The following is a 144,179-nucleotide window of genomic DNA, read 5'->3' as shown; positions in this document are numbered from 1 at the left end:
CGTAGTCATACTTGGTTCAACTAAAGTTGGAGAGACAGTCGCCCGCAAGCCATCTCTGTGCAAAGCACGTCGAGGGAACCGGTCTCGCGTAAGCGTACGCGTAAGGTTGGTCCGGGTCGTCTCGTCCAACAATACCGCCGAACCAAAGTATGACATGCTGGTAGGCAGTATGACTTGTATCGTCCACAACTCACTTGTGTTCTACTCGTGCATATAACATCAACATAAATAACCTAGGCTCGGATGCCACTGTTGGGTTTCGTAGTAATTTCAAAAAATTTCCTACGCACACGCAAGATCATGTGATGCATAGCAACGAGGGGGAGAGTATTGTCTACGTACCCAACGCAGACCGACTGCGGAAGCGATGACACGACGTAGAGGAAGTAGTCGTACGTCTTCACGATCCAACCGATCAAGCACCGAAACTACGGCACCTCCGAGTTCGAGCACACGTTCAGCTCGATGACGATCCCCGGACTCCGATCCAGCAAAGTGTCGGGGAAGAGTTCCGTCAGCACGACGGCGTGGTGACGATCTTGATGAACTACAGCAGCAGGGCTTCGCCTAAACTCTGCTACAGTATTATCGAGGAATATGGTGGCAGGGGGCACCGCACACGGCTAAGGAACAGATCACGTGGATCAACTTGTGTCAACTTGTGTCTTTGGGGTGCCTCTACCTCAGTATATAAAGGAGCCAAGGGGGGAGAGGGGCGCCGGCCAAGGAGGAGGGCGCAGGAGGAGTCCTACTCCTACCGGGAGTAGGACTCCCCCCCAATCCTATTCCAACTAGGATTCCCAAGGGGGAAAGAGGGAGAGGGGTGGCCGGCCACCTCTCCTAGTCCTAATAGGACTAGGGGAAGGGGGGAGGCGCGCAGCCCCCTTGGGCTGCCCCTTTCTCCTTTCCACTAAGGCCCATGAAGGCCCATATGGCTCCCGGGGGGTTCCGATAACCTCCCGGTAACCCGGTAAAATCCCGATTTCACCCGGAACACTTCTGATGTCCAAACATAGGCTTCCAATATATCAATCTTTACGTCTCGACCATTTCGAGACTCCTCGTCATGTCCGTGATCACATCCGGGACTCCGAACAACCTTCGGTACATCAAAATGCATAAACTCATAATATAACTGTCATCGTAACCTTAAGCGTGTGGACCCTACGGGTTCGAGAACAATGTAGACATGACCGAGACACGTCTCCGGTCAATAACCAATAGCGGGACCTGGATGCCCATATTGGCTCCTACATATTCTACGAAGATCTTTATCGGTCAGACCGCATAACAACATACGTTGTTCCCTTTGTCATCGGTATGTTACTTGCCCGAGATTCGATCGTCGGTATCTAATACCTAGTTCAATCTCGTTACCGGCAAGTCTCTTTACTCGTTCCGTAATACATCATTTCACAACTAACATATTAGTTGCAATGCTTGCAAGGCTTATGTGATGTGTATTACCGAGAGGGCCCAGAGATACCTCTCCGACAATCGGAGTGACAAAATCCTAATCTCGAAATACGCCAACTCAACATCGACCATTGGAGACACCTGTAGTACTCCTTTATAATCACCCAGTTACGTTGTGACGTTTGGTACTACCCAAAGTGTTCCTCTGGCAAACGGGAGTTGCATAATCTCATAGTCATAGGAACATGTATAAGTCATGAAGAAAGCAATAGCAACATACTAAACGATCGTGTGCTAAGCTAATGGAATGGGTCATGTCAATCAGATCATTCAACTAATGATGTGACCTCGTTAATCAAATAACAACTCATTGTTCATGGTTAGGAAACATAACCATCTTTGATTAACGAGCTAGTCAAGTAGAGGCATACTAGTGACACTCTGTTTGTCTATGTATTCACACATGTATTATGTTTCCGGTTAATACAATTCTAGCATGAATAATAAACATTTATCATGAAATAAGGAAATAAATAATAACTTTATTATTGCCTCTAGGGCATATTTCCTTCAAGTACAAGGTACTATAGCCCCCACACACATTGCTTGATGTCTGGATATGTTTCCTTGGTGTTTCTTCAACAAGGCAGAGAGGTACTGTTGGTGGCGCGACAACCTCACCTGTCATGGCGACGTGACAAGCTGGGAGACGGAGGCATGATGACGGTGACAATGACGTGATGCCTTTGACGTGCTCAAGTGGTGTGGCTCCGGCAACCTGTGTGGGTTATCTGGGACCACACCCGCTCTTTGTAGATGCAAGCCCCGGGAGATAATGGTAAGACTGTTGACCTCGTCTTCTTGCCTACCCACTATATATCAACAAAGGTTGCTGTTACCCGCAACTAAGAGTTCCCTGCATTATGATTGTTGTGAAAAAAAAACAAAGAGTTCACTGTCTATCATCATGGTTTCACATCAATACATTGTAAATAACTGGGTTATTGTTTAACAGTGTCAGTTTGTAGCACGTTTTGCCTTTTGACATTTTATTTTTAGTCTAAATAAAAAGAGTTGTTTTGCTTCCTCCAAGGATGGACCAGTTTGAGTTCAGTGGACATTTAAAATGTTGTTAGCCTCTGATGCTACTGTCCCAGTGTGAATTTGTTTAAGTCAAAGTTCTTCATGTATGTTCTTCTTGGCCTTCAGAGTATGGATTTTGTTCGTTTAGACTGCAGTTTACTGGAATCTGGATTCTTTTTAGGCAAAACCTCCAGGCTAGTTTGGTCCTTGTTTAGAAATTTGGACTCCCAGATACAGTGTTTACTATATATTGAAATTTGGACTCCCAGATACAGTGTTTACTACATATTGACACTACATATTTGGCCTCCCATTTTATATTGTTGTATAATATGCCGCTATGGGGAGTAGGGATCATTTGGCTGTGTGGTTGGTGTTGTGGACTGCCAGAAAGTAAGTCATATTTGAGCTTGAATTCACCAAGCGTCCTACTGACCCCTCTGATGTTTCATGTTTCTATTCTACTGCAGGAAACAATGGAGCAACTTCTGGTTTTCTGTTTTTGTTGGTCTTCATCGCTGAGCACTGGAGTTGGTGGTTTGCAGTTCCAGCGAGTGCGTCATGTTGTGTTGCTCAGCGCTGGCTACTGACTTGTCTCATATTGAAGCGCTGGCGCTCAGCTCGTCACCATTCAGTCACACTCGACATCTATCATTGTGAAGAAGGACGCTGTGATGGACATCATGACGGAGTAGTAGAAGCTGGGCTCATGTCTTTGATTGGATTCACTAGATTAGTTTGTCTTGTTGTTTTTAGAAGGAATTATGGTGAAGAGCTTGCTTGCTCTGTTTGATTCCTATTATTGATTTGGTAGGAGCAGTTTGTGAATTCCAAACATCTTGATTAATTCAAATTGGTATTCTTCGGAAGATGCGGGGCAAAATGACGATTTTTTATTTGCGGCATTGGATCTTTGCTCTGTAAATGTAGTTAGTTGCCTTGTTGCTGACTGTAACCTTTGGTCTTTTCATAGACCGGGCATCAATCAATGAAAAGATGCCATTTATTTCATGTAAAGAAAGAAAACTATTATTGGACCGAAGGAGAATCGTCTTACTTTGAAGTTGCCGATCGAATATGTTGCTTGGAGCTATGGAATTTGTAGTCCCTCGTTGGATTTACCATGTATCTCTGTTGAACTAGCTGAAGCATGCTTGCTTCATGTCATGCTGCTAAATTGTGCAAAATAAATTTGGTCTGGTCTGGCGAGACATTGTTTCACTATTGGAATCTAGTCAATTACTGGAAAATCTGTTGGAACTAGTTGTTTTAGTCAGATGTCTATCAAGGTTTGCTTTGTTGTTTTAGTTAGCTGATACTCCCTCCGTCCAAAAATACTTGTCATCAAAATAGATAAAAAGAGATGTATCTAGAACTAAAATACGTCTAGATACATCCCCTTTTATCATTTTAATGACAAGTATTTCCGGACGGAGGGAGTATCTATCTAAGAAAGAAACTTGATCCTAATCCAAAGAAGCAAGTGAAAAATCTGTTGGAATGAATTTATTCTAGTGAAATCAAAGTTTGCTTTGTTGTTTTAATTAGCTGACATGCCACCATCTATTGAGAGAAAGAAGGAAAGTTGAGATCCTAATCCAATGAAGCTGACACGTTCATCTACCAAAACAAGCAAGCAACCTGATACAATCCAAAAATCTATCTGTAGATTTTAACCTAAGTCATGAAACTTGGGGAGGCTTTTAATCTAGTAATGAAAGTGTAGTCAGCATAGTCAAAAAAAAAACTTTACATGGTTAAAAAGAGAAAAAACTGTAGTCAGTCTGAAGATACGTACCAACTCAAGTAATTAACCTGATACTACAATATAAGCATCATGCAGTTCAAGTCCATGCTAGATCATATCTATCTTGTGCATTGTGGAGTCCTGATACGTACCGTCACCATCGCCATTAGGTGGACCGGCCGCTCCAATTCCCCAACGGACTTGACTCAATCCAACGAGAATTAAGGAGTGCGTATCTATAGTCTCTCTCTCGTCTTGGAACAACGTCCTCCTTAATTATCTCTCGCCTTTCTCCTCGTTTCCACGCACTCCCATAAACTAATGTGTCCTCCTTTAATGGCTCCATCTCATCCACGGGTGGGCGATCCACTCGGCTCCAATCCATCGGCCACGGCCTCCTCTGGCGCGCCTCACGTGGATCCCTCTCCCATCCAACGACTCCCCTCGTCCCCCGCTCGTTCCTCTATCCCTATTTATGGCCTTGCGCCCCAATCTCGCCCCTCCTTTCTCCTTAACGCCTCGCATCATCTCCAACAAGTACGTCGAGCGGCCAGCAACCACAGGCGGTTCCGGTGATGGAGTGCTCGGCAAGCACGACACCAGGAGACGATCCGCCGCCGGACAGATCGGTCCGCCGGGCTCGCAGCAAGATCACTACAGCTAGTATCTTGTGGCAAGGCCCGTTTCTCTGTAAGACCACATTCTTTTGATCTAACCTTCTCTTACTGAAATCTTGTGGTATGATTAGTTTCACTACTTCCAGTTAAAACTCGTCTTGGTTCGACCAGAAGAAGATGAAAACAGTTTTGGTTCCCGATTGGCAAGCAGTATTCTGAGATATTCCAGGTCTGCTTTCATTTCGCCCATGTAACTTCTTCAATTACAGAAACTTACAAAAGCAAATAAGAACCAACTACTTACAGCCAAACAACCAGACATGTTGCTTTTCTTATGTCTCTTTGGAGTATTAAGAGTTTACGTAGGACTATACAAATCCATTTGGACATGATTTTACGAGAATTTACAGATGCCATTGTCATAATACCAGTGAGTGTTGTTACTATTCTCAATGCAGAAAGCTTGGTATAAATAAAACCAGAGGCAGAACAATTGCATGGCAGTCAACCCAGCCTGTTTCAGCCAACAGATCTAATAATGAATTGAAAATTGGAATTTGTATTGGTCAATGATAATTCCACCAAATATATAATCAGCTGGGAGCACTTGGTGTAGGCGTCTCTCAGCTCCAACTGCTATTCCAAATCAACATCCAACACTGATATCGCCTTCTCATATGCGATCGTGATGCTGCATAATTAAAGATGTTTTAGGTTGACAGTATGAAGGTTGAAAAAACTTGTACGACAACATAACATACTAGCTGAAAACAAAAAATTCAATCACTTTGTTCCTTCATTATGGTTTATTAAAAGCCCTTCAGTAGTTTTACATATCTAAATTACACTAGCTAGAAGTACTTTCATGCATGTTCTGGAATGCTTTCACGTTCCAGGATTTTCTCTAGATTCATTAGAACTGCAGTTGCCTTCTGACACAAGCTTGTCAATGTTTTCCCTTTTTGTTTCATTTTGCCATTTTTTTTTGTGGTCAGATATGCACAAGCATTAATAGGATACTAGCTTGGCCTATCTTGACTGTGCCAAACTGCACTGTAGAACACTAGCTCTATTAGGTATCTCTTTGGTGGTATTATTGCAGCATTTTGTGTCGTCCCTTTGGCTTGTCTTGCCTTTTTTTTTCTTTAATCTTTGGTATTGCATAATGAGCTTTCTTATGTCGCATTGACGATGTGGTAGAATGCCAAGAGAGGTAGTTGTTGTTTATTGCGCGAGGGAAGACGTTGAGTTTCTATTTCCTTCGGGTGTAAAGTGACCTCTTGATGTGTGCAACACAGTTCTTGTAATATCATGCAGTGCTTGCCTGACTTGCGTTAGAAATAAAAAACCTCCCCAACGTGTTATGCTGTCGAAATTTCGATTGAAAATTGCCCCGGCTTGTCGAAATTTTAGCCTTGTTTGTAAGAAAACATAAGCTTTAGGGTGTTTAATGCAAAATGAAGGCCTTCTTTGTAAGAAAACAAAAGCTTTAGGATGTTTAATGCAAAAGTAACAACCGCTCATGTGGCGATGAGAGGAGACGGGAATGAGACTGCACCGCCGTATAAGAAGCCCCCCCCCCCCCCCTCTCTGGCCCCCAATTAGTGATTCATTGTTATTGAGCCTTCCTCGCCTTCCCTCTCTCTCCAATCCCCTATAGGCTATAGCAACCCCGACGCCGGTCCTCCTCCAGCAGCGGCACGACCGCAAATCTCTTCTAATGAGGCCATTCCGCGGAGCACTGCCACAAGGCGGAAAACATCAATGATGTCTAGCGGCGGGGATGCGTGCACCATGAGGCGGCACCGGGTTTTAGATCCATTATGCACGACGGTCGAGTCAGGATGACGTCGTAGGTAGCTATACACTGTTGAAGACATTTTCTTTTGAAATGAAACTATTGAAGATGAGATGTTTACAATAGATGGATCGATTGATCCGTACAGTACAGGCAAGAGCTGGCTGCACGTAGGAACCAGATGTGACATGCATGGTTATATATCTCTGACTGCTTGGACGTGAAATGAGGCTTTCTTTTATGTGAAAAAGAGAAGAATGAACCACAAACGATACACGTAGGTAGGCACGTCGCGACGCAAGTTGATCCTCCTTGCAAGTTCAAAGCAAAATACAAGTCCGCGATGCCATACGTACGACGACGCGATGCCGGCGGGAAACACGTATACGTACGTGTAAAGAGCTAGTGTCTGTTTTCCTTGTACCGTCGGGACTCGGTTGCCGATTCGAATCCGACTGGACTCGACTCGATTGCCTCCGTCCGTCTCGGCGTACGTGTGGATGCTGCATGGGCCGACTCGGACCTGAAGCTGTCCATGAGAGTACATATAATAGGACATCTAGCCACCTCCCTTCAATCCATCAAACCAAACCACATCCAGCAGATCGACACACACGGTACGACCAACCTCCATCGAACAGCCGACGTGATCGAGGTCGATCGACAAGCTTAAGGTAGCCGGCAAGCCAGCCAACATGGGCTGCAGCATGAGCCGCCTCCTCAAGGCTACCGTCGCTCTGGTCATACTCGTCCTTCTCTTCATGCCCGGGGCCATGGCAGCCGCCGCCGCAAGCTTCGACGCCTCGCGGGCACAGCAGCTGCCCCTGCCGCCCGGAGAAGTGCACGGGCCCGAGAGCGTCGCCTTCGACGCTCAGGGCCGAGGCCCCTACAGCGGCGTCTCCGACGGCCGCATCTTGAGGTGGAACGGGCCCAAGCTCGGCTGGACGACATACGCCTACGGACCAGGCTACGACAGCGAAACGTGCACCACATCCAGGTTTGGCACCGAGGCGGACATAGAGAGCCGCTGCGGCCGCCCGCTTGGCCTGCGCTTCAACGAGAAAACGGGCGACCTCTACGTGGCCGATGCGTACAAAGGGCTTATGCGTGTGCCGCCCGGCGGCGGGGAGGCCACCGTGTTGGTCGACCAGATTGATGGCATGCCGCTGCGCTTCACCAACGGGGTTGACGTCGATCAAGTCACCGGTCAAGTCTACTTCACCCACAGCTCGATGAACTACGACAGGTCAGAACACGAGATGGTCACCAAGACGGGGGACTCCACGGGCCGCCTTATGATGTATGATCCACGAACATCGGACGCCACCATGCTCCAACCTAGGATGACATACCCGAACGGCGTCTCGCTCAGCGCCGACCGCACGCACCTCGTGGTCGCATCTACCGGCCCATGCAAGCTGCTGAGGCACTGGATAAGAGGGGTCGACGCGGGCAAGTCCGAGCCATTTGCCGACCTGCCGGGCTACCCAGATAATGTCAGGCCCGACAGGAAAGGAGGTTATTGGGTGGCGTTGCACCGTGAGAAGAATGAGTTGCCCTTTGGCCGTGATAGCCATCTTCTTGCGGTCAGGGTCGGGGCCGATGGGAAGATAGTTGAGCAGATGAGAGGGTCAAAGAAAGTCAGGCCAACCGAGATCATGGAAAGAGATGACGGCAAACTCTACCTGGGTTCGGTGGAGCTTCCTTATGTCGGCGTAGTAAAAAGGAAGTAGAGAGAAGTAGAGGATAGTATCTATAGGATGGCTTTTAGTTTTTTATTATTCTTGCGACTAAATGTAATGCTCCAGTTTCTTTTTGTATCAGGCAAACTATTGTAATCCTTATGTTTATGATCAGACCCTTTGTTTTTTTGCTTCATTTTAATGCTCGGCATGATACTGATGTCATTTATTGCTATGCGCTAGAGAGATGCAAACTTGAAGAGACGGACGTAGGATGGTTCTTCACCGCTGTGACAGTCCCGGCGACCTCTACCCAGTTCAGTCGCCGTCATCTCCGGGTGGTCCTCGAGCTTTTTCCGCCGGCGTCGATCTTTGGCATGCTCGTCTCGGGCATCCTAGCACCTCTTCACTTCATCAAATAATGAGAGGATTTTCTTTTTCATGTAATAAAACGGCCGCTCACTCATGTGAAGCCTGCCGGTTAGGCAAACATGTTCGCCTTCCTTTTAGCTCCTCTTCCACAGTTGCATCTTTTCTGTTTGAGTTAATTCATAGTGATGTATGGACATCTCCAGTACCCAGTAATTTTGGTTATCTTTATTATCTGGTCATACTGGATGATTACTCTCACTTTGTGTGGACATTTCCTCTTCGTAGGAAATTCGATGTTGCCGCTACTCTCATTGCATTCTATGCTTATGTCTCCACACAGTTCGGGTGACCCATACTCGCACTTCAGACCGACAACGGGAAAGAATTCGACAATCTCACCATCCGCCATCTCCTTTCCACCCACGGCACCGTGTTTCGTCTCACGTGCCCATACACCTCCCAGCAGAATAGTCGTGCCGAGCGCATCCTATGCACACTCAATGAGTGTGTGCGCACCCTTCTTTTCCATGCCTACATGCCTTCTCGGTTTTGGCCCCATGCCCTCGCCACCGCCACCCTCCTCCTCAATCTCCGGCCATGCCGTACGCGCTGGAACTATGCGCCTCATCATCTCTTATATGGCACTCCTCCCTCCTATGATGGTCTCCGTATTTTCGGTTGCCTTTGCTACCCCAACACCACCGCCACCACCGCTCATAAACAAGCTCCTCGTTCCGTTCCATGTGTCTTCCTTGGTTACCCGGCCAACACTAAGGGTTATCGCTGCTACGACCCTGTGTCTCACCGTGTCATCACGTCACGACACGTGTACTTTGATGAGCTTGTGTTTCCCTTTGCTCAGGAACAGGTGGTGTCGTCTTCCCCTCCCGCGACGGGCTCTCCTCCGCGCCGCCGCTAGCTACCGGCTTTGGGTGCTCTGGCACCCCCGCCCGCGGCTTCCTCCTCCGGATCGGGGCCCTCTGCGGCTCCCTCCTCCGGCTCAGCGCCCTCGTCGCCTGGAGCCCCGTCGACGCCGCCTACGTCGCCCCGCTCCCACGCCATGCATGCTGGGCCGCCGGCTGGGTCGGCCTCACCTGGCGCCGCCTCCCCTGGTGCGGCCTCTACGGGCACGGCTTCGACCCCGCCTCAGTCGCCCGCCTCGCCCGCCCCGTCGGGTGGCTTCCCCGACGCCACGGCCTCGACTCCCGCTTGGTCCGCCTCTCCCGTCGACGACATGGAGGCCACTGCCTCTCCCGTGGACGCCGTGGAGGCCACGGCCTCACCGCCACCCGCGGCTGCTCCGACGGCCGGGCCCGTCACCCGTTCGCGCACCGGGGTTTTTCGCCCGAGTTCCCGCTATGCGGATGACTACGTCTGCACCGCCTCGATGTCCGCTCCTTCCCCGCTGCCGTCCTCGGTTCGGGCCACTCTCCGCAACCCTCTCTGGATGGCCGCCATGCAGGAGGAGTTCGACACTTTGCAGCGGAACCGGACTTGGCAGCTTGTTCCCCGTCCCCGACACGCTAACGTGATCACCGGGAAGTGGGTCTTCAAACACAAGCTTCGTCCCGACGACACTCTGGATTGCTACAAGGCGCGTTGGGTTGTTCGTGTTTTCCGGCAACGCGCCGGTGTGGACTTCACCGACACTTTCGCTCCGATTGTTAAGCCTAGGACGATCCGCACTGTTTTACAGTTAGCGGTCTCTCGTGCCTGGCCAGTTCATCAGATGGATGTCTCCAACGCCTTTCTGCATGGTCATCTTGAGGAGCAGGTCTTCTGTCAGCAGCCCACGGGGTTTGTTGACCCGGCGTGTCCTGATCATGTGTGGCATGCCGCTGCGCTTCACCAACGGGGTTGACGTCGATCAAGTCACCGGTCAAGTCTACTTCACCCACAGCTCGATGAACTACGACAGGTCAGAACACGAGATGGTCACCAAGACGGGGGACTCCACAGGCCGCCTCATGATGTATGATCCACGAACATCGGACGCCACCGTGCTCCAACCTAGGATGACATACCCGAACGGCGTCTCGCTCAGCGCAGACCGCACGCACCTCGTGGTCGCATCTACCGGCCCATGTAAGCTGCTGAGGCACTGGATAAGAGGGGTCGACGCGGGCAAGTCCGAGCCATTTGCCGACCTGCCGGGCTACCCAGATAACGTCAGGCCCACAGGAAAGGAGGTTATTGGGTGGCGTTGCACCGTGAGAAGAATGAGTTGCCCTTTGGCCGTGATAGCCATCTTCTTGCTGTCAGGGTCGGGGCCCATGGGAAGATAGTCGAGCAGATGAGAGGGTCAAAGAAAGTTAGGCCAACCGAGATCATGGAAAGAGATGACGGCAAACTCTACTTGGGTTCGGTGGAGCTTCCTTATGTCGGCGTAGTAAAAAGGAAGTAGAGAGAAGTAGAGGATAGTATGTATAGGATGGCTTTTAGTTTCATATTATTCTTGCGACTAAATGTAATGATCCAGTTTCTTTTTATATCAGGAAAACTATTGTAATCCATATTTTTATTAGCAAACCATTTGTTCTTTATTTCATTTTAATGTCAGACAAGTTGCCGATGGCGCTTACTGGTATGCCCTAGAGAGATGCAAACTTGAAGAGACGGACGTAGGGTGTGTCGACGGAGCCGATCCACATATATCCGTTCCGCTCCACTATCTCACTCACCATGGAGTCGCTGAACCCACGCAGCGCCACGGCCACCAAGCCGTTCTTGGCATCTCCGGTGACGACGACCCTGATGGCGCTCATGGAGTTCGCCGTGGTACCGTTCTATTCCCCATTCTTTTCTCGGTTCAAGCCCGCCCAGGCCAGTACCCATCCCTGGTCGCCTCTGTCGGGGCGCACGTTGTCCGGGTACCACGGTAGGTTGGCAAGCACCTCTGTTTTCCCCGCCGTGGGTCCGTGCAGCCAGTGACAAAGCAGCCTGCATGACAATGTCTTGGCGACAACGAGATGCGCCCTGTGGGCGCTCACAGCCACGCCGTTGGGAGCACTGATCCTACAATTTGTGCTTGTGCATGGGGCTCACCCGTATCCGTGCTGGGCCTAGTAGCAAGGGAGGTTGGAGAGCAGCGTATCGTCGACGTCCAAGGCCCATGCTCCAGATGATCGACGACGACTCCATCACCATGTCGGCCAGCGGTGACACGGCCGGGTGTCTGCATTGACCACGGCTCCCGCGGCGATGGCAGGCAGGACCACCGCGATCGAGGACAGGCGCCAGAAACAATACGCAACCGCGTTTGCATCCAGGTCCACGCCAAGGTTGTCGTGGCAACAGGAGGAAGGCGCCGGCACGGACACTGGACGAGCCGACATCCAAAGCTGTTGTGTTGGCTTGATGGACTCCGCGCGATGGCAGGAGCTCGCTCGGTCACGTTGCCGCCCTGCGCGACACGACGAGACGCCGCAACCGAGAGATGAGGTGGCGCTCTGTTCTGTGGCCCGCTGTCAGTGTCAGCGCTAGCTCGCCCAATCCCATCATTGTTGCTCTTCTGTGTGGTCGTGCCGCCAGCGTGAAGGGAAGTCAAAACCAACACGAAGCCAGGATGTCAAGCCCGAGCAAGCATTAGCCAACCAAACAGTTCTCCGAAAATAAACCAGCCAACAATATTTTATCTTACGGATCCATGAAACAGAATACTAAAGAGAAGAGAATATGAACATCAACTGGAGTTCTGCACCATGGGGACAGTTCATTCTCCAAGCAATTCTGAGACTGAGAAGTTCGCCCCAATGCCGATCCAGCAAAAGAATGCAACGATGAAGAAGCACAGATTGAGCGTCGTCACAGAGCACCTTCCACCGATGAAGTTTGCCGCCGAGCTTCACAAGGATGCTGTGAATGTTTCTGTAAGTACGCCTTTGAAAACAACAGTCATTTCTTAGAGCATCTACAACCGCGAGTAGCTAATCCGGCCCTTCTCAAACGTCCGCGGGCGCGTTCGTAGACCGTGATCTGTCACCCTTCATTTCCTGCCTCTGCAGCAGTCTCCTTCATATCCGAACCCCAATATCCACGCAACCCATGCAATTTAAAACATAGGACTATGTAGATCAACACACCAGCAACAAACAGACATAATTCCGACTTCAATCGCATAGTAACAGCCATCGGACAACCAAAATAACAAGTCTTTTTCGCCAGACAATACTAATTAAATGTAAAAAAGAATAGATGAAACAGAGAGACGTCGAAGGAGGGAGTAAGTCACCATTTCCACGCTGGCCCTTCCCTTTGCGGTAGCCGGTATGGCTGTACCCCTCCGTGTAGGCCTCGGCGGCCGGAGGGGCATCGTCGTGCGAGTTGGAGCTGTCAGTGAGTCTCGAGTCACCAGAGGAGGAGATGCTGTCGGTCATCCTCTGGACCGCGCGGTCCTACGCCTTGGCTAGCCAGGCCGCCTTCACCTTAGCTGCCACCCCCGTCCTAGCATGCCCCAATTGCTCGATGGCGAGCCCAAGGGCTTTAGCATTTTTGCGACAAAGCTGCCGCGCGTTCATCTCTTCCATTGGGAGGGTGTGTCGAAGGACCGTCGCGAGGATCTGGTCCTCCGGATCAACTGGTGTGCGCATGTATGCCCGGCGGGTGGCCATCGCTGCCACAATATGAAATTGTAATACACGTGTGAATACATAGACCACAATATGTCCCTAGTGAGCCTCTAGTTGACTAGCTCGTTGATCAACAGATAGTCATGGTTTCCTGACTATGGACATTAGATGTCATTGATAACTGGATCACATCATTAGGAGAATGATGTGATGGACAAGACCCAATCCTAAGCATAGCACAAGATCGTGTAGTTCGTTTGCTAGAGCTTTTCCAATGTCAAGTATCTTTTCCTTAGACCATGAGATCGTGTAACTCCCGGATACCGTAGGAGTGCTTTGGGTGTATCAAACGTCACAACGTAACTGGGTGACTATAAAGGTATATTGCGGGCATCTCCGAAAGTGTCTGTTGGGTTGACACGGATCGAGACTGGGATTTGTCACTCCGTATGACGGAGAGGTATCACTGGGCCCACTTGGTAATGCATCATCATAATGAGCTCAAAGTGACCAAGTGTCTGGTCACGGGATCATGCATTACGGTACGAGTAAAGTGACTTGACGGTAACGAGATTGAACGAGGTATTGCGATACCAACGATCGAATCTCGGGCAAGTAACATACCGATTGACAAAGTGAATTGTTTACGGGGTTACTTGAATCCTCGACATCGTGGTTCATCCGATGAGATCATTGAGGAGCATGTGGGAGCCAACATGGGTATCCAGATCCCGAAGTTGGTTATTGACCGGAGAGCCGTCTCGGTCATGTCTACGTGTCTCCCGAACCCGTAGGGTCTACACACTTAAGGTTCGGTGACGCTAGGGTTGTAGAGATATGAGTATGCAGCAAACCGAAAGTTGTTCGGAGTCCCAGATGAGATCCCGGACGTCACGAGGAGTTCCGGAATGGTCCGGAGATAAATAATTATATATGGGAAGTCGAGTTTCAGCCATCGGGAAAGTTTCAGGGGTCACCAGTATTGTACCGGGACCACCGGAAGGGTCCCGGGGGTCCACCGGGTGGGGCCACCCATCCCGGAGGGCCCCATGGGCTGAAATGGGAGGGGAACCAGCCCCTGGTGGGCTGGTGCGCCCCCCTGGGCCCCCCTCTACACCTAGGGTTGGGAACCCTAGGGGAGGGGGCGCCTCCACTTGCCTTGGGGGGCAAGTCTCCCCCCTTGGCCACCGCCCCCCCTAGGTGATCCCATCTCCTAGGGCCGGCGCCCCCCCTGGGGTCCCTATATAAAGAGGGGGGGTGGGAGGGCAGCGCACCCTGACACCTGGCGCCTCGCTCCCCCCTTGCTACACCTCCTCCTCCCGCAAACGCTTGGTGAAGCCCTGCCGGAACCCTGCTGCATCCACCACCACGCCGTCGTGCTGCTGGATCTTCATCAACCTCTCCTTCCCCCTTGCTGGATCAAGAAGGAGGAGACGTCACGCTGACCGTATGTGTGTTGAACGCGGAGGTGTCGTCCGTTCGGCGCTAGGATCTCCGGTGATTTGGATCACGGCGAGTACGACTCCCTCAACCCCGTTCTCTTGAACGCTTCCGCTCGCGATCTACAAGGGTGTGTAGATGCACTCCCCTCTCTCGTTGCTAGATGAACTCATAGATTGATCTTGGTGAATGTAGAATTTTTTTTATTTTATGCAACGTTCCCCTACAGTGGCATCATGAGCTAGGTCTATGCGTAGTTCTCTATTGCACGAGTAGAACACAAATCTGTTGTGGGCGTAGATGTTGTCAACTTTCTTGCCACTACTAGTCTTATTTTGCTTCAGCGGTATTGTGGGATGAAGCGGCCCGGACCGACCTTACACGTATGCTTACGTGAGACAGGTTCCACCGACTGACATGCACTAGTTGCATAAGGTGGCTAGCGGGTGTCTGTCTCTCCCACTTTAGTTGGAGCGGATTCGATGAAAAGTGTCCTTATGAAGGGTAAATAGAAGTTGACAAATCACGTTGTGGCTTTTTCGTAGGTAAGAAAACATTCTTGCTAGAACCCTATTGCAGCCACGTAAAAGATGCAACAACAATTAGAGGACGTCTAACTTGTTTTTGCAGCAATTACTTTGTGATATGATATGGCCAAAAGTTGTGATGAATGATGAATGATATATTGTGATGTATGAGATCATGTTCTTGTAATAGGAATCACGACTTGCATGTCGATGAGTATGACAACCGGCAGGAGCCATAGGAGTTGTCTTAATTATTGTATGACCTGCGTGTCAATGATTTAACGCCATGTAATTACTTTACTTTATTGCTAAACCGTTAGCCATAGTAGTAGAAGTAATAGTTGGCGAGCAACTTCATGGAGACACGATGATGGAGATCATGGTGTCATGCCGGTGACGAAGATGATCATGGAGCCCCAAAGATGGAGATCAAAGGAGCTATATGATATTGGCCATATCATGTCACTACTATTTAATTGCATGTGATGTGTATTATGTTTATGCATCTTGTTTACTTAAAACGACGGTACTAAATAAGATGATCCCTCATAATAATTTCAAGAAAGTGTTCCCCCTAACTGTGCGTAGTTGCTAAAGTTCGTCATTTCGAAGCACCACGTGATGATCGGGTGTGGTAGATTCCTACGTTCACATACAACGGGTGTAAGACAGATTTACACATGCAAAAACACTTAGGTTAACTTGACGAGCCTAGCATGTATAGACATGGCCTCGGAACACAGAGACCGAAAGGTCGAACATGAGCCGTATGGAAGATACGATCAACATGGAGATGTTCACCGATGATGACTAGTCCGTCTCACGTGATGATCGGACACGGCCTAGTCGACTCGGATCATGTAACACTTAGATGACTAGAGGGATGTCAAATCTGAGTGGGAGTTCATTAAATAATTTGATTAGATGAACTTAATTATCATGAACTTAGTCTAAAATCTTTGCAAAAATGTCTTGTAGATCAAATGGCCAACGCTCATGTCAACATGAACTTCAACGCGTTCCTAGAGAAAACCAAGCTGAAAGATGATGGCAGCAACTATACGGACTGGGTCCGGAACCTGAGGATCATCCTCATAGCTGCCAAGAATGCATATGTCCTAGAAGGACTGCTAGGTGAAGCACCCATCCCAGAGAACCAAGACATTATGAATGCTTGGCAGTCACGTGTTGATGATTACTCCCTCATTCAGTGCGGCATGCTTTACAGCTTAGAACCGGGGCTCCAAAAGCATTTTGAGCAACACGGAGCATATGAGATGTTCGAGGAGCTGAAAATGGTTTTCCAAGCTCACGCCCGGGTCGAGAGATATGAAGTCTCCCACAAGTTCTATAGTTGTAAGATGGAGGAAAATAGTTCTGTCAGTGAGCACATACTCAAAATGTCTGGGTTGCACAACCGCCTGTCCCAGCTGGACATTAACCTCCCGGACGAGGCGGTCATTGACAGAATCCTTCAGTCACTCCCACCGAGCTACAAGAGCTTTGTGATGAACTACAATATGCAGGGGATGGTGAAAACTATTCCTGAAGTATTTTCAATGCTGAAGTCGGCGGAGGTAGAAATCAAGAAGGAACATCAAGTGTTGATGATCAATAAAACCACTAAGTTCAAGAAAGGCAAGGGTAAGAAGAACTTCAAGAAGGACGACAAGGATGTTGCCACGCCCGGTATGCCAGTTGCCGGGAAGAAGTCAAAGAATGGATCCAAGCCTGAGACTGAGTGCTTTTATTGCAAAGGGAAGGGTCACTGGAAGCGGAACTGCCCCAAATACTTAGCGGACAACAATGCCGGCAACACTAAAGGCATATGTGATATACATGTAATTGATGTGTACCTTACCAGTACTCGTAGTTGTTGGGGAACGTAGCAGAAATAAAAAAATTTATACGCATCACCAAGATCAATCTATGGAGTAATCTAGCAACGAGGGGAAGAAGAGTGCATCTACATACTCTTGTAGATCGCTAAGTGGAAGCGTTCAAGTGAACGGGGTTGATGGAGTCGTACTCGTCGTGATCCAAATCACCGATGATCCTAGCGCCGAACGGACGGCACCTCCGCGTTCAACACACATACGGAACGGAGACGTCTCCCACGCCTTGATCCAGCAAGGAGGAGGGAGAGGTTGAGGAAGAGAGTCCAACAGCAGCACGACGGCGTGGTGGTGATGGAGTGACAGTTCTCCGGCAGGGCTTCGCAAAGCTTACGCGGAGGAGGAGAGGTATTGGAGGGGAGGGGTTGCGCCAGGTGCAAGCGTGAAGCTCCCATGCGCCTCCTCACTATATATAGGGGTGGAGGGGGCTGGTTTCTTGCCCTCCAAGTCCATTGGGGCGTTGGCAAAGGTGGGAGGAAAGAAATCACATCATTTCCTTCCCCACCGATTGTTATCCCCCCTTTTTAGGGATCTTGATCTTATCCCTTCGGGATATGATCTTATTCCTTCTAAGGGGGGATCTTGGTGCGCCTTGACCAGGGGTATGGGGCCTTGCCCCCACTACCCACGTTCATGTGGGTTCCCCCATGCAGGTGGGCCCCACTCCGGAACCTTCTAGAACCTTCCCGGTACAATACCGAAAAATCCCGAACATTTTCCGGTGGCCAAAATAGGACTTCCCATATATAAATCTTTACCTCCGGACCATTCCGGAACTCCTCGTGACGTCCGGGATCTCATCCGGGACTCCGAACAACATTTGGTAATTGCACACTAATTCCCATAACAACTCTAGCGTCACCGAACCTTAAGTGTGTAGACCCTACGGGTTCGGGAGCCATGCAGACATGACCGAGACAACTCTCCGGCCAATAACCAACAGCGGGATCTAGATACCCATGTTGGCTCCCACATGTTCCACGACGATCTCATCGGATGAACCACGATGTCGAGGATTCAATCAATCCCGTATTCAATTCCCTTTGTCTAGCGGTATAGTACTTGCCCGAGATTCGATCGTCGGTATCCCAATACCTTGTTCAATCTCGTTACCGGCAAGTCTCTTTACTCGTTCCGTAACACATCATCCCGTGATCAACCCCTTGGTCATTGTGCACATTATGATGATGTCCTACCGAGTGGGCCCAGAGATACCTCTCTGTCACACGGAGTGACAAATCCCAGTCTCGATTCGTGCCAACCCAACAGACACTTTCGGAGATACCCATAGTGTACCTTTATAGCCACCCAGTTACGTTGTGACGTTTGGTACACCCAAAGCATTCCTACGGTATCCGGGAGTTGCACAATCTCATGGTCTAAGGAAATGATACTTGACATTAGAAAAGCTTTAGCATACGAACTACATGATCTTTGTGCTAGGCTTAGGATTGGGTCTTGTCCATCACATCATTCTCCTAATGATGTGATCCCGTTATCAACGACATCCAATGTCCATGGTCAGGAAACCGTAACCATCTATTGATCAACGAGCTAGTCAACTAGAGGCTTACTAGGGACATGGTGTTGTCTATGTACCCACACATGTATCTGAGTTTCCTATCAATACAATTATAGCATGGATAATAAACGATTATCATGAACAAGGAAATATAATAATAATAACTAATTTATTATTGCCTCTAGGGCATATTTCCAACAGTAGTAACTCCTGGGTATTTGATACCGGTGCTGTTGCTCATATTTGTAACTCACAGCAGGAGCTGTGGAATAAGCGGAGACTGGCGAAGGACGAGGTGACGATGCGCGTCGGGAATGGTTCCAAGATCGATGTGATCGTCGTCGGCACGCTGCCTCTACATTTACCCACGGGATTAGTTTTAAACCTCAATAATTGTTATTTAGTGCCAAGTTTGAGCATGAACATTGTATCTGGATCTCGTTTAATACGAGATGGCTACTCATTTAAATCCGAGAATAATGGTTGTTCTATTTATATGAGAGATATGTTTTATGGTCATGCCCCGATGGTCAATGGTTTATTCTTAATGAATCTCGAACGTAATGTTACACATATTCATAGTGTGAATACCAAAAGATGTAAAGTTGATAACGATAGTCCCACATACTTGTGGCACTGCCGCCTTGGTCACATTGGTGTCAAGCGCATGAAGAAGCTCCATGCTGATGGACTTTTAGAGTCTCTCGATTATGAATCATTTGACACATGCGAACCATGCCTCATGGGTAAAATGACCAAGACTCCTTTCTCCGGAACAATGGAGCGAGCAACCAACTTATTGAAAATCATACATACTGATGTGTGCGGTCCAATGAGCGTTGAGGCTCGTGGAGGATATCGTTATGTTCTCACTCTCACTGATGACTTAAGTAGATATGGGTATGTCTACTTGATGAAACACAAGTTTGAGACCTTTGAAAAGTTTAAAGAATTTCAGAATGAGGTAGAGAATCAACGTGACCGAAAGATAAAGTTCTTACGATCAGATCACGGAGGAGAATATTTAAGTCAGGAATTTGGTACACACTTAAGGAAATGTGGAATCGTTTCACAACTCACGCCGCCTGGAACACCTCAGCGTAATGGTGTATCCAAACGTCGTAATCACACTCTATTGGATATGGTGCGATCTATGATGTCTCTTACCGATTTACCGCTATCATTTTGGGGATACGCTCTAGAGACAGCTACATTCACTTTAAATAGGGATCCGTCTAAATCCGTTGAGACGACACCGTATGAATTATGGTTTGGGAAGAAACCTAAGCTGTCGTTTCTAAAAGTTTGGGGATGCGATGCTTATGTCAAGAAACTTCAACCTAAAAAGCTCGAACCCAAGTCGGAAAAATGCGTCTTCATAGGATACCCTAAGGAAACCATTGGGTATACCTTCTACTTAAGATCCGAGGGCAAGATCTTTGTTGCCAAGAACGGATCATTTCTGGAAAAAGAGTTTCTCTCGAAAGGAGTAAGTGGGAGGAAAGTAGAACTCGATGAAGTACTACCTCTTGAACCAGAAAATAGTGCAGCTCAGGAAAATGTTCCTGTGGTGCCTACGCCGACTGGAGAGGAAATTAATGTTGATCAAGGTACTTCGGATCAAGTTGCTACTAAACTTCGTAGGTCTACAAGGACACGTTCCACACCAGAGTGGTATGGCAACCCTGTCCTGGAAATCATGTTGTTAGACAACGGTGAACCTTCGAACTATGAAGAAGCGATGACGGGCCCAGATTCCAACAAATGGCTTGAAGCCATACAATCCGAGATAGAATCCATGTATGAAAACAAAGTATGGACTTTGACAGACTTGCCCGATGATCGGCGAGCGATAGAAAACAAATGGATCTTTAAGAAGAAGACGGACGCGGATGGTAATATTACCATCTATAAAGCTAGACTTGTCGCTAAGGGTTATCGACAAGTTCAAGGGGTTGACTACGATGAGACTTTCTCTCCCGTAGCGAAGCTGAAGTCCGTCTGAATCATGTTAGCAATTGCCGCATACTATGATTATGAGATATGGCAGATGGACGTCAAAACGGCATTCCTTAACGACTATCTTAAGGAAGAACTGTATATGATGCAGCCGGAAGGTTTTGTCGATCCTAAGAATGCTAACAAGGTATGCAAGCTCCATCGATCCATTTATGGACTGGTGCAAGCATCTCGGAGTTGGAACATTCGCTTTGATGAGATGATCAAAGCGTTTGGGTTTATGCAGACTTATGGAGAAGCCTGCGTTTACAAGAAAGTGAGTGGGAGCTCTGTAGCATTTCTCATATTATATGTAGATGACATACTTTTGATGAGAAATGATATAGAACTTTTGGACAGCATTAAGGCCTACTTGAATAAGTGTTTTTCAACGAAGGACCTTGGAGAAGCTGCTTACATATTAGGCATCAAGATCTATAGGGATAGATCAAGACGCCTCATAGGTCTTTCACAAAGCACATACCTTGATAAGATATTGAAGAAGTTCAATATGGATCAGTCCAAGAAAGGGTTCTTGCCTGTATTGCAGGGTGTGAGATTGAGCTCAGCTCAATGCCCGACCACGGCAGAAGATAAAGAAGAGATGAGTGTCATCCCCTATGCCTCGGCCATAGGATCTATTATGTATGCCATGCTGTGTACCAGACCTGATGTAAACCTTGCCTTAAGTTTGGTAGGAAGGTACCAAAGTAATCCCGGCAAGGAACACTGGACAGCGGTCAAGAATATCCTGAAGTACCTGAAAAGGACAAAGGACATGTTTCTCGTTTATGGAGGTGACGAAGAGCTCGTCGTAAAGGGTTACGTCGATGCTAGCTTCGACACAGATCTGGATGACTCTAAGTCACAAACCGGATACGTGTATATGTTGAATCGTGGAGCAGTAAGCTGGTGCAGTTGCAAGCAGAGCGTCGTGGTGGGATCTACATGTGAAGCGAAGTACATGGCAGCCTCGGAGGCAGCGCATGAAGCAATATGGATGAAGGAGTTCATCACCGACCTAGGAGTCATACCCAATGCGTCGGGGCCGATCACTCTCTTCTGTGACAACACTGGAGCTATTGCCCTTGCCAAGGAGCTCAGGTTTCACAAGAAGACCAGGCACATCAAGCGTCGTTTCAACTCCATTCGTGAAAATGTTCAAGATGGAGACATAGATATTTGCAAAGTACATACGGATCTGAATGTTGCAGATCCGTTGACTAAACCTCTTCCGCGAGCAAAACATGATCAACACCAGAACTCTATGGGTGTTCGATTCATCACAATGTAACTAGATTATTGACTCTAGTGCAAGTGGGAGATTGTTGGAAATATGCCCTAGAGGCAATAATAAGAGGATTATTATTATATTTCCTTGTTCATGATAATTGTCTTTTATTCATGCTATAATTGTATTATCCGGAAATCGTAATACACGTGTGAATACCTAGACCACAATATGTCCCTAGTGAGCCTCTAGTTGACTAGCTCGTTGATCAACAGATAGTCATGGTTTCCTGACTATGGACATTAGATGTCATTGATAACGGGATCTAAACCTCGGCAAACGTCGGGCCGGGCCGGGTTTCGGGCCGGGCTTGTAAAAGCCCGACCTTCATTTCTCAAGCCCGAGCCCGGCCCGAAGCCCGAAATACTCCATATTTTCAAGCCCGAGCCCGGCCCGAAGTCAAGCCCGAAGCCCGAAAGCCCGACCCGAATGCTATTTTCTAGTACGCGCACGTGCAAGCCCGGCCCGAAGCCCTAAAGCCCGGCCCGAAATACAGGAAAATTGAAGCCCGAGCCCGGCCCGAACTATCTCTCGGGCTGCAAAACAAAGCCCGAGCCCGGCCCGGCCCGGGTTTTTCGGGCCGGGCTCGGGCCGGGTCGTCGGGCCGGGCTGCCCATGCCCGGGTTTAACGGGATCACATCATTAGGAGAATGATGTGATGGACAAGACCCAATCCTAAGCATAGCACAAGATCGTGTAGTTCGTTTGCTAGAGCTTTTCCAATGTCAAGTATCTTTTCCTTAGACCATGAGATCGTGTAACTCCCGGATACCGTAGGAGTGCTTTGGGTGTATCAAACGTCACAACGTAACTGGGTGACTATAAAGGTATACTGCGGGCATCTCCGAAAGTGTCTGTTGGGTTGACACGGATCGAGACTGGGATTTGTCACTCCGTATGACGGAGAGGTATCACTGGGCCCACTCGGTAATGCATCATCATAATGAGCTCAAAGTGACCAAGTGTCTGGTCACGGGATCATGCATTACGGTACGAGTAAAGTGACTTGCCGGTAACGAGATTGAACGAGGTATTGGGATACCGACGATCGAATCTCGGGCAAGTAACATACCGATTGACAAAGGGAATTGTTTACGGGGTTACTTGAATCCTCGACATCATGGTTCATCCGATGAGATCATAAAGGAGCATGTGGGAGCCAACATGGGTATCCAGATCCCGCTGTTGGTTATTGACCGAAGAGCCGTCTCGGTCATGTCTACGTGTCTCCCGAACCCGTAGGGTCTACACACTTAAGGTTCGGTGACGCTAGGCTTGTAGAGATATGAGTATGCAGCAAACCGAAAGTTGTTCGGAGTCCCGGATGAGATCCCGGACGTTACGAGGAGTTCCGGAATGGTCCGGAGGTAAAGAGTTATATGTGGGAAGTCGAGTTTCGGCCATCGAAAAGTTTCGGGGGTCACCGGTATTGTACCGGGACCACCGGAAGGGTCCCGGGGGTCCACCGGGTGGGGCCACCCATCCCGGAGGGCCCCATGGGCTGAAGTGGGAGGGAAACCAGCCCCTGGTGGGCTGGTGCGCCCCCCCGGGCCCCCCTCTGCGCCTAGGGTTGGGAACCCTAGGGGAGGGGGCGCCTCCACTTGCCTTGGGGGGCAAGTCTCCCCCCTTGGCCGCCGCCCCCCTAGGAGATCCCATCTCCTAGGGCAGGCGCCCCCCTGGGGTCCCTATATAAAGAGGGGGGGGTGGGAGGGCAGCGCACCCTGACACCTGGCGCCTCCCTCCCCCCTTGCTGCACCTCCTCCTCCCGCAAACGCTTGGCGAAGCCCTGCCGGAGCCCTGCTGCATCCACCACCACGCCGTCGTGCTGCTGGATCTTCATCAACCTTTCCTTCCCCCTTGCTGGATCAAGAAGGAGGAGACGTCACGCTGACCGTACATGTGTTGAACGCGGAGGTGCCGTCCGTTCGGCGCTAGGATCTCCGGTGATTTGGATCACGACGAGTACGACTCCCTCAACCCCGTTCTCTTGAACGCTTCCGCTCGCGATCTACAAGGGTATGTAGATGCACTCCCCTCTCTCGTTGCTAGATGAACTCATAGATTGATCTTGGTGAACGTAGAATTTTTTTTATTTTATGCAACGTTCCCCTACAGTATCTGCATGGGAAATTCCCAACAGTGCATCGAAGCCTATCACATAGTAGTTCCACTTGATACGGAGAGCATCTAATCGGTAGAAGAACACACTTTGCTTGGTTGATCCTTAAACTAGAGGGTTCCACAAAGTCCTCAAGAATTGCCACACACATCCCAATCTCCGAGCCGAAGGGCTTCAAGAAGAGCATGGCAACATTGGCAAATATCGACAGGCGGCGAGAGAGTCCAAGCCTGCTCAGGATACTTGGGAACTTTGAACTATAGTAATTCCATTGAGAATAGAATTCTACTACCACCAGCACAATAGTCGTGCTTCAACGGCACATCAACTGTCTGGCACCATCATACTAGTTGTGCAGCAGCGGCGAGTTCCATCTTCCAAGTCACAGGTCATTGAAACATAAGGCCCATTCTTGCTTCTATACACATGCCGTCATCTTTTACTCGCACCAGAGTAGCACACAACAATTTTTTTTTTGCAAATCAAATCAATAGGAGTTTTAATGTCATAGCGCATCATCAAGCAAAGTCAGCGATCAAAACTAAAAATAGACCTTTAGCTTTTCGTTGTCTCTCTTGAGATACAGGACCTTGTATCGCCAGAGTTGTTCTCGTCATGTCAAGTGTGAGCCGTTTCACACTTCTCTCAAATATGTTGCTAGTGGAATATAAAACCTTTTGTTCTTCAGGAAAAAAAAACCTAGAGCTTCAGCATTTTGCGCAGGTGCTGTCGTCAAATCATGGCACGAAGAAATCGGGGTTGAGTCTCCCTTGAAAAAATAATCTCTACTCCTAATGTCTCAGTTGGTAGATCGCGTTCCGGGTTTTATTTTCGTCCCACCTCACTCGGTCTTTTTTGGTACTTCTTTGGTACTTCCTCCCACCTCCCACCCGTTTTATTTCGCTGGTTTTTTTTCGTCCCTCCCCCACCCCATCGGTTTAGTTTCGCGTCACCCTCTCACACAACGAAAAAAATCTTAACGGATCATAACTTTTCATGTTGGTGCAAGTTATTTTTAGTAATGTCTTTATGTGAAAGAATCAATCACGATCAATCTCTAAATATCAAATCTAAATTAATTAATCTTACCTTAAATTGCTCAATCACATTAATTAGGAAACAAAATAACCGATTTTAAGAAATATCTACTCTTAATGGAGGGTATTACATACCAAACATAGGTACGTCATTAGCTCGCTTCCTTCCCTTCTCTTCCCTTCGTCCCTCAGTCCCATGCTCGTGGCGCTGAAGTGGCATCGACAGGCGATGGCGGCGAGGACAGCACGTGGCAGCCCCTGAAGCACGAACACGACTGCACCTCGGGTCTGCCGTCTCCCGAGATATGGGTGAGTTCTCGTGATGCCCACCATAAACCCTCACGTTCTACAAATTCCTCAACCTCTACCATCTCGATTTCGTCCATGCTCTGATCCAAACGACGATGCAGCTCCGGCCGATTGACAATGGAGGTTTGCCATCCTTCCTCTCAGCACCCACTCCTGGAGGAACGACATGCCATGCCGATCGAACCCGGTCGAGATCACTTACCAAGATTGCTATTTCTCTACTCTTAATGTCTCAGTTGGTAGGTCGCGTTCCGGGTTTTATTTTCGTCCCACCTCACCCGGTCTTTTTTGGTACTTCTTTGGTACTTCCTCCCACCTCCCACCCATTTTATTTCGCTGGTTTTTTTCGTCCCTCCCCCACCCCACCGGTTTAGTTTTGCGTCACCCTCTCACACAACGAAAAAAATCTTAACGGATCATAACTTTCCATGCTGGTGCAAGTTATTTTTAGTAATGTCTTTATGTGAAAGAATCAATCATGATCAATCTCTAAATATCAAATCTAAATTAATTAACCTTACCTTAAATTGCTCAATCACATTAATTAGGAAACAAAATAACCGATTTTAAGAAAATATCTACTCTTAATGGAGGGTATTACATACCAAACATAGGTACGTCATTAGCTCGCTTCCTTCTCTTCTCTTCCCTTCGTCCCTCAGTCCCATGCTCGTGCCGCTGAAGTGGCATCGATAGGCGATGGCGGCGAGGACAGCACGTGGCAGCCCCTGAAGCACGAACACGACTGCACCTCGGGTCTGCCATCTCCCAAGATATGGGTGAGTTCTTGTGATGCCCACCCTAAACCCTCACGTCCTATAAATTCCTCAACCTCTACCATCTCGATTTCGTCCATGCTCTGATCCAAATGACGATGCAGCTCCGGCCGATTGACAATGGAGGTTTGCCATCCTTCCTCTCAGCACCCACTCCTGGAGGAACGACATGCCATGCCTATCGAACCCGGTCGAGATCACTCACCAAGATTGCTATTTCTCTACTCCTAATGTCTCAGTTGGTAGGTCGCGTTCCGGGTTTTATTTTCGTCCCACCTCACCCAGTCTTTTTTGGTACTTCTTTGGTACTTCCTCCCACCTCCCACCCGTTTTATTTCGCTGGTTTTTTTTCGTCCCTCCCCCACCCCACCGGTTTAGTTTCGCGTCACCCTCTCACACAACGAAAAAAATCTTAACGGATCATAACTTTCCATGCTGGTGCAAGTTATTTTTAGTAATGTCTTTATGTGAAAGAATCAATCACGATCAATCTCTAAATATCAAATCTAAATTAATTAACCTTACCTTAAATTGCTCAATCACATCAATTAGGAAACAAAATAACCGATTTTAAGAAAATATCTACTCTTAATGGAGGGTATTACATACCAAACATAGGTACATCATTAGCTCGCTTCCTTCCCTTCTCTTCCCTTCGTCCCTCAGTCCCATGCTCGTGGCGCTGAAGTGGCATCGACAGGCGATGGCGGCGAGGACAGCACGTGGCAGCCCCTGAAGCACGAACACGACTGCACCTCGGGTCTGCCGTCTCCCAAGATATGGGTGAGTTCTCGTGATGACCACCCTAAACCCTCACGTCCTACAAATTCCTCAACCTCTACCATCTCGATTTCGTCCATGCTCTGATCCAAATGACGATGCAGCTCCGGCCGATTGACAATGGAGGTTTGCCATCCTTCCTCTCAGCACCCACTCCTGGAGGAACGACATGCCATGCCGATCGAACCCGGTCGAGATCACTCACCAAGATTGCTATTTCTCTACTCCTAATGTCTCAGTTGGTAGGTCGCGTTCCGGGTTTTATTTTCGTCCCACCTCACCCGGTCTTTTTTGGTACTTCTTTGGTACTTCCTCCCACCTCCCACCCGTTTTATTTCGCTGGTTTTTTTTCGTCCCTCCCCCACCCCACCGATTTAGTTTCGCGTCACCCTCTCACACAACGAAAAAAATCTTAACGGATCATAACTTTCCATGCTGGTGCAAGTTAATTTTAGTAATGTCTTTATGTGAAAGAATCAATCACGATCAATCTCTAAATATCAAATCTAAATTAATTAACCTTACCTTAAATTGCTCAATCACATCAATTAGGAAACAAAATAACCGATTTTAAGAAAATATCTACTCTTAATGGAGGGTATTACATACCAAACATAGGTACGTCATTAGCTCGCTTCCTTCCCTTCTCTTCCCTTCGTCCCTCAGTCCCATGCTCGTGGCGCTGAAGTGGCATCGACAGGCGAAGGCGGCGAGGGCAGCACGTGGCAGCCCCTGAAGCACGAACACGACTGCACCTCGGGTCTGCCGTCTCCCAAGATATGGGTGAGTTCTCGTGATGCCCACCCTAAACCCTCACGTCCTACAAATTCCTCAACCTCTACCATCTCGATTTCGTCCTCTGATCCAAATGACGATGCAGCTCCGGCCGATTGACAATGGAGGTTTGCCATCCTTCCTCTCAGCACCCACTCCTGGAGGAACGACACGCCATGCCGATCGAACCCGGTCGAGATCACTCACCAAGATTGCTATTCGGATGTTTTTTGTCAAAAAGTGAAGAGTGGGACGTGATCTGCACTTTTGTTAATATCTCTACTCCAAATGTCTCAGTTGGTAGGTCGCGTTCCGGGTTTTATTTTCGCCCCACCTCACCCGGTCTTTTTTGGTACTTCTTTGGTACTTCCTCCCACCTCCCACCCGTTTTATTTTGCTGGTTTTTTTTCGTCCCTCCCCCACCCCACCGGTTTAGTTTCGGGTCACCCTCTCACACCGGTTTATTCTTGCCTGTTAACGCCACCGTCTCCACCGCCACGTACAAGAAAACGGTGGGCAGAACCATCCATTCCAATCGCACACCCCCACCCTCCTCCGCAATCCCTAGCCCCGCATCACCCTATCGCTTTCTCGCCTCTCTTTCCCCTCGATGTAGATGGTGCCGAGCGGCGGCCTCGAGCACCGGCAGTGCCACCCTCTCTATCTTCGCTGCGTCGAGAGATGGGCCGAGGCTATCGTCGGTTCGCCGCCCACGACTGGGCCGCCTCCGGTTGTCGCGCACCACCGACTCCACCTAACGTGCCCGACCCTCTCCGCTTTCGACCTTCCGGTGACCACATCCCTCCGCGCCTCCATCCATCATCCACAAGGCCACTCCCTGCACCCACCCTCCTAAATTCTCCATACCGGCGGACAATCACCGAAGATCCAAGTTGGCCCGATATCAATTTTGTTACATGCTTTCTTTATCAGTTGGTGATGGGAATGGGTTCCAATTTCTCTCTCTGACTGTGGATTCGCAGGCAAGAAGCGCTTCTACATGCATCCTCCTGTCGGTCCCTAAAGTACCAAGGTAAATGGTTGATGTTGCGTTTGTCTAGGATGATATATGTTGGCTCTGTTCCGGTTCATCCGAGCAGTTTGGTGACTAATTTACTGATAATTTAATTATATTAATTAAATGAGTCGGGTGTATCGTCGTGCATTTATCTTGCCAGTAATGTTCTATGATGCTCTGATGCACTTTGGGAATTGGTTATCTTGTCTTCAGTGCAGAACATTTGTTTATTAATGCATGAGAAGAATCCTTGTTACTACCTTGAACCTATTTTATAATCCATATTGTTATGCACTAGCGCGTGTGCGTGTGAAATAGATGGATTATGGTCCCGTACCCAATAAGATGGATATGTGTGTGTGTTAGAGAGAGAGAGAGGGAGAGGGGGAGAGAGAGTGAGGAGGAGGGAGGGAGAGAGAGTGTGTGAGAATTTGATGGTAAAAAGGTCGTCAATGTCAGTTGATATGTATGAGAATATTAAATGTAATATTAACATAATTGATATTGAACTCTTAAAGTTAATGTGGCCCCGTTGCAACCCACGGGTGTTCTTCTAGTAAGAAGAACAATCGAGGTTGACCCATTTCTGTAGGTTGACTCCACTCCACTGTCCATGTCCCACTGCACAAGAGGTTGACCCATTTCTGTAGAACAAAAAGGTTGTACTTTTCGAGTTCGCCCCCACCCTTCCTCGCCGCCGGCGCCGCCCATTCCCCATCTTTTCTTCGTAGCTAGAATCTTTCCTCGCGTCCGGGCTCCTCCCCGCCCCCCGCCCGAACCATCGACCTTGACCTGGCCGGGGACGCATGGCGGCGAGCGAGGACGGCAGCGGAAACGGCGGCGTGGAGGCCTTCCTGGCGTCGTGCGCGGCGTCCAGCGACGAGGCGTACGGCGCCTCCAGGCCCCCGCCACGCGCGCCCAGGCGAGGCGCCTCCTCGGCGCCGTCCGTCGCCGCCTCGCCGACGACCCCGCCGCCGGACAGAAGGAGGAGTGCTTCCGCGCCTTCAGCCTCCGCATCCGCGACGTCGTCCTACAAGGTCGGCCCACATCCTCCCCCCACTCCCCGGCAAATCGAATCGGTAAAAGTCGAATGTTGATCCGGCCATCACCGCCCATCAGCACTGAACTTTGTAATCGGTTTGCTTAAAATTTTGAATCTGTCTGGCGTATTTTATTTGACCGCAGTTTAGCTCTTAATTAGGTTTTCGCTTCAGAATTTCCCTTTTGTGGGGATCACTTCTTAGGGTATCTGATTCCTAAAAGCTCTTTATATGAATCTATTATATAGATGTTTCTAGGGTTATTGTATATAGATGTAGTGGTCTTTGTGCAGGAAAAACTGCAGTTTACAAGTTTCTTACATTATCTGGACTGGAGTCCGGACCTGCCATGATTCCTTTGTTATTATTTGTACATATAAATTATTAACTGCTGTCTTTAGTTCGCGCATGTCACGATGGTAAAAGCTTTCATTATTACTGATTTTTGTTCTGGTTGCGTAAGAAATTTATCAAATGCTTTTAGGATCCAAGCAAAGAAAGAAGCTAATAATGATGGAGATACCTAGCGTTTTCGGTCCTGGAGATAGGTCTATCACTCTCTACGAGGGCATCAATCATCATCCAGATCCAGATTCCATTTTCAGGAGTAAGACCGTCGCACAGCTGGGATGTGGCAATGGTTGGATATCCATTGCGCTAGCAGAAAAATGGTGCCCTTCCAAGGTTGGTGTCTCTTGTCCCGTCTCCTTTGGACATTTATCTTATGGTCGTTGTTATGTAAGTGGGAACTGCAGCAGTTTGACATTTGTTTATAGAAGTGGGTGCTCCATAGTTAGATATTTACTCAGGTTTGATGATATGATACTTCTCAGACTTCTGATAATCTGCCGACAGTCTAAGTTAGTCGGAACATCTGAGAAAACGATATATGTTGAGCATTCTTCCGAATCTAGGCGAGGCACTAGTACACACTGAATAATCTGTCTTTCGAAAGGGAAAAGAGAAAATAACGCGCAATTATTTGAGCCTCAGATGCCAGGGAACTGAATTAGTTCTGGCTCAGCTCTACATTACGTTAATAGTTCAGCCACATATTTTTGCCAGAATCCAAGCTGAGCATCTTTTGTTTCTTTGAAGGTCTATGGTCTGGATATTAACCCAAGGGCAATCAAGATTGCATGGATAAATCTTTATTTAAATGCACTGGACGACGATGGTCTTCCAATTTACGACAGGGAGGGGAAAACACTGCTTAATAGAGTTGAATTCCATGAATCTGATCTTCTTTTTTTACTGTAGAGACAACAAGATAGAACTTGATAGCATTGTTGGATGCATACCGCAGGTACGGTCAAACGAAATTGTAGTAGACCCAGAACTGAAGGAAAATGCTGACTCTTATAATCTAATTTTCAGATTCTTAAACCCAATCCAGAGGCAATGTCAAAGATTATCACTGAAAATTTAAGCAAGGAGTTCTTGTATTCCTTGAGCAGCTACTATGCTCTTCAAGTAAGTCAGGCATCTTTTGCATGTTCATCACTTCAGCCATTTAATCTACCAAATACCAACGGTGATTTATCTTAACATTGTTTTTTTCTAGCTGGGTTAGGAGGATCAAGAGTGAACTTTAAACCTACACATTTTTTTTCTGTAACTGCATTATTGTTCTTTGTAACCAGATTAGAAGAAAAAAATGTGTTTCAAACATATGTCATTTCCTTGTAGGCGTGTTCCTACCCCTGATATAATAAAAGTATACTTCAGAAATAATATATGATCTGTATGACTATATTTCTAACTTGATTCCACAAGTATAATTGAGTTAACAGCTTTGGGCTCTACACTAACATGGGCAACCAGAACAAATGATGGACAGTAGAATTACTTTCTTGGGGAGTAATCCTTTCCTCATCTCAACTTTGCATGGCTTTATTGTGTTACAATTTATAACTATAAACATGATTAGCATTCCACACTTTTCCATGAAAAATGAATGAATGATTGCTGAAATATGGAGTTATTCACAGTTTCTTCTAGAACACTGGAATTATTAGCAGTGATATTCAATTTTTCTCTGTTTGAATAGAGTTTTGATTTGTTGCTATGCATTGATAATCTGTCTGACATGATGTACACATATTTTCTCATAAAGTCAATATTTCTTATTCCAATTTCCCTTTTGTTCATTTCTTGTATGCTTGTAAACTTACTGCATGACTTACTGCCTCCAGGGTTTTGTGGAGGACCAATTTGGCCTCGGGTTGATTGCACGGGCAGTTGAAGAAGGGATGACTGTCATAAAGCCTACGGGTACTATGATATTCAACGTGGGAGGCCAACCAGGTCAAGGTGTCTGTGAATGCCTATTTCTACGCCGTGGATTTCGCATCACTAAGCTCTGGCAAACAAAAATTATGCAGGTAGCATTTCTGTGACATACCATATGTTAATTAATCAGGAATTCCTGGTTTGGCCAACAATATATACTCCGAGATTTTCGTAAAAGAAGTACTTTGAGTTGTACTACAGTTAGTAGGGTTCTATAATGCAACGAAATGCCAGCTTATCATTATATATTAAAATGCCATTTTTTTGTGTGGATTACCAACTAGTTGGTTTGTTTGCAGGCTGCGAACACAGATATTTCGGCCTTAGTTGAATTTGAGAAAAATAGCCCGCATCGATTTGAGTTCTTCATGGGTTCTGTGGGGGATCAACCTGTTTCTGCACGCACTGCCTTGGCATACATGGAATCAGGTGGCCATATTTCACATGCTTTGTCCGTGTATAGCTGTCAACTTCGCCAACCCAACCAGGTTCTTTGTCGTTCTCTTTAGATTTGTAAAAACAATATTATAGCGACATAAATATTACTAATTCAGAGAATTTTCAGGTGAAGAAACTAACTGAGATACTTAAAAATGTATTCCATGAAGTCAGCAGGTCCCTCGATTTGTCCTTCGCTGATGATTCTACTGCCCAGGAAAAGATCACATTCCTAGTATACCTAGCTAGTTTCTTAAATGCGACCAAGCCCAATCCTTGTCAACCTCCAGCTGGATGTTTGAACTTCAGGAAACTTGTTGCTGAATTTATGAAGAGCTACCACCACATCCCATTAAATCCTGATGTAAGTCTTGGTGGCTATTGTCTTTACAATTAGTTATACCATAATTTCTCATATTGAGCTATTCTGTGCTTGTATCTTATGCATTATATGATGCTCCCTTTTCATTTCTTGTACACCAGAATTTTGTTGTATTCCCTTCCCGTGCGGTGGCAGTCGAAAATTATCTTCGACTGTTCTCACCAGCGCTTGCAATTGTTGATGAACATTTGACCAGACACTTGCCCATGCAATGGTTAGGATATTCAGAAATCGAGGTACCTCTCTGTCTGTCTGTCTCTCTCTTTCTCTCTGTGTGTGTGTGTGTGCGTGCGTGTGTGTCATGCAACACTTCTTGTTTGAGCAGCATGTGATCTGTACTGCTTAGTAGTGTTTTATAAAAATATCTTGTTTGATGGGAACATGGAAAAGACATACCTGTTATGTGAAGAAAAATGTTGGCTCAAGAATGTTGAATACTACTGCTTCTTTTTGAAATTTCAGGGAAGAATAGATTGCAACAATGCTGAAGGCGTGATCACTGTAATTGAAGCACCACGCCAATCAGATTTACTGATTGAGTTGGTCAGAAAACTGAAGCCTCAGGTTGTCGTTACTAGCATTGCCCAGTTTGAGGCTATCACCAGTGCTGCTTTCTCGAACATACTAAGCGCAACAGAAGATGTTGGTTGCCGGTTGTTCCTAGATATTTCAGAGAACCTGGAGTGGTCTTGTCTGCCAAGCTCAAATGGTGTGTTGAAATATCTTATTGGAAACACCCTACCTTCGCATGCTTTCTGTGAAGGAGACTTATATACCATTTCATACCATTTAGCCTGGAACTCTATTAGAACTTCTGTGCATTCTTGCACCTACATTGGAAACAGTCTTAAGGTTTCATTTTGTATCTGCTCCATCTTACTTTTGGTTAAAATTTGCAGGTTTATTCTGATCTGGAAGTTGCTTTTGCCATTTCTGAGGATGCTTCTGTCTGCAAGGCATTGTCACAAACAATTGAGCTATTGGAAGGAAATACTTCTGTGATCAGCCAGCAATATTATGGCTCTCTTTTCCATGAGCTGCTGGCGTTTCAAATTGGTGACCGTCATCAGCATGCACATCAAGTGGTAAGCAGAATTTCCCTCCTCTGATTCTCCGCCTCACGGTAACATCTTGGGCTTGTCTAATTTCCCGGCATAAGTCAGCTAGTTCTAAAATCCTGGGTTTGTCGCTCCTCCGTTAGTTGGATACACACTTATTTACAGTGACCAGCTAAATTTATCAGTGGGATATTTGATTATGTTTTCATCATGACTAATAGCAAGTAAAATTCCCCGCAAAAAAATGTAAGTAAAATTATTAATAATATGGCCAGGCACCTATGGAAAACCACCCTCAAGAAAAAAAGGACGCATGTGGAATACTTTTGTGACCTTTGTTAGGAATATGCAACTTAGTATTCCAATGAGGCCATAGGCCGATATATATACATGTACAGGTGTGGAACATATGCAGGAAACCCCTTATATAATGGGATAAATACAAAGGGGCACATGACTATATTATATATACTCTAACACCCCCCCTCAAACTCATGGTGGATGAACAACACTGAATTTGGAGAGATAGAAGCAGAGTCGGTGTAGTGACAGAAACACCAAAATCCTGAAGTAACCACCGTAACCAAGTCACCTCTGCTGTCAAAAGAGCCATCGCTCGTAACTCAGCCTCTGCACTCGAACGGGAAACTGCGGTCTGTTTCTTTGTCTTCCAGGCAATGAGAGAACCACCAAGAAAAACACAGTAAGCAGAAAGTGAACGGCGATCTGAAGGATCACTAGCCCACGTAGCATCCGAATAGGCCTGAAGCTGTAAAGAACTGGAGCGAGGAAAGAATAGACGGTGAGAGATCGTACCCCGAAGATATTGAAGAACACGAAGGAGATGACTATAGTGAACCGATGTGGGAGCAGAGACAAACTGACTCAGAATATGAACCGGATAAGAGATGTCCGGACGAGTGACAGCTAGATAGACAAGACTGCCAACAAGATGACGATAACGCGTCGGGTCAGGGAGAGGATCACCATCGGTAGCACGGAGGTGAACATTGAGCTCCATAGGAGTCTCAACAATGCGCTCGTCAGTAAGAGCAGCACGAGCAAGAAGATCCTGGATATACTTTTCCTGGGATATAAAAAAGCCATCAGAGGTAGAAGAGACTTCAATCCCAAGAAAGTAGCGAAGAGGTCCAAGATCAGACATAAGAAATTGCTCACTAAGACGGGCCTTTACAAAGGCACTATACTCGGGGTCATCCCCAGTGATGATCATGTCATCAACATAGAGAAGAAGAAGAGTCCGACCACGAGGAGAAAGGTGAATAAACAATGCTGGATCGTGAGCACTTGCTGAAAAACTAGCGGCAGTGACCACATAGGCAAAACGCTCAAACCAGGCGCGGGGGGCTTGCTTAAGGCCATAGAGAGAGCGACGAAGACGACATACCATGCCATCAGGAACAGAATACCCAGGTGGTGGCTGCATGTACACCTCCTCACGCAGCTCACCATTAAGAAAGGCATTCTTAACATCAAGCTGAGATATAGACCAGTGGCGTGCAGAGGCAACGGCAAGAAGTGTACGAACAGTGGTCATGGGCCACAGGAGCAAAAGTCTCGTCATAATCACGACCATGCTCCTGCTGAAAACCACGAGCCACAAGACGAGCTTTGTGACGCTCAAGAGAACCATCAGAGCGAGTCTTAACCTTGTAGACCCACTTACAAGTGATGGGACGGACGCTGGGAGGAAGAGAAACAAGATCCCAGGTACCAGTGCATTCAAGAGCAGCAATCTCCTCTGCCATCGCAAACTACCATTCAGGATGAACAACAGCTTGACGGTAAGAAGTCGGCTCAAGAACAACAGCACCAATGGTGGGAAATCCAAAGCGATCAACAGGCGGACGAGGACGAGAACGCAAGCCATAAGTAGGCTGAGAGGAAGATGACGACGCATCCATAGAGGCATCCACCGGTCGTGAACGACGAGTGTAATGCTGAGGAAAAGATGGAACAATAGAAGGAGGAATCGCCAAGGTAGAATCAGGGGGTGGCGACGAAGAAGTCACCGGAGATGAAGGTGTAGAATCAGGTGACATGCTAGGCGTGGAGACCGGGGAAGATGGTGGCTGCAAATCGACTGGAGGTGGAGAAGCAGAGGGAGTGGAACGAATAGGCACAGGCTCGACGGGGGTGATAGGTGAGTCAGGAAAAGTGAGGAAAGAGATATCCTCCACTGAAAAAGTCGAGGAAGATGGGCGTGGGTAGAAGGGACGAGACTCATCAAAAGTCACGTCTCGAGAGATACGCATCCGACGACCGATAGGATCCCAACAACTATAGCCCTTATGCTCATCACTGTAGCCTAAGAAGACACACTCAACAGACTAAGCGGTCAGTTTGGTGCGTTCGCGATGGGAAAGAAGAACATAGCAAACACAACCAAACAAGCGAAGCATCGAATAATCGGGAGAACGATCAAAAAGACGCTCGAAAGGAACACCACCCTGTAGAGCAGCGGAAGGCTGTATATTGATAAGATAGGTGGAGGTGGAGACGGCCTCAGCCCAGAAATGAGGCGGGAGAGAGGCGGCGATCATCAACGCATGAGCCGTCTCAAGAAGGTGACGATGCTTGCGCTCAGCCACACCATTCTGAGCATGAGCACCGGGACAAGAGAACTGAGCAAGAGTGCCCTGCTCAGCAAGAACTCCACGCAACATCTTGGAGATATACTCTCCAGCAGAGTCAGCACGGAACACACGAATAGGCGTAGAGAACTGAGTGTGAACCATGGCAGCAAAACGCTTATAGATAGATAAGACCTCACTACGAGAAGACATAAAATATATCCACGTGTGTCGCAAGAAATCATCTATAAAGATAATATAGTAGCGATGACCTCCCTTCAAGGCAAAGGGAGCTGGACCCCAAACATCAGAGTGAACAAGGTCGAAAGGACGCCGAGACACAGTCTCACTATGAGGATAAGGTAACTGGACCTGTTTACCAAGCCGACAACCCTGACAGTCTAAAGACACACCGCCGGAGACGGATCCAAGAAGATCACGTCGAACTAAGGATGAGAGACGAGAGCCACATAAATGACCAAGGCGATGATGCCACTGCTGAAAAGAGCTGGTAGACAAGGCAACAGTGGTGGAGAGACTGGCGGCGGTGGCAACGGATGGAAGGTGAAGCCAGTCAAGCTCCCAGAGACCCTGAGAGTCACGGCGCCGGAGGCCAGCACCAAGAAGAGCACCAGTGTGACGGTCTAGAACGGAACGTGAGTCAAAGTCGAGAATGACCCTGCAACCAGAGTCAACAATCTGACCACCGGAAATGAGCTGCGTGGTAAATCGAGGAACATGAGCAACATCGGGAACATGAAAAGATGAAGTGCTAAGAGTGCCTCGACAAGTAACTGGGAGAGAGGTACCATCCGCAGTAAAAACATGAACAGGAGAATCGAGAGGTCGAGTAGAGGACAGAATGGATGAATCATGAGTCATATGAAAAGATGCTCCAGTATCAAGAATCCACGGAGATGTACCTGCTTGTGTAGAGGGTGGTCTCACAATGCCAGAAGAGTCAGTAGCAGAACCAACAAAACCTGTCGGTGAAGAACCAGGGGACGCATCGAGCAGGCATCGAAGCCGCGTAATCTCCTGCTCAGTCAGGAGCTCAACTGAAGTGGTCGACTTAGATGCGCCCGACGGTGAAGAGCCGGAGGCAGCCAGCAGATCGCGAAGTCGCACAATCTCCTGCTCGGTGAAGTACATAGCTGAAGGAGTCGACGCGGTAGCACCACGAGAGGAGCGATCACCACCACCCGTGGAAGCCGCTAGATGTGGCGATGTAGCATGATCAGTAGCGTCCGCAAAGGCCGATGGAGGTGGAGGTGTAGAGCGACAATCACCATGTGTGAAGATCGCAGGAGGAGCCGCAAAAGAGCGACAAGCCCAGTCTATGAAAGACGCCGAAGGAGACGACGCCATAGGCGGACGGGCACCAAGCACTGAGGATCGATGCATGTGCAAGATAGGATCGGTATAGGGAACACCCCCAGAAGGCAACGAGCAGCAATGAGACATCTGATCAAACGAAGACGTACTCTTTTTTTTAGCCAACCCAACCAGTCAATCCCGAATTCCTGATCCACCGGAACACAGCGTCGCTGGATGCCTGGATGAAGCAGCCCAATGTCCAAAGTAGCAGCCGAGGCCTCGCTCAGATCGAGCGGGCGGCTGACTCGTGCTGCCGTGCACGCGCGTCTGTACAGCTGGATTCGACGAGGGCAGCGGGATCTGGTGAGGGCGGCCGAGACCAGCAGCTGGCGGCGGAATCCACTAAGGAGCGGCGCCGGCAATGGAACCAGACAACCAGTCGATGGAGGACTGGCAAGGACGCACCAAAAAGATAGAGCCGGGAGACCTGTAGATTCAGCCGAAGTACGCGGACGGGCGTGCAGTAGAGTAGGAGCAGCAATCGGCCGGGGAGAGACCGAGAAAGAGAGGCGCAGCGACGGCGGACACACAAATTTTTGGATCGGAGGAGCACGAGTTGCGCGTGCGAAAAAAAAGCCTAGGCTCTAATACCATGTTAGGAATATGCAACTTAGTATTTCAATGAGGCCATAGGCCGATATATATACATGTACAGGTGTGGAACATATGCAGGAAACCCCTTATATAATGGGATAAATACAAAGGGGCACATGACTATATTATATATACTCTAACAACCTTAATGTTTAACTGTTTTGGTTTGTTGGCTTTTAATATCTTTTTCAGAGACAAGCAGCAGAAAAGATACCTGAGAAGATGATACAGTTTTCTAATTCAGCCATGTCTACCCTAAAAGAAGCTGATTTTTTCACTCCTGATTCCAAGGATTCTAGTGTCATTCATATGGATTTAGACCGCAGCTTCTTACCAGTACCTTCTCCACTGGGCGGCTCCATTTTAGCAAGTTTTGCTCGGCGGAACGTCATGGATTTTGAAACTGACGTTCGTTCCAGCATCGAACAGCTGGTGGGAGATAACTATGGTTTCCCAGGAGACAGTTGTCCCGACGTTACATTTAACAACCGTTCATGTGGCTTCTCTAAGGAAATTATATGAGGGAGCACCTGCTCACCTTCAAGCTTCTTGCTTGGGGCAGGCCCTTCCCATGGGCACCAATGGGCACTATGTCTCGGCAGCAAAGTTTATGCATGCAAAAACATTGACGATTCCAACAAATGTACGTTCAGGCTTCAAGATTGAACCGACCGCTCTAAGAGCAGCTCTGGATGATGCATATGAGAATGAGAATGTATGGCCATGGGTGTATATTTTTGGCCCTACAGTTAACCCTTCTGGTTCCCTGTACAGTGATGACGAGATAAAAGATTTGCTTTCCATTTGTGCTGAACATGGAGCTAGGGTAGTGATAGACACCTCCTCCTCTGGTCTGGAGTTCGAAACCGGAGATGGCCGGAGCCTGTGGAATTTGGATAGTTTTTCTTATAATATTGCTTCATGTCTCGCACTCCGCGTTTTTATGCTTGGGGAGCTGTCCCTTCAGCTGACCATGAGTGGGTTTGACTTTGGGTTTATGATTTACATTGACCCGTCCTTGATCAAACATATGTTAACAAGCCTGAGTCAACCACACCGCACATTGAAGTATACTTTCAGAAAACTGTTGTGTCTTAAGAACAAGAGGGACCAGCGCTTCTCTGATCTCATTGAGGAGCAAAAGGAGACACTGAAGCATCGTGCCGATAAGTTGACTAAGGTTAGCTCTCTGTGACATTCTAAATCGCCCTCTCAAACTTTGTGTTCCCTCCCAAATCTTAGTCCAGAGATGGGACATTGGCAGTTCAGAGAAATCTTATGTTTGGCATGAACGCCCCTTTTTTGTTTTCATTTTCTGATTTCCTGCAATGAACAGACACTCGAGAGCTGTGGCTGGGATGTCGTCGGCTGCCATGGCGGTATCTCAATGCTGGCGAAACCAACGGCCTACATCGGCAAATCGTTCAAGATAGACACTTTCGAAGGCGAGCTCGATGGCTGCAACATCAGGGAAGCGCTCCTTAGATCCACTGGACTCTGCATATCCAGCAGCAAGTGGACCGGGATACCGGACTACTGCCGGTTCAGCTTTGCTCCCGAGAGCAGCGAATTCGACCAGGCGATGGACTGCATAACTCGGTTCAGGGAGTTGGTTCTAGGAGACAATGCACAGATGAATGTTAATAGTAGCTAGGGGTTAATTTGAGTCATCCTCATGGAAAGTAAAACCTGAAGAGATGTAGTAATGTTTTTTCTTTTATCTGCTTGGTAACTGATTATAAAATGGAAATGAGGTTTTCTGATGGAATTGCTGGCGAGTGGCTTATATTGTGGAGAATATAGAGGAGTATTCCTTCACTATGGGTATATCATAAGACCAAACCGGATGCTAACTACTTTATCTACTGGAATCAAATACTTCGACTAAATTTCATAAAGCAGACGGTTTAGTGGCTCAACTTTTCAAGATATCCTGAAAAACGTTTTTATATTATGGGACGGAGGAAGTAGTTATCACCGTCCCTGAACAATGAACTGACTTCAGCAGATTGACTTGCTTGATTTGTATCGCTTTACCTGTTAATCATGCTGTAAGCAGCACTACCATGTTTAACTGTGGGCAAAGACCCCAACTTGTTGATTCAAGAACACCCAGTTCTTCTTAGATGAGACATCACTAAGGAAAGAATGCTGAAAGGTAACTTTCTATTTCTGTTCTACAATTATCTGCTTAAATTGCGAAAGAGTACCCAAGAAGCAACTTTATATCATACTCCCTCCGTCCCAAATAAGTATCTTGACCTTAGTACAACTTTACACTAAAGGTAGTGTTAGGAATAAGCAACTTATCTTTATTGAAGGCCCAAGGGGCATATATATATTACACAAGACTTGAGGTGCAAGGAAACTAAACATAGACTAATAAGGACTCCTAGACCAATACTAATACTCCTTAACACCCCCCTCAAATGCAAAGCGTATGCAATAGCATTGCATTTGAAGAAGTGTAATACTAAAAAAAATGATAATCCAAATCCGCGTCTTGAGAGTGTCGTCGTAGCATGAAGAGTCTTCAAAACCTGTCAAGTCGCCAAAGGGGATAACGAAGAGATGGCACATCAGAGGAAGACACCGCACCAATAGAAGATACAATAGAAGTATCAAGAGAAGATGGGTTGTCAAAAGAAGATGGCCATCAAGAGAAGAAGCATTGCTTAAAGAATCATGGCCCATGAAAACCGACGGCGAAAGAAGTTCGGCGGCAAGAGAATGAGCTTAGATCAACAATGCAAAGAGAGGCCACAGAAATCCTATAGAGAGGACAATGACCAGAAAAAGGATGACGGACAAAAGTTTGGTGGACTCGCATGACATGAGAAACACAAAATATCAACAGATTTGGTGGACACAGCAGAAAACAAGGAAGGTAAAATCTAGGAAGCATACACGACACAAAGATGCAAAATCCATCGTGTATGCAGAAGACATTGGACTCCTTTTTTTTTGTTGTTGAAATCAAGATGGGAACGGAAAGACAGCAGCTAGTATGCAGGAGCGAACTCAGCAGCAAAGCAGCAGCTATAGCACAGCAGCCTGAACGCAGCAGCACGCACATCGATCTGGAGCTGGACGAGGTAACCCGATCTGGCGCACAGGTGCGAACGCAGCACAGTAGCCAACCAGGCGAGGCGGGCTTTGATCCATGCAGGCGATCACGGCTGTGCAGGCGCACGTCATGGGCGCACTCATCACCAGTTTGGATCCAGCGAAGCAGCTGGGCGGCAGGTGCCCCGCGAACGACAGCGGAAGACGAGATCGACCCAGAAAAGAATAGATCGACCGAGAAAAAAAAACTAGTGAATCGTAAGGACGAGTTGCGGCGTCCGGAGACCTAAACCTAGGCTCTAATACCATGTTAGAAATAAGCAACTTATCTTTATTGAAGGCCCAAGGGGCATATATATATTACACAAGACTTGAGGTGCAAGGAAACTAAACATAGACTAATAAGGACTCCTAGACCAATACTAATACTCCTTAACAGGTAGTACAAAGTTGAGACACTTATTTTGAGACAGAGGGAGTAACAAATTGTTCGTGTTCCTTGGTACTGGGATATGGTTCTGACAATAATTTTCTTACTGACCCTCATTCTTCATGCATTAAAATCTGAAACATATCTTCTACAACAGAGTTTTTATCGCGGCTTGAATTGTTTCCGAAACTGGTTCAGTCTAGTGATGTGTCTAGGCAAGAATCTTCTTAGCTAGACGGTGGAAAGCCTTGTGCATTGTGGAAGGATTTATTCAAGGCAATGATATATATGTCCTTTTTGCAGTATATCAGGAAGTGTATGACCTGTATTTTAGTTTTTGCCCCTAATAGTGATTGGTATTGTAGGTTAGGTTTCTTCGATACCGTCTCTGACTAAATTTGAAAGAATCTAAGCCTGGGCTGTTTTAGTGCAGATTACTAGATGGAAAGGTGAAATTCTCGAAACTCTGAGGTAATGTAGTTGGTTCATCACAGAATTCTTGTGCAACATGGCTGCACACTGGTGTTTTACTATGTTTATCACCCTTTCAATTAAATCTTGATGTTGGTATGACTCTCCGGTTACCCATGATTGCAGATCTGTACTGGCTATATTACTTGATATTAATACCTCTGTTTCCTACTGCTATAGGCATTAGACAGATAATGGACAACGGAAGAGCCTACGTCCATATATTTTTGAAGGTTTTTTTGTTGGGGGGATTTTTTGTTGCTGATAGTTAGACCGTCATCTTTGAGTATCACGAGCATTTGATCACGTAGGTTTCAAAAAAGTCTTTACCCATACTGACATGCCACCATCAGATCTCCACAACAATTATTATAGTGTGGTCCTTAGTCCTTACTGAACCGCCATGCCATGGTGTTACTCACACTCTTTGCGCCTCACTAAAACTCGGTTATTTCTATTATGCACCGGATGCATGACTGCATGCGTGGCTCATGCTTCCTAAAGCCCCCCTTGAAATCAGGACTGGGATACTCAAAAAAGCTTCGCAGCTCAATGCAGCAATGGCGACTCTTTCTCCCCCTGTGGTACACCCGCAGGTCTCCCTCCGGCGACAAGGGTGGCGGCGGCTGCATGGCTTGCCAAGCTGCCAGTTCAGACACGCCGGGAGAGTGCAGTCCAGCTACAGGGGACTCGAAGCGCTGTACGATGATGGGTACGGGACGGTCAAGGGCCTGGACTACTACTATCAGGCACTCGGGCAGCTGGTGGGGTATGACAGCGGGCCGCCCTGCTGGTTATGCCCTGTCGATGCTGGCTCGACGGTCGAGGATGCTCCACTCATGCTGTATTTGCCAGGTAAGAAAATGTGTGGAAATGTTGTGTCATCGACAGCTTCCCATGTCTGTCTCCATGCATATCTTTCCGGTTTGTTGATGCCTGATTGTTTAGGTGAGTAGTACACTCTAATTTCAGGTGCTGATCTGGGGTTAAATCTGAATCTTTTCAGGAGTAGATGGGATGGGGATGGGGCTCTGCATGCACCACAAGGCTCTTGGAAGGTGAGATACAAAGAGAAGTTTCCTTGTGAAAATTTATGGTGAACCCAGAGTGTAATTTTGATAGTTTAAATATATTATACACTTGTTTTTTCATTTGCAGGATATTTGAACTTAGATGCTTGCACATTCCTTTTCACGACCGCACACCATTCGAAGGTATCAGATACCTGTGTATTAACTGATTAATTTCTCTCCGAAGCATTTTGCATCTGAATTGAAAATTTGAGCTTACTTTAAGATTCAGAGTGAAATGCATCCGTTTCGTTTGAAAAGGAATATTTCATTTCTCCCTTCGTCCGCACCAAGAAGATGGACACACCACACAAAGCCATGTTTAGAGAAATGACCTCCGGTTAACATGTGGCAAAAACAATAGATGCTCAATCATTAAGTTCTGAAGATTAATTGTATGATTCTAGCTGCTTTTCATTTTCAGAACTTGTCACAATGGTAGAAGATGTTGTGAGGGCAGAGCATTCCACTTCTCCTAATAAGCCCATCTATCTATTGGGGAATTCCTTTGGAGGATGCTTAGCTCTTGCAGTTGCTGGTCGCAATCCCCGTATTGATTTGATACTGGTACTAGTCAATCCAGGTATGCAGGAAAACCTGATGGTATGCGAGTGAACCTTCCTATTTATAAGATTTCTAATATACATTATCTTGTTTCGTCTCTCTTTTTTCTTCCGGGGAAAGCTACTTCATTTGAGAGGTCAGACATAAAAAAGCTTCTGTCAGTTTTCAGCTCGAACAACGCCTATATTGCAATTACAGCTCTACTGAACTACAACATCGGTAAGTACCTTGTAGGGTCCAGCATATAAAATTGAAGAAATAACATGTATTGAAATGAGCTACTAGAAATTAACCAAGAACGGCGACGCATTTGTTGGACTTAAGGTTGTCTGATAATTAGCATGATATACACCTGTTTACATCTTTTCTTTAAGTTTTTTGTACTTGCTTCTTCTGTTCTTCCTGATCATGAGACCAGACAACGAGGTGAACATGGCTCTGAGTAGAATGCAAAGTGGGGAGCATCCTTTAGAAGCACTCGGCAGATTGACAAGTAACATGTCAACTTTTCTGAAGCAAACGGTGTGTAATATCAATTTCTTTGTGTCTTGTTTCTATGTATCTAATTTTATCAAGAGAATACATATTAAGGGAGAAAGCAAGTTAATAAATAGTTGCGTGCATCAATCGAAGCAGAGGCCAGAGGCTTTCTCCTTCTAAAAAAGAAAATTAAAGGAGAAAATAGTGTGGAAATGAACTTTTTCCGTACTATCTTTTTCTCACGTTTCATCTACCATTTTGTCCAGAATATGTGCATTTAACTGTTTTGAAGGTAAATCTGTGTGCCTTTAATTGCAGAATATACTGGACAAACTACCAGAAGACACACTAAAATGGAAGATGAAACTCATCAAACGGGCTGCGCAATATGCTAATTGCCGTATACAATCAGTTACAGCTGAGGTGCTACTGCTAGCCAGGTTTGTGCCCTTAAGCTCAGTTCTCTACTTCCAGTTTCATCATTTTTTTTTGAGACGAGCGCAATTTCATCATGAGCTTTGCAGAATATTGTCGCATGATAAACACTACCGCATGATTTCTACGTTTCTTGTTTGAACGTGTATTTTTGTCGGATTTCTAACAAGTGGATTTATGGCATCATGACTGAGGTTCTTCTCTATGCTTGCACTCAGCTGCGATGACAACTTACTTCCGAGCAAATCTGAAGCCTACAGGCTACAGAACAAAATACCTAAATCCAAAATCTTCTTCTTTGAGAAGCATGGGCACAGCTTACTGTTGGTGAGTTATAGCAGACTTTATCAGATTGCAGTATATCTTGTGCACTGAAAGGAACAAGTGGTACACCTCAAAGGGACAATGCTGATGATATTCATCCCAAATTTCAGGAGCATGGTGTCCATGTCTCATCCATCATCAAATGTGTTGGTCTCTACCGCCATTCGAGGCGCTATCATCGGGTTTTCGACTACATCCCACCGTCCGCAACCGAGCTAAATGAAGTCGACAAAGCTAGCAGGTAACCAAAATCACCACCCTGCAAATTCTTACATGATACATGCTGAATACATCGATTGCACTGCCACATGTTATGCATTGGTAAATGCAGCGACCTGACGTTCAGAACGTGCCCGGCGATGTTCTCGACGTTGGAAGACGGCACGGTGGTACGGGGACTCGCCGGGGTGCCCGAGGACGGGCCAGTGCTGCTGGTAGGCAACCACATGTTGCTGGGGATCGAGCTCATCTCTCTTGCCGCGGAGTTCATGCGGCACAAGAAGGCTGTCGTCCGTGGCATTGCACACCCGCTGCTGTTCCCAAAGAAGACGAAGACGTGGTCGGAGGGACACGACTTCTTCGACTTCCTCAACCTGTGGGGCGGCGTGCCCATGACCTACAAGTACATATACGAGTTGCTGGCAGCTGGGGAGTTGGTGCTCCTCTACCCAGGTGGTTACAGGGAGGCAATCCACTGCAAGGTACACAATACAATTTGATTTGGATTTTATACTTTGAATTCTGTCAAGTAAATGCTACTATTATAAACTTATTATATTTAAACTTGTGGATTGTAGGGTGAAGAGCACAGGATTTTCTGGCCAGACCAGACTGAATTTGTTAGGATGGCAGCTCAGTTGAATGCCACAATCGTGCCGTTTGGAGTCGTCGGAGAGGATGACCTCTTGAACGTAGGCCATCACCTGTTATTTCCGGATTAAGTCCTCCCTTGCTTAATTTGCGAGTAAACACATTCTGCGGTCTTTTTAGGGGCTATTTCACACTAGAATCGAATAGATGAAACATCCATACTTCCATAGCCAAGATTTAACAGCCCTCAAACTGCCAGAGATCCAAAATTGTAAACACATGCATTGCATAGCAACTAATCAGCATTTCCCTTAGTTAATAGACTCGTACTCACATATATACATTCAAAAATCCGCAGCTTCTTTGTACGTTCGACGATATCAGGAGCATGCCTTTCGGCAGGGAGATGATGCGGGCCTACAGTAAGCATCTGAAGCTAAGGTACATTATCTCTCAGAAATCATGCTAGCTAAGATAAGTCCCTTCTCAGGTTCCGTTTATAACTTTATATACTGGCTGTTTTGTTCCAAGGTCAACAGCCCACAAGGTCCTTAAGTAACCCGTCTGTCTTTTGGCTACTGCAGGGATGCCAAGCACGAGGTGATCTTCCCGGGCGTGTGCCTAAAGATCCCGGGCCGGTTCTACTACCGGTTTGGGAAGCCGATCCTGATGCGGGAGAGGCAGGACGTCCTCACCGACCGGCACGCGGCGACGGACCTCTACACGCACATCAAGTCGGAGGTGCAAGGCATCATCTCCTACCTGCTGGATAAGCGGGAGGAGGACGAGTACAGGAAGATCTCGCGGAGGCTCATGTTCATGGCTTCCCAGGGGTTCGACACCCAAGTTCCGTCGTTCGATCCTTGACATACACTAGTTGCCACATGGAATGAGAATGTAGCTACCGAATATTCATTTTTCGACCTTTGATCAGACATTTATGCAGAATAATGCTTTGTAATTTGTGAAGCTGAATTTTCAGCATTACTGTTCAAAAATTAAATTCGTGTCTGCACTCTGTCGACCATGATTAATTGTTCAGGCTAGGCAAGCTCGGATGGTGGGAGGCCATGGCAGCTGGTACTCGTATGCCGGCCCGTTGCAGTACTTGTCGCCGTCGCTCATGCGCCTGAACTTCATGATGGAGAGATCGACGGAGATGATGCCAGAGCCTCCCGCCGTCCCCAGCACGACGGACCCCTCCACCACGGCAAGGATCTTCCTCGGAAGGGGCAGTTTGCTGGCACCTTGGAGCGCCCGGATCGATGGCTGCAGCGGGATCCTCCTCTCCTCTGCCCACGCATCACGGCCGAGGTTGTTCCATCGGCGGAAGGTCCTAAGTTCGTTCCTGTACAGCAGCGCGATCCGCACCGCGCCGTCGTTGCAGCACACGGCCCTCAGCTGGGGGTCGCACCGATATGGCAGCTGCTCCGGGAACAGGGAGGACGAGAACTCCTGGGTGCGCTTGTCGAGGACGAGGACCTCCGAGCGCCCGGTGTCGCTGTCCCTGCCTGTCCAGTAGACGGCATCTTGGGTGTTACCCGCGAGGAAGAAGAAGCCGCCCGACGGCGCATCGTAGGGGATCCCGCCGATCCGCCAGTCGTCGTCGGCGGAGGTGAACACGCTGGTGGTGACCGCGCCCTGGTCGCACGCCGTGACGATTATCCTGAAGTTGGACGGGCTGATGCCCCCGCCGTCGCCGTCGAGCAGGAAGGCCCCGAAGCAGCTCCAGTTGCCGAGGAACGACGGGTGGTTGATCACCCTGCTGCAGCACCGCGTGGTGGGATCGCAGACGACGAGTGAGGGCCGGTAGTCGTTGTTGCGGAAGCCGGGGCACCTGGTGAGGAGGAGCACGCCGTCCCTGCTGTCGGCGAGGTCCCAGCCGCGGCCGCCGCGGCTGTCCGGGAGAAAGCAGAGCGAGAAGTGCTGGGGCCACATGCCGGCGGTGTCGACCGACGCCGAGAGGGAGAAGATGGGGTTGCAGCCCGGGGGGCGCGACCCGTGCTTGCGCTCGTCGACGCGGTAGTGGCCGGCGACCACACGGCGCGCGTGGAGCGAGCGGAAGCGGGCGAGGAACCCGCCGCCGGCGATGACGCGGCGCCAGCGCTTGCACGCGCACGCAGCGCGCACGATGTGGAGGGACGTGGAGAGGCGCAGGAAGATCAGCTCGAGCGGGTCGTCGGGGACGTCGTGCACCGTCGTCGTCGTCGTCGCAAGCGGTGCCGCGGTGTTCTCGCCGCGGCCTGCCATGGCCACCTGCAGTATCAAAAGGCCGGCTCACGGTGTAGTGTCGTCTTCTTGCGGCGGAGGCAAGACCCTAGCGAAGTTTTGTTCGGGCTAACATGATCGATCGGTCCAAGCTAGATGGATGAGCAGGCGTACGTCCTCATATCTCCAACGAGTCCTTTTCTTTTCCTTTTTGAGGGTAACGGGTCCTCTTTCTTTTCTATATAAAAAAAAGATGTGTCTAGGGCATATCTAGATGGACGTTATTGCACATCTAAATGAGTGAATCAAGCATAAAAAAAATAATATTCACACAAGTCTCAATGTATGATCAATGACATAGGACTTAGATGTTCCGTACTTATAGCACATCTAGATGTGCTTTAGCAAAACTATAAAAAGAATCTGGTTTAGAAAAAGTTGGACTAAAAAAAATGCTTCAACAAGTTCTGTAAACGCAATTTTTTTAAACAGCCCAGCTTCTCTTCGATATCCTTTCCGTAAAGCATCTCATAAAAGTGCCACATTAGCGTGCCAACGCCATACCCACCGCATCCGACCACTGTGCTGCTGCTGCCGACCATCGTCCCCGCCACCGACCACCGCACCGCCGTTACCGACCACGTCGGCCCATGGGCGTTGGAGTACTTGTCCTTGTCGCTCAGGCGCCAAAACTCCATGGTGAAGAGGTCGAGGGGGGTGAGGCCAGAGACTCCCGCTGTCCCCAGCACGATGGAACCCTCCACCGCCGCGAGGATCTTTCTCGCCAAATGCAGTCCACCGGCGCCTTGAAGCGCCCAGATCTACGCCCATAGCGGGATCCTTCTCTCCTCTACCCACTAAGCATTGCTACTCTTGTTCCATCAGACGAAGGCCCGAGGTCGTTCTTATACAACAACACGATAAGCATCCCGCCGTCGTCGCATCACACGATGCTAAGCTGGGGGTTGCGCCGTGACGGCGGCTCCTCTAGGTATATGGAGCACGAGAACTCGTGGGTTTCTCTAAAGCAATGGAAATCTGTCCATAAATGCTCCCACGGTTAGGGAGCTTGAGTTGAGAGTTGAGAGTTGAGACAAGAATTGGTACTAGTGATAGGGCCATCTGGATTTTCTGAGCATATAAGAGCAACTCTAAAAGAGTCGCCATATGACTCTGATCGGTATAATAACCACCCATATACTGACCGCAGTCAAAAAGGCCGTTGTAATAGAGTCGTCATACACCACTGGGCATGCAAAAATATGTGGAGCACGCTCCAAATCGAGGCTATGAGCCTCCATATTTGGAGGCTAGGGGTTGAGATGCAGTGGCCGCCGTCCAGCGTTGAGATGTAGTGGCCTCCTTCCACAACCGTTCATGTGCGAGGGAAGTATCAGCCCGGACTCTTCCTGCCGCCTGTACCCTAGTCAATAGCGATGTCGTTAGTATGGCTGCCACTTTCACCCACGCCAATGGCACAACCACTTCTCCACCGGGAGGAACACCAATATATGGCCACCACTGTGTTTTGCACCCGTTTCCCATGCACACACATAATCCGCCCCCATTCCCCGCGCGAGCACGCCCATTCACGTATATATAAACCCCTATCGCCCCTTCCTAGGCACCACACTGCCCCTATCCCCCCCCCAGTCACCGCCACATTCGTCCCCCATCGACCATGTAACGGCCACATCCTTCTTGCAAACCATTCCCCGACGAGACCGAAGAGGAGCGAGCTAGGAGAGTTCTATGAGGTGTCGTAGTGGGTAGAAAAGGACGCCTGCTGTAAGGCTGAAGCAACTGTCAGCCATGTCTCCCCCGCCACCCTCACATACTTTGACCACATCTCGATGTCCGCCTCCACAGAAATGGATGCCGCGCTCACGTCGGCCTTCAAAATTGCCGCCTTATCCCGTATCCAGGGCGCACATGCGTTCGTCGACCGCGTGGCTGCACAAGTTGTGGTGGTCAAAGCCTCCCCCGCATGCGAGGTCACTTCCAAATGGATGAAGAGCCCATAGTTTAGAATCATAGTTTTAAATGGTTGTTTAAATCTTAGTTGTAATACATGCTCAAATTCTAGTGGTAATCTATGTTGTTCAAAACTTCAAATGTTGAGGGGAAGAACGAAGAGATCTTATAGCTAATGATAAACATATCTTGCACAATAAAAGAAATAGAGGCTCCGTTTATAGCGATTTTGAGTTTATGCATCGCATGGACAATCTACGTGGGATGACGATCAATATTATGATGACTCTGCTAGGGTTGCTCTAAGGGTTCGCATTTGTTTCCCTTTCTCTTTTTTACCTCTATTTATTCTTCAGCTAGTGTGAACTGTATGTACATATATACAAGCATATGGAGACTACACAACTAACCAATGCGTGAGTAGCATTGTAGTTGTAGCAAATAAAGTAGCAGAGAGTGACAGAGATCAACCCCAGGTGGGAAGGACCCTGAGAACAAGGACAATGCGTGCAATGATAGACATGAAATGGACTTGGCAAGGTGATCTTGATCGAGGTGACTTGGAGGGCAACTATTTAAGCTAGTTGTGCCATACAATAACGATAGGGTTGGTTAGGGAAAGTATCAGGTGAACCAGCCCTTATTTGCAACCATGATACCAATTTCAAAAATTCAAAATTAAACTTGTCAAAAAATTCTGAAAAAAACCATAGATGTTCATGACATATATGGACAACCCTCTAAAAAAATTCAAATCAAAATTCGAAATATACATGGAGAAACAAAGAAGATAAATTCAGATGTGAATGGTGTCATTGTTACTTTTGTCTTCTTTTGATACTATTCATTCATGGTGGATTTGTGTTTTTTTGTTTCTCTTTGTGCATGCCTGTAGCGAGGGAGTACATGCTGGTGGTGCTGACCGGCGACACTACCGGGCAGCTCATGAGGTACAAGCCGCGGACCGGCAACGTGACTGTGCTCAGGTCCGGTTGTGAGCGCCGACAGGACGCACCTCGTTGTCGCCAAGACATTGTCATCCAGGCTGCTCCGTCACTGGCTGCGCGGACCTGTGGCGGGGGAAACGGAGGTGCTTGCCGAGCTGCTGTGGTACCCGGTCAACGTGCGGCCCGACAGAGGGATAAGGATGTCTACCGGGGGCTTGAACCGAGAAAAGCAGTGGGAATAGAATGGTACCACGGCGAACTCCATGAGCACCGTCATGGTCATCGTCACCAGAGATGCCAAGAACGGCACGATGGCCATGGCGCTGCGCGGGTTCAACAACTCGGCGGTGAGCGAGGTGGTGGAGGGGAACGGGTCGCTGAGGATCGGCTTCATTGACACGCCCTACGTCTGTCTCTTCAAGTTTGCATCTCTCTAGCGCATAGCAGTAAGTAAGCGCCATTGGTTGTTGTCAAAGAACTGTTTGCTGCAGTGATCGATGGTCAACCCTGCCAAGTTGTCCAAATAAGCAATCCATGGATGGAGTCCATCCATCCATCCATCCGTCTCTAAGTGGAAGAAGCAGAAGAATCAAAGATGATGGCGATCTCTATGAGCTCATGGAATCATCATCGGAGGAGAAGAAGGACTTTTTCTCTTCATCAACAGCAAGAGCAGCCACGACCCAGAACTAAAGCACAGGTACTCCATGGATCATCCCCACCAAATCTTAATCTGTATTTTTGTTACTCTAGGGCTGGAAGTGGGAGGTGCATGCATATATCATTGGGAATTAGGATGACCGTATATCTGTTGATAAGAGCGATGCTTTGTCTTGTAGTATGATGCTCAGATGAAGTGGCAATAAGATATGCGGGTAGCATGAGAAGCAAACTTGTCCCCCCTCTTATTTGATGTCATTCAGTTGCTTTGCTTGATCAATTGGCATGATAATGTTAATCTCTAACACTACAGTGACAAGATAGTTATTCACTTCTGTTTGGTTCGTGTGAGCTATCTAGAATCTAATGATGATGATTTTTAGCTTGTTTACTCAAAAAGTGGAGTGTAGTTAATGGAATCTCCAAAGTTGTGTTTACTGTTGGTTGATTGACATGGTACTGTTAATCCCTAGCACTATAGGGACAACATATTTTGTCTTGGTCCCTTTTGTTTGGTTCCAGTGAGCTATGCAGAGTCTAATGATGATGATTTTTAGCTTGTTTACTCAAAAAGTGGAGTGTAGTTAATGGAATCACCAAAGTTGTGTTTGTGTCTTGAGCAATATTGTATGTTGTTTAGTCAAGGATCATGTTTGTTGAGGCTGACCCTTAGTGTGTAAAACGAGCTAAGAACTTTGTCTCAATTTCCACATGCATGTTGGCTGATCTGTTGCTCCTGGGTGTATTTCTTCAACAAGGTTGCAGATTGTCAAATCTTAACACATTGCTGGTTGTTCTACTATGCTGACCACCATTGTAGATAGTACAAGGTACTATACCCCCCACACACATTGCTTGATGTCTGGATATGTTTCCTTGGTGTTTCTTCAACAAGGCAGAGAGGTACTGTTGGTGGCGCGACAACCTCACCTGTCATGGCGACGTGACAAGCTGGGAGACGGAGGCATGATGACGGTGACAATGACGTGATGCCTTTGACGTGCTCAAGTGGTGTGGCTCCGGCAACTTGTGTGGGTTATCTGGGACCACACCCGCTCTTTGTAGATGCAAGCCCCGGGAGATAATGGTAAGACTGTTGACCTCGTCTTCTTGCCTACCCACTATATATCAACAAAGGTTGCTGTTACCCGCAACTAAGAGTTCCCTGCATTATGATTGTTGTGAAAAAAAAACAAAGAGTTCACTGTCTATCATCATGGTTTCACATCAATAACAAGGCAATTTTACATTGTAAATAACTGGGTTATTGTTTAACAGTGTCAGTTTGTAGCACGTTTTGCCTTTTGACATTTTACTTTTAGTCTAAATAAAAAGAGTTGTTTTGCTTCCTCCAAGGATGGACCAGTTTGAGTTCAGTGGACATTTAAAATGTTGTTAGCCTCTGATGCTACTGTCCCAGTGTGAATTTGTTTAAGTCAAAGTTCTTCATGTATGTTCTTCTTGGCCTTCAGAGTATGGATTTTGTTCGTTTAGACTGCAGTTTACTAGAATCTGGATTCTTTTTAGGCAAAACCTGCAGGCTAGTTTTGTCCTTGTTTAGAAATTTGGACTCCCAGATACAGTGTTTACTATATATTGAAATTTGGACAAACTACCAGAAGACACACTAAAATGGAAGATGAAACTCATCAAACGGGCTGCGCAATATGCTAATTGCCGTATACAATCAGTTACAGCTGAGGTGCTACTGCTAGCCAGGTTTGTGCCCTTAAGCTCAGTTCTCTACTTCCAATTTCATCATTTTTTTTTGAGACGAGCGCAATTTCATCATGAGCTTTGCAGAATATTGTCGCATGATAAACACTACCGCATGATTTCTACGTTTCTTGTTTGAACGCGTATTTTTGTCGGATTTCTAACAAGTGGATTTATGGCATCATGACTGAGGTTCTTCTCTATGCTTGCACTCAGCTGCGATGACAACTTACTTCCGAGCAAATCTGAAGCCTACAGGCTACAGAACAAAATACCTAAATCCAAAATCTTCTTCTTTGAGAAGCATGGGCACAACTTACTGTTGGTGAGTTATAGCAGACTTTATCAGATTGCAGTATATCTTGTGCACTGAAAGGAACAAGTGGTACACCTCAAAGGGACAATGCTGATGATATTCATCCCAAATTTCAGGAGCATGGTGTCCATGTCTCATCCATCATCAAATGTGTTGGTCTCTACCGCCATTCGAGGCGCTATCATCGGGTTTTCGACTACATCCCACCGTCCGCAACCGAGCTAAATGAAGTCGACAAAGCTAGCAGGTAACCAAAATCACCACCCTGCAAATTCTTACATGATACATGCTGAATACATCGATTGCACTGCCACATGTTATGCATTGGTAAATGCAGCGACCTGACGTTCAGAACGTGCCCGGCGATGTTCTCGACGTTGGAAGACGGCACGGTGGTACGGGGACTCGCCGGGGTGCCCGAGGACGGGCCAGTGCTGCTGGTAGGCAACCACATGTTGCTGGGGATCGAGCTCATCTCTCTTGCCGCGGAGTTCATGCGGCACAAGAAGGCTGTCGTCCGTGGCATTGCACACCCGCTGCTGTTCCCAAAGAAGACGAAGACGTGGTCGGAGGGACACGACTTCTTCGACTTCCTCAACCTGTGGGGCGGCGTGCCCATGACCTACAAGTACATATACGAGTTGCTGGCAGCTGGGGAGTTGGTGCTCCTCTACCCAGGTGGTTACAGGGAGGCAATCCACTGCAAGGTACACAATACAATTTGATTTGGATTTTATACTTTGAATTCTGTCAAGTAAATGCTACTATTATAAACTTATTATATTTAAACTTGTGGATTGTAGGGTGAAGAGCACAGGATTTTCTGGCCAGACCAGACTGAATTTGTTAGGATGGCAGCTCAGTTGAATGCCACAATCGTGCCGTTTGGAGTCGTCGGAGAGGATGACCTCTTGAACGTAGGCCATCACCTGTTATTTCCGGATTAAGTCCTGCCTTGCTTAATTTGCGAGTAAACACATTCTGCGGTCTTTTTAGGGGCTATTTCACACTAGAATCGAATAGATGAAACATCCATACTTCCATAGCCAAGATTTAACAGCCCTCAAACTGCCAGAGATCCAAAATTGTAAACACATGCATTGCATAGCAACTAATCAGCATTTCCCTTAGTTCATAGACTCGTACTCACATATATACATTCAAAAATCCGCAGCTTCAGTCTCCCACTTGCACTAGAGTCAATAATCTAGTTCACATCGCTATGTGATTTAACACCAATAGTTCACATCATCATGTGATTAACACCCATAGTTCACATCGCCATGTGACCAACACCCAAAGGGTTTACTAGATTCAGTGATCTAGTTCACATCGCTGTGTGATTAACACCCAAGGAGTACTAAGGTGTGATCATGTTTTTTTTGTGAGAGAATCTTAGTCAACGGGTCTGCCACATTCAGATCCGCATGTATTTTGCAAATTTCTATGTCAACAATGCTCTGCATGGAGATACTCTAGGTAATTGCTCCCACTTTCAATATGTATCTAGACCGAGACTTAGAGTCATCTAGATTAGTGTCAAACTTGCATCGGCGTAACCCTTTACGACGAACCTTTTTTTCACTTCCATAATCGAGAAACATATCCTTATTCCACTAAGGATAATTTTGACCTGCTGTCCAGTGATCTACTCCTAAATCACTATCGTACTCCCTTGCCAAACTCAGTGGTAGGGCATACAATAGATCTGGTATACAGCATGGCATACTTTATAGAACCTATGACTGAGGCATAGGGAATGACTTTCATTCTCTTTCTATCTTCTGCCGTGGTCGGGCTTTGAGTCTTACTCAACTTCACACCTTGTAACACAGGCAAGAATCCTTTCTTTGCTTGATCCATTTTGAACTTCTTCAAAATTTTGTCAAGGTATGTGCTTTGTGAAAGTCCAATTAAGCGTCTTGATCTATCTCTATAGATCTTAATGCCTAATATGTAAGCAGCTTCGCCGAGGTCTTTCATTGAAAAACTTTTATTCAAGTATCCCTTTATGCTATCCAGAAATTCTATATCATTTCCAATTAGTAATATGTCATCCACATATAATATCAGAAATGCTACAGAGCTCCCACTCACTTTCTTGTAAATACAGGCTTCACCGCAAGTCTGTATAAAACTATATGCTTTGATCAACTTATCAAAGTGTATATTCCAACTCCGAGATTCTTGCATCAGTCCATAGATGGATCGCTGGAGCTTGCATATTTAGTTAACACCTTTAGGATTGACAAAACCTTCTGGTTGCATCATATACAACTCTTCTTTAATAAATCTATTAAGGAATGCAATTTTGACATCCATTTGCCAGATTTCATTAAAATGTGGCAATTGCTAACATGATTCAGACAGACTTTAAGCTTCGATACGAGTGAGAAAATCTCATCGTATTCAACACCTTGAACTTGTTGAAAACATTTCGCAACAAGTCGAGCTTAGTAGATAGTAACACTACTATCAATGTCCGTCTTCCTCTTGAAGATCCATTTATTTAACATGGCTTGCTGATCATCGAGCAAGTCAATCAAAGTCCATACTTTGTTCTCATACATGGATCATATCTCAGATTTTATGGCCTCAAGCCATTTCGTGGAATCTGGGCTCACCATCGCTTCTTCATAGTTCGTAGGTTCATCATGATCTAGTAGCATGACTTCCAGAACAGGATTACCGTACCACTCTGGTGCGGATCTTACTCTGGAAGACCTACGAGGTTCTGTAGTAACTTAATTTGAAGTTTCATGATCATCATCATTAACTTCCTCACTAATTGGTGTAGTAGTCACAGGAACAGATTTCTGTGATGAACTACTTTCCAATAAGGGAGCAGGTACAGTTACCTCATCGAGTTCTACTTTCCTCCCACTCACTTCTTTCGAGAGAAACTTCTTCTCTAGAAAGGATCCATTGTTGGCAACGAATGTTTTGCCTTCGGATCTGTGATAGAAGGTGTACCCAACAGTTTCCTTTGGATATCCTATGAAGACACATTTCTCCGATTTGGGTTCGAGCTTATTAGGTTGAAGCTTTTTCACATAAGCATCGCAGCCCCAAACTTTAAGAAACGACAACTTTGGTTTCTTGCCAAACCACAGTTCATAAGGTGTCGTCTCAACGGATTTAGATGGTGCCCTATTTAACGTGAATGCAGCTGTCTCTAATGCATAACTCCAAAGCGATAGTGGTAGATCGGTAAGAGACATCATAGATCGCACCATATCTAATAAAGTACGGTTATGACGTTCGGACACACCATTATGCTGTGGTGTTCCATGTGGCATGAGTTTGTGAAACTATTCCACATTGTTTTAATTGAAGACCAAACTCGTAACTCAAATATTTTACCTCTGCGATCATATCGTAGAAACTTTTATTTTCTTGTCACAATGATTTTCCACTTCACTCTGAAATTCTTTGAACTGTTCAAATATTTCAGACTTATGTTTCATCAAGTAGATATCCCCATATCTGCTCAAATCATCTGTGAAGGTCAGAAAATAATGATACCTGCTGCAAGCCTTAATATTCACCGGACCACATACATCAGTATGTATGATCTCCAATAAATCTGTTGCTTGCTTCATTGTTCCGGAGAACAGCGTTTTAGTCATCTTGCCCAAAAGGCATGGTTCGCAAGCATCAAGTGATTCATAATCAAGTGATCCAAAATCCCATCAGCATGGAATTTCTTCATGCGCTTTACACCAATATGACCTAAACGACAGTGCTACAAATAAGTTGCACTATCATTATTAACTTTGCATCTTTTGGTTTCAATATTATGATTATGTGTATCACTACGATCGAGATCCAATGAACTATTTTCATTGAGTGTGTAACCATATAAGGTTTTATTCATGTAAACAGAACAACAATTTATTCTCTTACTTAAATGAATAACCGTATTACAATAAACATGATCAAATCATATTCATGCTCAACGCAAACACCAAATAACACTTATTTAGGTTTAACACTAATCCCGAAAGTATAGGGAGTGTGCGATGATGATCATATCAATCTTGGAACCACTTCCAACACACATCGTCACTTCACCCTTAACTAGTCTCTGTTTATTCTGCAACTCCCGTTTCGAGTTACTAATCTTAGCAACTGAACTAGTATCAAATACTGAGGGGTTGCTATAAACACTAGTAAAGTACACATCAATAACATGTATATCAAATATACTTATGTTCACTTTGCCATCCTTATTATCTGCCAATCACTTGGGGTAGTTCCGCTTCCAGTGACCAGTCCCTTTGCAGTAGAAACACTTAGTCTCAGGCTTAGGACCAGCGTTGGGCTTCTTCACTTGAGCAGCAACTTGCTTGCCGTTCTTCTTGAAGTTCCCCTTCTTCCCTTTGCCCTTTTCTTGAAACTAGTGATCTTGTCAACCATCAACACTTGATGTTTCCTTGATTTCTACCTTCGTCAATTTCCGCATTACGAAGAGCTTGGGAATCGTTTTTGTTATCCCTTGCATATTATAGTTCATCACGAAGTTCTACTAACTTGGTGATGGTGACTAGAGAATTCTGTCAATCACTATCTTATCTGGAAGATTAACTCCCACTTGATTCAAGCGATTGTAGTACCCAGACAATCTGAGCACATGCTCACTAGTTGAGCGATTCTCCTCCATCTTTTAGCTATAGAACTTGTTGGAGATTTCATATCTCTCAACTCGGGTATTTGCTTGAAATATTAACTTCAACTCCTGGAACATCTCATATGGTCCATGACATTCAAAACGCCTTTGAAGTCCCGATTCTAAGCCGTTAAGCATGGTGCACTTAAACTATCAAGTAGTCATTATATTGAGCTAGCCAAACGTTCATAACGTCTGCATCTGCTCCTGCAATAGGTACGTCACCTAGCGGTGCATCAAGGACATAATTCTTCTGTGCAGCAATGAGGATAAACCTCAGATTACGGATCCAATCCGCATCTTTGCTACTAACATCTTTCAACACAATTTTCTCTAGGAACATATCAAAATAAACACAGGGAAGCAACAACGCGAGCTATTGATCTACAACATGATTTGCAAAATACTACCAGGACTAAGTTCATGATAAATTTAAGTTCAGTTTAATCATATTACTTAAGAACTCCCACTTAGATAGACATCCCTCTAATCCTCTAAGTGATCACGTGATCCAAATCAACTAAACCATGTCCGATCATCACGTGAGATGGAGCAGTTTCATTGGTGAACATCATTATGTTGATCATATCTACTATATGATTCACGCTCGACCTTTCGGTCTCCGTGTTCCGAGGCCATATCTGCATATGCTAGGCTCGTCAAGTTTAACCTGAGTATTCTGCGTGCGCAACTGTTTTGCACCCGTTGTATTTGAACGTAGAGCCTATCACACCCGATCATCACGTGGTGTCTCAGCACGAAGAACTTTCGCAACGGTGCATACTCAGGGAGAACACTTCTTGATAATTTAGTGAGAGATCATCTTATAATGCTACCGTCAATCAAAGCAAGATAAGATGCATAAAAAGATAAACATCACATGCAATCAATATAAGTGATATGATATGGCCATCATCATCTTGTGCTTGTGATCTCCATCTCCGAAGCACCGTCATGATCACCATCGTCACCGGCGCGACACCTTGATCTCCATCGTAGCATCATTGTCGTCTCGCAAATCTTATGCTTCCACGACTATCACTACCGTTTAGTAATAAAGTAAAGCATTACATCGCGATTGCATTGCATACAATAAAGCGACAACCATATGGCTCCTGCCAGTTGCCGATAACTCGGTTACAAAACATGATCATCTCATACAATAAAATTCTGCATCATGCCTTGACCATATCACATCACAACATGCCCTGCAAAAACAAGTTAGACGTCCTCTACTTTGTTGTTGCATGTTTTACGTGGCTGCTACGGGCTTAAGTAAGAACCAATCTCACCTACGCATCAAAACCACAACGATAGTTTGTCAAATAGACTCCGTTTTAACCTTCGCAAGGACCGGGCGTAGTCATACTTGGTTCAACTAAAGTTGGAGAGACAGTCGCCCGCAAGCCATCTCTGTGCAAAGCACGTCGAGGGAACCGGTCTCGCGTAAGCGTAGCAAAAGGTTGGTCCGGGTCGTCTCGTCCAACAATACCGCCGAACCAAAGTATGACATGCTGGTAGGCAGTATGACTTGTATCGTCCACAACTCACTTGTGTTCTACTCGTGCATATAACATCAACATAAATAACCTAGGCTCGGATGCCACTGTTGGGTTTCGTAGTAATTTCAAAAAATTTCCTACGCACACGCAAGATCATGTGATGCATAGCAACGAGGGGGAGAGTATTGTCTACGTACCCAACGCAGACCGACTGCGGAAGCGATGACACGACGTAGAGGAAGTAGTCGTACGTCTTCACGATCCAACCGATCAAGCACCGAAACTACGGCACCTCCGAGTTCGAGCACACGTTCAGCTCGATGACGATCCCCGGACTCCGATCCAGCAAAGTGTCGGGGAAGAGTTCCGTCAGCACGACGGCGTGGTGACGATCTTGATGAACTACAGCAGCAGGGCTTCGCCTAAACTCTGCTACAGTATTATCGAGGAATATGGTGGCAGGGGGCACCGCACACGGCTAAGGAACAGATCACGTGGATCAACTTGTGTCAACTTGTGTCTTTGGGGTGCCTCTACCTCAGTATATAAAGGAGCCAAGGGGGGAGAGGGGCGCCGGCCAAGGAGGAGGGCGCAGGAGGAGTCCTACTCCTACCGGGAGTAGGACTCCCCCCCAATCCTATTCCAACTAGGATTCCCAAGGGGGAAAGAGGGAGAGGGGTGGCCGGCCACCTCTCCTAGTCCTAATAGGACTAGGGGAAGGGGGGAGGCGCGCAGCCCCCTTGGGCTGCCCCTTTCTCCTTTCCACTAAGGCCCATGAAGGCCCATATGGCTCCCGGGGGGTTCCGATAACCTCCCGGTAACCCGGTAAAATCCCGATTTCACCCGGAACACTTCTGATGTCCAAACATAGGCTTCCAATATATCAATCTTTACGTCTCGACCATTTCGAGACTCCTCGTCATGTCCGTGATCACATCCGGGACTCCGAACAACCTTCGGTACATCAAAATGCATAAACTCATAATATAACTGTCATCGTAACCTTAAGCGTGTGGACCCTACGGGTTCGAGAACAATGTAGACATGACCGAGACACGTCTCCGGTCAATAACCAATAGCGGGACCTGGATGCCCATATTGGCTCCTACATATTCTACGAAGATCTTTATCGGTCAGACCGCATAACAACATACGTTGTTCCCTTTGTCATCGGTATGTTACTTGCCCGAGATTCGATCGTCGGTATCTAATACCTAGTTCAATCTCGTTACCGGCAAGTCTCTTTACTCGTTCCGTAATACATCATTTCACAACTAACATATTAGTTGCAATGCTTGCAAGGCTTATGTGATGTGTATTACCGAGAGGGCCCAGAGATACCTCTCCGACAATCGGAGTGACAAAATCCTAATCTCGAAATACGCCAACTCAACATCGACCATTGGAGACACCTGTAGTACTCCTTTATAATCACCCAGTTACGTTGTGACGTTTGGTACTACCCAAAGTGTTCCTCTGGCAAACGGGAGTTGCATAATCTCATAGTCATAGGAACATGTATAAGTCATGAAGAAAGCAATAGCAACATACTAAACGATCGTGTGCTAAGCTAATGGAATGGGTCATGTCAATCAGATCATTCAACTAATGATGTGACCTCGTTAATCAAATAACAACTCATTGTTCATGGTTAGGAAACATAACCATCTTTGATTAACGAGCTAGTCAAGTAGAGGCATACTAGTGACACTCTGTTTGTCTATGTATTCACACATGTATTATGTTTCCTGTTAATACAATTCTAGCATGAATAATAAACATTTATCATGAAATAAGGAAATAAATAATAACTTTATTATTGCCTCTAGGGCATATTTCCTTCAAGTACAAGGTACTATAGCCCCCACACACATTGCTTGATGTCTGGATATGTTTCCTTGGTGTTTCTTCAACAAGGCAGAGAGGTACTGTTGGTGGCGCGACAACCTCACCTGTCATGGCGACGTGACAAGCTGGGAGACGGAGGCATGATGACGATGACAATGACGTGATGCCTTTGACGTGCTCAAGTGGTGTGGCTCCGGCAACCTGTGTGGGTTATCTGGGACCACACCCGCTCTTTGTAGATGCAAGCCCCGGGAGATAATGGTAAGACTGTTGACCTCGTCTTCTTGCCTACCCACTATATATCAACAAAGGTTGCTGTTACCCGCAACTAAGAGTTCCCTGCATTATGATTGTTGTGAAAAAAAAAACAAAGAGTTCACTGTCTATCATCATGGTTTCACATCAATACATTGTAAATAACTGGGTTATTGTTTAACAGTGTCAGTTTGTAGCACGTTTTGCCTTTTGACATTTTATTTTTAGTCTAAATAAAAAGAGTTGTTTTGCTTCCTCCAAGGATGGACCAGTTTGAGTTCAGTGGACATTTAAAATGTTGTTAGCCTCTGATGCTACTGTCCCAGTGTGAATTTGTTTAAGTCAAAGTTCTTCATGTATGTTCTTCTTGGCCTTCAGAGTATGGATTTTGTTCGTTTAGACTGCAGTTTACTGGAATCTGGATTCTTTTTAGGCAAAACCTCCAGGCTAGTTTGGTCCTTGTTTAGAAATTTGGACTCCCAGATACAGTGTTTACTATATATTGAAATTTGGACTCCCAGATACAGTGTTTACTACATATTGACACTACATATTTGGCCTCCCATTTTATATTGTTGTATAATATGCCGCTATGGGGAGTAGGGATCATTTGGCTGTGTGGTTGGTGTTGTGGACTGCCAGAAAGTAAGTCATATTTGAGCTTGAATTCACCAAGCGTCCTACTGACCCCTCTGATGTTTCATGTTTCTATTCTACTGCAGGAAACAATGGAGCAACTTCTGGTTTTCTGTTTTTGTTGGTCTTCATCGCTGAGCACTGGAGTTGGTGGTTTGCAGTTCCAGCGAGTGCGTCATGTTGTGTTGCTCAGCGCTGGCTACTGACTTGTCTCATATTGAAGCGCTGGCGCTCAGCTCGTCACCATTCAGTCACACTCGACATCTATCATTGTGAAGAAGGACGCTGTGATGGACATCATGACGGAGTAGTAGAAGCTGGGCTCATGTCTTTGATTGGATTCACTAGATTAGTTTGTCTTGTTGTTTTTAGAAGGAATTATGGTGAAGAGCTTGCTTGCTCTGTTTGATTCCTATTATTGATTTGGTAGGAGCAGTTTGTGAATTCCAAACATCTTGATTAATTCAAATTGGTATTCTTCGGAAGATGCGGGGCAAAATGACGATTTTTTATTTGCGGCATTGGATCTTTGCTCTGTAAATGTAGTTAGTTGCCTTGTTGCTGACTGTAACCTTTGGTCTTTTCATAGACCGGGCATCAATCAATGAAAAGATGCCATTTATTTCATGTAAAGAAAGAAAACTATTATTGGACCGAAGGAGAATCGTCTTACTTTGAAGTTGCCGATCGAATATGTTGCTTGGAGCTATGGAATTTGTAGTCCCTCGTTGGATTTACCATGTATCTCTGTTGAACTAGCTGAAGCATGCTTGCTTCATGTCATGCTGCTAAATTGTGCAAAATAAATTTGGTCTGGTCTGGCGAGACATTGTTTCACTATTGGAATCTAGTCAATTACTGGAAAATCTGTTGGAACTAGTTGTTTTAGTCAGATGTCTATCAAGGTTTGCTTTGTTGTTTTAGTTAGCTGATACTCCCTCCGTCCAAAAATACTTGTCATCAAAATAGATAAAAAGAGATGTATCTAGAACTAAAATACGTCTAGATACATCCCCTTTTATCATTTTAATGACAAGTATTTCCGGACGGAGGGAGTATCTATCTAAGAAAGAAACTTGATCCTAATCCAAAGAAGCAAGTGAAAAATCTGTTGGAATGAATTTATTCTAGTGAAATCAAAGTTTGTTTTGTTGTTTTAATTAGCTGACATGCCACCATCTATTGAGAGAAAGAAGGAAAGTTGAGATCCTAATCCAATGAAGCTGACACGTTCATCTACCAAAACAAGCAAGCAACCTGATACAATCCAAAAATCTATCTGTAGATTTTAACCTAAGTCATGAAACTTGGGGAGGCTTTTAATCTAGTAATGAAAGTGTAGTCAGCATAGTCAAAAAAAAAACCTTCACATGGTTAAAAAGAGAAAAAACTGTAGTCAGTCTGAAGATACGTACCAACTCAAGTAATTAACCTGATACTACAATATAAGCATCATGCAGTTCAAGTCCATGCTAGATCATATCTATCTTGTGCATTGTGGAGTCCTGATACGTACCGTCACCATCGCCATTAGGTGGACCGGCCGCTCCAATTCCCCAACGGACTTGACTCAATCCAACGAGAATTAAGGAGTGCGTATCTATAGTCTCTCTCTCGTCTTGGAACAACGTCCTCCTTAATTATCTCTCGCCTTTCTCCTCGTTTCCACGCACTCCCATAAACTAATGTGTCCTCCTTTAATGGCTCCATCTCATCCACGGGTGGGCGATCCACTCGGCTCCAATCCATCGGCCACGGCCTCCTCTGGCGCGCCTCACGTGGATCCCTCTCCCATCCAACGACTCCCCTCGTCCCCCGCTCGTTCCTCTATCCCTATTTATGGCCTTGCGCCCCAATCTCGCCCCTCCTTTCTCCTTAACGCCTCGCATCATCTCCAACAAGTACGTCGAGCGGCCAGCAACCACAGGCGGTTCCGGTGATGGAGTGCTCGGCAAGCACGACACCAGGAGACGATCCGCCGCCGGACAGATCGGTCCGCCGGGCTCGCAGCAAGATCACTACAGCTAGTATCTTGTGGCAAGGCCCGTTTCTCTGTAAGACCACATTCTTTTGATCTAACCTTCTCTTACTGAAATCTTGTGGTATGATTAGTTTCACTACTTCCAGTTAAAACTCGTCTTGGTTCGACCAGAAGAAGATGAAAACAGTTTTGGTTCCCGATTGGCAAGCAGTATTCTGAGATATTCCAGGTCTGCTTTCATTTCGCCCATGTAACTTCTTCAATTACAGAAACTTACAAAAGCAAATAAGAACCAACTACTTACAGCCAAACAACCAGACATGTTGCTTTTCTTATGTCTCTTTGGAGTATTAAGAGTTTACGTAGGACTATACAAATCCATTTGGACATGATTTTACGAGAATTTACAGATGCCATTGTCATAATACCAGTGAGTGTTGTTACTATTCTCAATGCAGAAAGCTTGGTATAAATAAAACCAGAGGCAGAACAATTGCATGGCAGTCAACCCAGCCTGTTTCAGCCAACAGATCTAATAATGAATTGAAAATTGGAATTTGTATTGGTCAATGATAATTCCACCAAATATATAATCAGCTGGGAGCACTTGGTGTAGGCGTCTCTCAGCTCCAACTGCTATTCCAAATCAACATCCAACACTGATATCGCCTTCTCATATGCGATCGTGATGCTGCATAATTAAAGATGTTTTAGGTTGACAGTATGAAGGTTGAAAAAACTTGTACGACAACATAACATACTAGCTGAAAACAAAAAATTCAATCACTTTGTTCCTTCATTATGGTTTATTAAAAGCCCTTCAGTAGTTTTACATATCTAAATTACACTAGCTAGAAGTACTTTCATGCATGTTCTGGAATGCTTTCACGTTCCAGGATTTTCTCTAGATTCATTAGAACTGCAGTTGCCTTCTGACACAAGCTTGTCAATGTTTTCCCTTTTTGTTTCATTTTGCCATTTTTTTTTGTGGTCAGATATGCACAAGCATTAATAGGATACTAGCTTGGCCTATCTTGACTGTGCCAAACTGCACTGTAGAACACTAGCTCTATTAGGTATCTCTTTGGTGGTATTATTGCAGCATTTTGTGTCGTCCCTTTGGCTTGTCTTGCCTTTTTTTTTCTTTAATCTTTGGTATTGCATAATGAGCTTTCTTATGTCGCATTGACGATGTGGTAGAATGCCAAGAGAGGTAGTTGTTGTTTATTGCGCGAGGGAAGACGTTGAGTTTCTATTTCCTTCGGGTGTAAAGTGACCTCTTGATGTGTGCAACACAGTTCTTGTAATATCATGCAGTGCTTGCCTGACTTGCGTTAGAAATAAAAAACCTCCCCAACGTGTTATGCTGTCGAAATTTCGATTGAAAATTGCCCCGGCTTGTCGAAATTTTAGCCTTGTTTGTAAGAAAACATAAGCTTTAGGGTGTTTAATGCAAAATGAAGGCCTTCTTTGTAAGAAAACAAAAGCTTTAGGATGTTTAATGCAAAAGTAACAACCGCTCATGTGGCGATGAGAGGAGACGGGAATGAGACTGCACCGCCGTATAAGAAGCCCCCCCCCCCCCCCCCTCTGGCCCCCAATTAGTGATTCATTGTTATTGAGCCTTCCTCGCCTTCCCTCTCTCTCCAATCCCCTATAGGCTATAGCAACCCCGACGCCGGTCCTCCTCCAGCAGCGGCACGACCGCAAATCTCTTCTAATGAGGCCATTCCGCGGAGCACTGCCACAAGGCGGAAAACATCAATGATGTCTAGCGGCGGGGATGCGTGCACCATGAGGCGGCACCGGGTTTTAGATCCATTATGCACGACGGTCGAGTCAGGATGACGTCGTAGGTAGCTATACACTGTTGAAGACATTTTCTTTTGAAATGAAACTATTGAAGATGAGATGTTTACAATAGATGGATCGATTGATCCGTACAGTACAGGCAAGAGCTAGCTGCACGTAGGAACCAGATGTGACATGCATGGTTATATATCTCTGACTGCTTGGACGTGAAATGAGGCTTTCTTTTATGTGAAAAAGAGAAGAATGAACCACAAACGATACACGTAGGTAGGCACGTCGCGACGCAAGTTGATCCTCCTTGCAAGTTCAAAGCAAAATACAAGTCCGCGATGCCATACGTACGACGACGCGATGCCGGCGGGAAACACGTATACGTACGTGTAAAGAGCTAGTGTCTGTTTTCCTTGTACCGTCGGGACTCGGTTGCCGATTCGAATCCGACTGGACTCGACTCGATTGCCTCCGTCCGTCTCGGCGTACGTGTGGATGCTGCATGGGCCGACTCGGACCTGAAGCTGTCCATGAGAGTACATATAATAGGACATCTAGCCACCTCCCTTCAATCCATCAAACCAAACCACATCCAGCAGATCGACACACACGGTACGACCAACCTCCATCGAACAGCCGACGTGATCGAGGTCGATCGACAAGCTTAAGGTAGCCGGCAAGCCAGCCAACATGGGCTGCAGCATGAGCCGCCTCCTCAAGGCTACCGTCGCTCTGGTCATACTCGTCCTTCTCTTCATGCCCGGGGCCATGGCAGCCGCCGCCGCAAGCTTCGACGCCTCGCGGGCACAGCAGCTGCCCCTGCCGCCCGGAGAAGTGCACGGGCCCGAGAGCGTCGCCTTCGACGCTCAGGGCCGAGGCCCCTACAGCGGCGTCTCCGACGGCCGCATCTTGAGGTGGAACGGGCCCAAGCTCGGCTGGACGACATACGCCTACGGACCAGGCTACGACAGCGAAACGTGCACCACATCCAGGTTTGGCACCGAGGCGGACATAGAGAGCCGCTGCGGCCGCCCGCTTGGCCTGCGCTTCAACGAGAAAACGGGCGACCTCTACGTGGCCGATGCGTACAAAGGGCTTATGCGTGTGCCGCCCGGCGGCGGGGAGGCCACCGTGTTGGTCGACCAGATTGATGGCATGCCGCTGCGCTTCACCAACGGGGTTGACGTCGATCAAGTCACCGGTCAAGTCTACTTCACCCACAGCTCGATGAACTACGACAGGTCAGAACACGAGATGGTCACCAAGACGGGGGACTCCACGGGCCGCCTTATGATGTATGATCCACGAACATCGGACGCCACCGTGCTCCAACCTATATGACATACCCGAACGGCGTCTCGCTCAGCGCCGACCGCACGCACCTCGTGGTCGCATCTACCGGCCCATGCAAGCTGCTGAGGCACTGGATAAGAGGGGTCGACGCGGGCAAGTCCGAGCCATTTGCCGACCTGCCGGGCTACCCAGATAATGTCAGGCCCGACAGGAAAGGAGGTTATTGGGTGGCGTTGCACCGTGAGAAGAATGAGTTGCCCTTTGGCCGTGATAGCCATCTTCTTGCGGTCAGGGTCGGGGCCGATGGGAAGATAGTTGAGCAGATGAGAGGGTCAAAGAAAGTCAGGCCAACCGAGATCATGGAAAGAGATGACGGCAAACTCTACCTGCGTTCGGTGGAGCTTCCTTATGTCGGCGTAGTAAAAAGGAAGTAGAGAGAAGTAGAGGATAGTATCTATAGGATGGCTTTTAGTTTTTTATTATTCTTGCGACTAAATGTAATGCTCCAGTTTCTTTTTGTATCAGGCAAACTATTGTAATCCTTATGTTTATGATCAGACCCTTTGTTTTTTTGCTTCATTTTAATGCTCGGCATGATACTGATGTCATTTATTGCTATGCGCTAGAGAGATGCAAACTTGAAGAGACGGACGTAGGATGGTTCTTCACCGCTGTGACAGTCCCGGCGACCTCTACCCAGTTCAGTCGCCGTCATCTCCGGGTGGTCCTCGAGCTTTTTCCGCCGGCGTCGATCTTTGGCATGCTCGTCTCGGGCATCCTAGCACCTCTTCACTTCATCAAATAATGAGAGGATTTTCTTTTTCATGTAATAAAACGGCCGCTCACTCATGTGAAGCCTGCCGGTTAGGCAAACATGTTCGCCTTCCTTTTAGCTCCTCTTCGACAGTTGCATCTTTTCTGTTTGAGTTAATTCATAGCGATGTATGGACATCTCCAGTACCCAGTAATTTTGGTTATCTTTATTATCTGGTCATACTGGATGATTACTCTCACTTTGTGTGGACATTTCCTCTTCGTAGGAAATTCGATGTTGCCGCTACTCTCATTGCATTCTATGCTTATGTCTCCACACAGTTCGGGTGACCCATACTCGCACTTCAGACCGACAACGGGAAAGAATTCGACAATCTCACCATCCGCCATATCCTTTCCACCCACGGCACCGTGTTTCGTCTCACGTGCCCATACACCTCCCAGCAGAATAGTCGTGCCGAGCGCATCCTATGCACACTCAATGAGTGTGTGCGCACCCTTCTTTTCCATGCCTACATGCCTTCTCGGTTTTGGCCCCATGCCCTCGCCACCGCCACCCTCCTCCTCAATCTCCGGCCATGCCGTACGCGCTGGAACTATGCGCCTCATCATCTCTTATATGGCACTCCTCCCTCCTATGATGGTCTCCGTATTTTCGGTTGCCTTTGCTACCCCAACACCACCGCCACCACCGCTCATAAACAAGCTCCTCGTTCCGTTCCATGTGTCTTCCTTGGTTACCCGGCCAACACTAAGGGTTATCGCTGCTACGACCCTGTGTCTCACCGTGTCATCACGTCACGACACGTGTACTTTGATGAGCTTGTGTTTCCCTTTGCTCAGGAACAGGTGGTGTCGTCTTCCCCTCCCGCGACGGGCTCTCCTCCGTGCCGCCGCTAGCTACCGGCTTTGGGTGCTCTGGCACCCCCGCCCGCGGCTTCCTCCTCCGGATAGGGGCCCTCTGCGGCTCCCTCCTCCGGCTCAGCGCCCTCGTCTCCTGGAGCCCCGTCGACGCCGCCTACGTCGCCCCGCTCCCACGCCATGCATGCTGGGCCGCCGGCTGGGTCGGCCTCACCTGGCGCCGCCTCCCCTGGTGCGGCCTCTACGGGCACGGCTTCGACCCCGCCTCAGTCGCCCGCCTCGCCCGCCCCGTCGGGTGGCTTCCCCGACGCCACGGCCTCGACTCCCGCTTGGTCCGCCTCTCCCGTCGACGACATGGAGGCCACTGCCTCTCCCGTGGACGCCGTGGAGGCCACGGCCTCACCGCCACCCGCGGCTGCTCCGACGGCCGGGCCCGTCACCCGTTCGCGCACCGGGGTTTTTCGCCCGAGTTCCCGCTATGCGGATGACTACGTCTGCACCGCCTCGATGTCCGCTCCTTCCCCGCTGCCGTCCTCGGTTCGGGCCACTCTCCGCAACCCTCTCTGGATGGCCGCCATGCAGGAGGAGTTCGACACTTTGCAGCGGAACCGGACTTGGCAGCTTGTTCCCCGTCCCCGACACGCTAACGTGATCACCGGGAAGTGGGTCTTCAAACACAAGCTTCGTCCCGACGACACTCTGGATTGCTACAAGGCGCGTTGGGTTGTTCGTGTTTTCCGGCAACGCGCCGGTGTGGACTTCACCGACACTTTCGCTCCGATTGTTAAGCCTAGGACGATCCGCACTGTTTTACAGTTAGCGGTCTCTCGTGCCTGGCCAGTTCATCAGATGGATGTCTCCAACGCCTTTCTGCATGGTCATCTTGAGGAGCAGGTCTTCTGTCAGCAGCCCACGGGGTTTGTTGACCCGGCGTGTCCTGATCATGTGTGGCATGCCGCTGCGCTTCACCAACGGGGTTGACGTCGATCAAGTCACCGGTCAAGTCTACTTCACCCACAGCTCGATGAACTACGACAGGTCAGAACACGAGATGGTCACCAAGACGGGGGACTCCACAGGCCGCCTCATGATGTATGATCCACGAACATCGGACGCCACCGTGCTCCAACCTAGGATGACATACCCGAACGGCGTCTCGCTCAGCGCAGACCGCACGCACCTCGTGGTCGCATCTACCGGCCCATGTAAGCTGCTGAGGCACTGGATAAGAGGGGTCGACGCGGGCAAGTCCGAGCCATTTGCCGACCTGCCGGGCTACCCAGATAACGTCAGGCCCACAGGAAAGGAGGTTATTGGGTGGCGTTGCACGGTGAGAAGAATGAGTTGCCCTTTGGCCGTGATAGCCATCTTCTTGCTGTCAGGGTCGGGGCCCATGGGAAGATAGTCGAGCAGATGAGAGGGTCAAAGAAAGTTAGGCCAACCGAGATCATGGAAAGAGATGACGGCGAACTCTACTTGGGTTCGGTGGAGCTTCCTTATGTCGGCGTAGTAAAAAGGAAGTAGAGAGAAGTAGAGGATAGTATGTATAGGATGGCTTTTAGTTTCATATTATTCTTGCGACTAAATGTAATGATCCAGTTTCTTTTTATATCAGGAAAACTATTGTAATCCATATTTTTATTAGCAAACCATTTGTTCTTTATTTCATTTTAATGTCAGACAAGTTGCCGATGGCGCTTACTGGTATGCCCTAGAGAGATGCAAACTTGAAGAGACGGACGTAGGGTGTGTCGACGGAGCCGATCCACATATATCCGTTCCGCTCCACTATCTCACTCACCATGGAGTCGCTGAACCCACGCAGCGCCACGGCCACCAAGCCGTTCTTGGCATCTCCGGTGACGACGACCCTGATGGCGCTCATGGAGTTCGCCGTGGTACCGTTCTATTCCCCGTTCTTTTCTCGGTTCAAGCCCGCCCAGGCCAGTACCCATCCCTGGTCGCCTTTGTCGGGGCGCACGTTGTCCGGGTACCACGGTAGGTTGGCAAGCACCTCTGTTTTCCCCGCCGTGGGTCCGTGCAGCCAGTGACAAAGCAGCCTGCATGACAATGTCTTGGCGACAACGAGATGCGCCCTGTGGGCGCTCACAGCCACGCCGTTGGGAGCACTGATCCTACAATTTGTGCTTGTGCATGGGGCTCACCCGTATCCGTGCTGGGCCTAGTAGCAAGGGAGGTTGGAGAGCAGCGTATCGTCGACGTCCAAGGCCCACGCTCCAGATGATCGACGACGACTCCATCACCATGTCGGCCAGCGGTGACACGGCCGGGTGTCTGCATTGACCACGGCTCCCGCGGCGATGGCAGGCAGGACCACCGCGATCGAGGACAGGCGCCAGAAACAATACGCAACCGCGTTTGCATCCAGGTCCACGCCAAGGTTGTCGTGGCAACAGGAGGAAGGCGCCGGCACGGACACTGGACGAGCCGACATCCAAAGCTGTTGTGTTGGCTTGATGGACTCCGCGCGATGGCAGGAGCTCGCTCGGTCACGTTGCCGCCCTGCGCGACACGACGAGACGCCGCAACCGAGAGATGAGGTGGCGCTCTGTTCTGTGGCCCGCTGTCAGTGTCAGCGCTAGCTCGCCCAATCCCATCATTGTTGCTCTTCTGTGTGGTCGTGCCGCCAGCGTGAAGGGAAGTCAAAACCAACACGAAGCCAGGATGTCAAGCCCGAGCAAGCATTAGCCAACCAAACAGTTCTCCGAAAATAAACCAGCCAACAATATTTTATCTTACGGATCCATGAAACAGAATACTAAAGAGAAGAGAATATGAACATCAACTGGAGTTCTGCACCATGGGGACAGTTCATTCTCCAAGCAATTCTGAGACTGAGAAGTTCGCCCCAATGCCGATCCAGCAAAAGAATGCAACGATGAAGAAGCACAGATTGAGCGTCGTCACAGAGCACCTTCCACCGATGAAGTTTGCCGCCGAGCTTCACAAGGATGCTGTGAATGTTTCTGTAAGTACGCCTTTGAAAACAACAGTCATTTCTTAGAGCATCTACAACCGCGAGTAGCTAATCCGGCCCTTCTCAAACGTCCGCGGGCGCGTTCGTAGACCGTGATCTGTCACCCTTCATTTCCTGCCTCTGCAGCAGTCTCCTTCATATCCGAACCCCAATATCCACGCAACCCATGCAATTTAAAACATAGGACTATGTAGATCAACACACCAGCAACAAACAGACATAATTCCGACTTCAATCGCATAGTAACAGCCATCGGACAACCAAAATAACAAGTCTTTTTCGCCAGACAATACTAATTAAATGTAAAAAAGAATAGATGAAACAGAGAGACGTCGAAGGAGGGAGTAAGTCACCATTTCCACGCTGGCCCTTCCCTTTGCGGTAGCCGGTATGGCTGTACCCCTCCGTGTAGGCCTCGGCGGCCGGAGGGGCATCGTCGTGCGAGTTGGAGCTGTCAGTGAGTCTCGAGTCACCAGAGGAGGAGATGCTGTCGGTCATCCTCTGGACCGCGCGGTCCTACGCCTTGGCTAGCCAGGCCGCCTTCACCTTAGCTGCCACCCCCGTCCTAGCATGCCCCAATTGCTCGATGGCGAGCCCAAGGGCTTTAGCATTTTTGCGACAAAGCTGCCGCGCGTTCATCTCTTCCATTGGGAGGGTGTGTCGAAGGACCGTCGCGAGGATCTGGTCCTCCGGATCAACTGGTGTGCGCATGTATGCCCGGCGGGTGGCCATCGCTGCCCGTGTTCTTCATAGAAAAGTCTTACATTATCTTTTATGTATATTAGAATGAGGTAATATCACCGGAAGTCACAGAACTTGCATCGCATGTTCAGCTTGGTGCTAAAACTTTGAAAATACTATTTCGTGGTCACCCTAACTTGACTCAAACATGCAGATACGGTCATAGTACGCCTATACGAGTATATCCATGTGTATGGCCCTACTTGTCGGTGACTAATGGCGCTAGGCGCGACATATTTTTACACATAACACCCTGAGTTTTTTTATTTGCATAAAAAGTCAACCACATCGATGCATTTTTGCACAAAACACCCTCACTCTTTTTATTTATAGAAAAACAAGACCATAATACTACACATATAGGCGAAAATTAACAACAAAAAGCGTATGCAAGGACTCACCAACAAAAAGCTTCATTTTCCCCAATATTTGTCTAAGTTTGACGGTGCACCAACTACAGAAGTGTTCTAAAAGGTTAGCAAATTCATCCTTTCATCTCTCATTGCTAGTTTAGCTCATTTCAAATGCTCTGGAAGTAGAGTGGTTTGTGGGTTTTAGTGAAGGAGTGTATGTAGGAGTTCCTTTGATTTAGATGCACAATTTGAGCTCAAATTAACTTCTTAGAGTCTGCACATGTGTAGGGTGCCGTCCCATCCCCGTCCTCACCCCCGTCGATCACCCGCGCCGATCTCGTCGCCGGCACCACCGTGCTGAGCCTCTTGTTCTTATCTTCTTTTTAAAAGAAAAAACTCTTACTTCTATGATTTAGGTAGATACTTGTATAATTTTCTTACTTTTATTATTGTTTGTTATTATATAGTACCACGGTTTTGTATCCGCCCCCGTTGGCTCTCGTCCGGTCTATAATTAAGATGTGGTATATTATCTTTTATAACTATTTATTTTATTTAGTGTTTATGACAATTATGCCGACCAACGGGTACTACCAGCTCATCTCTACACGTACGCGTGCCATGAGAAAACATTAAAGACGATTCAGGTACGTGTTTTCTTTTTCAAGCAACCAGCACAAGCTTTTTCTTTTCATTTTCATACAGAAGAAGAAAATTGACCGGTTAATAAAAAAAATTGGTTAAATACAACCGAGCGAGGCTACGTACCAATCGAGCCGATGACTCCATCTCCCAATCGACTAGAGCTGGCACCCTATAACACGACTCGGAGCCACCACTCCGGCTTATAAATGAACACACACACACACACACACACGGACCCCGAGGATGCGCATAGGACGAAGTGATGACTCTGCCAACCAAGCGACCAAAGACGACACCCTACAAACAACCAACTCCGGAGTTGTCGCTCCGGCTTCCAAACTGGCCCGAGTCCGCGCACCAGCCGAGCTGACGAATCCGTGACCCAAGCGGCCAAAGTCGACACCCTACACAAGCAACCAGCTCCAGAGCCGCCGCTATGGCTTCCACACCGGCCTCGAGGCTGCGCATCTGCCTGGCTGACGTCGAAACTACGAGAAAACACGAGACACTGCTGCTAGGTTGAAGACTGGACTTCCAAAGTCGAAACTTGAGTTTTCACCTGGAGAGCTTGAGACGCAAACGACAGGGGAGGTGAAGGGGGCTCCTCAACAATGTCTCCATGGAGGGAAACATTGTCCTAGGACGTCGCCGTTACAGGCATCAACCACAGAAGTTGGTGCTAGGTTTTCACGTGGAGCTCACCAAAACCCACATTGTTGGGTCATGCCCAGCCAAATACCAAGCCACGAGGCGGCTCGCGTCATCGTAAGTACCGCGTCGCATACTCGTATTTTTTTGAACTTGCAAGGAGGATCCACGTGCGTTGCGACGTGCCTCATTTCACATGATGAAGGAGAGCCTCATTTCACATCCAACGGGTCAGAGATATAAGACCATACATGACACATGTGGTTCCTACGTGCAACTAGTTTTATTTCTTTCGACAAAACGTTTAGCTAGCTACACACATGCATGCATGCATTCTAGCCAGTATAGCTAGACTACTCCTGTCTGTACTGTACGAATTAATCGATCCATCCATTGTAAAGATCTCATCCTTAAATGGGTCAAAGCGAGTGGGCCAGTTTGGGAGAGAGGGAGATAAGAGAGAGAAAGAGAGTGGGGGAGGAGCCGGTTAGTTGTCTACCAGTTTGGCTGCCTCTGATGAACCAAATGGGTCAAATCAAAATGGGCCAGATGGGCCAATACAGCCACAGTCCCTTTTGGTTTTATATAACTTAAGTACCCCTAAAAAAATATAACTTAAGTTAAAGAAATGGTTAGAGATAAATACGAATCTAAAAAAGGTTAATGACAGAATACTTAAAAGACTCCAAAAATTATATAAAAATGAATATTGTTTTCAAACAATATTTTGGATTTAATAAAATTAGTATCAAGATGTTTAGTTCACTTAAATTAAATCATTAATTAATCCAAGTTAGATAGTAATGAATAACAAATAGCAATCACAAGTAAATCCATTTAACAATTCAATAAAATAGTTCCATAATTTTTGGACAAATTAAATATGATGAATTAGGAAACAAGAGTTGACAATAATTAGTATTAATTAGAATTCATTAATCAAATTCACTTATAATCTAATAAGTGGGATTTTGAGGGAGAAAAGTCATGTCATCATATGCATAATAGCATGTTGAAGATTTCTTGAAACATTAGTCCTCATCGGACTATATGTTATTTTCAGAACCCATGATACCGACATATTTGGAAGTCTCGAGTTGCACTACTTCTTTATCACCTGGCAAGTTCATACCTTGCTCATGTCCTCTATGTGTGCTTTTGCAAAAAAAACATTTTCAAAATTCTATTATTATTCATACCTATTCATTGCATTAAATAAAAGTACTTTTGTATTGTAAATTGTGGTGACACTACCAGGAAGAGGCTTATAGGTGGCCCCAAATGAGTGGCGGGATGGCTAGGAACCCGCTACTGCAAGTTTGGAAAACTAGCATTGGTGGGTAAAAATAAAAGCCCGCCGCTAAAGTTACAACAACAGTGGCGGGCTGAAATACTGACCCGTCATTCGTAAACTATTCCAAATTTGCCCTTTAATAAAATTACGACAACTGTTGCGGGCTGAAATACTGACCCGCCAGAAGTACTTTTATTTTCCTGCATGATGAAAGCAAGCACTAACACGCCAGAAGTTCCCCCCACGTTTGTCGCGCAATAGTGTTGGACCAAACTTATGCCCGCCACAACAATAAATTCAAACGTTGCAGAAGTTAGTGGTGGTGGGCCATATGAGCCGCCCGCCGCAGATATGGTCCAAAAATTTCTCAGTAAATCATATTTACGAAACCAAGAATAGTCTCAAAGTTGAGCATGGGATTTGGATGGTGTGTATTACTAATGGAAAATGTTTAAAGTCCAAATGATTTAAATAAATGGAGTAGGGTGTGGAAGGCGGTGGTTTTTGTTCGAGACATTGACACTTCGCATGAGAGTGTTTAGTTTATACCCTAAGTGCATCAAGTTCTTTTTGTAACACATTCAAATTTTTACCACACCATATAGGAGAATTATAAATATACCATGTCAGGTTTGATATTTTCTGAACTCGTTTGCATGCTCAAAGTTTTTTGTCCTTTTTAGTGTCCGAACTATTAGTTAATGCCTCATAAATACCAGACCAACTCGAAAAGTGGCAAAGTTTGAGCATGTGGGTTTTGGATGGTGTGTATTAAACATAGAAAAGTTTGAAGTTCAAATGATTTTAAATAAAAAAGTTGTTTGTGTAAGGCGGCGTTTTCCGCTTGAAACCCTGACACTTCAAGGGAGAGCATGGATTAGTACACGAGGTGCATCAAGTTTTTGGCATAACGCACTGAACTTTTTACCACACCCTACAGGGTTCCATTGAAGACACTAGGCCAGGTTTCATCCCTTTCGGAGCTAGTTTACACTCTATTTTCATGATGAGCGATCTACCTTTTTAAGTGGCCCAAAAATCATCAAACGCCTTGAAAATAGCAGACGAACTCTAAAAGGTTCCAAATTTGAGCATGGGGCTTTGAATTGTGTGTATTAATCACAGAAAATGTCTAAAGTCCAAATGAAGTAGAAAATAAGTTAACGACGTAGAGCATGTTATGATGCTCACATGAAAATAAAGAATCAAAACATAAAAGGGAGCATCATAGAACATGTAACAAGAACATTTAAGTCTAACCCTCTTCCTATGCATATGGATATTATAAGTAAACAAAATATCAATGCAAGCAATAACTAGCGTATGCAAGCAAGATGAATGAAACTTTAATAACTTCAACAAAGAGAGTGGTAATTTAGTGACATGAAGATTTCTATAACCATATTTTCCCCTCTTATAATAATTATATGTAGAATCATAATCAAATTCAACAATATAGTTATCATATAAAATATTCTCTTTTATGATCCACATGCATACAATTTCGTAATCTTCCCAAGTAGTGAGACTAAAATTAAATAAAGTCATGACCTCTTCAAACCAAATTTTATATAAGAAAATAAGATTGATATTTCTCCAAAGTAGTTGGATCTTTATGAGAGCGGCATTTTGGCTCCTAGGTGCATATGCATCGTTTTTCACTGAAACCTTTTGCACGCACATAAAATGTCCGGATATACACGCGGGATTTTTGTTCCGAATTTTTCAACTTTTCGAAATGTGTATTTCGACAATGGCTGCATATGCACCTAGGAACCAAAGGCAATTACCGCATCAATAGTGCCTATAGGCATACTGTCAACCTAAAAGCAATATCTTCATCACTTGAGTCATAAAGATTATCACGTTTATCCCAATCATATTATTTTATAACTTCTCCATTAGTAGGGGGATTAAAACACCATGTTCATCAAACTCATCTACACCAAGCTTATAGCTTTGCATATCATTAGCACAACCGATATTCCTAGAACTCATATTTATGTCATTGCAATCATGCTTTTCATTCAAAGAACTTTCATCAATCACTCTACTAAATTCTTCTTTTAATACTTCATAACAATTTTCAGATTCACGATTTTTAAGAAATACTTCATAAAGATATCGAAGTGCACTCAACTACATTCTTTCTTTAAAATAAATTATCCAATAACATTTTCTTCATTAGCTATTGTTTTATTACTGTTAGAATTTTTTAAAACTCCAATTAGTGGAGAGGACTCCATCTCCAATATGTTTTTATTTTTTATTTTTATTTTTTGAGTTGACAATAAAGATAGCATAACTATGCAAGAAATAGAAGAAGCAAATAAAGAAGTTTGTGTGCAGGCACCTGGTTTGGTAGATGCAGGCCCTCCGACAATGGTGACAAAATTTCTTTTGCTACTCTTGTAGGACTTGTTGGATTTCCCCGAAGAGGAAGGGTGTTGTAGCACAGCAACAGAAAGTATCTCCCTCAGTTAAGAACCAAGGTTTTATCAAACCAGTAGGAGTCAACAAGCAAACAAGATAAGCATCACCTAAATGCAAACAAAATAAAAGCTTGCACCCAACTTGGCAAGGGGGTTGTCAATCCCCTCGTCTTGCTAGTTGGAAGATTAAAAGCAAATAGTGGACAGATAATGGTAGAGTGGACAACAAAATAATAAAAGTAAATAAAAGAGCAACTGTGTAAACAAAAGTATTAGTAGAGGATGGACCCTGGGGCCATAGGTTCACTAGTGGCATCTCTCTCGGAAGCAAGTAATGGCGGCATGATAGATAAATTACGGTTGGGCAATTGACAGAAAAGCAACATTCATAAATATAATAATTCATGGCGTAATCTTGTATAGGCGTTATGTCCATGATAATTAGACTGTCACCCAACTCCATCTACTACTACTACTCCACCTCAAAACTGCTATCCGGCGTGCATTTGAAGGTATTAAGTTCAATGAAGAACAGAGCAACACAATAAGCAAGATAACATAATGTAGACAAAAATGAATCTACCAATAAGACAAGTTCCCGTCGTTTTATCCTTAGCGGCAACAATACTATACGTGTCTTGGTCCTTTCTGTCACTACAGTAGAATCTCTGCAAGATTGAATCCACTACTATGCACCACTCCCTTTGAAGAATTAACCATCTATCTTGGCCATTTAATAAAACAAATAATACATTAAGATACATTATAAGTAACTTTCCATTTAACCTTCACAACATCAAGTTTCACGCGCTATAACTGATTTGAACACTTTTTAGATTGATATATCTTGTGCACTATTTTATCCTGCATCGTAAGATTCCAGTTCATACTATTTCATATTAAACAAACTCAATATGTCGAATAGAAAAGTTGTTCCAAGAAAAGCAGCAAGTATAACAGTAAAAAGAAAGCAAGACGGACATTAGATGATATTCTGTAACTATACGATACATCAAAACGCTATACTGAAAGAACCATTATTGCAACCAAATATATAAAAACAAAGCTTTTCCACATAATTTGTAGGTTTTCGCAGCAAATATAATCTTGTGTGTGCTGATACCTTCTGAAGGCCTTCAATCTATAAGGAAGAAGATCCTTTCTTAGACTGAAATGATGGTTAACGATAGATGTTCTTTTTAGAGAGACATGACGCTAAGAACAAACAGGAACTAAGAAGAATAGAACAACAATGGCATAATGAACGTTTTTTTGTCATTCGTTGTATATATGTATGTTTGATCATGTTTTAAATTGTTAAGCGTCCCCACAAAACAGGTATCGGACCCCACACCAACAGATATACCGACATGATATACTAATGCATTACATAAAATATCAAAAATCAAACTGCTTGTATACATAACCCATTTCATGAATCTTGGCGCAAATCAGCGGCATAGAATCAATGTGCCAAGGGACCCGCGTGCTGTTATTCCGGTGCCCTTTTTTTGACCTGTATTTATTCTTGACCTAGTGTAAACTGCATGCACATACAAGCATATGTAGACTATAAAATAAACCAACCAATGCTTGGATAGTCTTGTAGCAAAGTAGGATTGTAGGTGAGGGTGACACAAAATCTAACCCAGTCAAGGCAGGACCGTGGGAACAAGGACAATAAGTAGTAGAACGACAACCATGAAATGGACCTAAATAATAATATAATACATGTATGGACACAGCTGGATCCTTATCTGCTCTACCCATTCATCACCGCAACTTTGGTTCCATCTGACGAAGGTCCTGAGGTCATTCCTGTAAAACAGCGCGATCCGCATTCCGCCGTGGTCACAACACATGACCCTCAGCTGGGGGTCTCGCCTTGAAGGCGTCTGCTCCATGAACATGGAGCAAGAAAACTCGTGGGTTGCTCTAAAGGCATGGAATTTTGTCCATCAATGCTCGCACGGTTAGGGAGCTTGGGTTGAGAGTTGAGACAAAAATTTGTATGAGTGGTAGGACCATCTAGATCAGAACATGTAGGACCAACTTTAGAAGAGTCGCCATATGACCGTTGTGATACACACCTCTGCATGCATAATATATTGAGCACGCTTCAAATCCCTCAATCCTCCATATTCAGAGCCTGGAGCACTGAGATGAAGTGACCTGCATCTGCAACCGATCGCGTGTGAGGGAAGTCTCAACCCGGTCTCTTCCTGCCGCATGTAGCCCAATCATTAGCGATATCATCGTATGACTGCCACTTCTGCCCGTGCCAATGGTGCAACCACTTCTCCACTGGGAAGAGCGCTAATTAATGGTTGCCAACACGTTCCAGACCTATTTCCCATGCATGCACGTAATCCGCCACCATTTCCACAGGAGCACGCCCAATTGCGGACATATAACCGCCCATCACTCTTCATCGGCACCACAATGCCCCTATCTTACCCCCTTCACCGTCGCTGCCGCACTCACCCTCATCAACCATGCCACGGTCATGTCCTCCTTGCACACCTTTCTTCAGCGAGACTGGAGAGGAGCGAGCCGAAAGAGAATTCTATGAGGGGGCATGGGACTAGTCCTAGTGGGTCAGAGAGGACACTTGTCATAAGGCTGCATTAACGATCGACCTTGCCTGCCTCCCTACCACCCTTGCATACTTTGACCGCATCTCGACAGCTGCATGTGCATAAACGGATGCCGCGCTCACCTAGACCTTCAAAATTTTGGCCTCATCCCGCATCCAGGGCGCGCATGTGTTCGTCGACTGTGTGGCCGTGGAAGTTGTGGCAGTGGAAGCCTCACACGCATGTGAGGTCACTTTCAAGCGGAGCAAGAGCCCGTGGTTCAAATTGTAGATGAGAATCGTAGTTTCAAATAGTCACTCGAATCCTAGTTTTAATACAAGTTCAAATCCTAGTTGTAATCTATGTTGAAATCCATGTTCCTTGTTGAAAACTCAAATTGTTGAAGTGGAGAATGAAAAGAGGACCTCCTTGGACCTGATTGCTTTAGTAGAGAGAGGTGTGAGCAGGTGGTGAGTGTGGTATGATGTGGATCGAAGAAGTGGGAGCTAGTTTCTTTATAGAGCTCATGATCGCTTGAATCAACTGGATGTGGGTGGTGACGTTGTAAAGTAGCATCCTCGCTCTTGGGACCACAATCTATTACCTAGTGTTTTACTAGAACATGTAGGTGCGCTGCCGCGCCCGCCCATATTGACATTGAATAATAAAACTATCAATGAGTGAAGTGCATCATAGGTCCTCGAACTATTTCGGACGTGTCACATAGGTTCTCGAACTATGAAAATCATCATCTAGATCCTCAAAGTGCAATATGTGTGTCGTCCTGGTCCTCAAACTATTTCAAAGGAGTCATGTAGGTCATTGAACTATTTCAGAAGTGTCACATATATACACACTTGTTACATTTCAAAGATTTCCGAGAACCTGGATGACACTTTTCATGGTTTGAGGACGTACATGACACCTTCAAAATAGTTCAAGGACCTAGGATGCACTTCACTTTTAAAATAATCCAAGCAGTATTTGAGAAAATTTGAATATGCGAGAGATATTTCCAAGATAATTGTTAAAGGTGTTAAGCTTTACCAGTAAATTTTGGTAGGTGCGTCTCAGTGATGCAGTGAGACCATAACAAAATTAGCCTTTTGGATCTAACTCCCAGTAAACAAAATAGATCAACTGTAAACAATATTTTTAATTGACTCAAGTGAAGCTTTAATCCTCACAGCGTGTCAGGTACACATAAAAACGTCAGATCCAAAAGTCATGCTATGGATTTTATTTATGACGTGGCGACCATGATTTGAGCATCAAAAGATCTCACAACTGATGGACTATTGTTTTAGAGAGCCCGGGACGCATGGTGATAGTGCAATTGGACCTTGTCAAATCGTTATAGGGATGGAAAGTTAGCTTTATCAATTTCATGTCATCTGGTGAAGTAAACCTAAGAATAGGTTCACATGTACATCTTGGGCAACTCCTTAAGCTGAAAATTACAACTTCTCCTAAAACCATTAAACATATTTAACGGACTGTCTGCCTTATCATACATTATCAAATTAAGCAAAAATGGCTTCGGCTTCACCGGCCGCCTGCCAATACTTGCCTGTAGCACTGGTGGAAAAAGGGCCTTTGGTCGCGGTTCGCAATTGCCATTAGTCGCGGTTGGGGAACCGCGACAGACCGGGCGCGACTAAAGCCCCCCCCCCCCTTTAGTCGCGGTTGCTTAAGAACCGCGACTAAAGGCCCGTCCACGTGGGCGCCAGGTGGCCGTCGGGGCGGAGGACCTTTAGTCGCGGTTCTTCTGGCCAACCGCGACTAAAGGCCGCCGCAGGTTTAGGGTTTTAGCCCCCCCCCCCTTAAACCTGTTTTCTGTTTAATTTGTATTGTTTTATTTCTTTTGTGCTTTATTTTAATTTTGAAGGAGTTTCATATATTCTACGGTACTACATACATGCATATGAATGTACAATTTCAAATAAATTTGAAATTAGAACCAAAAAGAATTCAAGAGGAATATACAATATATATTCAATATCATCGGATGACCATATACAATTTTGAACAAGTTTCCATACATGATTTAATGCATATAAAGTTCTACGTCCTCGTAATAGTGTTCTCCTTTAGGATGGAGGACTTCCCTGCTGAACCATCCAGCTAGTTCCTCTTGAAGTGGTCGGAAGCGAGCTTCTGGACTAAGCATCCACCGGAGGTTATTCCTCTGAGCATTGGTATCACTCGGAACCCGCTCAGAGGTGTATCTCCGGATCATCTCACAGACATAGTATCCACATAGATTGGTCTCCGGTGGCTGAATATCCCCAGCATTCTTAGCCTTTAACATTTTGAATTCTAGCTCTTTTTTGAATTCACCGACCTTTGTATCTACGAACCGTCTCCAAACCCTACGAGGCAAAGAAAATTAAATGAACAAGAGAGTTATTAATTAGTTACTTGATATTAGGAAATGAACGAAATAGGCCGATCGATATAGAGCGCAAATGAATGAAAATAATTACTTCTGCAGCATTCTTCTCATGCCGCCCCAAAGCTTTGGATCCATATTCACAGAGTCGTGGACGAGACATTCTGAGGTGTTAACTTTAATTACTAGCAGAATCCAGTGGAACCTGCGGACACGATACATGCACAGTACGTCATGCATAACTCATCGATTAGCCGGCCACATACCATGCATGGAGTAAACAAAAGAGAATGTGCTCAAGACAGAAACACTCACTCAAAATGGTAAGGAAATAGAATATCACTTTTGAGTTCCTGCTTTGTAAGAAACTGCCACAGGTCTGCCTCCACGTCGGCGGGGTAACGCTCCAACACATGTCCATTAACGATGTGTGGGTCAATGAACCCAACATCATGGATGTTCCTTACTCTGCATTCCTTAATCTTCATTCTACATGTATAATAGCGGACACAACAATATAGTTAGGACATATATATAGTGCAGGCAATATGAACGAGATGGGGTAGAAATTAATAAATCACTTACAGAACGTAGCAACTGATGATAGATTTATCGAGCTCGCGCAGATTGAAAAGCTGGAACAATTCACTCAGTTCAATTTGTACATAGTAATGTTTGAAGTGATGCTCATGTCTAACTTCCGCATAAATATATTCTTTGGCGTTTTTATTTTTTATGTAACCCTTGTACCATTTCAGCAGACCTTTCATTTGTGGAGGTAGATCCTTTTCCTGCGCAGGCTCGACGAGAGGCCCATTCTTGACATATGTAATTACTACCTCCTTCACTGGCGCCTCATCAAGGCCTAACAGTTCACGAAGAGTAATACCTAAGTTGGCTGCTTGTTCTCTGGCACTCGTTACAGTCAATCCCTGTGCTGCCGCAGCTTGTATGATCTCGGGGTCATCCGGACAGAAGGCTTCCACTATAAGCGGGGCAATCGATTGTTTACTTTGTTCCCCGAGCTGGGCAACTTGTTTCCCGCTTTTTTTACTTTCGGCCTTCTCCCGCTCTTTGTTCTCCTTGAACATGAGTGCCTGCCTGCGAAGTTCACGTGCATAGTCGTTAGGCAGATTCTTCGCGGCTTGGGACGGTGTGCTCAAAAATGACTTAGCCCACTTCTTTTGCTCATCAGAAAATACTGGCTTGGGCTCGGGCTCTCTTTTCTTCTTGCAGTCCGCCTTCCATTTCTCCAAATCAGCAGCCGCGGCCGCGTCGACTTCCTCGGCACTACGTTCCCAAGGCCTTGTGGGGAGAGGCTTCAGTGATGGCTCCGGTACCTTTGTGGTCTTAGGTACATAAGGGTCCGGGTTAATAATCCAGGACTGCTTCTGCTTCTTTGCCGGAGGTGGATTGGGGGGCGGCGTCTGATCACCCGCCGGACGAGGACTGGGGGGCGGCGGCTGATCACCCGCCGGACGTTGTGGACTGGGGGGCGGCGTCGGCTGACGTGACGGAGGTGTAGGTGAACCGCCACCACCACCACCACCACCACCACCACCACCACCACCGCCACCGCCACCACCACCACCGTAGGGGGGTGGACTTGTTGTCCTTGGCGCCTCGCCTGGAAACTTGATAAACTTCTTTTGCCATAGAATGAAATGGCGCTTGACATCTCCAAGTCTTTTCTCCCCTTCAGGTGTAGCAATGTCAATCTCCAGGTCCTCAAACCCTTGGACTATGTCCTCCACCGTGACACGAGCATAGCCATCTTGAATGGGGTTGTTGTGGTGGAGTGCTCCAGGTAAACATGGTAAAGCACTGCCGATGGCTACCTTCATGGACATGTTCCCGATAGGATAATACAGATGACATTCTTTCATCTCCTTTATATCGTCCACGGGGTAGCGAGGATGCTCCGGTGAAGTAATTTCGACCACCAGAGGCTCCGGTGCAGTAATTTGGACCACCAGAGGCTCCGGTGCAGTAATTTCGATCGTCGGTGCATCTGCACCAGCCGGTGGGGCCTCCGTGGAAGCCACGCTGCTTCTCCGCTGCTGGCTTCCGAGATCCGCTGGATGATCTTCATGCTGCACCCGAGCTGCATCTCTTTCGGCTACTAGTACACTCATGGTTTTCTTCATCACATCCATTTCCGATGCCAACCGCGCCACAACATCTGCTTCCCGATCCATCTTTCTCTTACGGCTTCTGTAACCGTACGGGTCATCGTTCTGGGGGAACCCTATTTTCCACGGAATGTGCCCCATGCCTCGTACACGTCCTCCGTGTTCAGGATTCCCGAGGGCTTTTGTCAGCGCGTCGTTCTCTCTGTTGAACTTGATCTTCCCCTGTTGAGCATCCCTCATTGCGTTAATAAGGGCTTGGGTGGGTTTAATTAATTTGCCCCGGTAAACACACTCCCCTGTCTCCGGGTTCAGCGTTCCCCCATGCCCGTACCACCAGCTTTTGGCCCTTGGGTCCCATCCCTCCGTACCTGGACGGATTCCTCGCGCCCTCAGCTCGTTCTCCATCTTCTCCCACCTAGGCTCCCAAAGGCGATACCCTCCTGGCCCCATAACATGATTGTACTCCTTCTTAGCCGCATTTTCCTTATTTTTTTCGATATTTGAATGAACTGCTCCGATTTCTTTTGCTTCACAAATTCTGGCCAATCATCTTTCAGTTTCTCATATTGTCCTTTGAAATCCGGAGTCTTGTTCTGCTTGACAAAGTCATGGGCTAGATTTTGCTTGAATTTCCGGAATGCGTCGGCCATCTTATGAAGAGCGAACTGTTTGACTAGCCTCCTCCTCTCCTTGTTTTCCTCAATCTTGTTACCCTCCTCATCGAATTTGTTGTATTCCGGAGGTAGAACGAAATGTTCCATAAGCTTCTTGAAGCAATCTTTTTTTGTTCTCTTATCGACAAAAGTGAAACCATCAATTCGTGCCTTCTTTGGCTCATTCCACTCCTGGACGGTGATCGAGACGTTGTCTCTAACAATGGCTCCGCATTGGCTGACAAACTTGGTGGCGTTCTTGCGGGGCTCCAGCGGCCTGCCGGTTGCACTGTCGACAACCTCGATGGTGCATGTTTCTCCTTGTTTCATCGTCTTGGTTGCGCCACGCTTTGACGACGTACTCGATTGTTTCGACGATCCGGCCGAGGGCTAAAATAAGAAAGAGTCGCGCGCGTTAGTACACACATATTTATTCAAATCAGTTAGTTTGTATCACCAGAGGCTCAATGTATATATATACCTCGGCGCCGGAGGTGGTTGCTACTTCCATTTGAAGATCGTCGTTTATCGACGTTTGTTCGGCATCATCTTGCTGACGGCGCCCTTCATCTTCACCGTCAAGGTTCAGATAAGAAGAGATATCATCTTCTTCTTCTCCGGTCGGCACATATAGAATATCGCCGTTTATGATGCCGAACATATGTGCTTCACCGTCCGGATCATAGTTGTCCATAATCGGGTCAGCTCTATCGTCCGCCATTATGTCAGTCCTGAAAACATGTAGTAAAAACAAATTAATTAAGTGAAGAAGGGGGGCGGTGGCGGTGGCGGTGGCGAAAGGGCGGTGGCGAAAGGAGGGGGCGAGGAAGGGGTGGGAGAGGGTGTCGCGGTAGAGCGCGAGACGGGGCGGCAGACGACGGCGTCACGGAGAGGGGAGGCAAGGACAACACATTTATAACCCTCGCCGTCCCCTCTCGATCCCTAAAAAAACACCGCGCGCATCGCCGCCCCCCTCGCCGCCCCTCTCCGTATAAACAAATTGTCCGAACAGAGCTTGGAGTAGACTGGCTAGGGTTTGGCCAGGGATGCGGATGGAGACGAATATATGTGGGGTCGGGATGGCCCATGTGCAGGGCGGGGGGTGCTGGCCACACTCTTTTTTCTTTTCTTTTTCATTTCATTTCATTTTTTCTTTTCCTGTTTTTATCCTTTTTTTCTTTTCTTTTTCATTTCATTTTTTCTTTTTCATTTCATTTCATTTTTTCGTGTATTTCAAAAAATTGATTTTATTAGACACAAAAAAATTCATCAAAACAAAAAAATATTAATGAATTCCAAAACATATTCTTTCTTCTTTCTTTCTTCTTTCTTTTTTTCTTCTTCCTTTTTTTTCTTCTTTCTTTTTTTCTTCTGTTGTTTTCTTCCTTTTTCTTTTTTTCTTCCTTTTTCCTTTTTTCTTCCTTTTTCTTGTTTTTCTTCTGTTTTTCTTTTGTTTTCTTCTTCCTTCCTTCTTCTTCTTCTTCTTCTTTCTTCTTCTTCTTCTTTCTTCCTGCAGGGCGGGCGGCAGGGCGGCGGGCGGCGGGCGGCGGGCGGCGGGCAGGGCACGGGCGGAGGCGGGCAGGGCACGGGCGGAGGCGGCGGGCAGGGCACGGGCGGAGGCGGGCAGGGCACGGGCGGGCAGGGCACGGGCGGAGGCGGGCAGGGCACGGGCGGCGGGCAGGGCACGGGCGGAGGCGGCGCTCACTGGGGACGGGGGCGGCGGCGCGCAGGGCTTCGGCGTCGGCGTCGGCGTCGGGGCAGGGCTTCGGCGTCGGCGTCGGCCGGGGCAGCGCTTCGGCGTCGAGAGAGAGCAGAATGGGAAGTGGCAAAACTGCTAAGTGCAGTATTTATGGACGCACCTTTAGTCGCGGTTGGAGAGGCGGACCGCGACTAAAGGTACCCTTTAGTCGCGGCCCGCCACCCCAACCGCGACTAAAGGGTGCCCTTTAGTCGCGGTCCGCCTCCCCAACCGCGACTAAAGGGTTTTGGCGCCGCCTCCGTTCCCGCGCAGAAAGACCCTTTAGTCGCGGCCCGCCACCCCAACCGCGACTAAAGGTATCCTTTAGTCGCGGTCCGCCTCCCCAACCGCGACTAAAGGGCTGTGCTAGAACTGGCGCGGTGCGGTGGGATGTTTAGTCCCACCTCGCTAGCCGAGAGGCTTCGACAGTGGTTTATAAGCGCGGCTGCGCTTACCACTTCGAGCTCCTCTCAAATGCAGGCTTACGGGCCTATTCTGTCACTGTGTGCCTGTGGGCCTACTGGGCCTTCTGCGGGCCTGAATCCTGGCCCTTTAATGGGTTTCTAGTCGTATTCAGGCCGTGGTGGCCCAGTAGGTGGCATATTTTCTTTTTTTCTTCCTTTTTTCCTTTTTCCTTTTTTCTTCTGTTTTTTTCTTATGTTTTTCTTCTGTTTGTTTTTTTCTTCTGTTTTTCCTTTTTTCTTCTGTTTTTTTCTTCTGTTTTTTCTTCCTTTTCTTCTGTTTTTCTTCTGTTTTTTCTTCTGTTTTTTCTTCCTTTTTCCTTTTTCCTTTTTTCTTCTGTTTTTTTCTTCTGTTTTTTCTTCTGTTTTTCCTTTTTTCTTATGTTTTTCTTCTGTTTGCTTTTTCTTCTGTTTTTCTTCTGTTTTTCTTCTGTTTTTTCTTCATTTTCAAATCTTAAAAATACAATTATATATCAAAAAAATCAGAAAAATAAAACTAATTCATTTTAAAACCCCTTGAAGGTTTGACAAAAGGTTTGATACAATAAATTATTACACATCATTTCTTCCCTTGTGTCCCTGCTTGCTTACGATTGTGCCGTATCCATGGAGCATCCTCATCATTTAACTTAATGCTTGGGTCGGTGTTCACTTTGAAGGGCGGAATTTCAGCAAACATATTATAATCTTCTGACATGTCTGTCTTGTCCTCCACTCCCACGATGTTTCTTTTCCCTGAAAGAACAATGTGGCGCTTTGGATCATCGCATGATGCACTGATCGTTTTCTTATCTTTCCGTTTCCTCGGTTTGCTACTCATGTCCTTCACATAGAAAACCTGAGCGACATCTTTCGCTAGGACGAATGGTTCGTCAAGGTAACCAAGATTGTTGAAATCCACCATTGTCATTCCGTATTGCTGGTCCACCTTTACCCCACCTCCTGTTAGCTTGAACCATTTGCACCGGAACAAAGGGACCTTAAAGGAGGGTCCATAGTCAAGTTCCCATATCTCCTCTATGTAACCATAATATGTGACCTTTTGCCCATTCTCGGTTGCTGCATCAAAGCGGACACCACTGTTTTGGTTGGTGCTCTTTTTATCTTGGGCGATCGTGTAAAATGTATTCCCATTTATCTCGTACCCTTGGAAAGTCGTTATAGTCGAAGATGGTGTCTTGGCCAACATGTACAGCTGATCTACAACATCATTGTCATTCATTAAATGTTTTTTCAACCAACTGCCGAAAGTCTCCATGTGGGCCTTCCTAATCCAGGATTCAGGCTTCCCCGGGTTGTCCGAGCGTAAAATATTCTTGTGTTTCTCAAAGTACGGAGCCACCAAGCTGGAATTGGTCAGTACAGTGTGGTGTGCTTCAGTCAGAGAATGGCCGTCCATACATATCGTTGATTTCCTTCCGATCGTGCCTTTTCCACTTAGTCTCCCCTCGTGCCGCGATCGAGGAAGACCAATCGGCTTAAGGTCAGGAACAAAGTCAACACAAAACTCAATTACCTCCTCATTTCCATAGCCCTTGGCGATGCTTCCTTCTGGCCTAGCACGGTTACGAACATATTTCTTTAATACTCCCATGAACCTCTCGAAGGGGAACATATTGTGTAGAAATACAGGACCGAGAACGAAAATCTCTTCGACTAGGTGAACCAGGAGGTGCGTCATAATATTGAAGAAGGATGGCGGGAACACCAACTCGAAACTGACAAGACATTGGATCACATCGTTCTGTAACCGTGGTAGAACTTCTGGATTGATTACCTTCTGAGAGATTGCATTGAGGAATGCACATAGCTTCACAATGGCTACTCGAACATTTTCCGGCAGGAGCCCCCTCAAAGCAATCGGAAGCAATTGCGTCATAATCACGTGGCAGTCGTGAGACTTCAGGTTTTGGAACTTTTTCTCCGCCATGTTTATTATTCCCTTTATATTGGACGAGAATCCAGACGGGACCTTCATACTGCTCAGGCATTCAAAAAAGATGACCTTCTCTTCTTTGGTCAGAGCGTAGCTGGCACGACCTTGAAACCATTCCGGATGCCGGTCATCAGGGTCTTTCAAACGTTGCTGGTCCTGCCGTGCTTCCTTTGTATCATTTGTCTTCCCATACACGCCCAAGAAGCTTAGGAGGTTCACGCAAATATTCTTCGTAACGTGCATCACGTCGATTGCAGAGCGGACATCTAGGACTTTCCAATATTCTAGCTCCCAGAATATAGATTTCTTCTTCCACATGGCTGCGTGCCCGTCAGCTCCCTTCGGAACTGATTGTCCGCCAGGACCCTTTCCAAAGATGACTTTCAAATCCTTGACCATATCAAATACCTCAGCACCAGTGCGTTCCGCAGGCTTCGGCCGGTGATCTGCCTTGCCGTTGTAATGCTTGCCTTTCTTTCTTACTGGATGAATTTTCGGAAGAAATCGACGATGCCCAAGGTACACGTTCTTCTTACAATTTGGCAAATGTACACTTTCAGTCTCATGTAAGCAGTGCGTGCATGCATTGTATCCCTTATTTGACAGTCCCGAAAGGTTACTAAGAGCAGGCCAATCGTTGATGGTTACGAAAAGCAACGCTCGTAGGTCAAATTCCTCTTGTTTGTGCTCATCCCACACACGGACACCACCCCACAGCTGTAAAAGTTCATCAACTAATGGCCTTAGGTACACATCGATGTCGTTGCCGGGTTGCTTCGGACCTTGGATGAGCACTGGCATCATAATGAACTTCCGCTTCATGCACAACCAAGGAGGAAGGTTGTAGATGCATAGAGTCACGGGCCAGGTGCTATGGCTGGAGCTCTGCTCGCCAAAAGGATTCATGCCATCCGTACTTAGAGCAAATCTTATGTTCCTTGCGTCAGCTGCAAAATCTTTGAACCATCTGTCGATCTTTCTCCATTGCGTTCCATCTGCGGTGTGTCTCAACTCCCCGTCCGACTTACGGTCCTCTTTGTGCCATCGCAACAACTTGGCATGCTCTTTGTTCCTGAACAGACGTTTCAACCGTGGTATTATAGGAGCATACCACATCACCTTGGCGGGAACCCTCTTCCTGGGTTTCTGGCCCTCAACATCGTCACCAGGGTCATCGCCTCTGATCTTATAACGCAATGCAGTGCATACCGGGCATTCATTCAAATTCTCGTATTCACCGCGGTAGAGGATGCAGTCGTTGATGCATGCATGTATCTTCAGAACCTCTAAACCTAGAGGGCAGACAACCTTCTTTGCTTCGTACGTACTGGCGGGCAACTCGTTATCCTTTGGAAACATATTCTTCAACATTTTCAGCAAGTTTTCAAATGCCGAGTCAGCTACACCTGCCTCTGCCTTCCATTTCAGCAAATCCAGTGTGCAGCCCAGCTTTTTCAGACCATCATCGCATCCGGGGTACAGCGCCTTTCTGTGATCCTCTAACATGCGATCCAAATTCTCCCTCTCCTTTTCAGTTTCGCAGCGTCTCCGTGCATCAGCAATGGTCCGACCAAGATCATCAACGGGATCATCACGTGCCTCTTCTTCACCTTCCCCTTCACCTTCAGCATCCTCCATGAAAGTATCACCGAAATGAGCAAGATAGCTTTCATCGATGAAATCATCCCCTTCTTCATCTTCTTCCATTATAACCCCTCTTTCTCCATGCTTGGTCCAACAATTATAGCTTGGCATGAAACCGTGCCGAAGCAGATGCATGTGAACATCTCTTGAGGAAGAGTAACCCTTCTGATTCTTACAGATAACACATGGACAGATAACAAAACCCCCCTGCTTGTTCGCATTAGCCACTACGAGGAAATCTTTCAAACCCGTAGTGAACTCGCCGGAGAGTCGGTTACCGTACATCCATTGCCGATTCATCTGCATTATTATAATATAAAATATATAATTAACCATCATGCATTTGTTAAACTAACTAGCTACAAACAATATAAATTAAACAATGAACTGCACACATGCATATTTTATCAATGACACACATGCATGAAAGGTTCAAGTTGCTAACCGCGATCGAGGAGGAAAAAATAAATGAGGAACCTCAAGTGTGGCTCCAACACTTCATATCATGTTTGTTTCACCCTCTTAGGGTATTTCATCAAACACCTTGTGTGCATAAGAGGAACCAAAAGCAAACCTACACCCCCTTGTGAAGCTTGTGAAGAGAAGTGGCACCAAATGGCTAAGTGAGTGTGCTGAACTGGTATATATAGGGGAGGAGCTTTAGTCGCGGTTGGCCTGGACAACCGCGACTAAAGGCCTTTGCGCACCTTTAGTCGCGGTTGGCCTGGCCAACCGCGACTAAAGCCCCTCACGTGCACCAGCTGGCCACCGAGCGCCCTGGGCCCAGGCCTTTGGTCGCGGTTCGTCTGCCGAACCGCGACTAAAGACTTCATTAGTCGCGGTTCCTACAGTTTCGCGACTAATGGGGCTGGACGGAAGCCTCTTTTTCTACCAGTGTAGGTCTCAAAAGCTTAAGGGGGTGTTTGTTTCCAGGGACTTTTTTATGTAGGGACTAGAAAAAGTCCCTCTTAAAGACTTTTTTACCAAACGGGAGGGACTTTTTAGGGACTAAACTAGGCATTTGAGACTAAATGAAGAAGACTCTCAAGGAGAGTCTTTTTTGGGACTTTTTGGAACTTTTCCAACAATGCCCCTCCATGCATCCATTGGCCCGCCACCCCATGGTGTTGTTTGATTGCTATTTTTCTATATACTAGGGGCAACATGGTCATTTAATAACCTTTAGGAAGGGACTAGAGACTTTTTAGTCTTTGGAAACAAATAGGAAGGGACTTTTTGGGGACAAGGGACTTTTTAGTTGGGACTAGAAAAAGTCCTAGGATTTATGAACCAAACAGGGCCTAAAAACCATACATCAGGCAGTGTCAGCATAGTGCAATAAGCAATCTTAACCAAACTAAATCCTAAATCTTGAAGAAGGAACCCAAGATTGCTAAAACATGGGCACTCACCCTGCCCTCCACTTGCCATGTAATACTTTCACGAGCACTTGTGACTCAGCAACATGAACGTTGACTTTCAGAAATTAATAGTGAACATGAACTCTTCAGAAAGGAAAAAATAGTTCCAGAAATTAATTGCACGCACAATATGTTCGAGAATAACACGCAAAAATCTGAAAAAAGAAGCTATAATAGGAAACAAAACTTGTTTTAGTCACAGTGTAAGCAAAGAGCAGTCTGCAAGTGAAATTTTCATTTATCAGAGTGCAACAAATAAAAAAAGATGTGTCACAAAGAAGATAAATCCACAACTCACTTGATCAGCAGTTGAACACAAAATACTCATGCCAAGATGATTTAAATTAGACACAAATCTCACACAATCAGAATCAAATGTCATATTCAGAATTTCTGTACCGATTCTTGACCTTCCTCAGAAGGATCTTGTCACATGGGAATTAAAACCAAACTCATTGTTCAATCAATAAAAAGAAATTTGAAGTTTGACAAAGAACATGAAGAACACAAAGAACAATCAGAAGGAGAAGGAGCAATCAGAAGGAGAGAGGGTGGGACTATATCCCTGCGCCCACTTCACTCGGAACATCAAATGTGGTTAGAAGGAACGGAAGGCAGAAGCAGCTAGCACCTCCATCGCCACCCCGAAACCATCCAAGCAGTTTGATTTCAGCGATTTCCAACAATTTCTGCAACAACAAGCATCCTAGAATTACATTATGTAGCTGCTACCCTACCAGGCCAAGGAAACAAGGAACAGGAGCCAACCTATAGGCAAGATGAAAATTTTGAAGAAGAAATCACTGATGGGGGAGATGGCTGGACTGCCTTGCCATTATTCCGCCGCCGCAGCCACCAGATGATGAGCACACACAGCTTCGGGATAAATCGATCGATCGACCGAAAAGAGAGAGCACAGGGCAGGCCTCGTTTACCATTCACGAGTGGTGGCCTGGTCGGCCCGATTAAGGAGAGAGCGCCTAGGTCAACCTGCAGAGTAGCGGCCTGATTACGGGGTGAAAACATTGAGACGGGAGTGGTGGGATGGACCAAGAGATCTAGACCGTTCTTAAGTGTAATCGGACGGTTAAGGACGTGAAATCGGTGTAGGAGCTCATAGGTAGCTCTGTTTTACTATTTTGTAATAGAAGCTGACAGTCGACTCTAGCCATGTGAGTTCTCTGGGATCCCCGCCTTGAGTCAAAAATTGGCATCCAGTTTGGACCTTCCTAGGTATGAATTTCCCGCGAAACCAAAAACAAGTAGAAAATAGGAGTTGACACCGGGTACTAAGTTAATAGGTTAGTCCATAAAAATAAATGAATAATATAAAATAGTAGTAAAAGTATATATAGATGATAATATAGCAACATGAAACAATGAAAATTATATATACGTTTGAGAAGTATGAAAGACGCAACATCGATCATTGACATATGGTTGAACGTTGATGCCTATATGATCATGAAAACAACTATGGATGCAGTGATGGTACTTGGCACCAATGTTCTTCAACCTAAAGGGCATGGAGATACATTATAATAAAAGAGGTCTTGATCTGATCAAACTCTTTCATCTTGATCTAGTGACTAGCTAAATAGGCATACAGAAAGTGGAGACACTCATAACCGACCGTGGATTCCATAACCTGGTCGATGCGCCGCAGAGTGAAATGATCCTTGGGGGATGCTTTTATATAGGCTCATGCAGTCAATAGACATGCACTAGAGTCGTTCTTCTTCCTGGCCAGGACTGGGTTTGCCAGTCAGTCAGTCTGGAAGAATTGTATTATGAAGTTGGTGGCCAATAAATGGTGATCTCTTCCTCAGTGGCTCTATGGCGGTCATCTCCAAAGGGATGCCAGGTCTGTTTGACTGGCTTGGCGTCAGAAATAATGTTGAGTTCGTTCTCGGCGACCTCCTTTGGAACACTAGGTATGCCAGAAGGGGTCCACGCAGAGATGTCCTGGTTCTCACAGAGGAAGTCGCGAGTACACTTCCCTATTTAGGATCCATGTCGTCCCAATCTGCATTGTCTTGGATGCATCTTCAGGCTGGACCTGGATCTTCATCGTGTCCTCATTAGACTTAACATCGATGGTGAAGATTTCTTCTTGCTCGGGGGAGCCTCGTCGGGGTCAACAGCCTGCTTGAGAACATCAAGCTTTGTAGAAGCGATCTAAGATTCGGCTACAACAACATTGGCAACCTCGCACTTGAGAGAGCGCTCGAAGTCACCCAACATAGTGATGACACCCTTCGGGGCCGACATTTTAAGCTTGAGATGGTCGGACCATGAATTTGGCAATAGATGGGTTAACAAGGCCAGTACATGCATTTTCAAAGAAGAATAAAACTGATTTGAGAAATTTGGAAAAGAATCATGACCTTGGATGCCTTTTAGTCAACTTTCTTTTTGTTTATATATAATGAGATTTTTTTTTGAGGTGATGATGAGAAATTTATAGTAGTACCATCAGTACTCCTATACATGCATTTTTTCAGTACAATTTTTTGGTAGGCTTTGTGCGTGCACACGCGGCGTGGATGGAGGCCGATCGTAAACGGACGGCCACGGAGCAGATGGAGCCCGCCCCACCCCTCTTCCCACCGCGTGCCCCCCGCCCCGCCCCGCCCCCTCTTCTTCCAATTCCACCGCACTCAGCTGCGCACACACACAAACCCTAAACCCTAACCCCCCCCACCCCGTCGAGCCACCGCAGGGGCCGACGCCGCGCCGCCTGGGGACGCCGCGCTAGATCCGGGCCGAGTAGCCCTCGATCCGCGCCCAGGACGCCGCCAGCCGACCGCCCAGGACGCCCGAGCCGTCAGCCGCCCGCAGCCGAGCACGGACGCCGCCGCCTCGGCCACCACCCAAGCCGGCGGGATCGACTTGCAGCGCCTCCCCGAGCAGAATCCCCGACGACTTTGGTAGCTGGGCCCGCCGTCACCGCGGCGAACAGGGGAAGAGGAAGGGAGGCGAGGCGAGAGTCGGCGGCGCTAGGTTTCCGTTGGCGTCACAGTCTCACACTTGACCCCATCAAGTCTAGATCTCGTCGCCTTCGCCGCGTCCGCGCCCACGACGGCGTCGAGACAGGTCAGTCTCTGCCCCTCCCTCTCCATTTCTCTCCAGCGAACCTTGTCTCAATCACCGACTCCTCTCTCTGCAGTAGGCTCCGAGAACTTGTGTCCACGTCAGATCCGCCCGATCCGGACCAACAATGGCGGCAGCAGTCGTCGGGGGGATGGTCGCCTCGGGCATCATCAAGGTGGTCATCAAGGAGATTGGCTCCGCCGCCATGGGCAAGTTCAAGAGGCACAAGAGCCTCACCAAGGACCTAGGGAGGATGAAGATGACGTTGGAGTCGCTCGAGGCCGCGCTAAGTGATGCCGAGAGACGGTCTATCACGGATAGAGCGGCACTTCTGTGGGTGAACCGCCTAAAGGACGCTATGTATGAAATCTCAGACATGCTGAATGAGTACGAATCCGATGAGACAAATATGGTATGCAAAGATTCTGCCCATCTGATCTTCTTCAATCTGAATTTGAATGTTGTACTTCTTCTTTTCTAGGATATGAATTGTTGGATCGGAATATGTTTAGACTTCGGTAGCAATATAACAGTTTATTTTGTTGAGAATGATGAACCGATCACTGTACCGTAGAAAACAATAGGACTGCAATCAGTTAATTTAGTATACATCATAACTTCTGTTTGTTATAAGTTACTACCGTAAGATGGATCATTTTTGTTGTTGAGATTCTAGAGATGATATCAAAGGACACCCATCAAATAAGCAAGCAATCAGGCACCCCATCCTAACAGATCAATAGCATGAAGTCACCTTTGAATACCAAACTTGCATATCTTAAGGCATGGAAGGTGCATCCATCCAGCAGAGTGTTCTCTCACTTTAAATAGCAATGTCATACCTGCTTGACAAATACAACATATGAATGTAAATTTTATAGGAAACTACGTAGGAAAATAAAATCAAGTACTCCCTCCAATCCAAATTAATTGTTGTTGTTTAGTACAACTTTGTACTAAACCAGCGACAGTTAATTTTGACTGGAGGTAGTAGTATAATCTGGTATAGAAAATGACACCCTTTAGAATATGTAGATGGAACAGCAAATGAAATGTATGTTTTCACGACCAATTTAAAAAAAAAATCAGCACACTAAATCAAGTATACAAGTTGCATTTCGAAGTCTTTTGCACAAACTTCATTCTACAAGAAGATTCAAGAAAAGATGACAGCATCACGTCATAAAAATTGCCGCTGTGTGTATTTTCTTTTCATGTCTTCCATGGTGCTAATCAAGTCATGCCTCTTGCAGGTCAGAACTATTGGGAAGAGGATCAGTATGCCAAGAAAGATAAAAAAGATGCAAGAGTGTCTACAGAAGATAACAGACGATCGTAAAAATTACAGTCTTCCACCGGAAACCTGCACCAATGAGATGAAACTTCCTGATATCCGGGAAAATGCAGGCAATGTGATTGAGGCAGAAATTTTTGGGAGGACAAAGGAAAAGTCGGATTTCTTAGCTCATTTATTTGAGTGCTGCACTGATGCAACCACCTACGGTCCCATATGGGGCTTTGGTGGTATTGGAAAAAGCACATTTGCAAAATTGCTTCACAATGATTCCTGTTTCAAAGGATACTCCAGGGTATGGGTATATGTTTCCCAGATGTTTGACTTAAAAAAGATTGGCAACACTATTATATCACAGCTATCAGGAAAACAAGACAAGCAACTAGATGATTTGCATAGTATTAGCATTCGCCTTCAGAAGCTTCTTGTGGAGAGAAGGAATATTTTGATCGTTTTAGATGATCTGTGGGAGAACCATCCTTCCCAACTAGCAGATTTAAAGGCCATGCCGAAGCAGGGGGAAGGGTGCAAGGTGATTGTGGTAGTTACCACACGCGATGAAGGAATAGCAAACGAAATCGGTACTGCCCAGCCATATAACTTGCCTCAGTTGTCAGATGATATGTGTTGGGAAATAATAAGGCAAAAAAGTAAATTTGATACAAGAAATGACCAAGAACGGCTGGAGCCGATTGGAAGAGAAATCGCAAAGAAGTGCAAAGGCGTAGCTTTAGGTGCTCAAGCACTTGGACATATGCTGAAATCCAAGGCTTTCAGAGAATGGAATTGGGTCAGCAACAATGATATTTGGAGTCTATCTACATCTGTAGATACATTGCCCAGAAATGAAGTACTAGGATCATTGCTTTTAAGCTACAACATCATGCCACCACACTTGAAGTTGTGCTTTGCATATTGTGGAATCTTTCCAAAGGGCCGCAAGATGATTAAAGCTGATCTTATTCATCTATGGATTGCTCTTGAGTTTGTCGAACCATCAGATACATTCTCCAGTTGGCAGCTTGGTGAGAGTTATGTCGTGCAGCTTCTGAAGATGTCATTTCTTCAACATTCAAAGGTGAGGCTATTAATCCATGCTGCACATAATCTGACCTCATTATAATATGCTGCAAATTGTGTGACTAAAGTGTACATCTTAGGTAAGTGTGACTAATGGCATATTTATCTAGTTGAGAAAAGCAGGGGGTATTTCCTTTTCTATTGTATTGTTTAGGAGTTCCCACTTCTCCTCAAGTTTTATCCAAGTTGTAGCAGAAGAGGGTTGAAACTCTTGTCTAGTCAAGGGAGGGTTTCCTTTTATTTGTGTGGTCATTCAGTTGTGTTTTGAATTTGATCAGGGTGCCCTTTTAGTACGTGGGGGTGATGGGACGATTTTTTCCGTTTTGAGTCAGGTCAAGGCCTCATGACATCGGGTATTAAGTTTGAAAACAAAATGTGAGAAATATGGTGGGATCAAAGGAGTTGTATTAGAGCAGGTTACCCATGATATTAGATCTTAACCACTAAATTCATGATCTAATTAATTTTGATGATGTGTATTAGTATAGTGGTTCGTACAGAGGCTTAAATTAGTATAGAAAAAAAATGATCATGGTATGTTAGTGTAAATATAAATAATTTTGATGGAATCACCCCATGAAATGAAACATGTTCTTCATCCATGTAAAGTTAAACAAAGACAGGGATCATACAAACACGCTTTTCGTAGCCACGGGGAATTAAACAAGGTGATAATCCAGCAGCACCTTCTTATAACTATCCTTATAGGCTTTGAACACATGGCTCTGGTCCGAATTCCACAACTACAATCACAACATGGAGCTTTAAATAATGTAAGAGATGTGGGAGAACCAGTATCGCAACATCAACACGTCCGAATCTGGTGGTAGAATGCTCCCAAAATTAACATATCATTCATTAGTCCAATTCATGCAAAAATATATGTAATAATTGTGTTCCAGTTCTTATTTGCATTTAGTTTTATAAAATAAATGTAATAATTTGGTGTTCCAGTTCTAATTTTACTTCTTATTTGCATGTAGTTTTATAAAATACATGTAATAATTTGGTGTTCCAGTCCTTATTTTACATCTTATTTGTAGTTTTATATAATCTGATAGACATTAGAATAAATATTTGTTGATGAAAAAGGCAGTTTAGAAAACAAAGAATAGATATAGAAAAAAAGTCGGTACAAAGTAAGCAATACATGAGACAGAACCAAGGTAACCTCTAAATGCAGTAGTCTTTTAGAAAATAGACTAACCTCTGAATTTCAAACCAAGGTAAACATCTGCTTAATAGTAATCCACTATATTTACTCCTTTCAATTGCCAATATTGCAAAACCTATCCTTGCGTCAGTAGTAGAATTTGAACCGATTCTTATACTACTGCATATTGTTTTCATGCAGGCTGACACCCAAACAGCATTCAGGATGGTGGCCACACTCTGTTCGTTATGCATGACCTTGTGCATGACCTCGCAAGGTCTGTAATGGCTGATGAATTTAATTTGGCGGGCCCTAACTGCCGCTATGCATGGCTTACGGATTGTACAAAGACACTGAAGTCATGCATGACTTCTCCTGAAAAGCTCCGGGCAGTTCATATTGTGGACTACAAAGATGAGACAGAGTTCCTTCAAGATGCTTTTGCAGCAGCTAAAAATCTCTGTATCTTGGATTTAAGATGTTACTGTTTGAAGGAGATACCTACTTCTGTTGGTCAATTGAAGCATTTGAGGTATTTTAGTGCTCCGCAAATTTATCCTTGTCCAAGTCTCAGCTGTATCAGTATGCTCCAAGGATTGAACTATCTCAACCTTCATGACTATACAATAGCAGTGCTGCCTGAATCAATTTGTGAAATGAAAAGCCTGATGCATCTTGACTTATTGGTCTTCTAAAAGAACTCCCAAACTCTTTTGGGAAGCTCAAGGCGTTGATATACTTGAATCTGGCATGGTGTCATCGTCTTAACGGAATACCTGAATCATTGACTGAGCTTACCAAACTCCAGCACTTGAATCTATCTTCCTGCCAAAATCTTAGAGGGCTGCAAGATATCATTGGCAGTCTCACTCAACTAAGATATCTTAATCTAGCAAGGTGCATTTACTATATCTTTGATAGCCCATCACCAAATGAAGTTGAGGGTTTTATTGACCGTATCTGCAATCTTCCTCGCATGGAGGAGCTGAACCTATCTTTCAATAACTTTGGTATTGTTAGTATACCAGAAAGTGTTGCGTTCCTGAGGAAGCTTGTCCTTGAGGGGTGCTCCCGAATTACGAGTCTTCTAGAGTGCGTGGCTAAGCTTGATGATCAAACTCTCTTTGGCATGTTGCCCAAACTTGCTGTATTTGCTGTAATGGAAGGTATGAAGTTTAGCAACAATCTTGGCTTGCTTGAGCACGTGAATCCTGATCAGCTGGACATAAGTGACCTTCAAAATGTGTGGCCCTGAGAACAGGCAGCGAGTATAAAGCTAAGTGAAAAACGAAACATGCGAGAATTGAGACTAAGGTGGAGTGATCCAAAGGTTTTCGTGCCTCTCGATGACGACGAGATTCTGGCGGAGCTAGTGCCACCAAGCACTCTGCATCTGTTTGCTATTCATGGTTATGCTAGTGACATCTTTCCAGATTGGCTGATGAGCATTGGTAGTTATCTGCCCAACGTGGTCCGACTGCAGCTGGTTGGTTTGCACTTCTGCGAGAGCCTTCCACCCATCAACCAATTACCAAACCTCCGAGAGCTTACGTTGAAAGACATGTACAGCCTTGAAGAATGGGACACGTCACCTTTCTTTAGTGGCGAGGCTGCAGTGAATGAGCTAATCTCTTGTATGCTCGAGCAAGTGAATATCCATGGATGCCCCAAGTTGAGGATTGCACCACATCTTCCTAGAGCTGCTTCTTGGAGCATAATTGAAAGTGATAATGTGCTCACATCATGGCCAGAGAGCGTGTCACAGAATGGTGCTTCCTCATCCTCGTCTGCAGCAGGACCTATAAATCTGGCAGTTGAAGACATTGAGGTGCCTCTGCATCAGTGGAGATTGCTGCACCATGTACCTGACCAGAGTCATTTGCACATCACACGTTGTAGTGATTTGACAAGCTCAGCAGAGATCACCAGGGCTCTCCAGTCCTTCAAATCTCACCATAGATGCTTATTTTTAATGACTTATTACAATTCAGAAATAAATAGAAGAAAAAATAGTTGTAATTAACTTAACTAAAAAATGAGCATAGATGCTTATTTTTAATGACTTATTACAACTCAGAAATAAAAAGAAAAAAATAAATATAGCAGAAAAGAAAATAAAAACTATATAAAAAACTACTCAGAAATGAGCATAGATGCGCTTATAGAGAAAATTCAACCTAAATTCATAATAAATTTCTACTAACTTCAGAGAAATTCAATATGAATTTAGGTTAAATTTTCTGTATAAGGGCATCTATTTTCATTTTGAGAGGAGCTCAACAAGGCAGAGAGGGAGGGGCTTATAAACCGGTCTGATTCCCCTTCGGTTGGCGAGGTGGGACTAAACTCTGACTGCAACGAGGACCAAACCTTTACACCCGGTTGGTGGCACGAACCTGGACTAAAGGGCAGCCTTTGGTCCCGGTTCATGCCACCAACCGGGACCAATGGTGGTGGGCCAGGAGCGAGGACCATTGGTCCCGGTTCGTCCCACCAACCGGGACCAAAAGGTCCAGACGAACCGGGACCAATGGCCCACGTGGCCCGGCCGGCCCCTTGGGCTCACGAACCGGGTCCAATGCCCCCATTGGTCCCGGTTCTGCGTTGAACCGGGACTAATGGGCTGGACCGGCCTGGACCATTGGCCCCTTTTCTACTAGTGTAAATAGGTGTTTCTAGAGCTTTTTTGGTTTTTAGAGCTAAATATTGTTATATTGATTCATCAAAAGCCATAAAAGCCTCCAAAACACCCATTTGGGAGCTTTTATAACTTTTTTGGCGAAGTAAAAAAGCTGCAAAAGCAAAAACCCAAACAAACAAGGCCTTAAACTTACCTTTGCATGATGTGTTTGGTCCTTCTCTTAGGAAATGCTTAAGAGGTTGTTAGTAAGTTTATTCCAACTAGTGAGGCTAACGTCTGTTTGGACTTTGGAGGCTTCTGGATTGTACTCCATCAAGTCCTGGCTGGGACAAAATTTGGAAAATCATTGTTCCTCATGGATATTTGGTGTTTGTTTGGTTAGTGGTTCACAATATAATTTTAACTAGAGATAACTTGAACAAAATACGTTTTTTATGACCTGTCTTGTCTTTTTTGTTGTGAAGCTGAGTCTGTTCATCATCTTCTATGTGGTTACGTTGTTGCAAAAACTGTATGGAAGGATGTTGCCGAAGTCGATGTGTTTAGGTTTCTATATCCTGATGATATAAATGTACTACCTGCTTTGTGGAGATAACAAAAAAAATTGGTATAGGCTGGTCTTGCTACCATCTCGAGCTTATGGACTATGCGGAATGACCTTTGTTTTCAGGAGCTGTCTAGAGAGATACCTAGATTATTTCGAGGAAGGCAAGCATGCTTCTTCATCGATGGATGGTCTTGTGCTCAGAAAAAAAAACATATGAGGCTGATGAAGGAGTGCCTGCTACTTCTAGATCTAAGAAGAGGATAGCTCCCGAGGATTGCTTGGTGAGGGAGAATAAGATGGGAAAACAGGTGACACCAAGGTTTCTATCTGAAGGCGCATTCCAGCTGAAGAATGTCTAGATATATATCCATTTAAGCGACAAATAATATGGATTTGAGGGAGTAGTTAGCTCTGGGTTTTGCTTAGAGCATCTCTAACAGATCCCTTATAAGCTCAACGAACTGCCTTTTCCGGCCGTAGGACGGACAAAAAAAGGCCCGAGCTGATCCCCAAAAAATGGCTCGGCCTGTAAAAACTTTAGGCTAGGCCTGTAAACTGCCCTCGCATCCGCTATATATGCGTCGGCACTCGGGCAATTTAGGGTATCCGTCTGCCTTTTCCTCTATCCCTCTCACTACACCACAACACTGATGTTAGGACAGGATAAACTGCCAGGACAGTAGTTCTCCCGACAGATAGAACCTCCAAGAGAACAGTTGCCGAGGATTACTTGTCCCAGCAGTTTTTCTGCCCTGGCCCATGTATTTGCCGACGTCTATTTTCTCCTGGCAGATTGGTCGGGGCAAGTGAAACTACAATTACCTAGCCCATTTCTTCCACTCGGACGAGAAATCGAGCCCGCTCCGGCAGCATTTTGCGGCAAGGTAATCCACCAGATCTTGGCGGCTATGGCATCCGCGGGTGCGGGGCATGGTGGCGGCAGGGGGTTCGGCGACCGCGGTGAGTTCAGGTGCCACGGGGGGTTTGCCGCCCGCAAGCACTGCAACGACGACGAGGCCGACGGCTCCGGCCTTCTCCCTCCCGTGTCAGATAGGTAAAGGGACATGGCACACATGGGCAGCGCAAAATCCCGCAGCACCGGAGCGGGGGCTTGGATGAACTTCCGTCGCCTCAGCGACCTCTTCGATCTGGTCCTCCAATGCCATAGGACGGCCGAGCGCCCATGGTTTGCGGCGAAGAAAACTGCCGCAGCCAGAGATGCAACTGCGACTGCGCGTGCCGGCGCTTCTGGAGGAGTGCCAGCTTGCGGCGACCCTCTCCGGTACCCTTCATGGCAGCGAGCCACCGCCAGCCCAGAACGGCTCCGGCGACGAGGGCTCCGATGGCGACTCCGGCTCCGACACGTAGAAGCAAGTACCCCCGCGTAGTATCTAGTTTAATTACCGTTTGAACTATGTTAAATTAAGTTTGTATGAACTATGTTAAACTCCGGTGATGTGTTATGGCGCAAACTACTCGTTTCAAAATCATGTTGAATTCCTGTGATGTATGCGTGATCTGTTCTGTGCCCGCATCTGTTGTCCTGTAAGTTTCGTTTACGTGAGCCCGTAAATGAATTTGCGGGCCGGTCAGTTGTGGGATATGATAGAGTTGCTCTTAGACCTCTTATTGCTCTCATTTGGTTGTTGCACCTTTAAATTCTCTGGCTCAACTACTTTGGCTTCTCCCGAACTCTGTGAACAGCCCTTGTGTATTTTGCTCGCCTCGTTCTAATAAAATGGGACGGAGAAAGACCTTTTCGCCCCAAAAATATATATGTTTAATTGTATTCCCTGCTCACAACATGCTCAATCGATGCCTCCTTGAAGTCAGAGTGCTGGACCATCTCCGAGTGCCGCCGTGTACTACTCTTTCCGGTTCCGGTATCTTTGATGTATTGCTCTTATCTTTCGTGTATTGTTAGCAATGAAGTTTTTTCTTGCATGATAATACATATCTCATTTATATCATAACAGTCTTGCTAAGTCTCAATCGATGCTATATTCGTAGGATTTTACATTGAGAACCATGCAAAAATAATAATCAGTTTTTTTTCTTTTCCTATCTTATATGTTATGTCACTTGATTGAGATTTGGTTAAATGTCAATCGACTAAGACTTAACCACACCTTTATCATAAATATCATGATATAAGTCACGTAAACATCAACCTGACAAATCTAGAAAGACAACATAATGGTAGCCTTTGCACAAAGGAACATCACAAAAAAAAGATAATTACAATCAAGACCGAAGAGTCCTCTGAGCTTGACACTAACCCTCGTCACCTGCCTCTGTCACGACCACAACAATAGCCACCAAAGGAAGAAATGGTGAATCATCTCCTCACTCGTGCTTAAAGCGGTTCCATCATTGATATGCAGCTTTGTGGACCTCTAAGGTAGCTCACGAAAGGTGAAACCAATACCGCTAAACAAATCAGACTAGGACAACACCACGGACACGTCATCGAACTCTAGATCTGACACCTCTCACAAGTCAGGCAGAGGAGAAAACACTACCTGCCATCTATGAACCATGAACACATCACATGATCCATCATCTTGCATATATATTTTTTTTAAAGGAGGATGACCCAACCATTTTATTAAGGACGTCGATAAGTGCCACACATGTGGGCGTTAGGGAGTCCGCCCACACATTTTGTATGGTGTATAAGAGGAACAACCCACACACCTACGAGTGGGCAAAATAAGTAATGCCCACACATCTTTTTTTTCCTCCCGATCCCTCTCACACGCGTGCGTGTGGGCGAAGTTGATAACACCCACACGCCCGTATGTCAGGCCTCGTACCTCCTGGTCCCGCATGCCACGCGTGACGGTCACTGCGCGCCCGCAGTTGCCATGGTCCAGACCCTCATCCATGTTCGTTTAACTACAGTTGCCATGTCGCTGAACTACGGTTGCCATGTCGGACAACTACAGTTGCTATGGTTGCTCAATTGCAGTTGCCATGTATGGTCTGATCTAATGTAGTTGACATGATTTCATAACTTTAGGAGTTGCCACATACTAACACTAGGCAGTTGAGAGAGTTGTCATGTGCTCACAAGCATGCTAGGGCAGTTGCCATGTAAAAGGTAGAGTTGCCATCTGCTTACGTGCACGTTAGGGCAGTTGCCATGTACGTGCACGTTAGGGCAGTTGCCATGTACCATGCAAAAACACATGGCAACTCGGTAAAAGAGAGTTGCCATCTGCTTACGTGCACACTAGGCAGTTGCCGTGTACCCTGCAAAACACATGGCAACTCGGGTAAAAAGAGAGTTGCCACCTGCTTATAAAGCACACTAGGGGCAGTTGCCATCTGCACTGCAAAACACATGGCAACTAGCAGCCTTGGGTGTGGGAGAGGAGACGGGCGTGTGGGTGATATGGCAAATGCCCACACACTAGCCCTTATGTGTGCGTGCAAAGTGGCGTGTGGGCGAACTGCTGAACGCCCACACACCAGCCCCTCCTGTGTGGTGAAACAGCCGTGTGAGCGATCGAGTGAACGCCCACACACCAGGCCAGTCCTACGTGGCACTAGAAACATGTCAAGATTCGTGCGCTCACGAAGGGACGCGGATCCACGCGTGTGGGCGAGGTGCAAACGCCCACACATGTGGGCGTTAACATTTTCGTTTATTAATTATTCAGAAAGTCTTTACAAAGTAATACATCAGTAAATCTGAAGCCACCATCATGGCAACATCTGTCGCAAGTACTAACCATTTGATAAAGTCTGAGCCAAATACCAAACAGACCTCGCACCAAAACATAACATCTAAAGCCGGAGGCCCTAGCCAAGCCTTTTGGCGGGTCTGGGGCACACAACGGTCCGACACACTTTGAGAGGTTGTCGTCGCCGTCTTCCACCGATCCATCTTCAAAGTAGGTATTGACGCATCGACCTTGGCTGGTCTGCCGTCGACGCCACCATGGCGCCAGACAACGCCACCTCCATACCACTACTAGGGAAAAGCCTAGCAGTAGCGCGGGTTTTAGGCCTATCAATAGCGCGGGAAGGAGCGCTACTAATAAGACGCTACAACTAATGATTAGCAATAGCGCGCCTAGACCCACGCTACTGCTAAATTGACTTAGTAGTAGCGCTTCTTCAGAACAGCGCTACTGTTAATTAGTAGTAGCGCTTCTCCTTTCCCGCGCTACTACTATTATTTTGTATTTTATTTCTTTTTTATTTCATGTTGTATTCATACACCTTTACATAAGTTTTCATACAACAGGAATTTAGAGATTGTTTTTACATCATAATGAGTTATTACATCATGGGATAAAAGAACCGTGGACTAGTTTCAAGTGGATGTCCATCCACTTGAAACTAATCCGCGGTTCTTTCACCCAATGATATAATAATATCATCATCATCATCATATCATTAACAACTTATCATCATAATACATCATTGTCATATAACACCTCCTCAAGATCATCGTTTTCATCAATGACATCACATAGCAAATTGGTCACTAGTCGTAATCACAAGTACTCCTCATTATCAACTCTAACACATTACCACATAATAAACATATTGTACCTCATAGGACCTATTACATTCGATTAAGACCTACTACATTTTCTAAGGTAAAATAGCAAAAAACAAGATAGCCCCTGACTCTCCATTATGGAGAATGGAGATTAGCCTGTCTCCAATTCTTGCCTTTCGCTGAATGTTACTTCCAAGAACCTCCTTGCGAATGTCCATACATTTCTTCCATTCTTTGATGAACATGTGTTCACGGGTTTTAGAAATCCGATATGCACAGGTGAGCTCCGTAGATTTACCTGGCAGTATGTTCAGAACTGAGAGGCGACCATGCAGAGACATCAGATGAGGCACACAATCCATCGGGAGTTTCTGTTGAAAAACATAATAATAACTTCGTAGTTAGCAATGATGTACTAGTTTTAGAAGTATGCAAAAGATGCACGGATGTCGTAATAGTAAAAAATCTTACCAGGGTATCTCCAGAGAAGTTACCGTGGTTCAACACATGCACTAGTGGCACGTATTCACCATAATTTGGAGGAGTTCGATAATAGTTATTGTAATTCTCAAGAAGAGTACAAAATGCGATCAGATGATTTTTCTCCTTATACGTTAATTCGGTGCCATCGGTGTAGTGGGTTTTATCTACCATCTTCCGCACAGTCTTTGAAGAATCAAAATAAGCTGTCAATGGAAATAAGCTATCAACTATTTTGAAATAAACAATATAAATTAGTTAATAACTATGTTTGAGAAACTCACATAGCGGTACAATCGGAAGCGTATCAACAAGGACCCAAATGTCCATATTGTCTTGCTCGATGTCAGGATCACCAAGATCCATGGTGACAATCATACCCTCATAAAAACCATACATTTTGCAAAGTGCTTCCCAATTTTGGCAACCAAAATGGGTTACGCTCTGAGCATTGCACAGATTTACTTCAAAATCCATATCATGATGGGTCCTTAGGTGTATTTTCTTTGTTTCGAAATTTTCATGGTCTTCAAAACCCATCCTCTCCAAGACATAGCGTCTTGCATGGCATGGGATAAGCTAGTCGAATTGTAAAATATGAAAATTAGACGTTGAAATAGTTGAAGTCATGCTTAATTACGAAAAAAACACTTGTCGTTGTTGCGTACCGTTTCACAATCGAAGGTCTCCTCGAGCTTAATGGTGAAGCGCCGATCTTCGTCCAGCCGAACGAACCTGTCGCACATACCTCGATCGTCGTGGCACCAGCTACACTCCCCCGGGAGACTGTCGTCGTCCGAGTACGACATTTCCTACATTCATAATTCAAAGATTAAACTTGTACATATTTTAGCACAAGTCATGCCAGAATTCACGAAAAAATCCGGCATGACCTTTGCTAAAAAAGGACATATCGAGCGCCTGAAATTTGCCGGAACGGAAATTAATCAACACTCCGGCAAAACATAGGCCACTCGGAGATGTAAACTGAACATGAACGGCCACTTGGGCAACCACATATCCTATTTGAGCAACAACACAAGATATACAAGGATATTTGGCTGGTCTCACCTCGATGTCGGAGGGGGTCGGTGACTGGGACGACGGCGAGGATGTCGGAGGGGGTCGATGACTGGGACGACGGTGGTCACCTGAAACCATATAAGTTATCACTAATACATCCCGAATAATTGCTTAAACTAAAAAATAACAACAAATATGACATGTTCAACTAGTTTTATTAATTCAACTAGTTCTTACTAAATATAGACTTACTATAAATAGAAAAAAAACTAGTTCTTTCTAAAAATAAAGTAGTTCAACTAGTTATATTAATTATCTTACTAAAAACACATTAGTTCCATTAATTCAACTAGTTCAACTAGTTTCTTAATTTACTTACTAAACTAGTTCAACTACAACTAAAGTAGTTCAACTACAACTACTACTACTAAAAATCTAGTACTAACTAAGCAACATCTAGTACTGGCTATGAACCATAAATTAACATCTACTACTACTAAATCTAGTACTAACTAGTGGCAGGAGGTGGGGGGCGACAGAGAGGTAGCTAGGGGCGGTGAGGTCGAGGGCGGTGGGAGGAGGGCTGCCGGCGGAGGAGGGAGGAGGGGCGGCCACAGGCGGAGGGAGGAGGGCAGCGGCGGAGGAGGGAGGGGCGGCCGCAGGCGGAGGGAGGAGGGAGGAGGGGCGGAAGGAGGGGAGTACCTCGGCGGCGGACGGACGAAGGCGGCGGCGACGCACGACGACGGTTATCGGCACGCGGGCGAGAGTGAGAGTGTGAGTGAGGGCCGGTCGTGCGCGTGGGGATAAGGTAGGGATAGTTGTAGCGCGTTTGCCAAAACGCGCTACAGCTAATCTGAATAGCAGTAGCGCTTTGCATGTAAACCGCTACTGCTAAGTGTAACTATACAAAAAATACGTCAATGCAAAAATACATTGGCCATCAATGATCTTTTTATGTGCAATCTGAATTGTCAATATGAGTCCCCTCCGGTAGGAACCGGAGAGGACTCATATTGCGGCCACAAATTTTACACATAGAGTTCAGTGAAGACCAACTGGTTGTGGTAGTTTCAGAAATAACATATTTAAAATGGTAAAGACCCTGTTCACGGAGCGAGGTGGGACTAAACTTGTGGGTTGATCTTAGCAGTAGAGGTTTTCCTAGAAGCGTGCTGCTGCTAACTTCTATAGCAGCAGCGCTGTTCAGTACAGCGCGCTACTGCTATAACTAGCGGGGGGGCGAGGTCATGGCAATTATAGCAGTAGCGCGGTTTATGGTGGACGCGCTACTGCTATTTTCCTGTCAGCAGCGCGTTTTGTTTAAACGCGCTGCTGCTAAATAGCAGTAGCGTGGTATTTTTAGGAGCGCTGCTGGTAAGATTCTGTGTATAGGCTTTTCCCTAGTAGTGTACGCATGTCCATCATCATACATCCATTGTCGATACCCTGCTGCGCCATGCTGCAGAGACTCCACATCGTAGTTGCGTGACATGGGACACCGCTCCACCGCTAAAACCGTCCATTGGTCCCTCTAGCCAATGCACACCTCCAACAATAACCCCCAAGGAGGGAACGCCATAAGAGCGCCGCCTTCATCCGATCTTTGATCAAGGGTTTCCCCTGGAGGTAGCGAGAGGAGTTGGTAGCTACACCTCGATGATGCCTTCATGAAGGAAGCGACGCCAAGGGCGTCACCACCACCTGCCCCGGCCACCGGCCGAAGACCAGGTTCTCACCCGGATCCATCCCAAAAACATCCAACCGACAACCTATGCATCTGCAAGACCACCTTCAATGCCCCGGAGCCAGCCGCCCAGATCCAGCGATCATCCAGAGTCACACTCCCACCGTAATGTGTCCTGACGCTCCGGCCACGGCAGAAGGGTGCCACTACTGGAGCATGGAGAGAGGGATGCCACCCCACCGCGCCATGCTAGAAGAGCTGTTAGGATGAATCCCAAGCACACTCTTCATGGTCTCTGTATCGAACGGGATCCGGGGTTGAATCCGCTTGACTGCCGGAGCAGCTCCGCCTTGGACATGGGTTCGTCCACTCTATGCAGTCGCGGACGATCTGGGCCACCCCGGCCAGGCCATGAACGGAGGCCACCATGCATGCACCCGCCCCGATCTGCCTGGTCCTTCCCGCCAGATGCCGCCAATGCAGACCACAATCTGCATCCGCTCCTGAACTACCGACGCCGTTTGTATACCTATAAACGACGTACGTGTCTTTTTCTGTCGCTACTCTATAAGCGGTGGGGCGCGCCGAGGCGAGCATCACTAGTTAAGTTTTTCAGGGTTCATGTGGTCAAGGAACGAAGAGATGAAGGGAATTACATATCCAAGCGTGGAAGAATGCAACGAGCAAGAAAACTGAATCACTTGGGTTCTTTATTATAGAGTACTAGTAACATAGTACTAATTAATATCTTTGTACAAGTCTAGCTAGTACGTGCAGTTAGACGAGCCCGTCGATCTTTCCGGCGTGTTTCTCGCGCACTTCGTAGTCGGGGTTGGGGGGGGCCTCGAGGCGCAACACAATGGAGAGCATCACGTCGGCGGTGAGAAGGCTGTCGGAGCCGGCGTTGTGGGCGACGCCGGCGCGGCGCTGGACGCCGAGGTCGTTGGCCACCGTCTCCAGGCCACCGTCCAAGCGGCAGGTCTTGGCAATGTACTTGGCGTCGAGCACCCACGGGCCGAAGAGGTTCTCCACGCGCCTTCCGAAGTCCTCGAGCTTCTGCGGCAAGCCTTTCTTGCCTCGTTGGTAAAGCATCCTGGCGAGGTAGCCGAAGTCGTAGGAGCCCGAGAAGGCCACCCACGTGAGGGGCTCGGGGGCGCTTCTGCCCCGGCGCGGGCGGCGGTGGTTGAGGCCGGAGCGCATGAACTCGTCGGTGAAGTCGCCCGGGTCGATGCCGTCCTCGCGGAGCCTGGCGAAGTCCATGCCGTGGGCCTTGAGCATGGCGATGGACTCCGGCGCGTGCGGGTCGCGCCTCTCGTCGAAGCCCCGGAAGTTGAACTGCCACACCACCGGGTGGCTGCCCCCGGGCCCGGAGAGGGTGAGGCCGAGCTGCAGCAGGTGCTTCAGGCGGTCCACGTTGCGCCTGACGAGCGCGTAGGCCTCCTTCGCGCTCCGCAGTTTGCGCGGCGTGGCCGAGTCGTACACCGTGCCCGGGAACTCCGTGTCGATGGTCACCACCGGGTGCGTCGGCAGCAGCGCCGTGATGGCCGCCATCTCCTCGGCCAGGTTCCACTTCCACACGTCGCGCACCTCCACCTCATAGGGGCCCCTCGGGTAGAACGGCGTGGCGGAGCTGTGCAGCGCGCCCGGGAGCTCCGTGTCGATGGTCACCACCGGGTGCGGCGGGAGAAGCGGCGTCGTCTCGTCTTCCTGGTTCCATTCCCACACGGCGGGAACCTCGACCTCCGCCGGCGGCTGCGGGGCGCAGTGGACGTGGCGGGCGAAGGCGGGCTGGCCCACGGGCGACGAGGGCGGCGAGGGCGTCCTCGAGCCGACACCGCCGCGGCGGCGGCGGCGGCGGCGGGCGTGGGCGTGGGCGTCGAAGGCGAACCGGTCGACGGGCGGCGGCTGCATGTGCACCAGCATGGGCCCGGGCATGGGCATGGGCATAGGCAGGAGGTGCTGCTGGTCGTACGTGGGCTGGAAGGGGTTCCAGACCATGCCGGGGTGGTGGTGGTGGGCGGGACCGGGATAGACGGCGTGGTGGTGCAGCGCGGAGGGCGGGTGGAGGAGGACCGGGCCGCCGTCGCCGGAGAGCGCCATGGCTGCTGATGGAACGGAGGTGGCGTCGTCGTGTCGGCGGGAGTCTCGATCGTTTTGGCGCCGTGGAAGGCGTCGCGTCTGTTTGTGTTGCGACGTGAGTTTGGTCTGATTTCAATATATAGAGACGCGCGTGTCGGTGCACGTACCGTGGATCTGAGTAGGAAACGGACACGATCGATCCAGCTCGAGTCGGTGCTGCCAACGGGAGCGTCAGTCGGACTCACCCGACACCCGGAGTCGGATTAGAAGAGCAAAAAAGAAAAAGGAAAAACGTCATCCAAGGTTTGGTTTTGTACGATCCAATGAATCAGAACCCACGGTATATCTATATCTATACCTATTATATTATTAAAGAGAATAGGTATTTTTGATTTCGTCCCGCTTAGGTGGTCCTACGCTATGTTTTTTTTGTTTCAACGCGTCCGCAGCTCCGTACGGTCTCAAGCTTCGATGGTTGGCAAGGTGGTATTAATTTAATCTATTGCTCATAGAGGACTCTTCCCGTATGTGTTTGCTGGTATGGGCCGCCTCCTCTCCATTGCTTCTGGGCTTGTGCAGTTGTTGGGCCTGCTCTAGGGCTACTTAAAATAGCAAAAAATAATGTCAGGGCTGGGATTCAAACCTATGACATCTCCTAACTAAACCACAGTTGTAACCAACTAAGCTATATCTATCCTGTGATATGTGGTGAGTTCGCTTAGTATTAAAAAGTTCCACCTCGCTCCTTTAGAGTAAAAGTTTACCAATTTATATATGACTGTGAGTTTAGAAGAATCATTCAATCGGATCAAGAAGATATAATAAGAAAGAGAGGCCAATAAAGGAAGGAGAGGGATACATGCACGGCATGCATTTACCTGCGTTGGTCAAAACGGGCTCGTGACATGCATATACGCTGGTTAAATAAAGACGGACTCGTGAGATGTGCTCCATCATGCTGGCTGGTGTGAGATCGTGCCTTAATGAATGGCACATAGGGAAAGCCTCGTGCGAGATGTGCTGCCTTGCATGCATAGCGGCTTGGTGGTCTATGGTTCTCTAATTATAAACGGGCGGGCTTGGTGAGATGAGCTTATTAGGCAACAAAAGAGTAAAAAAAAGCTTATTAGGCAACAATCTGAAAATAATCAGAGAATAATCACGCCGAGAAAACGTCCTCATGGATGGACATGGTTGACAACGTGGATTCCCGGTGGATAAGAAATGAGTTTTTTTGATGCATTCTACGGAAGATCTTTAACGGCACATCGAAGGAAAGTTTTTTTTGTTGCATTTTACCGGATGATTTGTTAACAATTCAGATTTATGTAACAAATAATTATGTATTGTCTTTTTTTTTCATTTACTACTACATTGAGGTTGATGTAGTATGAATTTTACTGAACTGGCACATCTTGGCTTTGAGATAATTTTTATTTTGTAGCAACCGACGTGCATCAATGAGTAGCTCGCAGAGAGCGGTCCACACATCTACCTTCACAAGATTAGTTTTTTGAAGTTATAAATGTTGCTTTGTTTTTTTGCAGGGTAGAAACATTGCTTTGTTGGCACGGTTCAAAGATAATGTGATGGCCGACCTCGTCGCCTTGGGTTAATCACTTTCGAAGCGCCGTGGCCACGTGAACGGCCACCGTTCATAGAGGTGGGAAGGAGCAAAAATATAGGTGCTTCCATGGACTGTGTGTGGGGTGGTGGTGGTGTTCGCGAGAGGGGTAGGGGTTATGATATTTTTTTTCTCTCGTTGCAACGCACGGGCACGTGTGCTAGTTATAGATAATAAAAAAACCGAAGCTTCGATCTGGGGATTCAGGGTACGTGCAGCTTTGGATTTTTTTTTAGATGAAAATGAGAGGAAAAGGGTTTTCCCACGATTTTCTTCATTAAGAAAACCAAATTTGGCCTTAGCAACGCGTCAAACGTCATCCCACCGACATTAACATCCGTGATAAGCCCGTTAAAACCCAACATGTTCTTACATATGCACGGCGCAAGAGAAAGGGAAGAGGCTGTAATCCAAAACCCTAGCCGCCACCCATCCTCTTCTCCTTTGGCCGACGCGGTGCTTCGCCCGCGGGAGGTCCTGGTCGAGGGCGGCCTATTGTGGAGGTGTGGGAGGGCTACTACGGACGAGGAAGGAGATGAGGGCTCGAGCGGCGGTCTTTGTCAGGCAGTGCTCGACAATAGTGTTGGTGAAGCCGGCAGCGGCTAGAGGGATCCAACACGGCGATCTTCAATGGCGGCCTGGCCTAGCCTGGCTAAGTCATCGGAGAAGAGGGCATCGGTCAGGGGCAAACCCATGATTTCAAGAGTGTGTATTTGAAATTTCAAAGGCTGTTTTTTTAAGACTAAAGCCTTGTTTGGCAGGCGTATATGACTGATTCTAGTTATACAAACTGGATAATACATGAAGATATAACATAATATAATAGATTCACAAAATTGATCATAACTTCAAATTATCCACCAAATAGAAATACTATTTGTTCAACATATCAAAATAGCAACATCTAAGATGGGGAGTACCTAGAACTCATTCAGATGAAGTATAATTTGGTCTCATTCACTTTGAAAATAAGAACAGATACAATTCACATCAGCACACACGCATCTTATATAAGGATGGCAAATTTATCCATGGACATGGATACCCATGGATATCCGACCCGAATGGATAGGGTTTGGATATGCTTTTGTGTCCATGGGTGGCGCCCAAACCCGACCCGATTGCTCATGGGCAGGACATGGATATAATCTTGTCCCCGTGGATATATCCAAACCCGACCCGATAGTATGCCTTATTGGGAAAATATCGCTATCCCTACCCCACAGTCACATGCCCCGCTGCAATTTTACACTTTGTTATCTAAAACATGCAAAAGAAATTGCACAATCCCCGTCGTAACTTTTAATAGTTGACATTCAGTCCCATCCATAACATATTCCAACACCCCTTCTCTTATTTTTATCTCCTTGTTAAATGACTCGTCATTCTCATCTATTAGAAAAAAAATCCTAAATGATATTGGTTGTTAGTGGGCGTTGATTTACCATAAGTTGATGTTTACCGTAAGTGAGGTCTAGCCTGCCACGAGGTGAAGACTGGAAGAGCTTATGTTAACATTGTATTATGTCTTATTTATATGTCTCGAGAGGACCCAATGGATACCCAATGGGTATGGATATCCGACGGGTTTGGACATGGACACAATTTTTCACCCATGGATATTTTCATGGTTGGGCAAAGACTATCTTCATGGATATGGATATGGATTTGATATTTTACAACCCGGTCCAAACCCGACCCATTGCCATCCTTAATCTTATAGCATCACATCCAATGGCTATAAAAGTTGAATGACACCAAATTATATCTCATCTAGATGAGTTCTAGCAAAACTGTCTAAGATATATAGAGATAGAGATAGAATATAACAAATGATAAAAGAAAACTTATGGATTACAGTCACATGATAACTCGCTGATCCTTGATGCTTTGTCCCTTTCCTTAACTTGCAAGAAAAAAAAATCTTTTTCGGTGAATGTAACCAAGCAACCATTCAAGTAATTTTACCCATCTTTTCTTCTGACCTTCTTAAAAACATATTAGAAAAACTGAGCATCATGAGATATAGAGAGAAATCAATAACCAACGTATAATTAGCAAGGTGAATTTAGTTCAACTAAGAACCAACAAGAGGAGGGCATACACAACACACCGGCTGTGGATGCCTTGCAAACGTCATAGCCGTCGCCACCTCCTCCTCCACAAAAGCTAGGGTTTCTACCTCCTACCGGCGCCGCTGCAGGTCCGCCTCCTCTCCAGTGGCCCTAGGGCCATGGGGTGTGGTGGATCTTGGCAAGGGCCGGCGGGAGGGCTCCGTTTTTAGTTGTTTCTTTCAGTTTTGCTAGGGTTTGTGTCCTACTCAGAAAGATGAGATGGTGGCGGCTCCCTGAAGATGGAATAAAGGTCTCCCTGTCTAGCCCCCGTTCCGATGGTGCGTCTAGCACCGTTGGTGGGCGTGTGGAGGTGTGTCTCCGGCGGAACTATCTTTGGTGGATTTGCTCGGATCTCGTCATTGTTCGTCTATGTTTGTGTGTCTTCGGATTGGATCTTTCTGATCTACGTTATTCTTCCTCTACGGCGGTTGATGTTCTGGTGCGCTGGTCCTATGGGGCCTTAGCACGATGACTTCCCGACTGTCTACTACAGAAAGTTGTGCCCGACTCCGGCGACGGAGGGGCGATGATGGCGGTGCGCCTTCGGCTCGCTTAAGTGCTGGTAGTCTTCGCTAGGTGGTCTACGGATCTGGATGTAATTTCTATTATTTTTGGTATTCGTTGTACTGTCTTGATTTTTTTTTGAACACCACCTTATATTAATTAACCAGCCACACCAGTACACTCATTCGATACAATATTCACCACACAGGGCGGTACGTCAATTACAAGAATACAATCTAATCTATTGTCAAAGCTATACTTAGCGATTAAATGTGCCACCATATTGGCCGAACGGCTAATCTTTGACAATTGAAGATTGTTGATCAACTTCAAGATGCTCAACGCTTTCATCTTCAGGTCACGCATAGCAGACCTATCATAGTCCCCCGATGCAAGAGACGCTACCACAAAAGCGCAATCAGTCTCTAAAATTACAGGATTATGAAGAGAAATACCTATATAGAGACCAGCAATGCAAGCCCTAAGCTCCGCTTCCTCCACGCTTTGACAGGCATCAATGAAATCCCAGGACGAAACAATAACTTCCCCTTCCTCATCCCTGACCACCACCCCCACACCGGCTTCTCTAATGGACTCCACGAAGCTAGCATCGACATTAATCTTGAACCATCCTGCAGGAGGCGGGGACCAGCCACTACTCGCCTCCAGAGAATTAGGAACTCCGCTAAACCGGACCAACGGACCTTTTCCTTTATTTTTAGAATCCATCGGTCTCGGAGAATGATATGCACGAAAGGAGGCCCAATAATTCTCCACAAAGCAAGCAGAAGCTGAAACTGATTCCTTTCCTTTACCAAAGATCAAATCATTTCTCAAATGTCAGGCCCTCCAGAATAAGAATATAATTTGGTCTCACATTGCGGTGTTTAATTGACTCAGGAGAACAATAAACCAATCATAGCCCGTATATATGAAAACCTCCTCATCAGGTAGAGCCCAAATGTTCCTCATGGCCATGCGAAGCGCACGCGCCTTCGGGCACGAGACAAGCGCATGAAAGGTATTTTCATCCTCCATGCCACAAATAGAACACGTACTAACAGAGGCTTGATGATGCGCCACTCTATTAATATGTACGGCCAAGCTATTGCAAGCAACCCTCCATGCAAAAATACGAATCTTCTAAGGAATGTTTGCCTTCCAAATAATATCCCAAATTTTCCTCTCCATCCCTACCGCCTCACTGGATTGCCCCTCATCCTCTTTTTTATCCTTAAGGGTGAGCGCTAACTTGTACGCACTCCTAACTGAGAATATCCCTGACTTTTCATAATGCCAAGCAACAAAATCCGCCTCCCCATTTGATTGGATCCGCAACCTCAAAATCTCATCCGCATCATAAGGGTAAAATAAATGCCTAACCAGCTCCTCATCCCATCTCCTTTCTCCACTCATGAACAATTCCTCAACCCATTTGACTCTAGTTCTATTCTTCCTTGCAGAGATTTTAAGTCCAGAAGCTCTAGGAAGCCAATTATCTCTCCAAATATGTATATTAGCCCCATCACACACTCTCCAAATAACTCCGGATTTAAGCAGCTCCAATCCATGCAAAATACCTTGCCATGTGAGAGAAGCCGACTGCGGGAAAGCTGTGTCTAAAATATGCCCCTGTGGATAATATTTTGCCTTGATCACTCTGGCACACAGAGATTCCGGATTCACCACCGGCCTCCATGCCTGCTTTGCTAAAAGAGCCTGCTTAAATAATCTGAGATCCCGAAAACCCATACCACCCTCCGCTTTAGGCTTTGTCATCTTATCTCAAGCCAACCAGTGAGTTTTCCTTCTGTTTTCCTCATCCCCCCACCAGAAATTCCTTATAATCTGAGATAATTCCTCGCACAGAGACGCCGGGAATTTAAAAATACCCATAGCGTATACAGGAAGAGCTTGCAGAACAGATTTAATCAACGTTTCTTTCGCCCCACAAGAAGCATATTTCTCTATCCATTCCGACAGAATTTTGAGAGCTTTGTCCTTAGTGGATTGAAATTTGCCTGCCTTCATTCGACCTTGAGGCACCGGTAAACCAAGATATTTGTCCTCAAATCCTTCCGCGGTAATGCACAAAATTACCATAACAGACACTTGAACTTCCATACTATATTTTTTACCAAACATGATAGAGCATTTATCTGGGCTCAACAATTGGCCAGTCCCTTTCTCATAGGTTGAAATAATATTTTTAATTGTCAATGCTTGATCAATGGCTCCCTTGAAAAATAAAAGACAGTCATCTGCAAACAAAAGATGTGAAATACCCGGCGCTTGCCTGTTCACCTTGAATTCCAGCAGAGCTCCTCTATTACACGCATCCTGTAGCAACACAGAGAGAGCCTCGGCCATGAACAAGAATAAATAAGGAGATAGAGGGTCTCCTTGCCTGATACCACATGATGGCGTAAATGTCTCCAAGAGTTGGCCGTTGAAGCGAACAGAGAATTTCACCGAGGTAACACAGATCATAATCCACTTTATCCATCCTCTCGCAAACCCGAGCGCACTCAACATACAGTTCAGAAAATTCCAATCCACTCTATCATATGCCTTAGCTAGATCAAGTTTATACGCACAAAACTCACCCCGCCCATCCTTAAGAGTGCTCAAAGAGTGCATACGCTCAAACGCAATAAGCGCATTATCAGATATCAGTCTCCCAGGAATAAAAGCACTTTGTGTTGGAGAGATCATACCATCAAGGAGCGGCCTCAATCTGTTCACTAGGCACTTTGAGATAATTTTATAAATGACATTGCAGAGGCTGATAGGCCGAAATTCTTTGATCGATTGGGGGTTCTTTACCTTTGGTACAAGAACAATTACCGTATCATTAACACCTTCCGGCATCATACCAGTATCAAGAACTTTTTAACTGCAAGAATAATGTCCTCCTTCAACACTCCCCAATTGCGCTGAAAAAATCTTGCTGGAAAGCCATCAGGACCTGGAGCTTTAAGCGGCCCAATTTGAAAGAGAGCATCACTAATTTCCTGATCCGTAAACAGTTTGCATAATTCACTATTCATGTCCTCACTGACAAGAGGTTTTACCAATGGAATAATCAGAGAGGGATCAACCATACCATCGCCAGTATAAAACTTTTTAAAAGCCGAATTAGTGATGCTATGAATTTCCGCCACATCCTCTGTAACCGTGCCATCATTCCTTTTCAGGCTAGATATAAAAATTTCCTTTGCTCTCCAAGTAGCCTTAGCTCTAAAGAATTTTGTATTCCGATCTCCCCATCTAATTTTATCAATCCGCGACCTCTGTTTCCATAACATGTCCTCTTTATAGAGCAACTCATCCATTTCCTTGAGAAGATCTTTTTTCTCCATCACTGCGGCATGATCATTCCTGTTATAAAGCACCTTGAGTCTGCTCCTAGCCAAATCAAGCTTTCTAGGAAGATAACCAATATATTTTCGACTCCAATCATGCAATTTTCCTAGCATTCTCTTGAGCTTAGAAGCCACGGCCTTCAAATCATCAATATACATACCTTCGTTCCAGCAAAATTTAATATGCTGTTCTAACACCACTCCTTCCCTCTCCCAGTATGCCTCGTATTTAAGCTGTTTAACAATTTTACCTTGCCGAGGCAACCCCGTAAGTTGAATGAGCAGAGGGCAATGGTCAGATCTTGAGCTAATAATATGAGAAACCATGCACTCCGGAAATAGTGCCGACCATTGAGGACTTGCAGCAGCTCTGTCCAATCTTACTCTAACATTTTTGGAACCCTATTGCTTGTTGTCATAAGTCCATGGCGTACCATGAAACCCCAAGTCAAAAAGATTACAATCAGAGAGCACACTCCTAAAATCAGCCATCAAAGAATTGGACCTCTTATTCCGGAAAAAATATTCATTTTGCCACATTGTTTCATTGAAATCTCCAACCATGAACCAAGGACCAGAACCCATAGGCTTAATTCTCCGCAAAAGTTCCCACATGACGTACCTTTGACTAGCCTTAGGCTCTCCATAGATAAAGGTGCTTCTCCACTTTGCTCCATTAGCAGTACAGATAAACATATCAATGAAATGCTCCCCATATTTGTTCAACTGTATAGTATAAGAATCATCCCAGAACACCGCAAGACCACCACCTTTCCCTGGAGAACAATAGGTAAAAGCATTACTCATACCCAATCGATAACGCAAACGCTCGACATAATCTTTATTTTTCCTTGTCTCGGAGAGAAAGATAACATTGGGTTGGTGCGTCTTAGAGAGACACACTAGCTCCTGAACTGTGTGAGGTTGACCCAAACCCCGACAGTTTCAACTAAGTATTTTCATGGCTCCTAACGGGCGCTCACATCCGCGCCCGTCAGTTGACCGACAGCCCCATGGTCGGTAGCTCCTTAGTGATCTCACCAACAACTCTCCCCTCCCCTACAGATTCTCTTTTTTTCCTTGATTCACTTCCTCTCCCCCATCTACTTCCTTAGTTACATGAGTGACTATACCATCTATCCCAACTACAACCTCAAGTCTCCCAATACACAATCTTTTACAAGCAGAAAAGTCCACACTCTCAGAACTAGCACTGTTCATGTTGATGATGAATTCCTGGCTGCCGTCGGGACCGCGTTTCTTGGGCATCATTGTGTTTTGGAGGATGCCGACGAAGGCGGTTTTGCGGTTGGACAATTCACTCCCACTGTTAGGCGGAGTGGGCACCCTGAACATGGCATGCTTGACGCCGGCGTACTGCACCATAGCACGCTCCTCGCGCTCCTCCCTGTGTACACGCTTCCAGCGTCCCCAAATGGTCTCCCCGTTGTACTGTCATGATTGAAGATGAATAGATCGAAAATTTTCTCGAAAAAAAAGAACCAACAAGAGGAGTAACCCTAGATCCCAATTTTAATAGTCGTAATTTATTAGGCCACATGAACACATCTATACATCTATTTTCGATGAACAGAGAATACGTACTGCTGGTTGAACCTAGAGCTTCAAAAATGAAGACCTATGCGTGCAAAGATCAGTATCAGAGGGAGCAAGGGTTGGAAGTCGTGCCGCTGGAATCTGGAGGATGCACCGCGTCGCGCCGCCCAGCAGTGCATGCAGTCGTGTGCGCGTGCGAACATTTTTTTAATCATTGATCAATTTTGAGAAACCGGAACATATTTTCAAAACTTTGAATGAAGTTTGCAAAACAGGAATATTCTTTAAAACTTTGAACAAATTCAAAAGTACGATCATATTTAGGATCTACGAAAAAATTAAAATCAGGTATTCTTGAAATTCCGAGAAAAAATGGAAAAAGTTAATTTTTTATGAAAATGGGAACATTTTAAACTGCTGAACAAAATATTAAAACGCAAATAATTTTTAAATACACGAAGATTTTTTTATACTCCAGAACAAATTTTGAAAATGGTAACATTTTCCAAACTCCTGATTTTTTTTAAAAAAATACGAATAATTTTGAAAGCACAAACGTTTTTTGAAAACGGGAACATTTTAAACTCCGGAACAAAATAAAAAATGCGAACAATTATTGAAAACAAAAACTTTTTTAAACTCTGGAACATATTTGGAAAATGGAAACATTTTGTGAAAACTCTTGAGTTTTTTATAAAAACACGAACAATTTTGAAAACAAAAACATTTTTTGAAAATGGGAACATTTTAAACTCCGAAGAAAATAATAAACGTGGACAAAATTAGAACACACGAACATTTTTTAAACTCGGGAACAAATTTGGAAAATGCGAACATTTTATCAAACTCTTCATTTTTTTAGAAAACAGGAACAATTTTGAAAACACACACATTTATTGACAACGGGAACATGTTAAACTCCCGAAAAAAATTTGCAAACATAATTGGAAAAGACGAACATTTTTTAAACTCTGGAACAAATTTTGAAAATGGGAACATTTTCTAAATCTCTTGATTTTTTTTAAAAACATGGACAATGTTGAAAACCCAAACATTTATTGAAAATGGGTACAATTTTCAAAGCTGGAACATTTTTTGAAACTCCTAAAAAAATGGAAACATGAACAATTTTGTAACTTGTGAACAATTTTAGGAATATAGAATAACTGGTACGTTTTTTGGAAGTTCCAAACTATATTTTAAAGCGAACATTTTCTGAAAATAAGAACATATTTTCAAAATTTTGACCATTTTTTTGAAAACATGAACTTTTTTTTTGAAAACCCTGAACATATTTTCAAATTTGCAAATATTTTTGAATTCTATACATTTTTAAAATTTCCGAATTTTTGAAGAAAGAAACTGAAAAAGGAAAGAAATGAAAAAAGAAGAAAGAAACAGGAAAGACAAAACCAAAACGAAAATAAAAAAAAGAAAGAGAAGAAAAACATAAACGAAAAAGAAAAAATCTATAAGAAAACCAGCCAGATAAACAATAGGAAAAAAACCGATTCGGGGAACCTTCTAGAAGGTTCCCAAAACCGGGAGAACCCACCCGCCCCTACTTAACCGCTAACGGGCCGGGCTCAGATTATGTCGCCCGCGCCTGAACCTGTGCGTTTCCTCGACAGTTTGCCGCAGCGTGCGTCACATAGGATATTCCGCAGTGATTTATGCGTGCGCGCAATTGCAGCTAAAGAGTTTTGGGCCTATGGGCCATGGCATGGGTTGTGAGGGATAGCCTCCGTTTTTTACCTGAATTCGTTATCTAGCACGTTTATTGTATCAATTTAGTTTTTCCGATTTCTCAAAAAAAAAACAATTTCATTTTTTTTGTACATACATATGATATACACTATATATGGCTTTTTTTTGGCAAAAATAATAGCTATTCAGCTGAATACGTTGAATTGAGGCGGAATAATGGACTTCATTCCGTTGGTGTCCTTATCGGCGGAAGGCGTGTGGAGCCATGTTTCCGGTTGGTCTCCCAGGACCCGATTGGTTTAGGTTTATGGTGGATCTGTCTAGATTCGTCTGTCTTTCATGGTATTCGGAGTTGCTATAGGCCCTTATCGTTATTTTGTTCTCCTAGGCAGCAATTTGCTTTGAAGGTCGCTACCATCGGTATCTCCTAGTATACATCCATGACTTTTCGATCGCTACTTCTACCAGCTTGTGAGTTTTAAAAAGTTGTCTCCGCTGAGGCAGAGGCCCAGAGTCGGTACCGAGCAATGCTCACAGTGCACCATTGATGGATGCGGGAGAAAAAGACCACTTTTGCAACCCCCCCCCCCCCCCCCCCAAGAGTTAAATGTAATTTTATTATTTGTATGTGTGTGTTTGTAAGGACCTGTGATTCTTAATATAGGGCCTTAAGCCCTTTCGAAAAAAAACATCCCAATGATAAAAGCTAACATAGTATTAAAAAAGACCTCAATAAGTCCCGAACGTTTGATTTTTAAGCATGCTAATCCGAACTCTTTTTATGGCAACTTTAGTTAAGGCGATGTTGACAAACATGCCAATTTTCTGACAAAAAATTGAACTGGAACAAAGTTGCCATGTGTTAACAACTAAAGTTGCCACCTCGTAGCAACTAAAGTTGCCATCAAAAAACGTTCGGGCTGACATGCTTAAATTCCGAATGTTCGGGATTTATCTATTCCGTTAAAAAAAGGAGGAAATAGCATTTTTCTGGTGGGGTTGTGAACCTCGGGTCACAAATACTAAGAGACTCACGCAAGATCACACACAGTTCAGGTTGATAATTTGGCGAATTTGGATTCTACTCTTGATTTACTAGAAGACACCACGTCGTATATCAAATAAGAGAAACCCTATATCCTAACTAGAGCAGGTACTATGGTCTTTCTTCTTGCCTCACTCAGCGTGAGGCCAATCTACTTGTACATTAAGTACTTAGACATGGTAATTAACAACCATAGTTTAAACTGAGAGGAAGATAAACAGTGTCTTAGATGATAACGATGAAAAGGAAATTGAGTTGTAGATCTTCCCTCATCTCGTCTTTGCTCGTTATGTGAACTTGCACATTTGTCATATAAGTGTCCAGTTCTTCGATATCTTCCTTCAAGTGGCGACGGTTTAGTTGGGTCTGGATCGGGCATGAGGCGATGAAATAATGTTGGGCTATGGTCTTGCTTCTGGTTGTGGCCAGGGCAGACGATGGCGGTTCCTGCGAGCATTGCTTCCTTCTTGAAGGCATCATTGAGGCGACATGCTCGCTTCTACGCCCACAGTAACTCTAGGAGAAATCTTAGATCCACCAGGAGATTTGGATCGAAGTTTGAGATGTCCTCTCAATCCAAAATAATTTTAACAGTAAGGTTGCATCTTTAGGCAAACATGATCACCCATAGAGAAAGATCTTCAGTCCTTTTTCATATTTGTGAAGTATTTCATTCTACTTTGGGCTTGTTCATTATTTGTTCTGAACTGAGCAACCATTTGTGCACTGTCATAAATGGTCATTTGGGGAGGTTTATAACCATATAAGGCATCAAAAGGAGTTGTTTTCAGTGAGAAGTGGTAAGAGTTGTTGTACCACAGTTCAACTAGTGGGAGCCAGTTCACCCTGTATTTTGGCTCCTCGAAAACCATGCAACGCAGATAGGACTTGGCACATTTGTTAACTCTTTTTATTTGTTTCGTCTGGTTGCGGTCGTGATGTTGTGTTGATACATCGTTGCACCTTCACACATTGGAAAAGTTCTTGATAGAGTTAACTCAAAGATTTAAGGAATGCTATGTAACTCTGTGACTTTCTCCATCATAACCAGGAAGACACTCTGAGTAGTGTAGGGGAGTGCTAATGGTAGGAGGTGAGCATACTTTTCACACAAACAACTACTCCCTCCTCAGATTTCAGAAGACAAGTGACAAAGTCCATTCTAATGTGATACCAAGCAATAGGAGGAGCTGATAGATGTTAAAGTTTACTGGGAGGATGAATATGTTCAAATTTTGTGGTTTGACAACTAGGGCACTGAGGGACAAATGTTTCAACTATAGCTTTTAGCTTTTGCCAATAGAGAATCCTTTTGATCCTCTGATAAGTAGCTCTTATCCCGAATGACCACCTAATGTAGAAGAATGGTACTTGTTTCTGTTGGTACATTAGATGTACCAACATAAAACCTATTGTTGTACTTGAGGATGCCATTGTGGAGAAAGAATTGAGGAGTGGGATCAACGTCAGAGGCAACTTCTTGTGTTGGAATTCGTTACAATCTACCTATATAATCTTGCAGTTACAATAAGAACAACTTGATTCATAGAGATAAGGTATTGCACATAGTTTAAACCAGTTCCCTCAGCTATCAAAGCCGTGATCTGGGAAGATTTATTGTAACTGACATGTGAATAGTGTTATAAATACAATCCACATAGCCTCCTTGGGGAAGTACAAACGCTTACACAAAATCTCACATGGTATCACGAGCCATTCCACTTTGTATCCATCTAGTGTGTTGCATCCAACCAAAGTCATGGCTAACTCGGATAAAACCCGCTCCATAAACACATGCATCGTCCTAGCTCTCTTGCAACATGCTTGCAGTGGTAATCACCCAGCCGATTGTGTTGCGCACATGGAAGGCCATTAGGAACATCTTCCTGACTTAAATAAACTCACTCTATAAACACCCACGTAGCTCTCTCGCGGCATGCTTGCAGCGGTCATCACCCAACCTATTGCGGCACGCACATTGAAGGCCATCGAGGGCATCTTCTCGACATGAGACAAATTAAAGCTTGCGTCGTAAACACCCGCAATGCCCTAGCTACTACACACAAGGGCTCCATCCATCTCTGACTACATGAACAAGTTGAAAGTACTCAGGCGACAAGATGGTCTCCGTGGGTAAGCCACTGGAAGATGAGGGCATGATATCTACTTCAACCTAGTTGTGTCCGATGTCGTTGCGCGCTCTAGACTAGTCTCGGTCAGCGAGGTATACTCGTTGCGATAACAGACAACTTAGTGTTTGTGAGCATCAGCTATAACTCTGCTTGATATCATCAAGCCAATCAAGGACAATAGTGGTGATGGAATGACAATTGATAGTATGAGTGGTATCCCTCCTTGAGAGAGCATCCACCACTACATTTTTATTTTCTTTCTATATTCAATAAACCTCAGAAGTTTGTGTTATAATCTTTTTCTAAGTCTTTGACTCGTCATATTTTTCAGACCTTTTTGATTTATTTTCTGGTCGGTGCTGGAGCACAAACACAAACACAAACATGAGGTCCGCCTCTGCAAAGGGGGGAAAAAGGTCCCGCACATTGCAAAAGTAAGCACGACTCGGACAAGAATCACAAGAGGGGATGTAGCTCAGATGGTAGAGCGCTCGCTTAGCATGCGAGAGGTATGGGGATCGATACCCCACTTCTCCATTCCTTTTTTTCTATGTTTTTTCCTTTGCAGATTTAATATTAGAATGCGAATACTAAACACCACGGAAGCGCATCTGGTGTAGTGGTATCATAGTACCCTCCCACGGTACTGACCAGGGTTCGATTCCCTGGATGCGCATTTTTGTTATTTTTTGTAAGTTTAAGTTCTTTTATACAGTAAATCTAGAGGTGTTGTTGCGGAAACTGTCACCGTCTGAATGGGCCAAAATATCAACATTTTTGTAGATAGATAATGGAAACATCATAGTGAATCTGTGACCATGCAAGCTATGTACCTGGTCCATTGTTTTGGGTAAAATAAAAGGAACAAGACCAGGTTCCACTATGAGGAGCACAAACACAAAGAAATGTAACAGCAGCCTTACAGAAAAATAACGCCAGCCAACACAAATCCTGGTCACTGAAGCAGCAGCAAAGAAAAAGCCCAACTAGCAATACTTACAAGCTGATCAATCAAGTTCATAACTAATTCATTCCTACTACCCCCCCAAAAAGAAACTGGAAACAAAACCAAAAGCCAAGCCCTTTTCTCCGAAATGGTTGGAAGTCAATGGAACAAAGTCCGTACTTGCCAGAAAACAGAAACAGTAGTCGTATTGATGTAGCAAATCAGACACATAACATTGATAGTAGTGATCAAATCACTTGCCACTGTAGTGATGATCAGACACAAAACCATGCTGCTGAGCATCAAAATGACATGCAGCTTCCGAAATATGCATAACATAAAAGATATCTCCACACAAAGCACAGGAGCGGCCAGTTGCCGAAATCAGCAGGACCAAAGCATGCACTGAACATGAAAGATCCAAATAATAAGCCGCGGAAGGGAGTAACTAAACTACTAACCATTTCAACAACTAAAATACCACAAATTCTCACGAAGGAATCAGCATTTCAAACTGCAACCATGCCTTAATAATAACAACGCAAACTGAAAGTCAGCAGGGGTGAACATGAACACTATAACAGTACTATATAGCAACAGCATAGACCACACCATTGTTTACAACATCACATGACGCTCAAGATAGCATAACAAGCACCAAGTGACGAAGTGCTACTTCAGACATACAAAGTGTTCGGTTCTACTAGTACTAAAAAGTTCGTACAGCATAGACACTCCATAAGCACAGCAAACAGCTAGTCGAAATCATTAAGATGGAGCCTGGCATCTTATAGCACCATGACGAATGGAGGCTCCTTGTTCACAGCATCTTCTTCCTGCGCCTCAAACAATGGGACTGAAATCATGCTCTCTTGGAGGCGCTGCATAGTTAGCATAAAGTGGTTCCCAGGCTCCTTGGTTCCCACATATCCTAAAAACACACCATCAATGTCACAATGCAACAGACGGCCAACACACTGCTCGATCAACAGCTCACGCTCATTGATCACAGCCATCCTATGGAGAGTATTGAAGGCAAACTTAAACGGTGGCAATGCCTCCATTGCTGACAAGTTAAACCGGTACTGAAATCCCCAGGTTTCAGCATCATAGTCCCGCAACAACCAAACATCTAAATTGACACAGTCATTGGTGGTGCAGCACAAGGCAAGGGAACCGCCCATAACCAACAATGTCACCTTATCACCTAACTGTGCTGGGCGGCTCATCTGCCAGAATGTCTCGGGCTCTCGGCTACGGTGTCAAATACTGTTATGCTGAAGCCTGTTGCCCAATGCAGGCAAGCACGATCATGCACTGGTGGAGAAGTGTAGGACAGGGTAGATGGATACCCATGTTTTGAAACTATCGGCCATTGGATGCATCTTGGCTGGTCCGATCCCACTGTGAGGACGAAGTAATCAGGCAACTCAGTTGGGACGGCAGCCCCAATGAATACCAAGAACAGCACTTGTTTTGAGTATGACACCCAGAGAACACGGTGTTCACCAGATGTGTGGAGCCGGTAGAAGCCGACTACGTCGACGGTGCTGGTGCGTGACCGTCGTGGAGGATGTGGCAGGGAAGCACACTTGCGGGTGGTAGGGTTGCAGATGTAGAAATTGGATTGCTTCTCCAGGATGAGGAGGCCATCACAAGCAGCATGACATAGAGTCATCTCGTTTGTAAAGGGATCTGCGTGCCGGAGGACACGCTATATCTTTTGATCAGTAGGGGATCCGACATGGCGATAGATGCCCTCTATGTTTCGGATGATGGGGAGCGAGGGCTGGCGGTGGTGGTGGTTGAGGATGAACGCGTTGGTGGAAGTGCCGCTGCGCCACGACTTGCGGACGGCACGGCAGCGGAGTATACATCCTTGGCCGGCAGCCGGACAAGGATCTCCTCAACGACAAGCCACTCGGGCAGGTCGTCGAACACGGTCACGCCGCTGCTTTTCGGCATGCTGATTGCTACTCGTAGCTGTTAAGAAAAAAAGAAGAAGCAAACACATGAAGAAGAAACGTGATTTACTAAAAATGACTGTGGTGAAACTTCCGAGTTTGGTCACTCTCCCCTTTTTATGGTGGACCGTTAGATTTATCAGCCGATTCTTGCTGCCATTACTTTGGTCAATCTTTTTTATGGTGGATCTTCAGATCTATGCAAGTGGATCGATTTTTGTGTTTGAACTTGTTGTTCCCAATACCGTGCACTAACAAATTGTTGCGCCATTTGACGCCAAGACATGCATGCATTTGTGTGCAGGTGTCAGGTGTGCGTGCTGGGCAACGAATCAGATCTAAAATTTTGTTGTACTCCCTCCGTAACATCTACACGTATCTGAAAGGTAAAAAGCTACTTACTGTAAAATATATACAGATCTAAAATGACTAGATCTAAAAAGGGGCATTCTATTGAGCTCAAGCTACAGCAGTTTCATCCGTGCGGAGCGGCCTTTGTAAAAGAACCGCTTCGGCGATCTGTCCGCTAAACTGAGAGAATGGGAGGAGAGAGCCGAGAGGATTTACTCTGGAGCGGCGATTTCCGGCGGCGTGGCGACGGTGTTCCGTTCCCGGCGGCGTCTCTGGACTGACGATCTGGCGGCGAAGCAGTGGGTCGAATGAGAAAGGGAAAAAAGGAAGACAAAATGGGGGCGAAGGAGACTCACCGGTCACAACGCACGGCTGAAATCTTGTCTTGGTTGGAAGACAACATGAGGGGAAGAAGGCGATGAGCGGGCGCGGAGTCTTCTTGGCGAAGCAGGCGTAGTAAAGGAGGAGGAGGATGGGTGGTGGGAAACTTGCAAGCGGCCGATGGGACTAGACGAGCTGTGGTGGTAGCCTTTTAGGTTTGCTGCTGCGTAGGCTGGAATTCATGAGGGAGAAGGGAAAGCATCGCTTTGACAGAAACGACGTGGAGGACACGAACCAGTAGACTAGATTGATGGATGGATCCGTTCCATCTTTAATCTTCCTGATGCATAGGTCGAGGGTCATCCTTTTTTTCTAAAAAAAATAATCAGATATCAGAAATAACTTAAGAATGTTGAAGTTGCAATAGTATACCCATCTATGGCCCTAGGTGTTTTTCTTCGTGTAGTTTGCCTGTTACCGATGTACAAGCTCCAACTCTTCTTCTTGGATTCAGTCTTCTGGGCTCTAATCCTCCTAATTGTTAGCAACGGGCTAGGATCTCTCTCTATTGACGAACATCACTCGGATCTGTAGCTCTAATTCGAATTTACAAGCCGGGAGAAAGGAGGAACAGAGTTACAAGCAAACGGCAGACTGCCGTGCCAAACTGGCCCACCCTCACAAGGAAGCTGCTCTCCTAATTTATCCTACCTCGTGGTCCATTCCTTGCCAGCGTAGCGCGTGGATGGGCGCCTGATCCTCCCGTGGGCCCCGGCGTCAGTGGAAGACCTTGGCTTGTTGACTGGGTCTTGGCTGCCCTGGTCGTCATCCTCTGTAGCCGGCTCGGTGATGCTAACACTCAACTTGGTCTCTTAGGATGGATTAGACGGAGCTTTGGGCGCATATTCCTTTCAGCTTCCACAAGGTTAGGCTTTCTCGTCGTGCATACGCGACAACGAGATTTGGTATCGGGTTCTTCAAATCAATTCAAGGGTTCCACGGCGACCATTGTAGCTCAAGGGCACTGGTTCTAAGGGGCACGCGCACAGACGTTTTCCGCTGTCGTCGACAAAGTCAGACCGTCTTCCTGGATGCAGAAGTGGTGTTCAATGGTCCATGGTTCTCGATATAACTTTTATTATATTTAGGGTCTTTTGTGTTTCTGGTGTGAACCTTCACAACCATGAACCATCCTTGTCAAAAAAAAGAGGTTTAGTATGATGGCCTCGATCTTTATTTATCTCGTGTTGAACGGGGTTAATGGTTCTGCAGGTCACTGGTGGAGGAGATGGGTCTGAACGCATCTGTCCATCTATCTGTTGGTTCATCTCTTAATACGAGCGCTTCTTCTCTCCCCTCATCAGTTCCACCCTACGCAGCAGCAGCACAGCTACTTTCTGCTCGTCCTGTCCCATCTTCCACAGCTTGCACCTGGCAATGGCAGAGGGCGGTGCGCACCGCGATCCAGTTTCACACCGCCCGTCCTCTTCCTTGCACGCTCACCACCAGACTCTCCCCCCTCGTTTCCCATCCGAGGTTGCTCGCCAAAGTGCCTTCTTCCCCCCGGACGCCTGCCCTCCATAGACGCCCGTGTTGGGCAATAAGCCGTGGCGAGCCCGGGACGCGGTGTGTGTGCGTACGTTAGTTAGCGCGTGTGTGCGCGGACCAGTTAGCGTAGGACCAGGGCGAAGGCCGCGTAGGGCGCGCGAAGTGGCCGCGGCGATCGCGTCAGAGCGCGATGGGCGCGCGCGAGCCAGGGCGTGCGGGGCGTGGCGAGTGGGAGGTGGGCAAGCCGTGGAGCAGCTCGGGCATGTCCGTGCGCACGAGTATAAAGCCCTCTCCCCCCTGTGTAAGTCGCTGAGGATTTCGAGTTCGTGCTCTAGGTGAAATACAGTGAGGCCGTACGTGCGGCGGGGGTGTTCGAGCACCCGGAAAAACTCTCTGTCCATCTTCCTCCTCGCCGATCGTGTCTCCGGTGATCTCCGTCGAGTGCTCGATCTGGTTCGGCGCCAACAGCCCGCAGGAAGACCGTCGCCCTCGCTCGACCGTGCCGGCTCCGAAGCAGAGTAAATCCTCTCGGATCTCTTCGTCCATTCTCTCCTCTCTGCTCCTCTAAGCCGGTAGATCGGCGAAGCGCTTCTTTCTTGCGCCAAATCCGTCGCTTTGCTTGCTAATCTTTGCTTTCCTTATTTCTCGTACTAGTATCAGCGAGGAATCAGCATGCCGGGCAGCCACGGCGCGACCGTGTTGGACGACCTGCCGGAGTGGCTCGTCGTCGACGAGATCCTCGCCCGGCTGCCTGTCAAGGACGTGTTCCGCTGCCGCGCCGTCCGCAGGTCGTGGCGCAACGGCACATCCACGGACGCCTTCATCCTCGGCCATCACCGCCGTCAGCCCGCGCTGCCCATCATCGAGCACGAACTGGGCATCAAGCGCGTCGCCTCCGCCTCTAGTGGTCAGAAGATACGGCCCCTCTCCGGTACGCAAGCCTCAACATAGGCATGCGCTTCATAACCTGTGATGGGCTCCTCATCTTGTGGTGGGGTTCAGATTTCTACATCTGCAACCCGGCCACCCGCAAGTGCGCCCCGCTGCCGCATCCTCCACGAGAACAGTTCATCAGCCCCATCACCGGAGTCGACGTGCTCGGCTTGTACCGGCACCAGCCATCTGAAGAATACCGGGTGCTCTGGGTGTCCTACGCCTCGCTCATGGGGACATCATTTCCATTCACCGCTTGTCAGGTTGAGCAGCCTCATTACTTTGTCTTCACCGTGGGATCGGACCAGCCAAGACGCATCCAATGGCCGACAGTTTCAGAAGATTGGTGTCCTGCTGCCCGGTCCAACCATCCACCCATCCACCATCGTGGTAGCCTCCACAGGGCAATGGGTTGCAGCATAACGGTATTCGACACCATAGCCGAGACATTCCGGCAGATGAGCCGCCCGGCACAATTGGGCAGTTTCGTGTTATTATTGGATACGGGCGTCAACCTTCCTTTGTATGTCAGCACCGACCATGACCGCGTCACTTTGGATGTTTGGGTCTTGCATGACTATGATGCAGAGACCTGGGGGTTTCGATACCGGATTAACTTGTTAGCGATGGAGGCATCTCCACCGCTTAAGTTGTGGAAATCTATCCCTAGGCTGGCTGTGATCAATGAGCGTGAGCTGTTGATGGCGCAGCGTCCTCGTCGTCTGTTGCATTGTGACATTGATGGTGTGTTTTTAGGAAATGTAGAAAGTGAAGAGCATGAGAACCGCTTGACACTTTCTTGGCATCGCTTCCAAGAGAGCATGATTTCAGTCTCACTGTTTGAGGCGCAAGAAGAAGAAGATGCTGTGAGCAACGAGCGTCGTCCATTCATCATGGTGCTATAAGATGACATGCTCCATCTTAATGGTTTGGACTAGTTATTTGTTGTGCCCCTGGTAGTATCTATCATGTATGTGTATGAACCTTGCATTATGTTCTATGTTCTTACTTTTTAGTACTACTACTAGTAGAACCGAACACTTTGTATTTCTGAAGTAGTACTCTAATATCATCATTTCATATGTGTCATGTTATCTTCAACGCCGTGTTAATATATGTTACGAACAATGGTGTGTCTATTGCTATATAGAACTGTTGTACTATTCTCCTGAGTTCAGTTTCAATTTGCATTGTTAAAAGTGACGAATGTCATGGTTGCAGCTTGAAATGCTAATTCCGTAGCTAGAACTTATGGCATTTTAGTTGCTGAAATGGTTACTTCAGGTACTCCCTTATGTAGCTTAATATTTTGATCTTTCATGCTCAGTGCAATCGAGTATCTATGCTCTGGAAGTGTTCTGATGTTCCCCCCTGTTTACTTTCATTTTGCACTGTTAGAAAAATCACGGAAGGCATGATTGCAGTTTGAAATGCTACTTCCTTCACGAGTAGTTATGGCATTTTTGCTGCTGAAATTGTTGGTCCAGGTACTCACTTATGTAGCTCAACATTTTGATCTTTCATGTCCAGTGCACAGTTGATTTTGGCACCTGGACGCTCCTGTTCTTTGTGCGGAGATTTTTTTTTGTTTTTTTTTGAAAAGGAGGATAACCCCCGGCCTCTGCAGTTCTTTGTGTGGGGATGTCTTTTCCTAGGCACATTTCAGAAACTGCATGTGATTTGGTGCTCAGCGGCATAGTTTTATGTCTGATTGTTACTATGGTGGCAAGTAATTCGATCACTGCTACTACCACTGTTATGTGTCTGATTGCTACTGCAATACGACTATTGTTTTTGTTTTTTGGCAAGGATGAACTTCGTTTTCGGAGAATAGAGATTGGCTGTTGGTTTGTGTGCAGGTTTTTTTTTGCGGGGTAGGAACAAGTTATGAGCTCTAGTGATTGACTTTCACTAATTGGGAGCAAAAAGGTTGCTAGTTTCTATGACCAGGATTTTTGTGCAAGGCTGTTCTTCCATGGCTTTTTGTTTTTGTTCATCATAGTGGCACCTGGTTCTGTTGCTTCTATTTTTGCCAAAGAAAAGGACCAGGTGAATTTGCTATTTTCTGGAAGTACAGACTTTGTTCCATTGACTCCCAACCATTTCGGGGAAAAGAGCTTGGCTTTTGGTTTTGTTTCCAGGTTCTTTTTGGGGGGTAGGAAATGAATTAGTTATGAACTTGATTGATTGACTTTGACCAGTTGGAATATAAATCTTGTAAGTATTGCTAGCTGGGCTTTTTCTTTCCTGCTGCTTCAGTGACCGGATTTGTGCTGGCTGCCTTTTTCTTTTCTGCAAGGCTGATGTTACATGTCTTTGTGTTTCTGTTCATCATAGTGGAACCTGGTCCTGTTCCTTTTATTTCACCCAAAACAATGGACCAGGTAAATGTGCTAATTCTTTATCTGGATGAAGATTTGTAGCTTGCATGGTGACAGTTTCACCATGATGTTTCCATGGCCGATTCAGACGGCGATAGTTTCCACAGCAACACCTGAAGATGTATATAATAAAAGAACTTAAACTTACAAAAAAAAGAAAAGTTCAGAAAAATGCGCATCCAGGGAATCGAACCCTGGTCAGTACCGTGGGAGGGTACTATGATACCACTACACCAGATGCGCTTTGGTGGTGTTACTTTTTTGGTGTCTGTAACTGGATGGTAGAGCATTCAGATCTGCAAAGCAAAAAACAAAGAAAAAGAATGGAGAAGTGGGGTATCCATCCCCATACCTCTCGCATGCTAAGCGAGCGCTCTACCATCTGAGCTACATCCCCTTATTTGATCTCTTAAATTAATACGCCTAATTAACCAAATGGTAATTTACGTGTCTTGTTTGTTTTTCGTGAATACGCAAAGGGCTTGCGTAACATTCCATTGATAGGTAGAAAGGTAGCAAGAGTTACATTAACAGAGAGATGGGGGTGGTGGCTGTCGAGCATGTGCGCAAGGATGTCATGCAACGGCCGCCGCGACGCACGCGGGGGGGGGGGGGGGGAGTGCGCCTACCCGCGCGTGCCCAGAGTCTCGCTTCCTCACGAATGTCGTTGAAGGCGCGGCTCACAGAGGGTGGTCGCCGTTGAAGACACAACCATTGCGGTGCTTCCATAGCCACCATGCCGTGAGGATGGCGATGGAGGCGAGCCCGCGACAAAGGCTGCGAGGAGTGGCAGCAAGGGCCGAGGTCAACCAGGCGATGAACTCCTCGTCTTGACCAGGGATGGAGGCGGTGGAGCGACACCAGGAGAGCACCTCATGCCATATCTGGCGGGAGAAGGAGCAACCCGTGAGAAGGTGATGCATCATTTCTGGTTCCTGATCGCAGAGACGACAAGTGGGCTCGTGGGGTAGGTCATGACGCGCGAGGCGGTCGGCTGTCCAGCATCGCCCGAGCAGGGCCAGCCAGATGAAGAATTTGATGCGTAGCGGCGCCCACGATTGCCAAGTGATGCGCCAGTGGGGGTCCTCGATGGATCCAGAGAACATGGCTTGGTAGCAAGTCCACGCGTTGTAGGAGTCGGAGCTAGACCATCGCCAGGATAGCGTGTCCGGTGTGTCGGAGAGAGTGACCTGCCGTAGGCGCCGCCAGAGGGAGACGTACTGGAGCGTCATCTCAATGCCCAGGGCGCCCTGGATGTCCGTGACCCAAGCACGGTTGTGGAGGCCGTCACACACGGAGAGTGTCTTGCGTCGTCGTTTGGGAACCTTGGCATAGACGAGTGGCGCGATCTCGACGATGGACTGACCATCAATCTAGTGGTCCTCCCAGAATTTGCAGGTCCGCCCATCATCGATGGTCCAGGAGGTCGATGCCCTGAAGATGGCTTGGACGTCGGGGCAATGCGGGAGATGCAGGTGCTGCCAGGGTCGCGAGGTGTCGGTCTTCTGCAGCTAGAGCCATCGGGTGCGGAGAGAGGTGCCTAGTCGTCGGAGGTCGGGGATACCTAGGCCGCCCAGGGAGATTGGTCGGCAGACCCGACGCCAACTGAGGAGGCAGTGGCCGCTACTCGCGTCCTTGCGACCGTACCAGAGGAAGTTGCGGAGTAGGCGATTAACCTGCTTGAGGGCGGAGCTGTTGAGGGCCAGCACGAGCAGTGTGTGCACGGGCATCACAGAGAGCACGTGTCTGCATAGGGCTAGCCGGTCACCACGCGACATTAGGGACACCCACCATGGCGATAGTCTGCGCTCGAGCTTGTCTAGGAGTGGTTGTAGGGCATTGGTGCTGGTCTTGCGGATGGACAGAGGCAATCCAAGGTATGTCGCCGGGAACTCTTTTAACGGGCAGGCAAAGCCGGAGGTGATCGCGGCGCGGTCGACTGGTGGGCATCGAATGGGCGAGGCTGCACACTTGGCGAAGTTGGTATACATCCCCGAGACCGCCCAAAAGATGTCGAGCAGACGACGGATGGCGGACAGGTCCTGAAGGTCCGGTCGGCAGAAAATGACGACGTCCTCAGCATAGAGAGAGATGCTCGAAGCCATGTGTCGCGGGGTGAGCCGCTGGATCACGCCGTCGGCCATAGCACGACAGAGCAGGTTGTTGAGGGTGTCGATGGCCATGACGAAAAGCATGGGGGACAGAGGGTCGCCCTGGCGAAAGCCGCATCGATGAAGGATGGGGGGGGGCCTGGGACTCCACTAACAAGGACGCATGTGCTGGCCGTGCCGAGCAGGATGCACACCCATTCGCACCAACTCGGCCAAAGCCGAGGTGGCGGAGTGTGTCGAGGAGGAAGGCCCATGAAACGGAGTCGAACGCGCGGGCAATGTCGAGCTTGAGCATGACACGTGGTTGCTTGAGGTTGTGGAGCTGCCGGGCGGTCTGCTGGACCAGCAAAAAGTTGTCATGGATGCATCAGCCTGTGATGAACACGCTCTGGTTGGTGGAGATCATGCCACTGAGCTTCGGCACAAGTCGGAGAGAGAGAGCATCTTGGCGAATAGGTGGATCAAGCTGATCGGGCGGTAGTCCGAGAGCGCGGCGGCGTCGGGCTTTTTTGGGATAAGAGTGAGCAAGGCCTCATTCAGACGTTGAAACCTGAGGCCGTTGAGGGAGTAGAGCTTGTTGAACGCCTCAACAAAATCGTCCTTGATCGTAGGCCAAGATGCACATAAGAACTCGGACGTGAATCCGTCGGGCCCGGGGGCTCTTCCTTTCGGCATGCACTTGATGGCGTTCCAATTTTCCTTCTCGGAAAACAGGATCTCAAGGTATTGGAGGTCGAAGGAGCGCGGGTCGAGGCTGTCCAAGTCGATGGAGGAAGTTCTTTCGCGGCCAGTACCAAGGATGTCGAAGTAGTGGTTGTACGTAGCCTCGGCGATGGCAGCATGGCCGGAGACGGTGGTGCCGCCCACCTAAAGTTGATGGATCGTGTTTTTCGGGGAGCGGTGTGCGGCGTGAATGCGGAAGAATGCCGGGTTTGTGTCGCCACCTTTGAGGAAGTTGAATCGCGCGTGTTGTCTTGCCAGGGACCGCTCGAGAGAGGCGAGGCCAATGTAGGAGGCCTTGAGCTGCCGCCGTAGCCAGGTCTCGGCAGCTGAGAGTTGTCAGAAGTCTTGTGCCGCGTCGAAGCGGGCAATCAGCTCACGGGCAACAAAAAGTTGTAGCGAGATGTCGCCAATCGTTTTGGCACTCCAACGTTGTAGGTGCTTGGCGGTGGCGCGTAGGCGCGCATAGATGCGGCGGAATGGGTCAGGCTTGTTGGGGGAAACTACCCATGCCTCGGCAATCACTTCGTGGTAGCCCTGTGGGGCCAGAAGCGTTTGATGTGGAAGCGCCTGTGGCCGAGGGAGCGTGGCAAAGCATCGATGATGAGCGGCGCATGGTCCAAGGCGGCAAAGGAGAGACAGCATAGCATACAGCTCGGGTGGTTGAGCTCCCAGCCAACGGTGCAGAGAACTCTATCGATGTGCTCGAGGGTGGGAGCCTCACGTTCATTAGACCATGTGTAGCGCCGGCCGTGGAGATATATGTCTCTAAGCTCCTCGTCGGCAATGAAATGCCGAAAGCGCCACATAGAGGCGCGATGGAGGTTGCCATTATTCTTATCTTCGGGGGAAATGATCATATTGAAGTCCCCACCGAGAAGCCATGGGCCATTGCAAGTGGCACACATGTCGTGCAAGTCTGAGAGGAACATTATCTTGGCGGCCTCATCTTGAGGTGCATACACGCTGGTGATCCACCAAAGCGGGCTACCATCCTGGGGGGAGACGAGCGCGTTAATGAAGTGCGTGCCAATGGTGGGGTGGGAGATAGCCACCATGTCATCTTGCCAAGCAAGGAGGATGCCCCCACGTGTATCCGTGGACGGTAGGAAGAAGAAATTGGTGAAAGCCCGACCGCACGAGTCGAAGACGATGGACGACGAGACGGTGTAAAGTTTCGTCTCTTGGAGGCAAACAATAGAGGGGTTGGCGGAGGAGATGAGGGAACACACGGCGGAGCGCTTTGCAGGACAGTTAAGGCCGCGTACGTTCCAAAAAATAATGCGTTTGTTGTATTCCATCAACAACGGTTAAGGGCCGAGAGGAGGCGCGCGAGCAAGACTAGGCCTCGGCGATGAGTAGAGTTGTGGCCGTCGCCGCCGCGGAGGGGTTGGCCGGCACCTTCCAACCATGGTAGTCAGTGAGCGCAGCAATCGTGTCAGCGGCAAGTGGCCAGTCAAACATGCGCGAGTAGTGGTCGAGGAGAGCATCTGAAAGAGGTTCATCATCCTTAAGGAGGCCGAGGCGTCGGAGAAGAACATGTTTGGCCTTCATCTCCGATCCGTAGCCCCTGTCCGTCTTGGCAATGCGATCGCTCCGGCGTGGAGTGAAATCAAGTGGCACCTCATTCCGGCGTCGACGGGGTGGCGGAAACGGGAGGAGTAGTGCAGGTGCGTTCTAGACCGAGGAGGCGAAGCGCTCCAGGTTTGACTTAGCCGTCCAATCTGAGAGATGGTCCGGCCCGCCGGGGCTGATGGAGCATGCACCCGAGACAGGTGTGGGGGCAGGGTTGGCGATGCATGGCGAAATGATGATGGCCTGGCATGGGCGTGGGGCAGGATCCCCGTCCTCGCAGCTGATTGGCTCGCGTCCCACCCGAGCAGGTGACCCGGCAGCAGGGGGAAACTGCGATGATGAGACAATCTGGTACGCGCGTCGGGGATGGCGCGGACAAGGAGGGATCGGTTGGCTGGCCAGACGCAAGCGGGCTGGGATTGGCGCAGCCGGTCGTGCCTGGTCCACCAGTGATGATCACGGAGACAGCTTTGTTGGGGGAGACCGCAGCGGGCGTGGTGGGCGACGCGGAGGGGGATCCGAGGCGGGGGCTGGAAGGGTGTGTGTCGAACGCAGGTGATACGTCTACAACGTATCTATAATTTTTGATTGTTCCATGCTATTATATTACCTGTTTTGGATGCTTATGGGCTTTATTCTACATATTTATATCATTTTTGGGACTAACCTACTAACCGGAGGCGCAGCCCATATTGCTGTTTTTTGCCTATTTCAGTATTTCGAAGAAAAGGAATATCAAACGGAGTCCAAACGGAATGAAACCTTCGGGAGCGTTATTTTTGGAACAAATCTGATCCGGAGAGCTTGGAGTGCAAGTCAAGAAAGCTCCAAGGGCCCCACGAGATAGGAGGGCCCCCCCTGTAGGGTGGGCCCCCTGTCTCGTGGGCCCATCGGGCGTCCGCCGACGTACTTCTTCTTGCTATATATACCTACAGACCCCGAAAACATCCAGGGGCACCACTAAACACAATTTCCACCACCGTAACCTTCTGTATCCGCGAGATCCCATCTTGGAGCCTTCGCCGACACTCTGCTGGAGGGGGAATCGACCACGGAGGGCCTCTACATCAACATCCTTGCTCCTCGTATGAGTTGTGAGTAGTTTACCACAGACCTACGGGTCCATAGTTATTAGCTAGATGGCTTCTTCTCTCTTTTTGGATCTCAATACAATGTTCTCCCCCTCTCTTGTGCAGATCTATTCGATGTAATCTCTTTTTGTGGTGTGTTTGTCAAGATCCGATGAATTGTGAGTTTATGATCCGATTTATCTATGGTTATTAATTGAATCTTCTCTGAATTCATTTATGTATGATTGAGTTATCTTTGCAAGTCTCTTCGAATTATCGGTTTGGTTTGACCTACTAGATTGATCTTTCTTGCCATGGGAGAAGTGCTTAGCTTTGGGTTCAATCTTGCGGTGTTCTTACCCAGTGACAGAAAGGGTTGCAAGACACTATTTTATTGTTGCCATCGAGGATAACAAGATGGGGTTTATATCATATTGCATGAGTTTATCCCTCTACATCATATCATCTTGCTTAATGCGTTACTCCGTTCTTATGAACTTAATACTCTAGATGCATGCTGGATAGCGGTCGATGTGTGGAGTAATAGTAGTAGATGCAGGCAGGAGTCGGTCTACTTGTTTTGGATGTGATGCCTATATACATGATCATGCCTAGATAACGTCATAATTATTCGCTTTTTTATCAATTGCTTGAGAGTAATTTGTTCACCCACCGTAATACTTATGCTCTCGAGAGAAGCCTCTAGCGAAACCTATGGCCCCCGGGTCTATCTCTTATCATATTTGCTTTCAATCTACTTTTATTTGCATCTTTACTTTCTTGCATTTATATTATAAAATACCAAAAATATATCATCTTTATCAGATCTCACTTTCGCAAGTGGCCGTGAAGGGATTGACAACCCCTTTTATTGAGTTGGTTGCGAGTTCTCAGTTTGTTTGTGTAGGTGCGTGGGACTTTTGAGGAGCCTCCTACTGGATTGATACCTTGGTTCTCAAAAACTAAGGGAAATACTTACGCTACACTTGCTGCATCACCCTCTCCTCTTCGGGGAAAACCAACGCTAGATCAAGACGTAGCAAGAAGGATTTCTGGCGCCGTTGCTGGGGAGGTCTTCACTCAAGTCAAGACATACCAAGTACCCATCACAAACTCATCTCCCTCGCATTTACATTATTTGCCATTTGCCTCTCGTTTTCCTCTCCCCCACTTCACCCTTGCCATTTTATTCGCCCTCTCTTTCCTAATCTCCTCCTCTCTTTTCCGTTTGTCATTTTCTGTTTGCTTGTGTGTTGGATTACTTGTTGCCATGGCACAAGATAATACCAAGTTGTGTGATTTCTTGAATACCAATAATAATGATTTCCTTAGTACTCCGATTGCTCCTCTTAATGATGTTGAGTCTTGTGAAATCAATACTGCCTTGCTGAATCTTGTTATAAAAGATCAATTCACCGGCCTTCCTAGTGAAGATGCCGCTACTCATCTAAACAATTTTGTTGATTTGTGTGACATGCAAAAGAAGAAAGATACGGATAACAATATTGTCAAATTGAAGTTATTTCCGTTTTCACTTAGAGATCGTGCTAAAGTTTGGTTTTCATCTTTGCCTAAAAATAGTATTGATTCTTGGAACAAGTGCAAAGATGCTTTTATCTCTAAGTATTTTCCTCCCGCTAAGATCATCACTCTTAGGAACGATATTATGAATTTTAAACAACTTGATCATGAGCATGTTGCCCAATCTTGGGAAAGAATGAAATTGATGCTTCGCAATTGCCCTACTCATGGTTTGAATTTATGGATGATCATACAAAATTTTTATGCCGGTTTGAACTTTGCTTTTAGAAATCTCTTAGATTCGGCCGCGGGAGGCACGTTTATGGAAATTACGTTAGGAGATGCTACAAAATTGCTTGATAATCTAATGGCTAATTATTCTCAATGGCACACCGAAAGATCTTCTAGTAAAAAAGTGCATGCTATAGAAGACATCAATGTTTTGAGTGGAAAGATGGATGATCTTATGAAGATGTTTTCCACTAAAAATACTCCTCTTGATCCCAATTATAGGCCTTTGTCTTCTTTGATTGAGAATAATAATGAATCTATGGATGTGAATTTTGTTGCTAGGAATAATTTTGGAAACAATGCTTATAGGAAATTTTAATGCTAGACCGTTCCCTAGTAATCACTCTAATAATTATGGAAATTCCTACAATAATTCTTATGGTAATTTTAATAAGATGCCCTCTGATTTTGAGAATAGTGTGAAAGAATTTATGATTTCTCAAAAGAATTTTAATGCTTTGCTTGAAGAAAAATTGCTCAAAGTTGATGTTTTGGCTAGAAACGTTGATAGACTTTCGCTTGATGTTAATTCTCTTAAACTTGGATCCTCTTCTCCTAAGCATGATATCAATGAGTCTCTCAAAGTAATGAGAATCTCCATTGACGAGTGCAAGGAAAGAACCACTAGATTGCGTGCTAAAAAAGAAAGCTTTATAAAAGCGTGTTCTTCTAGTCTACATGAAAATAATGATGAGGATCTTAAAGTTATTGATGCGTCTCCTATTAGATCTATGTTTTGCAATATGAATTTTGATGATTATGGGACTGAGGATGAATCAACTTTGCCTAGAAGGCGTCCCAAAAATTCAGAGTCTTTAGATCTTAATGCTAAATTTGGTAAAAGAGAGATTGGAGAATCCTCAACTTCTAATAATGTTGAACCTACTATCTCGGATTTCAAGGAATTTGATTATGATAATTTCTCTTTAAAAGGTTGTATTTCCTTGTTGCAATCCGTTGTTAATTCTCCTCATGCTTATAGTCAAAACAAAGCTTTTACCAAACATATTGTTGATGCCTTGATGCAATCTTATGATGAAAAACTTAATTTGGAAGTTTCCATACCTAGAGAACTTAATGATGAGCGAGAACCTACTATAAAAATTAT

At 46.4% G+C, this 144,179-nt stretch overlaps 5 protein-coding genes, 2 long non-coding RNA genes, 3 other non-coding genes and 6 pseudogenes across 10 annotated transcripts; 13 read left to right on the top strand and 3 right to left on the bottom strand.

Moving 5' to 3' along the window:
* The first annotated feature begins 4,600 nt into the window (after positions 1–4,600).
* On the top strand, positions 4,601–8,954 carry LOC123087914 (uncharacterized). The gene is made up of 3 exons (XR_006441583.1): positions 4,601–4,936; positions 5,010–5,092; positions 8,587–8,954. It is a non-coding gene; the product is annotated as an uncharacterized lncRNA (long non-coding RNA).
* LOC123087913 (protein STRICTOSIDINE SYNTHASE-LIKE 10) lies at positions 6,518–8,517 on the top strand. The gene has a single exon (XM_044510031.1). It carries the CDS (start codon positions 7,357–7,359, stop codon positions 8,392–8,394), a length of 1,038 nt encoding a protein of 345 aa, XP_044365966.1. The 5' UTR covers positions 6,518–7,356; the 3' UTR covers positions 8,395–8,517.
* Positions 8,955–10,550: 1,596 nt separating the features above from the next.
* LOC123087912 (protein STRICTOSIDINE SYNTHASE-LIKE 10-like) lies at positions 10,551–11,175 on the top strand (annotated as a pseudogene).
* Positions 11,176–29,429: 18,254 nt separating this feature from the next.
* Positions 29,430–40,307, top strand: LOC123087910 (methionine S-methyltransferase-like; annotated as a pseudogene).
* A 2,684-nt stretch (positions 40,308–42,991) lies between these two features.
* LOC123087911 (acyltransferase-like protein At1g54570, chloroplastic) lies at positions 42,992–47,205 on the top strand. Its single transcript, XM_044510030.1, has 13 exons — positions 42,992–43,366; positions 43,518–43,569; positions 43,670–43,725; positions 44,006–44,164; positions 44,266–44,364; positions 44,564–44,667; positions 44,944–45,065; positions 45,279–45,387; positions 45,495–45,625; positions 45,716–46,085; positions 46,182–46,295; positions 46,553–46,635; positions 46,779–47,205. The coding sequence occupies exons 1-13, from the start codon at positions 43,003–43,005 to the stop codon at positions 47,059–47,061; spliced, it is 2,046 nt and encodes a 681-aa protein (XP_044365965.1). The 5' UTR covers positions 42,992–43,002; the 3' UTR covers positions 47,062–47,205.
* Positions 47,206–53,590: 6,385 nt separating this feature from the next.
* On the top strand, positions 53,591–55,145 carry LOC123082926 (acyltransferase-like protein At1g54570, chloroplastic). Its single transcript, XM_044505121.1, has 5 exons — positions 53,591–53,702; positions 53,916–54,024; positions 54,132–54,262; positions 54,353–54,722; positions 54,819–55,145. The coding sequence occupies exons 1-5, from the start codon at positions 53,623–53,625 to the stop codon at positions 54,960–54,962; spliced, it is 834 nt and encodes a 277-aa protein (XP_044361056.1). The 5' UTR covers positions 53,591–53,622; the 3' UTR covers positions 54,963–55,145.
* Positions 55,146–64,643: 9,498 nt separating this feature from the next.
* On the top strand, positions 64,644–68,985 carry LOC123082925 (uncharacterized). The gene is made up of 3 exons (XR_006439158.1): positions 64,644–64,979; positions 65,053–65,135; positions 68,629–68,985. It is a non-coding gene; the product is annotated as an uncharacterized lncRNA (long non-coding RNA).
* Positions 66,575–68,559, top strand: LOC123082924 (protein STRICTOSIDINE SYNTHASE-LIKE 10-like; annotated as a pseudogene).
* Positions 68,986–70,593: 1,608 nt separating the features above from the next.
* LOC123082923 (protein STRICTOSIDINE SYNTHASE-LIKE 10-like) lies at positions 70,594–71,161 on the top strand (annotated as a pseudogene).
* Positions 71,162–96,921: 25,760 nt separating this feature from the next.
* LOC123084204 (disease resistance protein RGA2-like) lies at positions 96,922–104,877 on the top strand (annotated as a pseudogene).
* A 7,024-nt stretch (positions 104,878–111,901) lies between these two features.
* On the bottom strand, positions 111,902–113,385 carry LOC123082922 (probable CCR4-associated factor 1 homolog 11). Its single transcript, XM_044505120.1, has one exon. The coding sequence runs from the start codon at positions 113,310–113,312 to the stop codon at positions 111,990–111,992; it is 1,323 nt and encodes a 440-aa protein (XP_044361055.1). The 5' UTR covers positions 113,313–113,385; the 3' UTR covers positions 111,902–111,989.
* Positions 113,386–127,803: 14,418 nt separating this feature from the next.
* TRNAA-AGC (transfer RNA alanine (anticodon AGC)) lies at positions 127,804–127,876 on the top strand. Its single transcript has one exon. It is a non-coding gene; the product is annotated as a tRNA-Ala (tRNA).
* Positions 127,877–127,944: 68 nt separating this feature from the next.
* TRNAG-CCC (transfer RNA glycine (anticodon CCC)) lies at positions 127,945–128,015 on the top strand. Its single transcript has one exon. It is a non-coding gene; the product is annotated as a tRNA-Gly (tRNA).
* A 777-nt stretch (positions 128,016–128,792) lies between these two features.
* LOC123087909 (uncharacterized) lies at positions 128,793–131,210 on the bottom strand (annotated as a pseudogene).
* A 1,127-nt stretch (positions 131,211–132,337) lies between these two features.
* Positions 132,338–134,518, top strand: LOC123082921 (uncharacterized). Its single transcript, XM_044505119.1, has 2 exons — positions 132,338–132,987; positions 133,124–134,518. The coding sequence occupies exon 2, from the start codon at positions 133,423–133,425 to the stop codon at positions 134,305–134,307; it is 885 nt and encodes a 294-aa protein (XP_044361054.1). The 5' UTR covers positions 132,338–132,987; positions 133,124–133,422; the 3' UTR covers positions 134,308–134,518.
* Positions 134,519–135,955: 1,437 nt separating this feature from the next.
* On the bottom strand, positions 135,956–136,026 carry TRNAG-CCC (transfer RNA glycine (anticodon CCC)). Its single transcript has one exon. It is a non-coding gene; the product is annotated as a tRNA-Gly (tRNA).
* Between the last annotated feature and the right edge of the window lie 8,153 nt (positions 136,027–144,179).

This window comes from Triticum aestivum, chromosome 4A (genome assembly GCF_018294505.1).
Source record: "Triticum aestivum cultivar Chinese Spring chromosome 4A, IWGSC CS RefSeq v2.1, whole genome shotgun sequence".
Lineage (NCBI taxonomy): Eukaryota > Viridiplantae > Streptophyta > Magnoliopsida > Poales > Poaceae > Triticum > Triticum aestivum.
Note: the sequence above shows the minus strand (reverse complement) of the source record. Positions and strands in the feature narration are given on the sequence as shown.

Excerpts from the sequence above, each read along its gene's own strand:
- LOC123087911 (XM_044510030.1), top strand. The coding sequence starts at position 43,003 with ATGCTTCCTAAAGCCCCCCTTGAAATCAGGACTGGGATACTCAAAAAA. Across the intron at positions 43,570-43,669 it reads CACCACAAGGCTCTTGGAAG|GATATTTGAACTTAGATGCT; the intron begins GTGAGATACAAA and ends TTTCATTTGCAG. Across the intron at positions 44,365-44,563 it reads TCTACTGAACTACAACATCG|ACAACGAGGTGAACATGGCT; the intron begins GTAAGTACCTTG and ends TCATGAGACCAG.
- LOC123082921 (XM_044505119.1), top strand. The coding sequence starts at position 133,423 with ATGCGCTTCATAACCTGTGATGGGCTCCTCATCTTGTGGTGGGGTTCA.
- LOC123087913 (XM_044510031.1), top strand. The coding sequence starts at position 7,357 with ATGGGCTGCAGCATGAGCCGCCTCCTCAAGGCTACCGTCGCTCTGGTC.
- LOC123082922 (XM_044505120.1), bottom strand. The coding sequence starts at position 113,312 with ATGGCGCTCTCCGGCGACGGCGGCCCGGTCCTCCTCCACCCGCCCTCC.
- LOC123082926 (XM_044505121.1), top strand. The coding sequence starts at position 53,623 with ATGAAACTCATCAAACGGGCTGCGCAATATGCTAATTGCCGTATACAA. Across the intron at positions 54,263-54,352 it reads GAAGTCGACAAAGCTAGCAG|CGACCTGACGTTCAGAACGT; the intron begins GTAACCAAAATC and ends TGGTAAATGCAG. Across the intron at positions 54,723-54,818 it reads GGGAGGCAATCCACTGCAAG|GGTGAAGAGCACAGGATTTT; the intron begins GTACACAATACA and ends TGTGGATTGTAG.